The following is a 140,313-nucleotide window of genomic DNA, read 5'->3' on the forward strand; positions in this document are numbered from 1 at the left end:
CATCTGGGACTGGCAATGTTGTTTCCTGGTGTCTCCCTAAACTTCCACCGGATTTGAGGGTCAGCGCTAGCCACTAAGGATTATCACCATCACATGTAGCTGTGTCTTTTTATGCTTCATTCTTTCAGACGTGTGTATCCTTTTGCAATTACTAATGCCATGTGTCACCGGTATTTATCTTTTCACAGTCATGTCTTTCATACGAGAACCTTCGCATTTTGATAGCAGAATATAATAATAAAATGATGTTTCCTTGCTATTATTTAGCTTGTTTATCTGATTTCGATGAGTTTTAAGAACTAATGCAACAAAGAAACTTGGGTCAATGACACTCAAGCCTCTGATAATCCAATTATGATCACCTGCTTGTTTGTTTGTTCCCTAGCTAAGCCAATACAAGGCTGTGATTAGTTCTGATAGATAAGATTTGGTGAATTTATGTTCTGAGCTCTCTTTTGCATAGCAGCGAATGAGTTGATATTGGATGTTGCTGGTAAGGGGGCAGAGTTGACAGAGAGTGGAAAATATTACCTTGTGGCGATGAGCCCATGGCTCGCCAAACACCATTTGCTAAGTTGACTAGTTTTGCAACCAGGGAGTTTTGTCTTCCGAGAGTTGGGGGTTATGTGATAATGAATCCTGGGTTAGTCTGTATCTAGACTAAAATTAGTGGCTTCTTTGTTGGCCAGAATCAGCAAGCAGCACTGCTGGAAGACTAGATTCTCCTTGCATTGGCGGGTGCTCAAGCTAAGAGTTCGATAGCTTGCAAGTTATTGCAACTAAAAATGAGAAGTTGGAATCTTGCAGTTTATGAATAGATGAAGTAACTGGAACTAACTCTTGAGTACGCTTCTTGTTGCAGTCTATTAGTGTACGAACAACTGTGGTAACCCAAGCCAATGCTGACTACTGTCAGGTGTTTGTATTTCTTCGTCATTCACTCTCTCTCAACAGTTTTTCCCTTTACACCGTTGTTTCTTGCATAAAATGAAATCAGCAAGGACAATCAAAGCAATGGAAAGAAAAAGAGAAGATGGAGATAAGACACCATCTACTTCGACCAAGTCCTTCCTCTATAACTTCAGCAGCCAGTGGGAGCGAACAATCATGTTCATGCCCATCCCAAAGAAAGTTCAATGCACATACAGATAATGAGGTTTATTATGTCACATAATTGTTAATTGAGAAGGTATGATGATATGCTGATATACTCGGGAAATGATGCAGTGAGGTGCTCTTCCAGTATGCAACTTCAAGTAGCCTCTGCCCTGTAAAACAAAGGATCTGATACATGCCGAAGTTGGTTGAGTGGGCAAAATATAACAAATTGCCTTGGATTCTCTTCCTCCCAACTCAAGAAAATTAGTGCTCTGTAGCGAGGTTAGCATAAACTGCATGTTTCTGCGTCAATTTATTTCTATATGCAGAGCATGGTTTTCATATTTTACAAAATTTTCCCCCCTTTTTGCTAACTTTTTTTATTCTCAGCCAAATTGCCTCTGCATATGTTGAATTTCCATAATTTTCTAATGATGAAAATCTAGATCATATGATTCTGAAGATAAAAGAACCCAAACAAGACCCCCAATCAATTGATACAGGTTATTGTTGTATCCTCATGGATACTCGAATTGCAAAATCTAGGTATGATTTCATTTAGTTTTTTGTGTTATTGTTGAACGTATACATTGGCGTACCATGTAAGCTCCATTCTATAGATAGGTAATCATCACTGGCTCTGTAACTAATATTGCTCATCCATGTAGGGTAGGTGGCTGACTCAACAAATAGGGCTCCTGGAGTCTTAAAAGCTATCTTACAGCCTCAATAAGGAAGCAACTTAGATTATTATTATTATTATTATTATTATTTTCTTTGTTTTCTCTTTTTCTGGTTTGGTCGCATACAAGCGTAGAGCCACCATCCAGGTGACTGGTAGATCAGATGAATGGACACAAATTTAAAATAGATTTGACATAGATAGGAGGCAACCCTTAATGATTCTAACAATGGGATTTGGCTCTTCTTTCTCAGTTTCCTTGTGACTGTTTGGTGCTATGGGGAATTAATGAATTCAATGGACTTGCCCCCAAGTTATCATAAATCTTCCCCAAAAAGTAAACCAATGGATGCAGAACATATACTTAGAGATTTGATGAAGGAAATATCTTTTGAAATCAATTCTTGGACATTATGAAACTAGTTTAGCAAATATCATGTTCTCCAGGAAACCAAGACCTAGTATTGGATTTAACATTCATGCAGGATCTTTCGGCCATTGGCGACCTTACCTGGATTCTTCAGCCCATGGTTCAAGTGTAAAGAGGAAGATCCAATTGCATTTTTGATCCATTATCACCACCTCATGGTCAATTTATCCACTAAGACTTCTTGCAGCTTGTTAAATGTTTCATACCAAACTCATACTTACAATGACTGTTGAACCACATATTAGAGCAGATCAATGAGACATTTGGCTGCTTTCAATAGGATGGATGGTACATTGAGTTCAGCTCAGAGTTTCTATCTAACCTAATCAATATAGGGAATTTAGCTACTCATGGAGACTAGCATCTAACTTGCTTAAGACAGGAATTTAGTTGTAAGAAACATGGGATCATGGGGTTCATTCTCCCTGAGATGTTTTTAAGTATTGCACCTAAATGTTACCCAGCAGAAAATTAACTGGGGCTTGTACCTGAGGACACATGAGACTCCTGTGCTTAGCATCCAGAAGTTCTGGGTTCAATTTTTGGATGATGCATCTCCAAAATTCTGAATCAGGATATATATTGCAGCCGGGTCAACCCCCCCCCCCCCCCCCCCCCCCCCCCCTCTCTCTCTCTAAGATAAAAGGTTACTCAGCAAAAAATAAAATGGAAACATTCATTTTGTTAGGTTGAACATGCATCCAAGTTCTACACAACTTCTGCACCTATACCATGAACAAGTTTTAGCTACATGTAAAGAAGTAAAATGTCAGCAAGCTAGAGTTTTAAGTTTTTGATTACAAGATCTTGTTGCCATCCTTTTCTAGGTCTTTCTTTTACTCATCCGAAGAAATGACAAGAAGTTAATCCCTTGCAGAGACTTCTTCCTCCGGTCCACACCAAGCAGCAGATGAACATCCTGCATGAAATTCCACATTAATTATTTAGTACAACAATCCTTTTTCCTTTCTTTACATAAGCACCTAGTACTATCCGGTGATGAATGATTTGAGCTTAAGCAAGCTTAATCCCATGCAAGACGAAGGAAATTTTCTACCAACATACATTTTAGCACTGATAGCATGGTAAATGAAGTGCTCTTGACCATTCAGCAATCGTACAATGCAGGTTTGGAACACGAACTGAATTTTACAATGTTGAATTATTTGTACTCTTGTTACTGATCATTCGTCATAAGAGAAAAGAAATATATTTCTCTGGATAAGGATAGTGAAGCTGTCCAAAGAAAAGTTAGATCTTACATCTGTATAGGAACCAAATGAAGAATTGCATGACTTTGAAAGTATAGATGGGCCTTTGCGAACTGGGATAGCTGTGCTGAATGTTATTCCTGGAAGAAAAAAAAAGAGAGAAGTCAATCTATCATACTTTAAAATGAAATTCCATCTTGAATCCTCACGCCAATCCAAAATGGACCGCTTGCTTTTCCTATCTAAATCTGAATGGCATGCATTCCTACAAGAAATATCTAACTAGGAAAAAAAACACAGTAGCTCTCTGAAAAAAAAAAGTCTCCCTGCATTCTATCATGAATTAACTGTACTGATGCACAAGAAGAAAATAAACAAATAAATGTGAATCTGGTTTATGGCTCAAGTGCACTAGGAATGCACTAAAAATCTATGTGAGAGTTGGACCATGGATCCCAAAATAAATTTTACCATGGCAATATGCAAATATATTCAGCTACGAAATGAATCCTACAAATGACTCTGGCTTTTTGAGGAACTCCAACAAGAGAATTGACAAGTCCAGATTCACTAGTTTGCTTACCTGCACCCAATTTAGGAAGCTTGACACTATCACCTGCAACAGAGACTGAAGGACAAATGGCCACTGCCTGCTGATCTTTTTCACTAGATGTTTGGGATGCTATTTTATCAGCAGCCTCATCTCTGTGCATGGATGCATTCGATTAAATGCCTCATATGTCTTTTGTAATTAAAGCACCTATAGAAATGTAAAATGAGCTCTAAAAATACGGAGAGAACTGAGAAGGAAAGGAAACCTGGAGATACCACTCGACTTTGCAGGATGCTGAGGGACTGTTTCAAAGAAAAATATTAAGATGAACCAACAAGTATAATGAAGTTTGGAAAAAAACAAAGTGAGCGGCATATCATTAAGATGGTAACAGAGTGTGTACGAAAATAATAAACATTGTTGTATTTTCTTTCCTTTTGTTTCCTATGGTAAGCAACGCACTCTCAGTTGACTAAAAGGTGACGATTCTGTTAAATTGGTCTTGAATGAAAGTTTTCAAACTAAAATGACAAAGATCATGATGCTGAACTTCTAATTCTTAGTAGCGATGGCACTGTTCAGAATTTAATTATAAAAAGGTACAAAGAATGGATAGAAGATATAGTTTACGTGGTGACAGATAATGCTGGTGATATCGCGGCAACTTGGCACTCCATCGCACGGCAGACAGATTGAGACTTGTAGTGTATTGTTGACAGGTGAGAAGCCTCTGTGCAGTGGATGCCCATTAGATAATTCATATATATATATATATATATAAGAAGAGATGCATGAATTAATTCAAGTTGCAACAAGATCAACAGTCTTTGCCAACCTAAGAATATTATCTGTTGTCTATGTCACAGATGTAGTAATATAATTGCCATGAGATATCGATAAACTCGAATGCGTAATAATATCTAACTAAATTATCATGATACCATAATGATAATACATGATCATCTCTCATTCTTTGGTTAGCTTTTTCTGCATGAACCACAGTTATAAACTATAATCTGCAGAATCTTCCAGGCAGTTCCTTTTGCTGATGAAAGACCAGAGAGCAAGAACTGTTACTGAGGTAACAGCACTGAAGAATATGAAATTTAAAAAGTAAATCTCTCTGTTTTGTCTTTATGACTAACAAAAGAACTGAACATGCTGAAGTTGTTCACACCATGAATAACTATATCCGAGTTCTACTCCGGTGAAAAAAGAACTATAATAATGAATGCTTCACTGTCCATTTATTGCGACGAGGCCCAGATATTATCCGAGTATACATGCATCAAAGTTTATCTGCTGATGAATTTGGCAAGATAACCATTAACTAACCTGTTTTAAGCAATCAATCTTTTGCTCCGTTTGCACGACCTCGATGCTGCCATGGAGCCGGTGCTCGAGCTTGGACGAAACATTCCCCAGATGATCGACCATGGCAACAACTGCATCACAGATGTAGCTCTTTGTGTTCTCCAAAACTCTTTCCAAGTCACAAAAGAATATTACGTTAGATGTGCTCTCCAAAACTCTTTCCAAGTCACAAGAGAATATTACGTTAGAGATGTTGTTATTGCATTGCATTAGGAGGTCCATAACTCATAGAATTGACTGTTCTGGATTTGGGTCTCCAAGCGAGAGAAGGCTCCGTACAGAGCAATAACAAACATTTTAGTCCCCATGCTACTATTTATCCCAGCTCACAATTCATTTCCCCAATCCAAACTCAATTTGTTTGTTGATATCTAACACTCAGTAACTCCGCCAACTCAACCTACACGAATCGACACATACATGATTGAAAATGGTAGGACCCACAAAAGCTGATCATCTCCTACTTCTCTAGCAATTAAAGCTTTAAATTTCTGCAATGATTGCTAGGACCTTTGCCTGGCTTTATCATGGTTTGGGAGAAAAAAATCAAAGGCTTCCACTTAGACTTGGATTAGTTTTTCTCTTCAGCTTCTTCTGGACTCCTGGTGCAATCCTTCAACCCTTTCTTCCGTTAACAGAGGTGGTGTCTTTTATTAAAGACATGCAGCAACATCAATCTTTACTGTGTATGTTCTTCACTTTGTACATCCTTTCACTTCTCCTTTGCTGTATATCGGTTTCTTTCAATTAAGTTGGGTGACTGTGCCGCGCTCTTCCACAAGTAATCTCCCCTTTACTTCAAAAAAAAAAAAGGAAAAAAAACAAAGAAAGAAAAAGAATGGTTGGAGTAGGACCCACTCTCATTCTTGTCCAGACATCTCCCCGTGATCGATGGAACCCACCGAAATGGATGATTAGTAATTAGAACGGACAGAGACACCGATCGACTAGAGAGGATCCAAACTTTCGCATCAAAATTCTCTGCACTTCTTTTAATCACGAAGCATATTACAAAAAGCACCGATCACTTCTCTCGGAAAAAAAGACAGAATTTCCTGGAAGGAAAATAATAGAAAATAGTGTTTTGAAGTAGATGAGCTTACAATTTTCTATGGCCGGCCTTAAAAAATGCATTCTCGCAGTAATCTGCTGCTTGGTGGAGTTGAGAGCGCAAGTCTTTCAGATCCTGCAGTCAGTATCGAGTAAACTCACACATCGTGAGCTCAAGTCAGCGTTCATTCGTAAGAGAAAAAGGAAAGGATAAGAGAGAAACGGGGAAGACTTCAAGAGAGGCTGTCAACCAGTAGAGCTTGTTGGAAGCGGTCGGTCTCTGTCCCCGTTTCTTCTGGCTTCAAAAAGGACGGGGATTTTGGGAGAGGCATTGTGGAGACCGTGTCCGCCTCCTGTTTCTCCTTCTCCTTCTCCATCTCTCTCTCTCCCGAGAGATTTCGGACGTCCTCCTCCTTCGGCGTCATACGGTGGGAAGAAGAGAAAGCGAGCGATATATGGTTGGTGGTGCCAGAGAGGGTGAGCTTGGAAGATTACAAGTTAAAAGGAGAGAGAATGACACGTACGTGGAGAACATGACGAAAGATGTTCTCAGGCCCGTGAACTCTTTCCCTCGTCTTTGTCGCAAGGAATAAAATAAGGAGACTGGTCCTATATTCCTGCCGCGCCACGAATCACATGCTGCATGACTAATTCCACAGGAGAAATCATTTTGGGTTAAACCGTGACGAGATCCCCGGGGCCCTCCCCGATGCTCTACGGTGCAGCCTGCGCACCGCAAAATACTATGCATCTCCGGAGAGCCACCATCAAAACAGGTATCAAATAATATAAACCGTCTATGATATAATATGCTTGTAAACTACTTTATTTTAGATGGGTGAATCTTTTGCTATGGGATATTCAGGTCATGGTCAGTTCTAAACCTAGTATGTTATTGAGGCTGCGAATTAGATGGCTTCGTACATGAGATGTCCTATAAATTAGAGAAAGTATTGCGCAGGGTACTCTAAAAATTATTATTATTTTTTTAATGTGTCTATACGGGTCATTTACGGTTGCCCAGTATTCTGCGGTGCGCGGCCGCATGCACACTGCAGAGGATTTATGCTCTCAGGACGAACGGTTATTTTCCTTAATTAGTACTAGCGCATGCACACAGGTATGTGGGCATGGGCACCACGAAGTGTCTTGAAAGCTGGTCTTGGAATATCTTTTTCTGGTTGGAGCATGGTGGAATGGAATAACCCCGCATGATCTCATTGGATCAACTGTAGCTCGCGTGATTGGGATATCACACGATTTGGAGAGATGGAAGCTTTCCATGAGCCCAAGTTCTGGAAAATTAGCTATTTTAAATATTCTTTTTTTTCTTCAATCAAAAATCACGAAGGTGTGCAATCGCCTAGGCCAAACACCAAACCGGCTTCTGCACTCTAGAGTGGTGGCAGCAGGTGGCTACCAGTTATTTGACACGCCAGCTCCAAAAGTAGAGTTGAGAGCTGCCAGGGCTGGTCTTCGACATGCGCGAGTGGTGCTACAGGCCAGTTTGATCATTCTGGAGGACGACTCAGCTACGATTATTGGATAGATTCGGAAGGACCGAGGGGTGAAAGTACGGACCACCCCTTAGTTAGGGACACATAGATGATGATGAGGGATGGGATGACCTTTCAGACCAAGCATGTATTCAAAAAAGCCAATGGGGTGACTGACTGGGTAGCTGCCCGTACACGCACCACCTTAAAAAAAAAAAAAAAACGGGTGTAGGATATAATTTTTCCACCAGAATGGCTACTACGGGACGCTCGAGTTAGAGGAATTCCGTTTTAGCAACCTTTCGCGCACCCTGCCACATAGGTTTGGACCCATATGTTGTTTATACGTAACCCATCTTGGGCTGCAAAAGTTACTTCTAAGCTTGCATCCGTGAATGACAACGTCGCATTGTTCCAAGCTGAATGAATTATATCAAGGATTATCATCTGCGGCATGTCCAAAAATAAATCATATTAGCAATTATTGCGACCTGAATGATGCCGAAAATGAGATCTTACAGTAACAAAATATCAGAAACACCAGCAGCATGCTAAATTTTTCGAGCCAAAATTCTGTATTTGCCAACCCCACTACACCTATGCACAGTCGTCGTACAAGCTTTGTGCAACTTTAAGCTTAGAGTCACATAGAACAGTCTTGTCATTCAGCGAGATCCCTTGGAAACCGGTCACATACAACAGGTGGATGGACCTTGTCTGAGTCAATGGCCCTGGCATTGTTCTAGTAATAAGAAAAGTGTATACAATCCGTCGTTATTGTAGGATGCACAGTGTATTTCTGGGAACTTAGCACCTTGAAAGAGTACATGCCAATGTTTGACGGAATCAGCTACCAGCTTGATACAGAGAGACCTCTTCTCCTTGTAGTCATTGAAGTTATGAAACCTATGTACAGATTTTATTCATTTCCATGGACGGTTTATACTCAAAAAAGCAACCAATCTCAAATAAACTCCAAATTCTTTTGTATGGACGTGTATCTAAATTCACCACTCAGTATATTACAACATAAACAATGGTGGTTTTGCATGATTACAATCTACACACACAAAATATTTTTTAAAAAAATAAAAAATTTGTAAAAAAAATTAAAGAAAAAAAAGCCAGATGAGGATCAATTTACAGAATTCCAAACAACAAACCTCACCCTCTTTGGAGGGTAGTGTCGGTTAGAATTGGTTGAGCCACCTCTAGGTTGCAATCAGGCTCATCTTCCTCATCAGAAGAAAGGAGGGAAGATCCCATCCATGCCTTGAAACCTTCATTCGCACGCCTCTCCATTTCTGGTGTCACTTCTCTGGTTGATTCCAACATCTCCAATCCAAGGTTTCGGCCAGCATATTCGCCCTCGTCAAGGATCACTGCTGCTTTTCTTCTCAGCAAGAAGGCAGTGCCACCATACAAGGTTACGAGACCCCAAGAGGCAATCTCATAACACCAGAAGAGCGAAATGGAGCAACTACTCCCTAGTGTGAGGAGGCTTGATCCAAGAAAGAGTCCAAGAAGACCAAAGATCACCGCAAACACAATATTGAGAATCGATAGACAACGTACCCCACCTACAGGATTATGTCACGATTTAAGAATGGATACATTTTGACTTAAGCTAGAAAAGAAATCAATTTCACTGGGGGCAAACATGTTGCCAAATTACTTGAATCACAATTCAGATGCAACCCTACAGGATTGGATTTTTGACTAACTTTTTCTTATTGGGCAAAACAAAATATGATATTAGCATGAGATGCATCCCAAAGCAAAATTCATTGAGAGTTCATTCAGAAATGCAACTAAGCACTCCGTATCTCCCACCTCCTACCCCTGTGACAGGAAAAAGAGTTGATCAACATTGTTAGAATTGATCAATCTCTCTCCCCTGCTATACCAAGCCTGATATGAGTACAACTGAATTAGGAAAGAGTACATATATAATGCGGACGTAGAAATTTGAGTAATGAAGAAAATAAGCAAAACAAGCAACATGACTACCTTATCTTTATTGCTAACAGGACATACTAGAACATAATAACACCACGAGAGTTGAAAGATCATATGATGAACTCTTTTACAATCCCACCTTGCCAAAATAGGAAAAGAAACAGCAAAACAATTTTCAAAACCAGAGCATAGATAGAACAATGCAATGTAAATGCATACTGCAGATAAATTTTAATCAATATTCATCATTTATCAAACAGGGAAAAAAATAATATCCAGACATCTGGCACTACTAAGAGAGCAACATCAGCTTACCTCTTTTCGATGCACAGTAGTTATTCTCCACTACCTTCAGGCATATGTGTCTTCTTGGAGCAGAATAAGCAACAGCTATTCCTGCAGCATAATTAACAACGAAATCAGAAACTAATTCAGAAATGATTAGCATAAAATAACAATTAAATGGTATTTTTTTCTTGTTTTTCAATTCAAGCAACACAAATTAATATAATGAGATAGCACATAAAACAAATAACAGCCATCGTGGAAAGGAACACATTCAGAAAAAAGAAAAAAGTCCCAGAACCAATTATAACCAGCTTTTTCAATACGAACAGCAAAAGCTAGATGAAAGAGTAGGCCCGTGAAAAGCGAAATCCAGATATCACGATTTTCTTAGAGCCAGATCTAGATATAATTTTCCAAGTACAGGGGGTTCATTATTCTCAACAATTAATAACATGGATTATTTTATGGTAAGAACTGTTTGGTTGATAATCTTACCTCGAATCATAACCATAACCATGACCACAACCATCAAAGCCCGTCCCAACTATTTGGGCCCAGATTCATACATCCTCAGTTGCCAAACATTTCTATTTAGGGCCATCTCCGACTTAATTAAAACCTTTTATATCCCTTTTCACAAACCTACAATCTCCATTCATGTCATCTTAGGTTCCCTGTCCCTTCTTAATTCATTCAACAGAGATGAAAGCAACCCTCCTTTTTGGAGCCCCTTCAAAACTTCATTGTACATGACAATCATACCATCTTCATTGGTTCTCAATCGCTTTATTTTTAATTGGAACTCCTACCTATATTACTTGGACCTTTCAATCCAAATTACCTATAGCTGACACTCGAACATGGGTATTGGTAGGAAAATTGGGCACGTGCCCATTAGAAGAACTTAGAGATTAGATGGATATGATGCTTGGATACATGCCTGCACTTGACACTCATGTTTAAGTCCATATAACATAAACTCATAGAGCTCCTCAAATATATTAATCTAATATTTTCTAGTTTTACAGCATATCCATCTCAATGTTTTTGTTTGTGCTATATTCAACTTGTTTTCCTGGACCTTTTCTATTGCCTAATATTCTGAGCTATAAAATATTCTAGGGCTTGTTGTCGTTCTATAATATTTCCCCTTATATTGCAAGATAACTTTGATCACATAATACTTTAAAAGCAATTATCCACTTTGTTCGACCAGCTCTAATTCATACGCACACATGCACATGCGTGCACACATTAGATTTTTGGCACGTGCACTATGTAAGAGAAAAGAGGGATGAATTTGGTCTTCTATCTAATTAATGGTCTAGATTGCAATTCTTGGGGTTTGGGATCTAAATATTTTGAGATATGTAGTTTTTGTTCTTAAAAGTGCAATTATTTGGGATTCAGGATCTTTTTTTTTGAGATACGTAATTTTTGTTCTCTTTTTTTGAACTAGTTTCCTCATTAAAATTCAAGAGCCCCAAGTTTTTCAAAAGAGGAATAGATGCTAGGATACCAACCAATCTTGTTTTTTTTCCTCTTGCAGTGTGTCAATAATAATTTTTGGGAAATGACAAAAGAACATATCATGCAGCTTCACTCTTCAAACCAAAGTGGACACAATGTTTATATTGCAAAAGACCTAGAGGCTAGCCTCAACATGTTGGAGCTTAGGTCTTTGCTATTATGTAGTAGGATATAAGCATATGTGTGTGTATGAGTGCGTGTATGTGTTCATTATTTTGTATAATAGATATTAAGCAAGGAAATTGATTGCTCTGTAATTACCAACAAAACATATCACATTCAGAATCCTGTTTATGAACCTTAACTGGAGCCTCATCTTCATTTTTATTTTCGCTAAATTTGCATTTCATATGCCCAGCTTCTTCTTGAGAGAAATTCTGCTGTTTTAAAGAAACTATCAAATCATACTAAAGTTAGATGAAAGAAAGTATATGGTGTTTCAAAGATAATAAAATTTGTTAGGCAAGGAAAACAAGCAATAGTGAGCAGCAATAATCTAAAGGATAAGAAGCATGCTAAACCCATCTATAACCCCCAAAAACTGCATATTTGGCAATATAAACATGAAAATCCAGTCGAATGTCCTTGCTTCTTTAGGAGCAAAGTCAGGATTAATTATTTGGCAGGGGCAAATATGAACTTATATCTACATTAAGTTTTCTAAAATGATATACATAATTATAGTGTAGATTCAAATTATTCATTGAATTAACACCATACATCTATAAATTAGAATAGTTGAAGATGATTGTAATGGAAGAAGCTTTGTCATATCAAATCCTTATGACCAGTCACACCATTATTGCTACAAAACCCCACCACTTGTATGAAATATTTTAGGATGAAGCTTGAAATCAGTTTTTAAAACAAAAGTTGAAATATGTAATAGGACTGGGATTTGGGTCATACTAATTAGCCAGGATAATTGGATTTGCAACATAGCTCATGTATTAGCTTTATTGAAGTTTTTCCTTCCAAGCAATCTGATGAAATACCTTCTATTTCAAGTCAAATATATGATGTAACCTCTTCTATTTTAAATCAAATACAAGTGCCTAGCTATAGTTAGGCTAATAATATTTGCCCGTTAATGATTATTATAAAAGCTTGAAATTACATAAGATGTGGCCGTGAATAGGAATTCTTGGCAAACAAGGATCCATAAAGCCGATCCCAAAAAGGCAGGATAAGGCTTGATGGTTATGGTTATGTTGTGGTTATTGATTTTTTTATGAGCTCTTTTCTTAGGAAGGGAGACCAACACATCTATAATTGCCCAGATCTGACTTCTTGCGATTATTCTAATGAAATTCTCTACGATATATAATGCAAAAGTCCAACAATCCTGCACATGTCTTGGTCGTCCAAGATTCTTGAACAAAGTATTTTATTATTATTTAATCCCACACCAAAAGTATTATTAGAGCCCACCAGTTTGAGTTCCAATAAGCATCGCTCTCCCTCTTTCCCTCATCTATCTCAACTCTTCCTCCTTTTTTTTGGCAAAATTAACTCTTTCTCCTTTAATACACCCATCCATCAAATGCTGCTGTAATTACCGCCCTCATCAAGGTGTTAGGTTAATGCAGAAAGCACTCACCTTAAAATTAATTGATGACTCATTAAAAAAGTAGACTTTGGTAAAGGTGATTTTGTTGGAACGAAAGCACAAAAGTGGACCATGATTGCAAAAGAGGTTTTTGGAGTGCATGAGAAGGCCAATGGGTAATGGTCAAACCATCAATAACATAGTACTATGTCCATGGGGGCAGCAAGATAAGAGGTATTTTGTGTAGAAAAGGCTGAGTAGCTAATGGGACATTTTACAATTCAGGAGTCTCCCTATTTGCTGTCTTTAGAAAAAGATAAAACGCAAAACCTTCTCGATTGGAACATTATGGAGGAATATATGGAAATCAATGGCCATGACATAACCCCCAAACATTCTATACATGATGACCAAATGGCATTCTAGCTTCAAATCACCATACACTTTTTCTCTAAAGGCCCTATTCGGGTAAGGCAGGAGATTATTCCCAGATAAATCCCACCATTGAGGGTTGTCTTGGAGAGATGTGAAAAAGGGAGGAGTTTTGAATATGATATCCTAGCCAGCCATTTCACCTTACCCCAAATTTTTTGGTATAAGATATTTGAACTCATGGGCAATTTAGATTATCCACAAAAAAGCAAGGATTGGAGATTGATGGATTGACACAATTCCCTTCTTTCAGTTTTCTAGAGAGAACTCCCACCAGACAAATTTTATTGGTAAATGATCTAGTATCCGAGTGTCCTCTCTAAAAGCCTTCTATTAGTTCAGAGAAAGATGGAGGTTGTGAATGGCAAGGATTAAATATTAAATTATTGGCTTTAGCTGCTCCTTGCTTTGGCAAGACTCAATTGCTTCTACCAGACATTTCCCATGCTGACACTATTGACTAACACAACACTAACATTAACATCCTCACTCCAAGCTATCCCTGCATCCCAAGAATGCGATGGAGCTTCAAGCTTCACCAACATCATTAGCAAAATCACCATTGAGGTATCTCACCCATCACCCTGTATTGTTTGCATCTCACTTGTCACAGAAACCCCCAGTAACCCATTACATTTTTTTTTATTGAGCATCAATATATGATGTTGTTTGAACGTGAGCAGGAGTTAAACTCTGGCCAGTGTTTGAAAGTACATCAAGACAAATCAATTTCCACAAATAGGCTACAAGATCTATTAAGCATACTTCAACAAGTAAACATAATGTGTTGATTCTCATAGGCTCACGTAAAACAAGTATCAGACATTATCAGAATCTTTATTTTTTTAAATAACTTTCTAGTAGACTTAAATTCAATTTACAAGTATCATCACAAATGAAAGAAATCTTATTAGCTACATACAACTCTATTTTGCCTTCAATAAGTACACTAGGGGGCCGTTTGAATGCACACATAACTAATCCTTGGAATAATCTATAAATCATAGACAGTCAGAACAAATTATCCATGGGAGACAAATTTAGTTCATTCAAGGAAATCTTCAGTCTTCTGGTTGCATTGACTTCCCTCCCCCATTGTTTCCTCTCTCTTAATTTTTGGTTGTTGGGATAATTTATACTGGGACAATATATTCGGGCATCCAAACAGACCCTAAATACAAACTGATAAGGAGAACTACTGCCCTGAACCCAATCAATGATATCCATATGTGTGTTCTTTCAAGAATTGCAAATAAATCTCTACCAATCATAAACTGCTCCACCATGTTTACATGATGTGAACTAACTTCTCTAATGTGCCAACAAAATTCTCGCAATCAATGTTCTAGAAATTTTACAAAGTTGACAAGAAAAGGAACAAGAGAAGGAAAGGGAACCCCAAGAAGCTGGCTCACCGGCCAAGAGATACACGACCGATGCCAAGAAGACGATTGCCGATGGGATGAAGACAACCATCCAGTAATAGTCCGCTGCCTCCTCGTCCGTCAAATAGAACGCGCCGTGGTACCGGTATAGATCAGGCTCCTGGCTGGCATTCATCGGCAGCGCCTGGATCCTCCGGTCCCGGCAGAACGGCCGCCGGCCGGCATCTCCGGGGAAGACGATGCTCATGCTCCCGGAGACGGCGACGACGACTGCGAGGCCGAGTGCCGCCGCGAGGGCGGCGACCAAGGGCCTCTGGAGGCGGCCCCAGGCCCTCTCCTCCTCCCGGAGGCTCTCGTACTCGTGTTTCGGCATGAACGCCTGACGAAGCGCGTCGCCAATGATCGCCATGAGAGAAGGACGTGAAACCAAACTCGATCTGTAAACTAGGGTTCTAGGTTCCGACAGCAAGAACCCCAATCGAGCCTTCTGCAGGCCGATTCATCGAGCTAGAAACGGTTTCGGAGGCCAACCAGAACCCTAGTTTGAGGATTTTAGCGCATGGAACGGAGAAAAAAATGCTAGGGTTTTCGATCCGCGGCAGATGTTGATTTTTGTTTGGACGTCTGGTTTCACCTGCCAGCACCTAACCAACTTCGTCGTCCCTTTAGACAAAAGCAAAAGGAAACGGATTGGTTCCCCGGAGAATTTTTTTAAACCCTCAGGGGCGAATCCTGCCGACTTTGCTTTATAATAAAAAATATATGTTGAGAATATTCTTTTGCAGTCCCTGATTTAACAATTCATTGCTTGTCAAACCTCGAGGCTGACATGTTGGAGAAAATTATTGCCCCACCCCTAATTGGATCTTAATTTATAATTTCTCAAGTTAAAACATCCGCATGAAGTCGCCAAGATGTACCGATTTCATTTTTATGAGGACTATGAGTATGGCACTACAAAAAATGGATCATCTCTCAAATAATGAGATATGCCTCCTTGGTGTAAGTCACCACATACACATAGGGTGGAAAACTTGGAGAAGTTTGAGGGGTGGAAGTGGAACCATGGGACATGCCTCACAAAAAGATGTTTTGCATCATAAAGTGACATGAACAATAGGCTGTAGCATAAACTATTTATAAGTCAACATTGAAGCCTAGGTTACTTATAAATTCCTACTTTACCGGCATTAATATAAGTCAGAGGAGATTTCCATTAATACTCGAATATAAATGTTTAATGTTGTTTTGTTATCCAAAAGACATTTCTGCACGAACTCCATGGTGTTTGGAATGGCAACTATCCATTTAAAAGATATGGATTTTTGGGTGGAACGGGATCCATTGCAATCAAGATAAAGGAATAAAATGCCTTTAGATCTCAAAATTCTGCTCATCAATTTCTTGTTCTATTGCTACTCATGTTTATAAAGAAGAAAATTGAATCGCAGACTTGTTAGCATGAAAAGCTATTATCAAAAGAGAAAATGTAGGGTTCCTTTAGTTCCGATTATCCCAGAGATTCTCTACATTCATACTATGGTTGTGTTGTCATGAGGTCTTGATCCTCTTATTTTAACTAAAAAACCTATAAAAAAGATTGCAAGGAAAATATGCAATGACAAAGGAAAGACAATCTTTATTTCTTCATCACAATTGGGGGGTTTCTGTTTACTATATTTGGCATACAAGCCATGCAAATATAATTTTGTTCTTGGCAATGACTATTTAAAAGTTCTTAGAAAACAAATCCTTTCGACTTGGCATAGAGAATGGTTTTGATAAATACTTGTCAATATAGTATTATTGTTCTAAGATGTTCTTATATTAGTAGAAACCATGATACTTATATAAAAATTCTATTTTCTCTACTATCGCATGATAAATGTTTGAGCACAAGTCTACCTTCTTACAACTCAGCAATTTTATAGATTCCAAGACCATCCTTCTATGGATTATTGAAGAGCACAATTTTTGATTTCTCAAGATACTTCCATTGTGTCTCTTATTTTCAAGTTACTCGATCTAGGAGTTCAACTCCATAATACTTCTCCAACTCTTAATCTCTAACTTTTAGAATTCTAAACTCAAGCAATTTTATCTAGACTTCTTTTGCTTTTTTTTTTCAAGATTAAATCCCAACGGATCTTAAAACTAAGTATCTCTCAGAAAAAACTGGATCATGGTCATTTATTAGTTACACCAATCATTTGTGTTGCATATGCTAAGATTTAATACTACATGATCAAAACTACAAAGATGAGCATGTTGGTGGAACATCACACCTTGATAAATGCTTTTCTTTCTTTTTATGCATGGAGAAGAGTCATTTTACTTGTTTTTTTTTTGAAAAAAGTTAATTTTTTTACATTTTTTTATTTTTTTACTTTTTTTTTTTTGGAAAGGAGTCGAATTTTTTCTCTCATTTTTATTCAATGGGTAAGAGATTATTCTAATATGTCATCCAAACTTTGCCCATGTTAAACTACAAAAGTATATATATATATATATATATATATACAATTCCATCTCCATCCTCGGACACAAAAAAAAAAAAAAAATTCAAATAATAAATTCAGTATTCCTTCCTACCCAACTCCACTAGAGAAGTGGGGAAGCTGGCACCTATGACCTATCCCACCCAAATGCGGAGATGGTGGCGGACGCTGCCACGCCTGGATCCCAACCCCACTCCTCACTTAACAACGCTGCCAGGGAGGTTACTACAGATGCCATTAGCTTCACTTCTGGGATAGCCAGGGACATCTGGGATACTCTTTCAGCTGCCACAGCGCCCAGGTTTGCCCTAGTTTCTTGGGTACCCCCACCCCTTGGTTATCTAAAAATGAATTTTGATGGTAGTATGTCGGTGGACGGAGAGTCAGGAGGAGCTGGCTTTGTTATCAGAGACCATCTGGGCAGGCTGATTGCTGCTGGCGGGTGCCGTACGTCGGGATTTGCCGCAGTTGGGGCAGAGCTGCGGGCAGCCTGGGAGGGCATAGCATATGCGAGGCGGGTACTTTGTGCTGAGCATATATGTCTTGAGGGAGATTCCTCTGTGGTGATCGACTGGATACGAGGAGTGGACAGATTTGGTGATGGGCATCCCCTCATCCGCGAGGTTAGGCGATTGGCTCAGGAGCTGAGTGACTTCCAGGCCGCACATGTTTTTCGGGAGGCGAACAGTGTGGCAGACTGGGTTGCCTCTTTTGTTGCCCGGCATTCAGGGGAGGTCATATGGACATCTGTAGGAGATATTCCTCCTACCCTTTACTCTTTGCTTTCCTTTGATTTGGCTGGATGTACTCAAGTTAGAGTCATATGAAATGCCGTTTCTACAAAAAAAAAAAAAAAAAAAAAAAAAAAAAAAAAAAAAAAAAACATGGGCGTATTCCCATTGGGCGTAATCGACTCGGTAAAAGATGGAATCATTTAAATAAAAACACAACGCATCGGCGAAGCGAGCCTCGCGAAGATAGCCGCGGTGAAAGTTTTTTTTCCTTTTCCTTTTCTTCTCCATTTTAAATAGAATATAGGCAAGAAAACCAGCGCATCTTCGGCGAAGGGAAAGGAGAGATATCCAGGAATCGATTAGGGTTGTTCTCTCCCCCCGCCCGCCCCCAGGGTTTGTGAGTTGTGACGCACCCCTCTCTGATCGGCGGAGGAAGAGGTTTCGACGCCGAGATCCCACTTTTTGGTTCGCTGGGGCTGCAGCAATGGCGGGGGCGTTGGTGGATCGGGCGACGAGCGTCATGCAGATCGGTCCGGATTGGGCGATGAACATGGGGATCTGCGACATTTGCAATCGCGACCCTGGGTATCAGATTCCACCGCTGCTAGTTTTCTTTCTCTGTTCTATTTCTTAAGTAATCTTGCTGTTTCATCCTATTCGAATTTGGATCTCTTTGAGGTTTTTATTTGATGTACTGTACAGGGCTGGTTCATTTCGAGTCTTAGGGGTGTTTTAGTTTAAAAGCTGACGTTTTCTTTTTCTTTCACAGCAAAGATAATAATACAGGGTTGTATTGCATCTGTTTGTAATGTGGTAGGTTTAAGAATAGGTTTTTGATTTGAGCCGAGGATGTCTCGATATTACATGATGGATAAATTGAATCTGTTATGCGGAGAAATTTGGCCGGTGGAAATAGGAAATAGGTCAATGGATATCATATGTTCGAGCTACGGAACCATCAGTAAATACTCAAATGTTGGATACAAGTGCTTTTTCTACTTTTTTCTATTTGTGAGTCTTATGGAGGTTAGTGTCCCTTTTTAGGGAGTTCTACACTGAGCTCGGCAAGATCTTAGGAGATTTTGAACTAATGCAGTCACCATGGTAAGATGAAAGTAGAACCTTTCTGCATGCCCTCGACATCATTGAGTTTGCTAACACGCTGGTGCGAATTGCAATGTCAATTTCCTAGATGCTACCAAATGGAGGAAAATGCACAACGCCGTCTTTTTGATGTTCATGTAGAAATCAAATGCATGCTTCAGATGTGCCAACCCATGGTTCTTATGTTAATACTATCCACCCACGAGTGGTGAGATCTGTTCTCCTAGCTTAGTCGCACTTACCTGTCCAAACAAAATCTTTGGATGATCTGTTATCCAATGCATACTTTAGGTTGTTTTTCTGAAGCTGCATATATCAAAAAGAATTACCCAACTATTGAGTTCTCTAATGGTATGCTTCACATTTTACTAGACTCATTTCCGTTTCATAAGTATGTATACATGTGAATTCCCATGTATAGGCAAACACTCATGGATGCCCACATTATGTGTGTGCACATGTATGTATAGAAATGACTTTCTTGTATTTGAAGTCCTCATGTCTAGACATGCATTCTTGTTTGCTATAATTTACAGCCTTTGTTTGGCTATGCATGGAATATTGCAAGAAGATATTCCCAGACTTCTAGATTTTTGGATTGCGTAATCTGCTGTATACTTTTCTTTGATTGAAATTAGGACTTCTGCTTATATTTATATAATATTAGTTTCTTCTTAATAGGAATATCGCAAATCATGAACACTTATATTTTCTTGCTCTTGTGGCACTGATTCGGAAACATTCAGACAACGAAGTTCATCTGTATAATTTAAGAGTATAAACATATTTAAAATTTATACTTCATTTATGTGCTCTGGTATAATGGCATCTGTTGGTTGATGCTGTGTGATATCTAAGAGAGAATATTAGTAATTTCACTCCTCTAATATTTTAGTTTTTGTCAATATTTGGTTTACCAGACAAGCAAAGGATGCCGTAAAAGGACTCAAGAAGCGTCTTGGACATAAGAATCCAAAGGTTCAGCTTCTTGCATTGACAGTAAGCACCACAATTATTTCTATTAATTTCTGTTATTTTGCTTTATTGGCATGTATTATTTCAACAATAATCTCATGCTGTTTCTTGTAATTGCCACGAATACTGTTTTTCCGGGAGTCCCTTGATCTTATCTTTTGCATTTCTGAAGTAGCTTGATCTCTTACCTTACATACTGCACCTCCATCTTTCTTCCACCTGCTTCCCAATGACTCTATTTTTCAGTACAATTGTCATCATCATCATCAGATTCAATCTAACTAGAGGAACTTTAGCTTAATATATTCTGTAACATATGCTGTCTTTTTATCTTTCATTTATGACATTGTCATTTTTTCAAAAGTTAAACATATATGTATAGATAATTATATATAAATGCGTGTTGGTACGCTAATTATCATTTTTAGAAAGTCTAACATATACCAGTTATAATGCATGTCACTACCATTAAAGATTTTAGATATTAGATAAAGTTTAGAAGAGTTTAATGTGGTTCAGACACTAATGTGCCTTCCTTGTGAAATTTGTTTAGGTTTATTTGGTATAGTTCATTCTTAATGTAGATAAGTTTATGTTTTGCGATTACCAACAAATCACTATGAATTTGGGTTTTGAAAGATATTTGATTTTTATTATGTACAGAATCATGGAATCTCAACTTAAGAGGAGTTCCCTCTTGGACTCGTCCTTCTCAGAGTCTAGCAATGTTGGAATCCTTTTCTATAGAAGCTTTTTATACAGTTTTAGGATATTCCTTGACATTAATAGTTATATTTATTTTAGGTCTCTAATTCTCAATTTAATGACAGAAAATTTTGTTCCCGTTGTATTTAGGCATCAAATTCAAGCCGTTAAGAAGTGGTAATTAGTATCTGAAAATGTTATTTCTTCATATACACACCTTGCTTCTAGAAGGTATGCATGCATAACTGTGAAAATTCAATGCTACAAGACTTGCTAGCGTCCATGACAAATAAATGTGATAAGTATGAAGGTTTGGCAAGATTGTGACCAGGATAAACCTTGTACCTATTACTTAAGGATGGAAGTTCACTTTCCAACCAACTAGTGACTTAGGTTATCTGTTTTTGAGAGTAACGACTACACATGTGATTGGAAAGTTTTCCAGCTTAATCATGATGAAGCACCCAAGTCATGAACAAGGCCTGTGATACTAGCTTTGATTTATGATATAAGCTTTTAATTTGCTAAAATTAATAAAAAGAACTCAATGTTTCTTAATCAAAGTAAGAGACATTCTAAGATACAAGTGGGATGGGAACTAGGTCCAAACTCCGAGCCCTTCCTAACCCTGAAGCCGTGTATGTTGAGACCTTGAAGGTTGTTCAAGGAAACTGGTGATGCCTATTAAAATCAAGGTAAAGAGGGAAAGCATGAGGACACTTTTTTACAGCACATGATTAAACAATTTAAACCTAACTATTTTATTCATTTAGCAAAAATCTAGGTAATAGATATCTTATTGTAAATCATTGTTGTTACAAAGCATGATCCCTTTTTTTATTAGGCTATCCAGCATTATCAGATGCCCTAATGCACTTGTGGGCAGTTATAACCTAAGTGAAATGAGTATTTATCATTAAGTTCATATTCATCAGGGAAGAGTTTGCATTATGATATATGTCTGTGCTCATTCTTGATTCTCATAACTTTGTTCTGTTTAATGCATATACATGTTTTACATTCCAAATTCTGTCCCAACTAAAACCATATTTTCATTTTTCTTGTTTTTTAGGGTCAAAATTGAGGCTGATTCAGCTTAGGCCAAATGTTAAATTGCATATTACAAGTTCATTACTGAGAAAATGGAGAAAATCCTTCAGGCTGTTTGGTTGTCTATGAGGTTTCTTAAAACAAATAAGCATAAACCCTGATTACTTTGTAAAACAGGTTTTATGAAAAACAAGGGGTGATCTGTTTTTTATTAAAGTCTTTTCTTAAGTTTTATGATCTGTTTTTCCATGGCTGTGGCATCTTTTAGATTTATTCAAGGTTTAAAAAAATGGTTTTCATCCCACCTTTCGGTCAGTTATGCCCAGAATAGTGGCCTTAATGTCTAGAATTATCAAGTATAGACAGCTATTTGAAGTATTTATACTTATTTGATTTATTTGTTCTGTTCATACTTTTGTCTTTGTGCCTTTAACACTTTCGATGATGATAGATTTGTACTAGTAAGTATTTATGATTTATTGAAGTCTCAATAGTTTTTTTGAGTCAAGGGATGAAAGTTATTATAAGACACATTGCATGGACTCTGATTCATGTCTTGGGTGTAGTTGCTTGTATTGGGTGTGGTTGCATGTCTAGGAGTTAGATCCTTTCAATATCTAAGAATTTCTTCTTCTGGAGCCATGTCCAAGTGATGTCCCAGTGTCATACCAATTCCCATGCTCAAGTGTTGGATGTGGTTATTTCGCGCTAAATCAAAGAGTCTGGGTAACAGATTTTTTAAACATATTTACTATGACAAGTCTGGAAACATAGCAAATTCATGAGGAGAAAACAATGCCTTTGTCAAGCATTAGTCATTGTAGTTTTCTTACCCTGCAACCTCGGCACCATTATCAGTTTTTTCTGTTATACTGTTGCTGTTGATTTGTTTCAGAAATCCTAGACTAATGGCAGTGTGTCCTTGCTTCAAATTCTACCAGCTTTTGGAAACAATGATAAGGAACTGCGGTGATATAGTCCACATGCATGTTGCCGAGAAAGATATCCTGCATGAAATGGTGAAGATAGTGAGAAAGAAGGTTTTAATACCATCTCAAGAATCATCTTAATCCTTATCCACTTTTTTGTCCTTGATTCCTTTTGAAAAGTTTAAATTATGTCATATTCTCTTTCTAAATCCATGCAGCAACCTGATATTCATGTCAAGGAGAAGGTACTAGTGTTAATAGATACTTGGCAAGAAGCATTTGGCGGTCCACAGGCAAGATATCCGCAATATTTTGCAGCATATCAGGAGTTGTTGGTATGCTTTCAGACTTCTAATAATTTACAAGTTAGGTGGTGATAGATATATTTCCTTTTTGAAGTGCGGCTCTCTCACTGCAAACTATCTTAGATAGCTGACCCATGTCCATCCATCAGAGTACTGTTGCTGGGGTGGATAACATTATTTTGACATCTTTTTAGTGACAATTCATGTTTAGGTTATCATAAACACCATGTTTAGGTACTTGCATAAGTTGGTACATATATGCACACACATATTTTCTCAATTGAAATTTTCCTGAGGTATTTTTTGTCCATTAGCATGCAGGAGCTGTATTTCCTCGAAGGCCTGAGAGATCTGCACCTATATTTACTCCTCTGCAGACACAGCCTTTGACATCCTATCCTCAATCTTTGCAAAATCCCAATTATCAAGAAGAAGCACCTGAGTCTTCCGTTGGTTCAGATTTTCTTGCTTTGAGGTGTGTTGTGTAGTTCCCCTTGCCCAATGTTTTAATATACTAATTAGCATGTCATATGCTTTCAGAAGTGCAACATCGGCATGTACTGTAATATAATTTGTTCATTTTGTATTATATTAGTTTGTTAAGTCTTACTACTACGACTATTATTAAGAGCAGTTTGCTAGGTCTAATACTATTTTGAGACCATATTCTTAAGGAATGTTCTTTCTTGAAGCTTATGAAGCAAGATTTGCTATCTCGGTACCGTACATTATGCTAGTAATGCTGGCATAGTGTCGATTCGGTGTACCAAGACTCGGTATGCTTGTACACTGAGTCTCGATTTGATACCAGTATGGTACAGTATGCTCGGTATGGGATGATATGCACTGGTATGGCAAACCTTGCTATTAAGATCCACTTGCCATTGTTAGATAATTACATGTTATCACTGAGTTATTTTAAATTATTAAGTGATAAAATAAATTGGTGTTTATAGATTGCTAAGTGTTCAATAGCTAGTGTTTGTTTGTGGGAATATTTGTTTGAGATGCAAGTACTTTGTGCAAGAGTAACCTTTAATATGTTCACAATGTACTTCAGATAATTAAATTGTCCGAGAAGCTTTCATTAGATCTATCATATGCCATCTTATATTAACATAAGTGATAAACCACACTGTCATCAAAGAGACCTTCCTCTCTATCAAATGCTTGCAGCTTACAGAAATAGGGGAGCTGTACAAGTGAATCTCCTTGTATATTAGGGTCTCTAGCAAGGTTTGCCATCTGGGTACCGGACCCCATACTAGTACCATCCTATTACAGTGTCGGTACATGATATGTTACGAGACTGCGAGGCGCACCGAATGTCGATACAGTATGAGAGTCCATACTAGTTTACTACTGGTACAGTACGGTACGATACTGACCGGTATGTCAAATCTTGGTCTTTAGATTAGCGTTTCTATTATTGCATTACGATAAATGGATTGCTAATTATTAAGATAATACCTATACATAGAGGAAGGAAAGTTGTGGTTTGCCAATTCATAGCAAGAATCAATAGAGACCGGAGCTTTGTGGTTTTGGGATGGGTTTGACTTGGTATGCTTTCAATCTCAGTTCTATTTCAAAGACCATATTTTTTTTCAAATAAGAAAGTCACGGGATGAATTTTGATGTTTCACTATATTTTGAAAACTAACCTCCTTATCTGATGACTAAATGTCTTAACTATGAAAAGCAGAAAGCTACAACAAACATGATCACACTTGAATATTACCTTATTTGTCTTTCAGTTTCACGTTTCTTTTGTCATCTGTAAATTTTATTTCTAGTACAGTTTAATGAAATTTCATTTTCCTTTTGCTTCTAACTTTCATAATGCACGGGCAGGGTGTTTGACAATGGTTATGGATTGCTTGCTGCATGATGTGAAAATGATATGTTAAGATTTTGTGATCTGTTGCCTGTTTATATTTACATATTTGTCAAACTCCAACTCTGTTTATGTTATTTAAATTTGTGGTAGTGGAGGTGACCTGTACTGGTTAAGTATTCAAGCCTAGTAAGTGGTAAATTGTAAGCTTTCACTTTATTTGGGGCTCTAGTTACCAAACTGATTAGATATATGAAATAAAAGGAAGAGTAACCAAAACTACAGCTGCAGAATGGGGTATAACAACTTCCTATTATCCTCCCTTTTCCAATCCAGTCTATCGGTCTCAGCTCTTTATTCAATTTCCTTTTATTCTGAATAACTTTTTAATAATTATGTGTTATTTTTCTGTTTCTGTTCCTATATTTGATGTTATAAATTGAAACTAGGTCTCTTTGTTCAGCCTTACAGAAATCGAGAATGCCCGCAGTGCTGTTGATATTCTTGCACAAATGCTTAATGCTTTAGAACCTGGGAACAAAAAGGTAATCTGCAAATGGACTCTGCTGATTATTTTTTCATATCTAAAGTGAGAGTAACCGTTCAAACTTGAATTTTACTATGACTAGTGATTAAATATGCAAATGCTAAAAATCTTGAATGAAACTTGGATATCTGGATGGAAACATCAAACAATGGCTGGCATGGGCTGTTGAAAACATCATGCTGCAAAAACTTAACTCAGTTTCTAGTTTTGTGAAGTATCTATAAACTCATTATTTGAACTTGTTTGCACTTCTGGATTGTCTCAAGTGAACCGAAGCCATTTGCATTGGTTAGATATGGACATACATATTTTGATTCCTTTAGTTTTATGAACACCAGTCAATCAAATGCAAATTTTGTATGCTAGGCTCAAATAACTCGTAATTTGGTTTAATGGAAAAATGTTGGTTATTGGAAATTATTAGGTATTGGATTCAATGAGGGCTGCAAGCAGGGATGGGTCGGGTGTGGTCCAACCAGCTTCAGATCTAGGATCTAGACCTAGATGCAACTAATTCACTTGGCATGCTAGGCAAGGCTAGCTCCCATTTGATGTTGGGTTAGGTTCAGCTCCGATTTCATTTGGTTACATTCTAATTTTGGAAATAATATTTGTTGGGATTGATTCGTTTTGGTCCAGTTCTTCTAGATTTATACTTGAGCTCCGTTAGAGTTCAGGTCTTGGTTTGTGACCTCTGCCGAACTAATGGCTTTGAATTTGGGCATTGTTGAGGTTCAAATCAGGTTGTGTTGGGGTAAGATTCAAGTCCACCTGACACATGCATTACATATTCAACTTGTTATTATCTTAAATCTGCCTGTGGCTCATTTCTCATTTTTCTTAAGCCAGAAGATTGAAGATGTAATTATTTGAGACCCAAACCTAGTCCTGATTCTCAAACTGAGTCCCTTACCTAAAACTTTTAGAATTTTGATTGGTATTCACTAAGTTTCAAATATAGGATCTTGTGCATAACTTTCAGACTGAATCCCATGTTTCTGCTAATATGCAGGGGCTCACACAGGACGTGCTTGTCGACCTTGTTGATCAGTGCCGTTCATACAAGCAGAGAGTGGTACATCTTGTGAACACTACTTCGTAAGACCTCTGAAGAGTTATTTACACATCAGCTTGTAATCCTTGAAAAACAGTAGTTCTTAAATAACGTTGAATTTTTTAACTATATTTTTTTCTTTTTGCCAAGATTGCAGTTATAGTGTAATTTATTTAATATGATACCCCTCTTAAAAGAAGCCTTCCATTTTTTATGTCTTTTGTTGAAATAAAAGAACATTTGATAACTTCATGCTTTTAGGAAAGAAAGTACTGTCCTTTTCTCTTTCATTTAGTTTTCTCGTTTCATTTACCTTTCTTTTGTTTTTTTTTCTTTTTTTTTTTTTTGGGGGGGGGGGGGGGGGGATAGCCTCTCTGTTTCAATGCAACTCTGCAACTCTCTCTCTCTCTCTCTGAATTTTTGAGAACAGTTTTATATGCTGGCTTTTTGCCAAAGTTGCCTCAAAATCTGTGTATAAAACCATATATAGTTTTAATTTGAATGCATCTTGATTCTTTTCTTTTCTTTTCTTTTTTTTTAACATAAAGCCAAATAAATCCAACATATTATGCTTCAACATGCTACATTATAGGCATTAAATCTTTTCTGTGCAACCCGAGCCTACTTGAAAGTCTGAATGAGATTGTGGTCTGTTATACTTTGCTAAATGGCTGTTTACTATTTGCTTTCTAATATTTATAGGGACGAGGAACTACTTCGCGAAGGACTTGCACTAAATGATGAGTTGGAGCGGATTCTAGCAAGACATGATGCTGCTCTTTCAGGCACTGCTGTTCATGTGGAGAAGCCAAAGACTCTTCAAGCACTTGTAGACGTTGATGACTCTGCTGCAACAAATGCAGATAATACTGCACATAAGAATCAAAGGTAGTCCATATACTTTTAGAAACAACTTTATATATTGCTCACTCAGCATCTTTGAAAGTTTTTAATCAAGAATTTAGTTATATCCTTAAAAAAGAGGAATAGAAGTCAGTTCATCTATGTATAAAATTGCTTTTAAGGTGTAGTAGCTCTTTTGTTTTCAATCTTATAAATTTTAATGCACTAGAAAACAGGCTCTAGTTAGATAAAATTTTGTATGAATGATCGTCCAACTATTTCTTCTGAGTACTTTACCTTTAAATCCATGGTTGGGACTTTGGCCTATTTTGATCAGGTGGAAGGCTTTGATTTTATTATTTTCAATTTATTATATTAGTTACCTCAAAAAAAAAAAAAATGTATTTGCCTTAAGGCATAGTGCATGTATTCTGTAGGTCCAATACGAGCACAAGCGCTGCCGATCAGTCTCCTCTTCAGCAATTACTGCTACCTGCACCTCCAGCATCCAATGGTGTGGCAACCTCGCTAGCCATAGTTGATCCTAATATGGACCTTCTTAGTGGTGAAGATTTCAGTAAACCTACAACCGAAAATCCTCTTGCACTTGTACCTGTTACTGACCTAGTTGATAGTTCTGCTAGCTCTGGAACTGGGCAGAACATTTTAGCTCTTTCCAATGTATTTTCTCAAAATAACAATAACAGCAAGGAACCTACCAGTGCTATTGATTCTAATATGGTGTATCCAGCATCACAGACATATCCTGCTGCATCTCAGCTTCAACTACAACCCCAGCAGTCTACCTATTATTCCAATGAAACTCTCCCAAACTCAGGGGTACCTCAGTATGAACAGGCAGCTTACATCCAAGGAACCCAGTTGAATCAAGCAAATCCTGCATGGAATGGTCAGAGTGTTCATGGCTTGAGTTCCCAGCATCAGGCACCTTACAGTAAGTATTCAACATTTTCCTTTGACTATTTTACTGCTTTTGAAATGCATTTAAGTGACAAAATATTCTATCGGAAGTGGCATCCCTGAAAACTCTCTTCTTTTATATGTCAAAAGTTGAAGTTGCTGTCCTTGAATATTTCTGCTTCCACTTCTACAAGTTTATGCGTTTTGGAATGTTACTATTAAAGAAACCGTTGCATGGAAATACTGAACTAATTGATATTGGTTGAGATTATTTTTGTTATTTTCAGTTCCAAAACCACCATCTCTTAAATCATACAATCTATAGCTAGTTTTCATTAGTCATTGGAGGGTATAGTATCACATAACTCTCTCTTAAACAGATGTAAATGATCAAGGTGGAGCTCTTCCACCACCACCATGGGAAGCTCGACCAGTTCAGAATAACCAACTGGTTGAGCCTCACCAAATGCAGAGTGGCCAACCTGGAGGTGGTACACATCCGTGGCCAATCCAAAGCAGCCATCTTGGAGGAATGCATCCTGGACTGATGCAGAACAACCAGCAGATGGGCATGCTAACCCTGCCAATGCAGAGCAACCAGGTGGGAGGCTTATATTCTCAACTTGTTCAGGGTGGGCAGTTTGCAGGCATGCAGCAACAACCGGTGCAGGGTGTTCAGCTGATAGGTTATGGATACGGTCAACAGCCAGCAGCTCAGTACTATGATCGGAGAGCTCCATACCCTTATGCTAGTCCAAATCAGATTTCTCAGAGGATGTATGGGCTTCCCCTGAAAGACAACAATAATTTCATGAATATGACCTCCTCTTATCAGATACCTACTTCATCGACAGCTTATAGTCAGCAATCCAACAGACCATCCAAGCCGGAAGATAAGTTATTTGGCGATCTTGTTTACTTGGCCAAGTCAAAGCAAAATAAACCCAATGGCAATAAAATGGGGAGCTTGTAAAATCATTGAGTGCATCTTTTTATTTTTTTGGATTGTTATTCTTATCACACTTTCTCTGAAAATTATATTTTTTTGGCTTACTTGGCTATATGTTTAATCTGTTGATTTTTATTATGTTCATGCTCTTATAGAGAAAGGAAAACAACTAATTAGAGGTAATTGTACACATTCGCACCTGGCTTACGTTGATGGTTCAGGGAGTGCTGAATTTCTGTTAGTTACTGAATTCCTGTGTTTTTCTCATTCTCATCTTTGGTATCTTACCTCCTGTCACAATGCACGATCCAAAGGCTCTTCAAGTTGCATCTATAATTTGTACCAGAAAAGGTTACACCCATAATTTGTATTGTCTTTGTGATGCAGAGGATTCATCTTACATGGGGAGCTTGTCGAGTGAAAGAAATTTCATCGATGCGAAGTCTTTAAATGCAATTCCAGAACATCAAGCATTTTGTTTCCATTGTTTGTGTTTCTGAGCTACAGAGAGGACAAGCATCGTATTCGCTGGTTCTACGATTTCAAATCCCATTAGTTTCATCTTGTTCTGGCAGCAAGTTTTAACAAAATACTCTAGCCTGAGACATGCTCATACCTTTGCAAACAACCCTTGCCCCACTTATTATAAGAATTTGGCTCTATGGAGATCTCAATTGGCCTAGGCAATAATTCTAAACAATGGAGGGGCCTGCCATGCAACCAACCTAGAAGGTCAACTGATGTTCTCAAATATGAAGCATGTAGCCTCATTTCATGGCAATTTACTTACAAGATTCCAGAATTAACTGCATGCTTGCAAAGTCGTTATTAATTGTGCTACTTGGAGACAAAAAAGGCCAATAGCACTTTATTCAACAAATTAAGCGATCGCCAACGGTAGTGAATAGAAGGGAAAAGGTAGGATCCTTGTACTCTGTTTATGAGGAACCCCATCATTAGTTATTACATATCCAATTAAAGTCAAGTATCTCCCCTCGTTGCCTTTCTTTCCTTGATTTGAATGCGCAAAGTATTCTTCCCACCTGCTTACACACACACACACACACAGAGACACACACACAAAAAGAAAAAAGCACAGTATTGCCATACCAAGGTAATCTAACAATTAAACAAAAAAAAAAAAAATCAAGTCCACAATAGAAGCTGTTACAATAGCTCTCATATAATATAGAGCCAAAACTATAATTTATCATTTTTTACTGTTCATTAAAATAAAGTAATATTTTTAAATTCAATTCTACTATTTAACTTGGAAAAGGTAATTTTTATTCGGTGAACATTTTATTGGAATCATCATTTTACGTTAAAACGGTAATAATAGCTGTTAAAAGTTAAAACAGTCCTCATTTTATTTCCAATTTAACTCCGACAATTGCGTTACGGAGACATCCACAATTTGTCCGACATATAGGGGGGAATATGCAAAATGACAATTATCTTGCCCACCCAGAGACTGTAGCTCCCTCTTTTTGTGAGACTGTCCTGGTCCGCGACCGGAAGAGGAAGCACCAGGAAAAAGAAAACCCTCGCCTTCTCGTCTCAATCTTTTTGATAAATTTCGGGGCATAGGTTCGAATTGTGAACGCCCACAAAGAAAGATGAATTTTTCCAGTTATTTTCATGATTTAACGATTCTTTTTCCTGTATTCACAGCGACAAACATGGCTTCCGCCTTTGCCAGCATGCCTCCTCTTTTCTTAAGTGGAAGCAAAAATAGTTCCAAAAACCTTCGAAAGCTTCCAGCTTCTACGGTGAAAGGTAATTTAAGCTGCTTTTAGCTGATGTTTGTTGATATAAAAATCGTTCTTTTTTCGCCCTCGGGTCGGTTTTTTTTTTTTTTTTTTGAAGTTGTTGTGTTCGAGAGGGGTAAACCCGCTATTAGAGTTTTTCTTTAGTTGAGATCTTATATTCTGTAGTGAAAAAAAAAAAAATCTTTCGGTTAGTTTTGAAGCTTGAGGAAACGGAATTGGTTGGCCATCCTGCTAACTAGAAAAAAGAAAAGGTTTGAATTCTTCATTTCTTCGTATGCTACTATGCTCTCGTAGTTCTTTGATATGAGAAGCAGGATTTTCAGTCCTAAGAAATTAAATTCTCGGATTAGATTATGTTCACAGGATGTTATATGTCTATTGCATTTCATTTTGATGCCATATTTCCAATACAGTTGATTTGGAAGTATATATTTTTCACTATATTAATGGGTGCTTTCTAGCCCATTAGTTTACTAATGGTGGCTTTTGATCATAGGTTATCGTAAGTTATAGCCGTTTACATATGTTCCATAAGATCAGAGCTCAATTATTGGATATCATACTTGTGAGAGTGGAGGTTGAAGGAATCGTATGCATGGGAGGATGAATCAAAAAACAGTTGGAATTATTTTGTCTTAAAAAATTGAGATGCTTTACAGTTCATCACAATGACCATGCATTACAGAATATCATGCTTTAAGACTTTTGGAATTAACTAATCGCATGCAAACCAGGGATTCGGGGTTATGATGCCTGAATTTAATACAGTATTGTCCTATAAACTGTTATCAGTCTTTATAATATAATACCCGAGTCTTATACAATAAAGCTTATCTAGGTTGGACCACTGTAATATCTAATTTGTGTTCCAACAATCTGTTAATTCATTAAAAAAAATTGGTTTGAGAAATTATCATACAGGAATTTTTTTTTTTCTTTTTCATGGTGGGGTGCGGTGGTGGGGGAGGTCAATCACGTTTCTACCTGATTCACACATTTATGTCAACACTTTAGAATTCCATCTTCCAGGAAGTGATTGCCTAAGATTATGACTTACATCTATTTCTTGTTGGTATGCTGGTAGAATTCACAACTTGATGGTTACTTAGGCTCAAAATTAGATGTATTTTAAATTTATTATTTTATTCATCTCGAGGCTTGAATGCGTAATTGCAAGACATGCTCTAAGTTTATAACTTCGTTTCTTGATGCAGGTAGACAGAGATGTGCACCAGTTGTTGCAAAGGCTCTTGGAGATAGTTCTGATTCTTCATCCCAGAGCATTGTCAAATATGTTCAAAATTCTGTGAGTTATTTTATTTTGTGCTTATCTTTGTAGTTGTCTACACTTTGTTCATGAATACATCAAAATCTCTGGATTTAAACTAACAGCAGCCAAGAGCAGCTAAAAATCAAGAATGGAGAAAAGATGCATTTTAATGTGCAGTCTTTTCTTAATAGCTTGTAAAATATTGATCTGAGGCCTATCCCGAAAATTTTATGGAGATCAACATGTTGAGTGAACATATATTTATCTGTATTGTTAAAATCAAAACAATAGAAAAATAGGGGCGTTTGCTGTCATATCATACCGTTTACTATGGGAGACCACTATACACAAGGGTAGTATGAGGGAAGAAATAACCAGAATTATTCTTTGTACTTAATTGTTTTATGATTGATAGACTTGACATCATGTACTTTAGGCAAAGATACTGTGCTGCCTCTATCTTGCTATAAGTAAAATTTACTAGACAGGATGCTTAAGTGCAGAAATGCATTCGTAAAATTCTTCACTTCTGTATTTGTTTGAAACAGTGGAACAAGTCTGAAGATCGAATTGGCTTTGTTGGTCTTGGTTTTGCAGCCATTGTCGCAATTTGGGCATCCAGCAAACTCATTGTGGTAATTACCAAAATCTTTGCTCTTGTTAATGGTCAAGATTGATGTATCATCATCATTGTTACTCTAGCCTTTTACTGTTAAAAGTTATAAAATGGGGCCAACAATGGTGCACAACTTGAAGTAGAGAAGGCTCCATGACAGGATCAAGCAAATTCATATTTCAACTACCAACTTGACATTAACTATCTAAATATTGGTGCCTAATTCTTGGCCTAGCCGATGCTGGGCAAGTGAGGAGCCTGCCATGGAATGTAGAAGGCTAAATTGGCAGATACGGACACCTACTTATCTGTTGCAGTTCAAGGTCTTGAAACCGGGAGTAACTCGTCAAAATTCCGATAAACTGGCAAAGGATCTGAATGAAGAGAAAAGATTAAAAGTTCAGTCCAAGGAACTGCATTTATTGATGATTTCCCATCCATGTTCTCAGCATGGGAGCAAACTAAACAAACAAATCTAATTACCTTGTTCTTCGTTGTTCATGCACTTTGCATTTTAACTGATGATCTTCTACTTGCAGGCCATCGACAAGCTTCCTCTCATCCCAAGCGCTCTTGAGCTCATTGGAATATTGTTCTCTTGGGTATGTGCTTTGATGCAACTGTCAATAGTTTTTAACAAAGAAAACGCAGAAGCAATGCTAGATCAAATTTAAAGTTTCTAACTTCAACTCTCTTGACTGTTACAGTGGTTTATATATCGGTACCTCCTATTCAAACCAGACAGGTGCGAGACCTTGTTTCCTGGGACAATTCCTAATTAAACACTTCCTTTATTATGGCATGTTTGGTTGACAGGAATTGAGAGGTGGGAATGGGTTTCAGATTCCCATCCAGTCTATTCTCATGTTTGGTAACTCATTTGGACATGGAAATGCTGATTCCCATGGGTATTGGATTCCCATAAAAAAGGAAATGCTGTCGCATCTCGTCGATTGTTGGTTTAAAATGCAAGCGGTTATACAGATTCCTACTATGTGAAAAGTTAGAGTAGGTTCCAAAGGCAGGCTAAAGAAACAGTGCTACAACCTTTGGGTTAGTGGGCGACTTTCAGCAACCTCCCTGAATATTTTCTTACAACCAAAGCTTCTTTTTTTTAAAAAAAATTAAAATAGGAAAATTTATTTGACAATTTATTAGGAAAAATCTAGTAAAAACATTACTGTCGCCTTGATTTGTATTATATTGATATTAATTTGTGGTTTACCAAAATCACATCCTTCACAGCCTTATGAACCTTCTGCTACCACATCATTGAATCAAATGCTAGATTTGTTTGGCGATATTGTGCATAAATAATTACGTGATTAAAAGTTCCTTATTTTTGCTGCTATGTATATAATGTCCACATCACAAATTCTCGCTCATCCGTCTGTATGGAAGTAGCATGCATTCTAGCATCTTTTATTGCACTGCCAACATTCTTGGACTTGTTTCGGGCTTCGCTGAATATTCATTCATTGATTCTATTCTTTCGTTTTCAGGGAAGAGCTATTCAGAAATATCAAGAATTCAATTTCAGATATACTTGAGCAGTGAAAGATCGCAGGGTAATAACCAGGCAGGAAGCCCGGAAACAAAACTTTAGAGCCAAAGTGGATCTGGTCTTGGATTTATTTCAAATGCTGGAATTTCCCGGGGGTTCCAAGAATGTGCTTCATTGTTATGTATGGGTTTTGTGGATAACAATGTGTTATTCTCCATGTACTGGCGACGTATTGTTTTGGACTGCATGTGTCAATAGCTCTACAGCGTCATTCTGCAGTGGCAATTGTAGTATGTCCAATTTCAGCTTTTTGTGCCATCAAATTCCTAAACTACTAGATTCCAAAATAGCTTTCATGTTATCACGTAACGCATATATGGAGCCCAGAAATATTTCAAGACAGATTGCTATTTGCAAGTCTAGGTAGGTTTAATCTCATAACAAGCGGATTGTTACCCCTTCTAGATATCTACAGCACAGCATTGGACCTAAGCCACTGCTGGATTTTATTTCTTCTGTACGTTTATTATCTCACCTAAAACCAGCTTTAGGACACTGCATAATCAAATTTGCATGGAACCTCACAATTTCGGTTTTGCTCCAGATTTTGGGCCCAAGAAGACATCAGTCTCTATTTCATTTTTTAATGATAAAAGTCAGGGAGGAACAAGGCCCAGGCACTGCACAAAATCAAGGTATCTGAAAACAAAATTGCTTCCGCAGAATACCTATAAAGCCACAGAACTTGTTATCACTGGGGGAGTACCAAGAGGTCCGAGACCTTCTCTCGGTTGCTCTTCTTCGGTTTTCCAAGCATACACTAATTTCTTTTATTACGGAAAAGGTATGCATATGTACGTAAAAGTGCTCTCACAAGGATTAGAGAAACGAATGTATTTGTTGTCAAGTCCAACATCCCATCCGGAGTTTGCACGCGATTTTATAGCGTGGTAGACATTGGCATCCTTTTGGTATATTTTTATTGTTAAAAGTCACCTTGCTGCACCGATTGTTTCAATTTTTGGATCCTGCATTTAGGTTTCTCTGAAGTTCTCTTTTTAACTTAAAACAACTTCGGTATTAAAGAATTGTTTCGGATACAGAGCGCTGCAGGCCGCTTGAGCGAATTTTCATCACGTCCGATATATTTTATGGACCAATTCCATCGTCTTGAAGAGAAATTCGATCACCATCATCAGTTGGATCCAGAAAAGCTCAAGAGATAATGATTGCGTCCATTCTTTGCTCCGAGATATCTGAACAATAGTAAAGGATAGAAGAGCCTTTCAGATCAAACATATATTCCGTAAAGCTAATAGGGTTGCGGATTGGATGGCTGCTTATGTAATAAATCACTCCAATAGTATCTTGTGGATTGGTGATGGAAAGTTGCTCCTGGCACTCCAAGGTATTTTGTTTTTTGATTTTATTGGATACATCCGGACTCGTCAAGTATGATCCACTCGCCTTAGCAAAAAAAAAAAAAAAAAAAAAAAGAAAAGAAAAGAAGAAGAGCCATTGCTGGCAGTCCCAAAAAATCACTACAAAAATATGCAGTTGTGACGAGCACTTAACCAAAAATCTAAAAGATCTCAATACCACAATACCAATTAATTAAATATGTGGGGTGCACAGTAAAAGACTGGAGATCAATAACAAGTCATGCTCTTTTACTGTAAGAGCGTGACTGTGAGCTATTACAACAGGGAAGCAACAAATGCGTAAGATGCTGGGAGTCGAGCAATTTAACTCAGCCACTATCAAGCCTTCTCATGGCATAAGCTAAATGACTCCAATTAGTGTCAGATAGGCAGGAGTATACGGTGCATTAAAAAAAAAAATAAACATGCAGTGATTAACAGCCATTCTGTATGCAGCACAAACACTCTAAAGATGGATGAATAAACTGTGTATAAATTACATTGATTAATGAGTTCTAAAAAAATGAGCTCGCCGGACTTGATCAATTCTAAATCATTGATCGAGTTCTGGTATGACCTTCCAAAGGCATCCCCACACCATCAGAATATTACATAAAGATGTAGCAATGTGCTTTGGAAATTGCCATATTTTTTATTCTTATTTTTCTACGTCTCCAAATTCTCAATCTTAGGATTTATGTCTCCATTCCCTGTGTTTGATTGCCCAACAGGCATGGGCTTATTGGAATTAGCCGGGAAGGCTTTTAAAGTTTGAGACATCTCTGCAGAACTCGATAGGGGGGCTCTAGCAGCACCATTAATAGTCAACTCCTGATGACAGGAAGGTTCGGATTTCATGGCCATTGATGAGTACTTTGTTTCTGTAACAAAGAAAAGCGACTGTTAGTTCTCTCAACAGTTAAAGAAAAAATAGAAGATAAGATCCCCTTGTATCTACTCACCACGACTGATTAATAGCATTTTATTCAGTATCGCAAAAGAATCCTTTAATTGTTTAAAAGTGGTTCCTAATTTCTTGTAGCAAATAAGTTTAAAATGTTAGGCCACAAAAAAGTTCATTCTGTTTCAGATAGAGCACCTTCAGATATTTTATCAATTCAAAAATTAACATCAAAAGAGTGTTGTGGCCCACTGAAGTACATACTCCACTATGCTTCGTTTCCTTCTTTTTTTAGAGAGAGAGAGAACACACTCCAACTATCATTAGATTCTTACAAACTAAACCAAGAGCAAAAGAAACGGAAAGAAAGGAAGGAAAACATATAGAAGAGAAGATCCCCTTGTATCTACTCACCATGGCCGATTGATTAGTAGCATTTTATTCAGTATTCAAAAAGAACCTTTTAATCATTTGAAACCGCTACCTAATTTCTTGTAGAAAATAAGTTTAAAATTTGAGGCCACAAAAAGTTCATTCTGTTTCAGATACAACACCTTGACATATTTCCTGCAATTCAAAATTATCACATCAGAAGAGCGTTGTGGGCCACTGAAGTTCACACTCCACCTATCCTTCATTTTTCTTGTTTGTGTGAGAGAGAGAGAGAGAGAGAGAGAGAGGATACTCCACCTATCATTAGATTCTTAGAAACTAAAACGAGCGGAAAAGAAAAGAAAGAAAAGAAGTAAAGATGCTCAAAGTGAAATTCACTACAAAATGTGCTATTTTCATCCTCAAGGTGGCACAAAGATCAGGAGAAAAGAATCGACTTGTAAATATAATTTCTATTAACAGTGCCCATGAAGATGATTGTGGGAGGCTTGGATTACCTTTTATTCTTCCAAAGGTGACAAGCCTACGGAGACAGTCTCGGAACTGTGTCAACACACATCTCTCCTGCTCTGCATAGACCTCTGACATATCTTGGTTGTAGGGAAATCTTGGAGGCATACCAGCATTTCGAGATGTCTCGAACATTGTGTCTTGCTCATCACACATCAGTGCTAGTGTTCCAGGAGACATGGGCCTGCCCCCTCTCTGGCCATCAGCAGAGTCGGATACAGATTCTTCCATGCGTGTTTTGTCCACATGAATTCCACTTGAACATTCATCAGCTGATGCTTTCTGTGCGTCTGGCTCTTTGTGAAGCTCATCTCTGTCATGGTTTGATGAGGCAAGGGAGCTTTCTGTTTGATCTTCCCTCTCTCCGAGCTTCTCCTGAGCTCTTCTATCTGGAAGAAATTAAATTTAGAGAGCAAGGATATGAACAGATCCTAAGAAAACTCAACTTTGATCAAGCAAAAGTTGGTAAATTATCAAACAAAATATAACTAAAATGCTTTAGGGGAAATTTTAGTCAGACACAAAACTATGTTCTAGTTGACTCGGAATTCCCTGCAACCAATTTTCAGATTGAACATTAATTTGACAAAAAAAAATACATCTGGTAAAAGTACAAAGGTGCAAATAGAAACTTGCATGCATGACAGTGAAGCTACATGATGTGAACCTATCTTGGCAAGAGATAGGTACTCAATTCTCAAGAATGTAAAAATAATCCACAAAGCAGCTTTCTCATTCCCACATGCCATTTGTCAGAAGTAACCAATAGGATTAACAACCAGAGAAGTCACAAGAATCACTAGAAATCACTGAGGAAAGGGGTTAAGAGTTGAGAAAATACAATGAAGTTTAAGGAAAGAACCTTTAACTGCTCAGAAAAATGTCGGAAAGAGCATAATCTAGAATTCTTGTCAACCATCAGAATTAAAAGGTAATTATAAGAAATTATTATCCTCCAGAATCTGCACCAGAAAAAAAGTCGAATGCTATGAAAAGTTTTTCAAGCAATTTTAAGCAACAAAAAAAAGGTGATACTTTTGGATTTTATCAATAACATAAGGTCATTCTTAAGAGCCGAAGAAAAGGTTTTCAAGGAAGAAAGAAACAGCCAAAAGTGCGGCGAGTCTCCTTATTATTCTATTGATGTTTCTGAAGATATTGGTAGCACAGTATTGTTTGAGTTGATAAAACAAAGTGACTGGTCATGGGCAAGTGGCATTAGATACAGCCAGAAAGGCTTAATGACTGCTTCAACAGCATAAAATATAACAACACGCAATTGTCATCAAGAAATTTTCGAAGTAAATTGATATGCATCAGTAGAGGAAAGTTTCCTATTTTACTATCAGCTGTACCGGCAAATGTTTTGGCAGTCTCTCCTGATACTACCACCAAAAGCTTGCATAGCTCCTTCACGTCCTCAGGTTGGACAATATCTGCTAAAAGAGACCTTCAGGATGCACAACAGAAGTCAATTCTTCCAAAAAACAAGAATACCAGAACAAAAATTTCAACATAGATCAAAGAATAGAGAACCAAATCCTGACCTGTAGGTGACTTTAGAAGACCCTAATGGACCAGGATTGATAGAAGGGGCAACAGGAGTGGAAGGAAGAGAAGTGGCAGGTACTGAAGTCTTGAGATGACTAACCTGATAAACATAGGAATTTGGTGGAATCGATGAGAATTCACATTCTTCATCATTTCCAAGTTAGAATAAACATATACCCCAGCACAGATAATGTGGTGGTGGGAATTCGAGTTACTATAATTTCTTTAATCAGTGGCCACCATAAAGGCAAAGTAGTTTTAGCTATTTTACATGGCAAATCATCTTGTTTGCAAATTTCCAGAGAAGGGGGTGGAAGATTATATGAAGGAGAAATGTAAGGTTTTCATCTGCTATTTCTTAAGATGACATCTCTAATTAACAAATTTAAAAAATTAGCCAGTTGCTATGCATATGACACTTCATGAGAGTGTAAAAGGCCAGAATTACCTGTTGAAACTGTCCCAGCCTGTGAATGGGCTGATCCTTTGCTGATGTGCTGAAAAGAAGCTCCTGGTTTTTCCTCTTCCTTGAAGCTGAAGGAGAGAGAAATCCAGAGGGTCCTATAGCTCCATTCAAGGCAGCATTGGCAGCTTGCTGCATGTACAGGGCATTTCCATGGTCACCACGGAAAAGAGCTCTCCTCTCTTCACTCCCTTCGTAGTTCTTGCAGTCCATACATTTGCAATTTTCAGAACAGAGAATGCTGGCTTGGAAGCATTCACAATACTTCTTAAGGCACCCTGACTTCTTGCAATGGCATCCTTTGTTGTGTTTCCCCACCAAAGAGAGGTCACCTATCTCCTCCTAGCATAAAAAGGCAAATTCATCTTGGTAGTAGGCTTTAGGCAAACATAAATAATTTAATATAAAAAATTTGGTATAAAAGACACCAACGCAGTTTGATTAAATTATTTTATTATTCTGGAATCCATGTCAGAAATTATCCAAAGTGGGACTTTTAAATAGCAATATCTTGTACGATGATAACTTGAACTACTTGTAACTATAAAATAGGCTTTCATTTCGAGAAAGAATTGGCTTTCATTACTAGCAAAAGGCATAGGAATTTTCACATGTTAATGCTATGTTAATCTATTCTAACTATGCCTTTCCTTTTCCCCCATATTCTTGAGAGTTTGTGACACAATGCCGGTCCCAAGCCTGGTTGAAAAGGTGAAGGGTAAATGTTAGGTTGACCAAGAGTCAAAAAAGGGTCAAACTATGATATGCAAAAGTGACAAAGGATTTAGAAAAGTTTGCCATGGCAGAGAAGCGGCTTTAAGAGGAATGGTTACAAATGAGGATCTAGAAAACAAACCACAGATGGTTATGATAAATCCCCTTTTTTTGGAGAAAAAGATAGCCAGGATAAGTCATGGTTAGGGTTATGGATATGGTCATCTTGAAAGTGTGTACTTGTGTAAATGTATTATGTAGAGTTCATACTTCATATGACCTTTCTTTTTGTCACTGATTGGTATATGATGTACAAGTGACCCCATGATGTAGCTTCAGTACTTTGTCCATGTGATACATATGTGTAGTTAAAAAAGTTAGGAGCAAGTTCAACACAAGCAAAATGAAAAGAAGAAGCAAATTGTTTCATTGATTTAAAATGTGGTCCGGGGCCCTATTGCAGATATGGTCTAGTAACTGCATTATATTGGGCATATATGGACCTCAAGCATTGTTAGGAGCTTACATAGGTTCCAGCAGTCTGCATGTGCAGCATAGGCCCTAGGCTGGTGGCCACATATTCTTCTCCTCACTCTTCTCTTCATTTGATAATTGATGGATTTGATCATAGCATTGGCATTTTGAAATTTAAACACATGGAGAATGATGGAAATCATTCTTTGATTTGATGGAAATCATATCTTAATTTCCTCAGCCAACCATTCAACTGGATTTGACAGATATTACCAGCTATATAATCCCATATGATAGAAATCATTCCTCGGTTTTGCCAACTACATCCATATTTGTAGAGATTTTCTTTATATGAATCATATCATTTCTTTGATGTAGAAATACCGATATCATATGAAGGGTATATAAGCATGTCATCATAGCTAATGAACATCAAGCCTTTTGGCTGCAGATTTCTTCCCTAATATAAGTATGTCATCATAGCTAATAAATATCAAGCCTTTTGGCTGCAAATTTTTTCCTTAACAGAGAAGAAAGATCTTATTACTACTATTTTTATGGGTTAACATGTTAAAAGCCCTCAAATAAGCGGTGAAGTGTATATGTATTGTTTTTATTCTTTTAAATATTTACTTAATTATTTCTAATATTTCACTTATTTTATCTATTCATAAAATTATTTATTTTTAGTATTTCTTTAATACCAATTACATATGCACCAGCATATGCGCCAGAATATGCACTGCTATATGTGATTTTTTAGTACCCTAACCATCAACATTTTGGAGCCGCTTTTCAAAATCTTGATTTGACATTGAAAATAGAAATAATATTGGAAGTTTACTGCAAAAATTTACATACATGAGATATCATCCAATTATGCTCCACATAAATGATGAGCATGGAGCAAATCTATAATTCTGAAGAAACACATGAAAATGTAAAAATAGAAAAAATGAAACTTTACTGGCAGTATTTCTCTTAGTTGAAAAAGGTCAGTGAAGAATCACTATATTCAGAAATAATTCATGGAATATACATGAACACACCTAGAGAGCATAAATCAAATAAAAATCTTAGGATGTTTTTAGAACTGAGAACAATCTGCATTATTATGATATAAAGTATGATTCACAAAGAGGTGTAAATACAGGACTTCACACCAACTACTATCTACATATTTAGGGGTTGCAAAATGGAATTATAAACATTGTTTGTGATCTCTAAGCCTGGATATGGAGAAAATAACTGCCACCCAACAATACGAGTCACATTCTTCCCTCAGCAGGGGACTTGAGGCAAGGAAACATGGCCTAATTCATCAATATAACCACCACAAAATCTACTGGAAGTGCAGCAATAAAATACACACAAATTTACAACTCAACACAGAGAAAGAATGCATTAATTTCAATATGTAATGTATAAAAAGTTAAAAATGCTGTGACATGACTGTCATAAATATATTCACCTCACAGAGTCAAAAGCTTTAGAAAGACAAATGACAGCACTTGGATTAATTATTTACTCAGTTTCATTTCAAGTGAAAAAAAAAAGTCAGCCCTTATGGATTAATACCCTGAGTAGCGATAATCATAAATATAGTCTGTCAGTTTTCGTGAAGAACAAGCTAACAAAATTGATGAAGCATAACTAATATAGCATCAAAGAGCATTCATATCGTAACATGCTACTTTGAAAAGCAGAAACCTATAGACTGTCAATGTATGTATAAAACTAAGATTTCAAACAGCAAAATTTTTTATATAATGTATGCATTCAATATGAAAGCGTGCATGCATGGATGCATTTGTATGTATGAACACATACATGCACCTGTCTGTTTTTGAATTAAGCCATTAAAGAACCTTATTATATTCCACCAGATAAAAAATACATACCCTACTATCTTGGACAGCATGTGGACTACTGCCAATCTTAGGCCTAAAAGCATTGGGGTTGCGTTCTAGAGTAGCTTCAACAGCCTCATGCCTAGCAGTTTCATTCTCGACATTGTTGCAACAGTTTGTACAATTGCACCCATCACAGAACACACCGGATGCAAAACACTCACAGTACCTAACGATGCAAAATGAGAATTAATATCAAATATGGAGGAGGAAAATGAAAGGAGATGACAAAATATCATTGCATTAATACCAGCAAATTGTACAGTACAAAAGGCTAAATTATGAGCTCCGTAATGTAAGAAAGCCTGAAGATAAAGTAGATAAAGTAAGCACATCTTGACCTTTTCAGATTCATTTATTGAAATGTCAAATAAATTGTTGAAGTATGAGAAAGCAACAAAATGTTTAACATTTTGTTATTATTGAAGGAACTGTCTTCGGTCCATAGAACTACCTTTTCCTAGTTCAGTATCTCAATAAAATCCATCAGCAGCAAGCATGTAAATCACCAATGTTCTTATTCTGCTACAAGCACTATTGAGCCGTCTACAGTAAGCACCCAGCAGGAAACAACTTTTTTTTTGGTTTGTTTTTTCCTTCCCAATTATTGGTGCTTAAGTGGGGCATTCATTTAAATTAAGTTTTTTATTTATTGTTGATGGGCATGCAGAGGAGCAAGACATTTTACACTTTGTAATGTTCATATTCTCCATTTACGAGAATTCTATTATTGATGAAACAAACTTGTAGTTTCTTCATTTCTTCACTACCTTTATATCAATATAACAAAACAAACTTTAAGAAAGATAAATCCACGTTTTTTGCCCAAAAATTCATCACAATACAACTACAGCTTAAATGTGAATCCAACAATCATCACATCCCCAAGAATCATAATTTTCAAAAACACCAAACAGAACATGTTGATGAAACATACTGGATTTTTTACATGTATACATTTGTGTGTACAAAATTAGTTCTACCTTGAGTATAATTGGTTGAACATGCCACATACATGAGCACTGTATGAATTTGTCACAAGTTGTTGTCTCTAAATACCAATTCTTTCAGGATTAAGGATTATATTTCACAACAAAGGAGGCATGATAACCTGTGTTGCACAGCTCACACCACTTCTACCTTCAACGTGGCGTAATCAGCGCATTTATGCATAACTACATTAGCAACAATCTAGATGCATAAGCAATAGACAAGCATTAACAATACAAATAGGCATGCACATGTCACACATGCAGAGTTTCTGTACATACAAAATAATTATCATACAGGACAGCGCAGTATGACTTGAGTTTCATTAACGGGTCTAATTAATGGCCAGTATAGGATTGCTGCTATGTCATACTCACAAAAGCTTGAAACTTACTGGCAGATGCATGCAAAAGGCAATTGACATATGGGAAGATTATAGAGTTTTGGAATACTGAAGGTAGTCAGAGCAGGTGTCTGATTCAAACTGTAGGCAACTATTAAGCAGGCAGACATTAACTGAAAAGGGAACAGGCTATTTTATTGCCGTAGCATATATTCATTCATGGCATGACTTTTATGTACCCCTAAAGTAGTTGGCCTAAAAGTTTCTGTACAATACACTCCATAATTAAAAAAATTGTTAGCCATCATAACATGTTAATGCAAGCCAGCAACTAAAAGCATATTAAAGAAAACTGCATGGTGGAAGTGTAAAGGGACCCCAAGTAACAAGCCTTGTCTAGCAAGGAGCACAAGCCTTCATGTCAGTCTCAGTCATTGCCCTTGTCATTTTCAAATTATCGGTCCTTAAGCACTTCTGTTTTCTGCCCACAAGAGTCTTTATTTAGGTGTTCAGAATAGGAGATTATCAGTGATTTGAGTAGTTGGCCACTGTTCAGTAGCATATTGTAAAATTCGTGGTCAACAAGGCCAGCAGGTCACTTCAGGAATCATCCAATATAATCAGCAATATCAAAGAACCCAAGTGAGTAAAGAGAGTCAGGTTCACACAGGAAACAAGTGGCTGGTCCAAGAAGAAGCTCTAGGTCTGATTATGGTAATCATTTAAATTCCTAACTTGTCAGGGTTTAGTGTTGAACAGTAATTCTAAAAACTGTAGTTAAGAGTCTAAAAGCCATATCTTTAGGTGTTTAAGCTAACTTCCTACATGGGACACCAGGGAAATCCAAAAATTACCTTATCCTGGGCGAGCAAGAAAGGGTTCTTGTATACATGAAAGAAGCCTCTCATATGCAGCAATTTTAGTAATGCACTATCACTCAGTGCTCTAGAGAAAGAAGGTTTCCCATTTAAATAATTTCATTCAACTAAAGATAGACAACTCACCTGCTTATTCTAGTACGCTAGTATATCTAAGTGTGCAATTTTCCAAGTGTCCGTTTTTGCTCTGTGTCAAGAAGTGCAGGTTTGGACTAAAAACACAATAACTGACTTGCATTGCTTTTATGTGGAGATGGATATTTACAACATGAGTAGTTTTAACATTCATTACCAGAATCATGGCACCTACTACAAGCCTTTAAAAGTGATGAGCTGCAACTGACTTCCTCGATTTTAGTGAATTCCAAGCAAGAAGTATCCACCTTGAGTCACAGCACATTAAGAAGTCTCTTTCTCATTTCTTTTTTAGCCAATCTCAGTGCAAGGATAAGTTTATCTCATGTATTTCCTTTATCTGTTTCCTTCTCTTTCAACAGAGCCTGCCTTCCCAACTTCTCTTTATCCATTCACTTGAGAGATGCTTGCTTTCTCCATCTAGACCTCTCTCACTTGTATCTAGTTTGTTCAGGATGCAAATATCAGTTTTCTTGTCTTGCAACATCTTTCCACAGTATGATAGCATTAATAGTAGGTTGAAGTTATGATACTTTCGCTGTAATGAAAAATATAGACTCATCATAAGTTACAAGGAATAACGGTAAATATTTTCAGGCATAAGGGGAAATTGTATTAAAAACCTAATAATTACTATTACATTAGTTCAACAGTCTACTTCATGTTATTGAAAAGAAAAAGGAATCACCATACATTATTATCTCTGCTCGCTAAAGTACTACATTTAATGAATATAACAAGCAATAACTATAAGCAGCCCGACTGTACCTACATTTGTTAATATTGTTATCATTTTCTATCAAAGAACCATCTTAGTGAGACAAGATCCAGCCCAACAGTGATTATCACAGAAAACAGAAATTGCTACTTAAACACACCTAGATCAGCTATAAATCCTCAGGATCTATAACTGATGTTGATAATGATTTTATTACGCCGTTTACCAAAAATTTGTGACATAATCATGTTAACAAAGTCATGCATGAGCAAATCAATTTAGTGTTGACAGTGTAATGCATCGAAGTAACCAGATCATAGCTGAAAATAGCATACACCACCAATCCCAAAATTAAATTAAAAAAATAAAATAAAATAAAATAGACCTACAGCTTCAAGCATTTTGAGTGTTTGCAGTTGCAGTTCTTCTTTCTTGTAGGGGTACCATCTTTTGCTTCATATAATGGCCGTGCCCGAGATCTGGGAGACTCCAGCTTCCTGAAGAGATAAAGGGTTCCTATGATGGTACTGCCAACATAGGTTCTGAAAAAGAATTATAGCTTGTCTAGCTAAATGTCTAAACGATCTGTAAACTATTGAGGAACCATAGAATCTCAATAGACTTCCAAATGTTACATTCCAAACATTTATATATCACAATGACACAGCAATAAACTTGAATGATGGCCAAAAAAATAATTATCTAATACCAAATCCTTCCAGTGATCATCACTGTTTTATATGTTAACAACTAGATTTGATAAGAAATGGGAATGTGAAGGTGGGGGAAAGAAGAAAAACTTTTAATCATGAACAATTAAAAATCTAGCCATCTATAGTAAAAGTACCATTTATATAGATGCTCGCTCCATAACAAAGAATTCCTTTTCATTACAATTAAATATGAAACTCTAAAGAAACTTCTCAAACGCATCTACAAAACCCAGTGTCAAATACTATCTTGCGAATTCCTAAATTTCAAAATTTGGGCATTCTTTCCTAAAATTCAGAGGGCTTTCAATTAATTATCTAAATGAAGATGAGGAAAGTCGGGGAACGAAATAACTCCTTCTTAACCAATCAAAGATTCAAATTGGATTCAAAAATCAAAAAAGGAAATCTGTAAAAATGAGAGAAAGAAGGAATCTTTCATGATAGAGAGGGGGAAATAATCAAAGCAAAAGTAATCATGCTGTGAAACGCCGGTCACAAAAGAGAATCGGTAAGCATATAAAACCCGAGATGAAAACCGAAAATAAACCTTCAAAAAAGAAAACCGAAAATAGCCCACAAATAGAAAACCTAAGATTTGGAAAAAAAGATATATCACCCCAAAAGGATTTGAAAATTAGACAAACTAAAGAGAGAGACACTCACACAGCTATCGGAAACGAAGGGTGGGAGATGGGCTGCGGTGACGGCGGCAGCGACTGCGGTTGCTGCTGCTGCCGCTGTTGCTGGGACGGCTTCTCAAGGGCCTTCGATACCGCAGCTGCCGCCGCCGCCACCGTGGGAGAAGCCCCACCATACGCCGTCGTGAAATCAAGCTGCCGGACGAGCTTCTTCGAGGGGAAATCGGACGGCGCCGATGCAGCAGGTTGAATGCCTTGCTCCATCGGAGCTGTCAAATCCGAGATTCAAAAACCAAAAACCAATCCCACATACCAGAAGATTTCTCACGAGTTTCGACTCCCGCAGGGAACGACCAAACTCTCCATCGCCGACAAAGATTCCAGAGAATTGAAGCACACTCAAATCGATCACGTCACAGTTAGGAATCGCCGGAAAGGGTGGGGGATAGATGGAGGCGGGCGGCGCCGGGATCCTCTCCAGCAGAGGGGAATCGAGCAGCGGTGATCCGACGAGGGGAGCGGCGGAGACGGGAAAAGATGGGATTTTTTTCTCGCGCTGCGGGAAATTTTTGAGTAAGATGAAGGGGAGGAGGGGACGAAGCGAATGGCCTCTCTCTCTCTCTTTCTCTCTCCCTCTCTACTTTTCAAATCAAATTCTAATATTGGACGGTCAAATTACGTCGACGAGGGATCTGACGGACGATATCTCGCAGACAAATCGTGTGGCTGGAATTCATAGCCGTCGCGGTGTCGGCTTCCTTGCCGTCGGATTCGGCAACCATATCTTAGAATTTCGCCTCCTCTTTGAACTCATCTTCTCCGATTTAGACGAAAGCGACGGGAGTCTGTATAAAATTCCGTGAAGGACCAATATTAAATCGCGCGTCACATCACGTATTAGAAATCTTAAACGTCATGTCGGCCGTCGGATGGATTTAAAAACATGGTTTGGGCGGTGGCGATTCCGTGTTTCTGAGTATCTGTACGGACGTTTGTGATTAAAAAAGTAATAAGCCTTCCCGCTAAAAGCCTCTCAGGTTCGGGACGCGTTACACGTGTAGGGTTGAAAATTGTTTAGGCGTCGCTGGCTTGGAGAGCAATCCGAGAGCTTCCAGATTTGCATAGAGAGATTCGCTTAACGAGTGGACTCAGTGGAGAGAGATTTAGCCCCAAAAAAGAGAGAGAGAGAGAAATTATAGAATCGGTTGAGGGGTATAACGGTCAGAGGAGTTTATTTAGATTTGGGAATACGTGAGGTTGAGTAATTTTTTTTTTTTTTTTACGAAAATAATGAGATGTCTCCATATGCTCTCATTTATCTTTTATATTCTGACTTTTGACTGTTCGAAAATCTAGAAATTTAAGAGTTTAATATTATCTCAATTTATCATGACCACTCAATCATGATTGAAGAAGTCAAAAAACCATAAAGATTTGTTACATCACTATGGAAAAGAATCTTCCTTATATATCTAATTGCAAATACCTTCTTACATGTTGAATTGTAGTAATATTAATCCTACATTTTTTTACATATTATTGCAATGTGGTCCACCTCCTTCTTATTCGGATTAGGGCTTGCTGGAGATGCCTACATGATAACTGATGTGGAGGGAGTTATGTTTGATGTAGACTCAAGGGTTTGATACGAACTTGGTTGTCTGATGTGAAAGTTATGTCCATGAAAGCAAGTGATGGGGTTTGGAAGAAAGGAAAGAGATAATATGAATAGACAAGAACAGCAGTCTCATAGGTGGTACAGGAGGAGGATAGAGAAGAGGAGAAGGTAACAAAAAGGGGGCAGCATGAGACCCCTTCATATGGAGATCCAACCATATAGCAGAAATCATCATCATCGAATGGTGACAGTGTTGGCACCTAATGGTACTATTAATAGGCTGAATTGGAGTTAGACTCGTAACCACACCACGAATTCTCATTAGCAGAAGTTAGGCAACATCATTGCGGTGATTGGCAGTGGTGAAGTGGATCCCTCGCTGAGGGTGCTCGTTCCTCACAACAATGAGGTGGGGAGGACCCTTGGATGAACTAATTCTCAACTTCAAAGCAGCAACAACCACAGCTGCAGTTACACCCACGATAGATTCATTTCAGTGATAATCACTAGCATATAACCTGCGCCATGCGCGGGATGAGGTTTTGTTTTTTTCTTTCTTCAAGTGCTCTTGAAATGCAATATAGCATAGATATGATAGAATTAAACACAAATAGATATAAGGGCCTAATTATACTTTAAAAATAATTTTTTGATATTAATATTATGATATACTATCACTATACAAAACTCTAATAGTATATATATATATATATCGATATGGTAAAATAATATATTATTATAAAATAAGAAGATCATGCTCCAATCAACAATAAATACAATAGAAATTAATAAAATATGAGCATGATCCAATGATATAGGTAGAGACGGTACTAATAAAAAATATTTTTTATTTATATCAACATACATTACACAAACATGATTATTAATAATATCATTATTTTTATATTAATTTGGTAGTAATAATGAAAGATTCTTTATTTAATACAATTTAATAAGCTAATCAATTTCTTCTTAATGAAAGAGCTCTGTTAATTGTGTTTTTAATATGAGTATCTATGCCGTGATTAAGGAGCTTTACATAAGTAGAGTGCTAAAAGTGGATACACTAGGTGCATTATCGACGTGTATTTGGTTTGGCTAAAAGTAGAGATGCAATCTATTAGAGGGTTTTGAGTTTATATTTGAATCTACACCATACCCATTCAATAACTAGGGTAGTTTGGATTCATATGCACCATGTTGAGCGGAGATCGAATTTTGGTTAGACTAAGTATGGCGGGATCGGTCTAGTCTCAAATGTGTTTGTTATTTTGAATGCTTACTTCTCTTATGCTCTCAAAATAATTAATTAATAACATAAAATTCAAAATATAAATGATAAGTTTATGAAAAATATAAGAGATACGATATATATGCAGTATAAATAGTACAGAAATATAGATATGCACATTTATACATTTACGAGACAATTTGTGCGCTCATGCTGCATGTAGTCGGGTTAGAATCCATATATTTCATGCTCAAGCTCAACCCAATCGGATGGTGCAATACCCTGTTCATCTAATGTGCAGGATAGTTCATGCATTAGTAAAGCCCAATATGGGTCCTTACCTAGATTGAGTCACTACGGCTCAATTGGATTTGGAAAAGGGTAAACCAGAGGGTTATATTTAGGGATGCTAATGAACAGGTTCATCAGCCTTCCCACACACTCTTCCAGTTTAAGTTGGATGAAGCTGCCTAGTGTGTAAAAGAATCGGCGACGTGCAAACCGGATCTACCAATCGGACGGTCCAGATAAATCGTAACCCAACTCGGTGCGATCCTTACTTTCGGATTGTTCTCGGCGGGGCGGCGAGCATGAGGAGCTTCCCTTCTTTCTCTTTGAGCTCATTTTATTTATTTATTTGTTTATTTCTTGATCTTTCCTTTTCATTTCCTCCGCCTTCAATTCGTCGGTGGAGACCGGCGGATTCGACCCAGCTCCTCCGCGATCGAAACCCTAAATCTCCGAGCTGTCGACTCGATTTCCTTGAAGCAAACACTTGGATTGGATCTCTGATCTCCGGATCTTGGCTGAATCTTCCTCGAGGTTCGTGGATTTTATTTACCTCTTTTCTTGATCCGAGAGCTTCTCTACCTCGCTACCGCTTTGAATTTTTTTTCCTTATTTTATAGCAATGATGCCCGATCTTTCAATCTTTTCATGTTTAACTGACTCAATTACCCCCGTAAATGCTGCCAGAAGCCAGTTAGATTCTTTTCTTGAATAAAATTAAACTCTATGATTCTACGGAATTCAAGTTGCTTCGAAATCTTTAATGAAAGGAATCTTGATCCGGTTGGTTCTTGGTTTCTAATGAACAAATGGTGCTTGAATCCAGGAAATATGGTTGTTGACAACTTCTTTGGAGTCTTCTAATGTTAGTCTAACGTAATATTGTTTCTTGACAGGTCTGTAATCTTGGAATTTTGACTCTGGATTGAGGGGGATTCTTGTCTCGGTTAGAGAATGGCATGGATAGGGAAGGTCTCGTTGGGAGGCTTCCCGGATCTTGCGGGAGCGGTGACAAAACTGAGCGAGAGCGTGAAGAACATCGAGAAGAATTTCGATAGCGCTCTTGGTTTGGAGGAGAAACCAGAAGCTGGAGCTGAAGGTAATGCTCTTTTCCTGTACGTGCATGTGTTTGTAAATTTATGAAACTGCTAATTTGCTAAGGATTAGGACGCCTGGAATTTCAAAATTGTGATGTTGGTGGTGTTTCTTGATCAAGTATCCTTGAGTTAGCTTCAACCTTGCTTGAAATGATACTCGTTCTGTACTTGGTGATTTATGAAAGGTTAAAACATTTTGAAGTCTTAAAGATAGGCAGCTAGAATAATAATTACGAGTTTTACATCAAGCCAGTGGTACCCTTCTATTCAAATGTGGACGTGCGATTTAGCCATATGAATGGATTTTATATGGCATGTGGAAATGAATTAAAGTTTCTCAGATACAATAGTGTAAGGAGATTCCTTTGGACTTGGTTAATTGTACATGAAGATGATGAAGATGAGGGCAGAATCATGAACTTCTTGATCTTTCAGTGGATTTACATATGATCTTTTATGTCATTGTATCAGTCTGCTAATCTTGATTGGGCAATGCTCATATTCAATGCTTTCTAATCAAATCAATTGAACCGTTGTTAAAAAATCTAATTAAAATCAGTGAAACTGTTGTATATGCTCTGACTTCCCACAATGCAAACTGCCAAAACTTCAAATTTCCTCATTGTAGCATTTTCTTGAATCTGTAAAAGTTAGTGCCTTAGACATTTACTTATCTAAATTATTCTACCTTATCCTTGTTGTCTTTCCGTTTACTACTTTTCCATTGATGAATGCTGTTGCAACATAATAAAATTATTCGCAAAAACATTTTAAGGGACCAATGACTTTCTATGCATTTCTTTTCCCTGACCATTAGCTTCAGAAGCATGGGGATCAGCATCGGAAAGGAAAGGGCTTTTTGACCTGGGGGCTTTCATGGGCCATATAGGAGATGGAAGTGCTCCTGAAGTTTCAGTAGAAGTGGAACCATCAGGAAAAACAGAATCGTCAATAAAAATAGAATCTTCAGAGCATATTTCATCAACTGAAGAGCACGATGGGATCTCATCGACATCTGTGGCAGAAACACCTTCTCCTGTCAAGAAGGTAAAAGAGGATTCTGAAAGCAAGGGCGAAGATGTGGATCCTCATAAAGTAGATATTTCATCTAATGCACCTGGAGAACTTGACGATGACAGAGCTGATGCTAAATCAGATCATTCACAGGCTGAGACAAACTTATCTAGTGCTAGGAGTGTTGATGTAGCAGATTTTGTTCTCGCATCACAACAGAAGGCAGATGCTGAGGTGGGAACAATCAATGAATTATGGGCAGGCGATTCCAAGCTCACGAGCTCAGATGGTGTAGAACAAATTGAGATTATTGTTCCATCTACATCAAATGAGTTGCATCATGTAAATGATTCACAGGGAAACCACGACAAACATGAGGCAGAAGCTGATAAAGGTTCTCCTGATAAGGCTGATGTTTTACATAATGGGCAAGTGAGCCTCGACACAGAGTCTTCAGGTGTGATTCCAGTTGGCATGCCAACGCATGAAGATGCCAACAAACAATCTGATGACTGCATTGCAAATTCCATCAGCTCCGAGCAGGACCGAGCAGTACCTACTGACTCTGTATCCCATGATACTGATGCATCTAATGAGTCAGTGGAAATGGGCTTGCAAGGAAAGGATCTTGAACCTGATGAAATGAAACAATCATCAAGTACAACATTGAATTTGCCAGATACTACAGATTCTTTTGTGGAAGTAGAGAAGGTGAAAATGGAAATGAAAATGATGGAAGCTGCATTACAAGGTGCTGCTAAGCAAGCCCAGGTAGCGTTTAATTACCTAGCCAATGACAATATTTGGAAAGTCCATGTTTATCTTTTGAGACACTTCGTGTATTTTATTTTGCATCTCTGGTACTTAGTTCAGTTGACATTTTGAAGTTATCACTTCTAAATATTTTGCCCTGTTATTTGTTTCATTATCAAGTGCACTTTTGAAGCCAATGTAAGCTAACTAGGATTTAGGACCAACTTATTTAAAAAACCTATTTTTGGATTAGGTAGAACAGCTCCAGCTAGTGCAGCTCATCCATGATTTTTAGTTTTATGAAAAAATTATCCTTATTCTAGCAGTATTCAATTGCCAACTACCCAAGCAACCAGATAGAAGAATTAGTGATCCAGCACAAGATGTTCATCTTCCATATTGTGCTCCTAATCTTGCTCCTCTGAAAGCTGAAATAAAATCGTCCATTATTTAGCAAGTCCATTCACTCACAGATGCACTCTCAATTATATAGTAATTTTTTCTCTTAATAGAAGCTATTGTAACTTGTTGTAGTTTAATATGTCTAAGACAATGTTTCTTAATTAAAACTTGAAAACTATGTGATTATGTGAACTAGCCTTTGAACTTTATGTTTGAACAGGCAGAGCAAACTTCTGAGAGGTCTTAGGTGCTCTTATTACTCTATTTCATCCTACAATGATTAGAAATTTTGGCTCAGATTTATATATTTATATATATGTTTTTGATGCTTTTGCAGGCGAAAGCTGATGAAATTGCAAAGCTGATGAATGAGAATGAACTGTTAAAATCTACCATTGAAGACCTGAAGGTAGGTATGGACCTTGATGCTTGATGTCTTCTCTTCATTAAGACTATAGCAGATGTTATCAGTTGATGGTTGCAGGAAATTGTGATTTCTTAACTGCAGTTTGATGTATGCATAGTCATGTTTTGCCTTGCCCCTTTGTTTCAATGCCGCCATTGGTTATCCTCATTCAAATGGACTTTTGATTGTGCCACCAAAATGGTTTCCTGAACAAACATCTCCTGAAATTCAATTTTGCAGATGAGAAAATCCTTTCACCTCTGTTCAAGATATACTGTGAACTATTGAATGAAGAAATAACCTGTACAGAAAATTCACGCTTGCACGCACCATTATCAGCAAGTGAAGGAGCGCACAGGGAATGTGAAAGATATTAGCTTTTAGTTTTTATATTTACCATATAATCTATAAGTTTAAGAAGAAGGGCGAAGCAATATAAAATTCCAAAATAGTTGAATTAGAAGTAATTGCTTGTGTATGCTTGAACCTAGACTAAGTGATGAGGCAAGTTCAATGCACGTACAAGGGTTATGAGGATTACAGATAGGATGACTGAAATGTTGACACTGATTTATTTTCTTCCATTCACAATTTGCATATTTTCACTCTAGTTTGTGGACAAGTTGGAACTGGTGGAGTTGTTCTTAAAAGTTGACATTCTATAGATTAGCTTAGTCTGCTTCATTATGATGATTTATCACTTCTTGTGAAACTTAACCCATGGGATCCATATTTGTCTAACAATTCCTTAATCTTATTTACATCTTAGAAAGTTTTATTAACCACAAAAACCATGTTTTTATGTCCACGTCTTCACTAGTTATGATTAATTTTGCTGATTGTGAGACATTACGAGGCAAACTATTGATGGCTATGCGTACCTATACAGTATGTTGCTTTGCTTAGTGTGACAGTACATTGTATAATTGAAGGTACCACTGAACCAGATAGATCAACAAAATAAATAATCTATAATTTACTGAGGTAATTTATCCCTCTATATGCAGCAATTCAGCTAACCGGTGTTTTAACTGGCTGCCAAAAGTTCCATCCATCATCACATGTTCTTTCACTTTGTCTATTTCTATCATGTTTGAGTTAATATTAGGTACCTCTGGATTATCGAAAAGTTGAGAGCAATTATGGTTGAGTAAAATAGGAATTGTTTAATGATTATATGAAAGCATTGTTTTTAACACCTATTTAATTTGAATGATATGTCAACTGCTGATTACTATATGACAGAGAAAATCTACAGAGTCAGAAATCGATGCATTACGAGAGGAATATCATCAAAGGGTGGCATCTCTTGAAAGGAAGGTGCATTTCATTCTCACCATTTACTCCTTTTCTTAATCCTATCTCCAATTATTATTTTGAAGTGTAACAATTAATGTCTTTGAGTTTGTGTTACTGTAATGATTTCTTGTCCATGACTTTGAAGTTATGGTGGCTTCAATTTGCATTAGGCTTGCTTTATTTACCTGCTCTGTATTTTTTGGGTAACGGTGCAAGAATAGGATAATGCTTTATGGAGATGGTCTATAAATTTAACTTTTGTCTCAAAGTTCAATTTAACATATACTTAATATGAAATGGAGTTAAATCATAAATATAATATAATCCGATAATGTGATTCTCTGACTTATTTAAGTGATTTGTCCTCTATTTACAGACACACAGATATGCATGTATGCATTCATGCATGCATATATGCATATATCATCCATGGTCACATGTTACACATGTCCATGTGCATGTGTTTCATCTTGCACTTGGGTTTATTTGTGCCTTTGAATTGGGCACATCTCCTTGAATCAAAAAATATTATCTTATTTCCTGGCCTAGACTCTTTGCAAGTCCAAGCAACTTTGGAGGGTTGTTCCTGGATTGCATGAGGTTAGACTGCGACCGACAAGGTAGACTTTCTAACCAGCCAACTGGCCCTATAGGTTTCATGTTAGGCCTTGCTTCATTGATGATATGTACTAGGCCAGGCCCAACTTGCTGTTTCTGAAGCAAAACCCCGTCTTCAAACTACAGGAGGATATCCTGGTCCCAAGGGAGAAAAGAATTTTTCCCCTATGATTGTTGAGCTTGGCGTTTCTTACCTCCCAATCTCTCCTACCTAGAGCACGCTGCTTCCTCCATCCCCATTGTGTTCCATGCCATGATCGCCATCTTTGACCTAAGTACAGACCGTGCCTCCATGCTCCTTCACCCTTCATCTCCTATGTCTTCTATCGGGGCACTTCTGCCATCTCCACCTCCTCCTACTGCTTCTAGCTTGTAACATGTGCCATGGAACAATCTTGCTCCTTCCTAGAGGTTGGTGGAGGGTATTTAGCGATGGAAGAGAAGTTGGTCTCTCTGTTTGTGGAGCCAAGTCTGTTTTTTTCTTCCCTTGTCAATGAGAGCAAAATAGAGGCAACATTAATTGACTGTAGCTTGCTAATTTTAGCAAGACCAGGTGGTTCTTGTCAATACCCACTGCTTTCTAATTTTATCTTTATTGCAGAGAATTTTCATCCAAAGTTAGTTAATGACTCTATATTGGCACTTAGAAAAAGAAAATAAAAGAATGGCTTTCTGTACAAAAGGGAGAACTCCTCATAAACTTATGTTTTTAAAACAAATTGTGAATTTTTCACACCCCTTTTTTTTCTTTAGAAAGACCTAAGGGACTGCAACATGTTGCTATCTGGAAATATGTTGTTCTATCATCATTCACTTAAATAGAAGATAAACTGGAGGGTCTATTTCACCTTTAATTTCTGTTTTTAATAAATTTAATGCAAAACAGAAACTCGTAGTTGGGAAGGTGCTTGACTGATTAATTGTGTTTTAGAAAGTTACCATAGGATATTTGTCATCCTTGCTCCAAATACAGGATAGGACTATAAATCTAAAGGATTGTTCTCTCATGGCTAATAGCTTTCATAACATGGGATGAATATCAGTTATCGTTCCTCTCTAAAAATCTTCTGCAGGGCTTGGTGAAAAGAATAATGGAATTGAATCAATGTGTGACATCTTTATTACTGCTATTATTATACCACTATCAAAAATAAATATTATCATCATTATCATTATTATAGCACTTATATAATTTTTACAATGGAAATTTTCCTGTTCAACTGGCCTTGAATGTTAAATGAGTCACATGTATGGTCTCGATGGAAGAGTTGGTTCTCTTGATGTAAGAGTTCCTTACTTTTTGGAAAAGACTATTACCTGCTATGGAGAATGCTCATTAAGAATGGGCAAGTAGACCTATTGGCTTTGCACTTCAAGCTCCATCTAGCAAATTTATATCAAAATTGATACTTCTGATGTAACTGAGAATAACAATGCAAGTCTGCAGAGGTTTATATGTTTAGTTAAGATCTGCCGTACCGATTGTACCGATGTACTGGTGGGCGTCGATACCGGTACGGTACCAGTACAATACTGAATCGAACCGGTACTGTACCAGCAAAGAAAAAAAATATTGAGCGGACGCGCACGCGTCTGCATTAAATGCCACTTTGTGGCATTGAATATCCCGCACGGGGCAGGGCGAACGGTACTAGTTTGTATCGTGCGAACTGGGCCGGTTCGCACCGGTACACGTACGGAACCATTTGGTTCCGAATCCTTCTGGGTCAGCGGCACCGATCCGGTACGAGCTGAACCGACTGTTCAGCATATCATGTGTTTAGCTCACACTTTGAGATACAATTTACATAGTTGTGAATATTTCATGCAAACATCTTGTTTGATGTGACATCGTTATTGCTAATTACAGGTTTATGCTCTCTCCAGGGAAAGGGATACATTAAGGAGAGAACAAAGTAAAAAAAGTGATGCAGCTGCTCTTTTGAGAGAGAAAGATGAGATAATCAATCAAGTTATGGCTGAAGGTAGATCTGAAAGGATCCATATGCATACTATTTCTACAAATCAATTTGTTGACCTTAGAATATTTTTTCCACAAATTTTGCACATTATTTCTTAAATTGTTATATGCAACATTTAGGGTAATACTTATTTCAGTGTTGCGGTTACTTAGTTTATCTTCCTTAATGTGGTTATACATAGACATTGGCAGTATAAAAGAATTTTATCTATAGGAAGTAAGGGAAATAATTTTTCAAAGCTGGTTAAAAAAAAAAGAAAATAAATCGAGGAAGAATAGTCTATACAAGATAATCGTAGGAATCTCAGTGGCATCTATATATGTTGATACGACCATAATCATCTCAAACTTCTATATATGTAGGTATGTCACTTATAAGAGTAACACACTGATTACCTAATGATTGAGTTTTGATTATTTACTTCTGGAATTTACTTGAAAAAGCTAGTATAGTTTCAGAATATGCTGCAGCTGAGCTTGAGGCCTACTGTTTCTGATTTCTTTTCATTCTTGTTTGTTTGGCCGAAATTGTCCAAATCTGGCAAACGTGTGACTGAGATGGTTAATGAGACTGATATTTATACCACCAATTTTTTTCTTTAAAAAATTTTCCAGAAGATCGATAAAATGATTAGAATACAATAGACCTGGAAATATAAGAAACTTTATTGGATAAAATATTGTTGTTGATTTGTGTCTTGACTTCATAATAATAACTTGGAATTCTCATATGATGAGAATGAGGTCAGACGTGTTGGTTCTTTTATAAATGTTTCAGGTCAACCCTCCCTCCCAACCCATCATCACCATTCTCCACCATCAGGTGAACTGAAGTAGGCATGCTCAGCTAGTTATCTCTTGAACTTGTGGAGCTGGAATGAGTATAGATTTCAAGAAAATTTTGGTAAACCTTGCTCCATTTCTGTGGACCTAAATTATATAGGTATTGTGTAAGCATAGTTTAGAGTTCTTGAAAGATATTTGCTGAAACAACCTTTTGGCTAGCCAAAGTAGTTTAAGAATTCACAAGCAGTGCAGTGAGATACGCAATCCACCTTCTCTATGATACAGTGGTACCCCGTACCCGGATCCTTGAATTTAGTTCACATCATGAATTTTCCAGGTGGCAGATTAACTAGAAAAGATTTAAAACCCTATAGTGTGCCATATCACTGTTTTTCTGCAAAAAAGCCATCATGGTGTTAAGATTAAGGAAGCTTATTCTGTCGATTTTTTACCCAAGCGGTAGATGATGCCTGCAACATAATGGAGTCTCAAGTAAGATGAGAGTCATCTCTACATTCCATGTGAATCATATTTGAGACAATGTACATAATTTTACTGTCTTCTTGTCTCAACTGTTGCTTGCTATCTGATGCATGGCATCTCTTTGTGGTTTTGGATGGATATATTCTGCAATTTTGCACTGTTCCTTACATGGATTTGTTTTACTTTTGGAACAGGTGAAGAGCTATCTAAAAAGCAAGCTGCCCAGGAAGCAACTATCAAGAAACTAAGGACACAGGCATGCAATTAGATTCTTTCTTCTCATTTTTTTTTCAAATCATCATTAACATTTTGTCAAATCATTGACATTCTTGCTTATAGAATACTAATTTTAATGTTATTTTCTGATCTGTTTTGTTGGAGCCAGATCAGAGAGTTTGAGGAAGAGAAGCAAAGGCTCAACTCGAAGTTTCAGGTAGTTGAGTGATTAATCTGTACGCTCAGTAGATGATATTTAGTAAATTATATTCTGGAAAAATTTTCCTCCCATATATATATATATATATATATATATATATATATATATATTCCTCATAATTTGAAATAATGAATTTGTTTCGATTTAAATGAGGTTTTATGAACTGTAAGTTGTTCTATGTGAGAGAATGCTTTTTTGTCTCTTGATGTCTTCGAGATCAATAGTTAATTATAACTTTCTCTACAATAATGTCGACCAGGCAAGACAGACTGGATCCTAAGATTCATTTTAGGAATATCCTACAATCCTATGTTGGATATCTCATATTCCTCTTGAACCCATCGTGGAGCTCATGCACCTACTCCAATATGCCTTTTGAGCTTTCTTAAACTTATAACTAGAAATTGCTATTATGTTTACATATAATCACTTTAAACTTGAGTATAAAGTAACCTTATTTTTCCTCTCCTGAATCTAGATGCTACCAATATTATGAAAGTAATATCATTAAATAAACTTTTAAATTTTACATCGACTTTTATGGTGAATTGAATTAAATGCTTCTTCAGCAGTGCTGTGTTTTTCAAGATTTAAGGATCATTATTTCTCTAAACTTGCCACGGTTTTTGCTCCCTGCGCATCTAAAGTTAAGATATGGAAGCAGCATGATTCTGTTATTGGTTTCAAGATTCATGAAGATGTATATCAGGGAACTGGAGTTATAAGATACAGAGGCACATATTAAGTTTCTAAAATTTGAAGAGTTCCAAGGGAAAGCTTCATTCAAATTTCAATAAACTTTGGTATGTGTTTGTTTATCTTTTGAAAGTTTCTAAACGATGATCCTTTGATTCTTTGAATCCCAGCTTTATCTTCTGAAATTTCCATTTTTATTTTAGAATGCATGTGGTAGAAGCCTTTTTGTCCATTTAAATCTGTCTGTATTAGGGTGCATGTGTAGTTCAGATTTTGTTCAACATAACTATTAATTTTGACATTACAGGCTTCAATACCACTTTTGCTTTACATGCAATTTTTAATTATTCATTCATGGGTTATTCTAGGTGGAGGAGTCAAAGGTGGAGAGTATTAAAAGAGACAAGGCAGCAACTGAAAAGTTGCTGCAAGAAACCCTAGAGAGAAATCTAGCAGAACTTGCTTCTCAGAAGGAATTTTATACCAATGCACTCAATGCAGCCAAGGAGGCTGAAGCATTAGCAGAGGCACGGGCCAACAGTGAAGCCAGAGCAGAACTTGAGAATCGTTTGAGGGAGGGTAGTGAACGTGAAGCTATGCTGGTTCAAACACTTGAGGAGCTGAGGCAAGCTCTGAGCAGAGCAGAGCAACAGGTACTTTTTGAACCCAGTTATCTCTGTTTATCTGTTACTAGGACCTGTTATGCATTTGTATGGAGAATTTGTAGTTTTTCTGTAGTTTGTTTAGACCTAGTTTTGACCCATGTTTTTCCACTAACCCTATCTTCTATGTTAAATTAATCTGTCATGGAGAGTAACTCATTTACAACTGGGTCAACTATTGCAGGCAGCTTTCCGGGAAGAAATGCTTAGAAGGGATATTGATGATCTTCAAAAGCGCTATCAAGTGTGTGATACTTTGTCTCTCTTTCTTTTAAATGCTTCTATTTAGTTATGACACGGTTTTCAAGGATTCGAGCTTTAATTAGATTAGCTGATATCCAGGCAAGTGAGCTTCGTTACAATGAGTTGATCACACAAGTTCCTGACTCAACTAGGCCACTTCTGAGGCAGATAGAAGCAATGCAGGTTACATATTTTGAAATATTTTGCTTGTTTCTTGTCTTGGAGGCACCTTTTTTGCTTGCATGATCAGCATGGTGCAGAGATTGTTTCATCAACATTGAAATAAATGATTCTCTAGTTCTTCAAATTTACATTTAAAGTTCACTTATTAGTGTTTTGGAATTTTCAATTTTAATAGGAGACAACTTCCAGAAGAGCAGAAGCCTGGGCTGGTGTAGAGAGAGCCCTAAACTCTCGCTTGCAGGTTGTTATCTCTCAGAGAAATTGTTCATTGCTCAGTTCCTTCTTTCCTGCCTTTTCCTTTCATTGCTGCCACATTAAGGAAAATGTGCAAAAATCTATTTTTGAAGCAGTAGTAACTAGGAAGCAATGTATGGCGAGAATGCCCCAATATGGGTACACAACGATATGAGAGAATGACCGTTGAAATTTATGTTGAAATATTTAGAAACCTTGGAAAACTGGTTTTTGGTGGTTTTCCACAAGTTTTTCTGCTTTCCTCCATAGTTTGGGACCACCTTTTGACTGATTTTTTCATAATTATTTTCTGCAAGGAATTTTCCTGTTGGATTTGAACCTGATCAAATTAGCTTCCAACCTGGTGTCCCAGGAAGAACCTAGTTGCATGGGAAACACATGTCCAGCAACTATGGTTTCTAATCAGTAGTCACTTGAATTGACAGGAGGCGGAAGCCAAAGCTGCGGCTGCAGAGGAAAGGGAGCGAGCACTGAATGAACGTCTATCTCAAAGTCTATCTCGAATTGCAGTTTTAGAAACTCAGGTTCTTTTTTCCCCTGTCCACTTTCTTCGATTGTGAAAGTGCTGGAGCTAAGCATTGATCAACCAATGATGGGACTTTTCAGATCACTTGTCTTAGAATGGAACAAACACAGCTTAGCCGATCACTTGAAAAGGAGAGACAGAGGGCATCTGAAAGCAGACAAGAATATCTTGCTGCAATGGAGGAAGCTGCAACTCAAGAGGGTCGGGCCAAACAGATTGAAGATGAAATTAAGGTGCTTAGAAGTAAACACAAAACAGAGTTGAAAGAAGAAGTGAGACACAGAGAACTTCTGGAGACGGTAACATTTGGCTGTCGCTTGTCAATTATATGCATCGTTTTTCCATCAAATATAAAATCGTTTAACATGGCACTTCTCTTTTTGTATTAAAAGCACACTGGCTTCAATAATTTGTATTTGCTTATTTGACCAATATTGGCCAAAACTCTTTTGTTATTGGACTCACTTAGTTAAGATGTATGCATGCTGATGGTTCTTTTCTTATTGACCAAACTTTCTATCTGCTATCAGATGATGCATTTTGTTGGAAAATAAGAAGATTGAATTTTATAATTGGCAATTTATTCAGCTAATTATATGTAGTATTCAGCTTGAAATTTATTCAGTTGTTATATTGCTAACTTTCACCTTCTTGGAATCCCTTCTCCTGATTTCTGGCTATAATTCCTTATTTCTCTAATTTTGCCAACCATTACATACATCATAGCCTGATACTGAAGCTTTCTCTAGCTTTTTCATTGCACATGATCATACCACAAAAATCAGTTCAGTTTCATTCTTTATTAGTGTTGTTCCGTAGTTCTTTTAAAAATGTGTATATTAAACTTTTCCATACCACATTATCATAACTTCAACAAAGTTTTCATCTCCCAGCGATCATGTGCATGCATCCACATTATTTTGAAGTGTCCTTAAACTTCAAAATATACCTTGATCCACAAAAATTGAAGGTGTTTGTGGTTGACTAGATGGTTGTGAGGTGGCGCCAATCATTGCACGTGTGAGTTTAATTTAATGTTTATAAATGACAGCCGTTTCTTTTATTTGAACTTGTGCTATTTTGTAGGAGCTTAAAAGGGAGAGAACCGCCAGATCAGAACTGGAAAAAATTGCTGCTCGTGAAATTCCTGTTATTGCCAATCGTGAAATTCCTATTAACCCTTTCGTTGAAAATGGTTAATAGATTCTACACCTTGTCCAAACTATAATAGAATTTTTTTTTTTTTAACTCCTCTAACCCATTTGGGTTTTGTTCATTTCCTTCTTTTATTTGCAGGAAATGCCCTCAACTGTAAGCTTTCAAGTGCTAGGAGTCTGAGTAGATTGGAAGAAAGTCTTTTCTTGCAAGCATCTCTGGACTCATCTGACAACTTTTTTTCTGAAAAGAGAACATCTGGGGAAACAAGCATGTCCCCTTATTTCCTAAAGAGCATGACTCCAAGTGCTTTCGAAGCAGCACTTCGTCAGAAGGATGGTGAACTTTCATCATATATGTCACGCTTGGTATGGAAAACGTTTCCTTTGTGTTTGTTACTGCCTTGGCTTTGTTTGATCCTATTTTTTTTTAATTCTCTGCAAGCTCAGTGAATTCTGTGCTTTGTGCATATTTTAATCTTTCCCCATGGTGAAACTATTTCCAAATTCTGAACCTCTGGCTGCATTGATCTCACCATTTCTAATTTTGCTTGAATAGGTCTCATTGGAATCTATTCGTGATTCTCTCTCTGAGGAACTGGTAAAGATGACAGAGCAGGTAAAATTCATACAGTGAATGTCCTGGTTTTCATGGATATTTTCTGTCTTGTATGATGCACAACAATAATGCTGGAATTTGGCTTCTGTCTAGTGTGAAAAGCTGCAAGCAGAAGCAATTGTTTTGCCTGGCTTACAAGCAGAGCTGGAAGCCTTAAGGCGAAGACACTCTTCTGCACTGGAACTAATGGGTGAACGTGATGAAGAGGTTTGCATCTCTCTTGCACTATTTATATATGTGTTCACTTACAAAATTGTGCAACTACACCTGTATAAATCAACTTTATCACCTAGATTTTTTGTTAAATGTTATGTCATTCAGTTCCTTATTACAAGCCTCTTCTTCGCCAGGCATAGATGCTACTTTTATGTGGGTGTGGTACACAATTAAAAATTATGATATATTGTTATTGTTTTTTTTCTAGATCAGGTCTCAGCCGCCTAACTTAATAGATGTTTCATGTTCCTGGAAAGGATTTAAGTAGTTCTGAAATACATGCTGATTTGATATCTACTATTTATTGGTGAATGAGAATTACCAGATGTACAATATGGAGAATAGAGAATTTGCATTTATATGGATGATTTGCCAGAAGCTATCTCCAGTTGATTGAATTCTTCACTTGTCTGTAAAATTTAATGAAATTTTCTTCAGTCATAATGATAGTTGTGAAAAGTTTATGTTACATACATGAATCATCTGGAAAATGTCGAAGTTTCTAGGGAGTACGGTTTTTGGAGTTTGCATCTGGAGTTTTGAGTCCCTCTGATGGACGAGTCTAAGAATTTGGTATGGTTAATGTGGAATAATATATGACTGCTTACATGCAATGTGATACATATCTTCTGTCTGTTCATAATACCTATGCTTTATCAAGTTTATTCAACACTTCAAGGGACAAATTGTACTGGAATTCTGAATGCTTCTATTCAGTGCCATAATATATTCAATTTAGCATGTCTTTTGTGGTTGATGGGACTCTTCCATTTGCTTTATGAAACATGCATAATGAGTCCTAAGTTCTTAAGAAATTGACATCCTATTGTAGTTGGAGGAACTCCGAGCTGACATTGTTGACATGAAAGAGATGTACAAAGAGCAAGTTGATTTGCTTGTGAACAGGGTATATCTGCTTCACCAGTGATGTTAGTTATTGTGTTATACTATTCTGATCTTAACTTTATCTGAGGTGCATTCTGATCTTAATTTTCATCCATCTCTTTTCTCAAGCAGATTCAGATGTTAAGTTCTTCAGCTGGTGCAGATTAATCAACCATTGGCTGCTTTTGCTGATTAAAATTTAGCAGCGCCATGGTATGAACCAACTAGATTAATCTGTTTTGTTATTTGGTTGAGCGTATTCTTTATATTTGCTGGTTCGAATTTGTAGCCACATTCACACTAACAGCTCTTGGAAAAGTTCTTTCTTCAGCCTTGAGAATTATATTCCTAGGTAGGACGCAATGCCATATGCTGAAATGGACATGAGATTCACTTCTTCCTTCTTGTCATATGACTGATGATTGTATACCTAACCTATTTGTAAATGTCTCCAGATCTTCACTACATGGGTTTTTACCATTGCATATGATGCATAAACAAAAATGCAGATCTGCTTCATAAATTTAAAGTTTGTTACTTTATGCTTGTGGCTAGTTTACATGATCAGGTTGGTGCTTGGTTTGTACTGCACATGAGATAGATATACTCGTTATTTGAACTGTATGTGTGTTGGTAGAATAAACAAACTTTATGCCCTAAGTATTTTTGGTAATATAGATCACCATACTTCATTTATAAAAAAATAGAGATCACCGTATATGATGCAAGAAAGGTGGACTGTGGAAGTTATTTTTTCTCTTCAGAAGATAATGAAGAAATACAAAGAAAAGAAACAAAATTTTCGAATGATGTTTATTAATTTAGAGAAAGTATATCACCGAGTGGATGCTAGAAAAAAAAGAAGTTTTCATTAGTTATATTAATATGATTAAATATATGTATAAATGAGAAGTTGTTAGTGTGAGATCTATGGGTGGTGATAGTAGTGAGTTTTTAATTGTTTATATCAAGAATTTACTCTTAAATCTTTTTTTTTGGGGGGCTAGTTATGGATAGGCTTACTAGATATATCTAAAATGATATTTTTTGATGCATGCTATTTATCAATGATGTAGTTTTATTGGATGAAACTAAGATTGGAGTTACTAGAAAGTTGAAATCATAGAGAAGTGCATTATAATGACCCAAGTTTCAAGTTAAATAAGATCAAGATAGAATATATGGAATGTAGTTTTAGTAAAATTAGAAATAAAGATCAAGGTGGAGTAAAAATTAAGAATCATGAAGCTTTTAAAAGTAATTATTAAGTTTTTAAGAGTGATCACTTAGGTTTTTACAATCAGTTATTCATAAAGAATAGGAGATTGAAGAGGATGTTATTCATGGGATTAAAGTGAGATTGTTAAATAGAGAGGTACAACTAGAATGTTATGTAACTATAGGATACCTGCCAAGTTTTTTTAAAAAAATGATATTATAGTTATATAACAAACTATACTTTATGGTATAAAATATTGAATAATTAAAAAATTATGTGCATAAAAGGAGTATGACCAAAATGGCAGTGTTGAGATGGATGTATACTAATAGAAGACAGCATAAGAAATGAAGTAATTCGTCAAACGGTAAAGATAGTACCAATTAAGGCTAAGCTGATAGGAGGATGATTTAAATGATTTAGACAAATACATGTATAAGAAAAGAGAGAAAAAACGGATGTCGCCAAAAATTAGATGGGATGAAATAATAAGGATCTAATCACATATAACTAACTGATTTGAGCGGCTTGGTATGCTGCGATCTGGCACCATTATTTTCCTCGTGTGAAATAATAAGGTTCATGCATGACGGTCGTGTTTGATGTCAGATGGCATTAGCTTTATAGGTTCCAGTGGGCCTTTTTGATTCGAATCCTTTCCAGTTCTTATTAGTTCGCTGGACCTACGTCCGTTCACAAGGGTTTGGGTGGCTGGACAAAATGGCGTGCGAGTGAACCGGATTTTAAAAATCCAGATAATCCTAGGACGTAAACGGCGGATAAATGAACAAAAACGTGGTATGGCTAGGAACGGAATTGTACGCACCGATATATCACCAGCCCATGAATCGATTTAACTATATATTTAATAGGTGAAATTAATTAATTAATTTCTGTTGCCAAAGAACAATGCGACAGCAAAGAACTAGCCCATCTACCATGTTTTTTTTTTTTTACCCGAGAGCCAGTCAGATATGGAGATGTGCTTCACCTCAGCTTGACTAGAGGCAGATGTGGGCGTCCATTGAGAAGTTTCTACGACATTTAGAGGTCTCGGTTCGGAGGTCTGTACGGGAGGAGAGGGAGACTCGTGATACCTACCTGGCCTATCATTATTGGCTGAAGAGGAATACATGGGTTTTCGACGGTGATAGCCCCCATCCGAGGGTGGTGGCGGACCGAGCTCTACGGCATGCGGAGGTCACCGGCACTATTGAGGCTTCACCTACTGGGTTGGACAGAGACATTTGTGGCCCTCATTCTACTCTTGCAGCGTCTAGGACGATAATGGTATTCTGGGTGCCCCCATCTCCTGACTTTCTCAAGGTGAACTTCGATGGCAGTGTAGCAACAGACGGGAGCTACGGAGGTGTGAGATTTATCATCAGGGATCATGACGCCAGACTTATAGCGGCAAGTGGGCAGAGGATTTTTGACTTGTCAGTGGTGACCACTAAGCTTTGGGCGATCTGGGAGGGTGTCTCCTATGCGAGGCGGGTACTATGTGCGGGTCGCATCCTTATCGAGGGGGACTCGATCACCTCCGACCAAGGTGATCGAGTGGATCCGAAAAGAGGGATGCTCAGTTGAGGACCGGCCGCTGCTCCACGATATTCGCATGGGATTGGAGGAGGCTGACTCCTACTAAGCCACGCATGTATATTGGGAGGCGAACGATGCTGCAAATTAGGTTGCTTTCTTCGCGGTTCATCACTTGGGAGGCTTTTTCTGGATAGACTACGGGACTGTGCCTATGCCTTTGCGCATCATTTTATTTTTTAATTTTATTGGCCGTTTTCACACTCGTCATGTGTGAGCTGCTGGTGTATCAAAAAAACAAAAAAAAAAAAAAGCTCTGTTATTTATAAAAAAAAAAAACAACTCCGTTGTTTGATTCTTCTAATGTTTCCCCACCGCTGCCCATTCATGTCCTGCACCCGCAGGCCCCATGCATGTCTCGTGCCAATCATTATCCCGACGACACGCGTCCAGCGTACGAAGAAAACCCCTCAACTCCGTCGAAATTAAGGACTTTTCCACCTCGAATAAAGGAAACGCGGTCTCGCAACCATCGAGGGTCGCTCCGGCTGCTATAGTCTAACCCTTCCTCCGGCTCCTCTCGCCCCCACCGCAACCCACGTTTAGACCCCCGCGCGCCCCCCCCCCCCCCCCCCCTCCGAATCGCGAGGGTGAAAGGCCACGAAAGATCAGGCCTCCTCCGACTCCGATTCCAATTTCCAGAAAGAAAAGAGGATCGAAGGAAAAAAAAGGGTACAGTGAGAGAGAGAGTAGCTCTCGCCCGGGTTCTCGGCAAGAGAATAGAAGTTTTCTTTTAGTCATCAGTTGCCAGCTCAAAAGGGTATCTCCATGGATCGCACGACGAGCCCCCGCCGTCCTAGGTATCTCTCTCATTACATCTTTTCTTTTCCTTATATTTTTTTATTTTTTTCTCTTATTTTAGTTCTTCTTTTTATTGTATTCTATTCGAGAACCCGGAGATCGAGCCACAGTGGTCGATTGGTTGGTTTACTATAACTATTATTGTCATCATCTAGCCAACTCTTATTTAGATGTCTTTACCACTGATTGGAGTGTGGACTTGTTTTAGATTTCTGATAGACGGAGTAGGCGATCCGAGATGCGGATAAATCCCAATTCAACAATCCACAAGCGCACGTCCTCCAGAGATTTCACGAGCGCCGTCGATCGCAGCGATTTCAGCTCAGGTTCGCATGCATTCACCCCACGATCACTTGGATGGATTCATATGGTTAAGATCAATTTTCCAAAGTTAATATTTTTCTATGAGTTTTTGTAATCAGGCCGTCTATTGAATGCCATGGGGGAAACTACAACTAATCCTTCGTGGAAGCTCTCCTTTCCTCACATTTGCGTCGCAATCATTTCGTCCTTCTTGTTTGGTTACCACCTCGGGTACGTGTTGATTGCTGAGATTTCCTTTGTTCTTCTTTGCAAGCTCTGGTTTTGAGTGCAGAAAAGTAAATAAAGTTGCGATCTTGGTTGGATTCTGTGCTACAGAGTCGTGAATGAGCCGCTCGAGAGCATTTCTGCAGATCTTGGTTTTGCAGGGAATGCCTTGGAGGAAGGTACTGGCAATTTGTAGAGATCTTCAGATCTCTGTAATATATGATTGGCTGGTTGTTTTGAATTTCTGATAATGTAGATTGAGTGGTGGAGTTGAATGCAGGACTTGTTGTTAGCATGAGTCTGGGTGGTGCCTTCATTGGGTGCTTGTTTAGTGGTTGGATTGCTGATAGTTTTGGGCGCCGTAGGGCTTTCCAGCTCACTGCATTGCCTATGATAATTGGAACTTCTATCAGGTAATCTGATTGCACTTTAAAGGTTCCTTGCGCATAATTCTTATCCCCTTCTTATTCAATGTATATCTGTGTTGAAAATTTTATGCTTTGGGATCGGTAACAAACTCATTGTCTAATTGGTTTGGTGGAGCAGCAGTCCTGTGAGGTCCTATGCCTGGGTAAAGAAGCCCTTCTTTTAATATAAATCTTAGACCATTTATGTATCATTTCAATATCCTGACTTCCTTTTGATTTAGTAGGCACCCATCTCTTTTTCCATATACTGTAGAGTTCTCCATGGTTGCTCAAGGAAACAATTTATCAGTAGTATACTATTTAATCTTGCATTTACTATAATACAAGCTGTGTTGCTGTCAGAGAAAAAAGGAAAGAAAACAACTGTTTTGTACTTTTGGAATTGTAATCAAAATATTTTTTGTGGAACCATCTAACTGTGTCTTTATTGATATATGCATTTGCAGTGCATCAGCGGCCAGTCTGCAGGGTATGCTTTTTGGTAGATTTTTAGTTGGAATAGGGATGGGTATAGGTCCGCCTGTTGCTTCTCTTTATGTGACAGAGGTATAGAAGATCATTGAACTCCAATTTTATGAATGGCGAGCAGTATCGTCTGGTTCAAATAGTTTCCTAATCTCTATTATTTATTTCTTTTCACTGTCAAAATGGTCAGGTTTCTCCTTCTTTTGTTCGGGGCACTTATGGAAGTTTTATTCAGATTGCAACATGTCTTGGACTCATAGGTGCTCTTTTTATTGGAATCCCAGTTAAGGAAGTTGAAGGATGGTAAGGAACATGCCTTAACTTAGATTACTGTTATATACCTATATTTGAATATCAACTCTTTGATCACAACTTTCCTAACTCGTATCCCATTCTGCGTATTCTAATAGGTGGCGAGTCTGCTTTTGGGTATCCGTCATTCCTGGTGCTCTACTTGCACTTTGCATGGAATGTTGCGCCGAAAGTCCTCATTGGCTCTATAAGGTCCTTCAGCTTTATCTTAACTCTAATTTCTTAAGATAGGCTTTTATCTTGTGGAACATCTAGTCATATTTGTGATCATAACTGTTTAGCCTTTAGGGCATGCACCATAAATCTTCATAGGAATGCCCTTGGTCTGCAGGGGATATCATAGTTACAGCTTTGCAGGCTTAGAGCTCTATATGTACAACTTGCCTGCCATGCTGTATACTCAAATCCCTTGCATTTTTTTGCTGTCACTATAATATAATTTCTATAGCACGTTAGTGCATTTATAGATTAATAGTTAGTTCTTCTGGGTTATTATGAAGAACTATAATTATTCAGAAGCTATTAATGTTGTCACTGAATACAACAGCATATTTTTAGCTATTGTTTGACAACCATTGAGTAAGAGTTTCTCTCCTTTTAATGCTGTATAGCATGGCAAAATTGTCGAAGCTGAAGCTGAATTTGAAAGACTGTTGGGAGGACCCCATGTTAAACCAGCAATGACAGAATTATTACGTTCAGACAGAGGGGATGATGTAGACATAAGTTTTCTAGAATTGCTTCATGGTCGCCATTTCAGAGGTATTCATTCATTGCATAGATCCTTTCATATATAATCTTGTTTCATGTTTAGTTATTATCGTATTAGTTCAAGTAATTTTGTTTTTCCTAAGAAGTTATGTTTATTTTAAGTGTTTTTTTCCAGTTGTTTTTATCGGATCAACGCTATTTGCTTTACAACAGCTATCCGGCATAAATGCTGTATTCTATTTCTCTTCGACCGTCTTTAAAAGTGCAGGGGTGCCCTCAGACATTGCCAATATGTGTGTAGGATTTGCAAATTTATCAGGTAGATTTGACTTCCTTTAAGTTATGCAAATGATTTCAACTCAAGGAATGAAGGTTCTCCATTACTTTTGTTTATCCAGGGTCAATAATTGCGATGGTTTTGATGGATAAACTAGGAAGAAAGATGCTACTTTTTGGGAGCTTTATGGGCATGGTAAACTATTTATTGAAGAGATGCTGTTAATAGACTAGTCATTGATCTATAGTAAGATCTCTTATGCCGATTGATGATGTATATTTTTGAATTAGGCTGCGTCAATGGGAGTTCAGGCCACCGCAGCTAGTATTTACATTCCTATCTCTGGGGCTTTATACTTATCAGTCGGTGGAATGTTGTCGTAAGCACTAAACACTCATCTTATCTGGGTTTAGTTGCTGCTTATATGTTAGAAAATGAAATTCAATTACATATAAATTTTGATGGTACTCCGAACAGTGGCTTTGGCTCTATAATTACATGTAATACATTATGCACACGGGCAGATATGACAAGGACTGTATGATTGAAATGCTCTTGCATAGATAAATTAAACCCATCCAAGACATCCTTGATCTAATCCTGGTATTTGCTGCAATGCTTCTGAAATCCTAGTATTTCAGATTGTTTGTCATTATCGTGTCTATTCCAGTATATCGGGTATTAATATTTGTTGGATTTGGCTATGAGATATGTTAAATACTAGGGGTGGTAATTTATGACTCCACCAGCCAACCCAACCCACAATTGACCTGAGATAAGCAGATTCAGATTCGGTAGTTCTGGATCATAAACAGTTTGACCCAACTAAACTCATTCAAATGTTTCATGTTCATGCTTAAAATCTTGACGCATTTACCCATTTTCACCTGTTGAATAATTGGGCAGGGTCGACAAAGGTTACACCCAATATGTTTAACCTATTTAACACATTTAAGCCATGTAAGGCCTGTCTAACTTGTTTCAAACCCATTTAACCAGTTTAACCTAATCCGGCTTGTTTATTAATTGGGTTATGCGAGTCAGGTAGTTACCTGTTTAAGAAAGAGTTTAGGTTCATTTTTGGATCTGACCCATTTAATAGACGGGTTGGGTTCAAGTTGATAGGTATCTGACTAGACTCGTATTCGAGTCGACTTGACCTGTTGCCTCCCCTATTTAATGTTTTCTTCTTGGCTACCTCCAAGGATGAAGGGAGGATTTTTCGCCATTTTTAATGATTAATGACTTTGATAATGAACCCGACGGATGTCTGATTTTAGAGTTTGTAATGTTCATGTTATTTTATAGCATATAGATTATATATGATGGCTCGTTATGCTCTATGTATTTTAGATTTGTGTGTATTACCATAATATAACCATAATCATGTCCTATTTTTCAAGATTGTTCATATTTGCATATCTGTATTGTGCATCTCCATATGTTGCATTTGCATCTGTGCTTCATAGAAATAAAGTATGGTTCAGTGGTTTAATATAAAAGAAAAATGATTGAGATTCCTCTCTCCGCATCCCCGCCCCCTCACCCGCTCAGGGCCTTTCCTTCCCTCTCCTCCCTAGCCATCCCTTCTCTAATGCTATGAGATTCCACCCCTCTCTATCTCGCAGTTGCTTGGATGCAAACCCTCTCTCCCCATTTTTACTTGGGTTCACCTACTCTCCCAGGAGCACAATCAGTGAGATAAGATGGCTATAGATCACGGCCCTCCGCGACCCTAGTACCTTTGGTGGAGACACTCTAGCCTCTCATAATTTCCGCAACATCCTTTTCTTGCAGCAGTGTTTCCTGAATCTGCAACTCTGAATCTCCTAGGGATTTCAACGATTGTACCTCTGTCATCCATTGCCTTTATAATATATTTTGTAAATTTTCCTAGTGCAAATTCATAGAGTTGTGTATCTGATCCAGATTGAGCATCCAGGGTTTGGTTCTTTCATTGCTATGCCTGATTCATTCTAGCATTCTTCTGCAAGAAAGTTTATTTATCTATCATTTGGGTGTTTGAAATGAAAATTTACATCCTAGGTAATTCTTAGTTTTGAATCTATTTTTAGTCCTCACTTTAGTCCACGTTATATTCATGGTGATGTCTAATCCTGTAAGTGGTGCTTCACTTTCTAACATTCTGAAAACTAATGCCATAGCAGATTATCTTGTAGATTTTTTTTTAATTTATAAAAATGGCTAGATTAACCACAAGGTGCATTAATGGGCCTTGTTTACTGCTTCACCTCGTTGGGCCAAGCCGCTGGTAAAAGAATGACTCACAGACCTACACCCAAGACCTTAAAAAGCATACAGCAAAACCACCTAGACACTGAGCCCAACCCAGTAGAAGTTGTGGAATATCTTGTAGATGAATATTTGTGTCAAAAATCATGATAAACAGTTTTTGTTTATTGATATGTGGAGGTTTGTGAATTTAAAAGTTTGAAGGTATTTGTCTCAGTCTTTGATCATTTCCTTAATTATAGTGAGCTTCATCAATTTGTCTATTACCACATCCATTTGTATATCTGTCTCTCTTCTTCAAACACTTTTGCCCCCTTTCTTTAGGTATGTACGTCATTTGTTAGCCTCATCATCTTATATTAAGAACCAGTTCTATATGATGTTGTTGCTGCTCTCGTTACACATCATCACATTAAGTGGTTCTTTTGATTTTCATCTTATGCATTCACTGCTACATTTTCTGTTCCTTGTATGAACCACCTTATTAGAATGTCCATTTCTGCATGTTCATCTCGTTTACACGCATGTTATGGGCATGAACTACCTTATTGCCCACTGTTGCAGCTCATGGAGCATGCTGCATATGTGGTCTCTTTATTTCTTTCTTTATTCCATATCTCAACCAACGGGTCAAATTTATTTGTGTTGTGTCCTAAATAGATCGAAGCATAATCAATAGACTGCAGTTAGTGAACGTTATACAATTGACACTACCAAAATCAACCCTTTGAATTGGTGTTCAGTTGTTTGCCAAGGTAACTGTAAGCAGAAGGGAGCATGATAGGACCCAAAAAAGACCAATCTGCACATATGAAACGTACTCGATTTCATATGACAGGTGTTATCATTCTTCTCCTATAGAAAGTTGTATTCCATAGACAATGACTTCTAGAAGTAATCCCTCTCAATCATTGGTGGTGGTTGAAGCAACACACTTATATGGGTTTGAGCTCAAATTGCAGTCCATATCAAGGGTTGAGTTATTTGTGCACTGGTGCTTTGCTGGCCAGCCACAGTATTTACTGTCACGACCCCCGCCCCGTTCCCGGCGGGCCGCCGCGACGGTCCTAGGGTGCGGGTAGGCATAAGGCCACCAGCCACCACGTAGAACCCTATTACCTATCAATCATTAATAAATTCTGAAAATTTTGGCATGATGCATGCACAAAATGATCACCTTTCCTATGGTGACCTGTCAGGATTATCTCATTACATACAACAACGCTACCTGTCAGAGCAGCAATCACATAACCTGTCACATAACGAACCTGGACAATATATATCAATACATCATCACAGGCACACAACTGATCTGTACACATACATATATACCTGCTTCCCAATCCATCCATGGTCAAACCCATATCCACAACAGGATCTATGACCGTAACTATACACTATATACAACAGAAGGTTTATAATACACCAAAAGGGTATAAACCTCTATCTACATTATACTATACTATACTATGGAGCGGCACAGCTAGCAGGCAACCACTAATCCTGCTCCTCTCTATACAATACCTTTCCTGCAATCAAAAACACCAAACTGGGGAGTGAGTATATAAATACTCAGTGAGTGGAGTAGAGAGTACTATGCACATGAGACCAGATATAATCATGGCTCGAGGTGAAATCTCAAGATCAATAACAAGATGAATATGATCTCAACATAGAGAATATGGAGTAAATCATCAATATCACCACAATCAATATCAACTCATCTAAAGCATATATGGAATAATCAAGTAAACATATATGCTACTCATGAATATGCTCAACAGGTCATAGTACTGAATCATATAAATCAGGTGTCAATAGGCAGAATCATCAACAAGATAGCTATCGGGAGGTGGGTTTTACGCCCCAGGCGAACCAGCAACAACTCCCTACTGCCATATGCATATATCGAATATGACACCACACCAATATGTAAATCATCACTAGACAGCTGTCGGGAGGTGGGTTTTACGCCCCAGGCGAACCAGCAACAACTCCCCACTGTCACATGCATATGCAGGATAAGACACCATATCGATAATGTAAATGCTAGACAGCTATCGGGAGGTGGGTTTTACGCCCCAGGCGAACCAGCAACAACTCCCCACTGTCACATGCATATGCAGGATAAGATAACACACTGATCATGTAAATGCTGGCCAGTATCCAGAACAGAAATCCATCTCACATCTACATACTAAACGGCACATCGCGGGAATTCTACATCCGCGGAAAGCCATACTGCACCTCGCGGGGTCTTACTATGCCCGGCGGCAAGCAGAATATAAGTCGTAGGACCGGCCGATCCTACGCCTAGGGCCGTGTCCCCCCCTAGGAAGGGACTGGGCTCCGCCCACCCAGAAGGCTACTATGTGCACAAAGGCCGATGTTCAACCCCATCGACTATAGGTGTCCTGCAGATACTGCCAAGCCATGCATAAATGCCATAATGCACCCTCCCAATACTCTACTAAAAAGGAGTATGATCAAGACTACCACTCACTCGATCATGACCCAATCATAAACTAACATCAGGGTTAGGAGTGAGGGTCAAGGAAGTGCAATACAACTCAATATACCACTAAAAAGGCTCTACAAATCTTTGAAATAGAGAAAATGAAATCAATTTACAAAAGAAATCATTTCATAATTCGGAATCAATTTGATTACTCATCAACCTCTCGTAATTCCTCTCAATGTTCCCTCAAATGCATATACAGAATAATCAAGCATGGAGAATCAAGATTATAGAGGAATCTACTACAATATCAGTCAATATGCACAAGTGGAATCAATTCACACTTGGCGACATTCATGAAAATGAATTAAGAATGCTCATGGTGCAAAGTACATGACTCCCACTCACCTGCCAATCCGGCACGGCCTTGATACGCCTCTAGAATTTTACAGTAGGCAGCAGGGGACTTCTTCCTCTTGTTCCCTAGCTTCTTGCCCAGCTGTGACATGCATTTACAATACATTTAGTTTTGTATCAAGGGCTATAATCTACGTGCCAATTATAATATAGGGAACTTTAATTGATTCAACTCCCCCGTTCTCTAAATCTTTTCTTTTCTTTCTCTTTTTCTTTTACTATTAATTAACTCATCATTTATGTGTATTAGGGACTCCCTTGCACGAGTACAAGGTCCCTTTTAGCTTGATCTAGACTTAATACCCTATTATAGCATGAAATCCCCTATTTTCCACCCGGATGAACAGTAACCCGGACCGACAGCCGGTTACTTCATCCCGGGTTTGATCCACTTTCGGGACTCCAAATTTGATGAAATTTTTACCTAACATTCTACGCTCATAGGGAATTCCAAAGAGGTAACATGCATCATCATCGGAGGCCGTTTGACCCCCTAAATAATTCGCCGAAGTTGGGACTTCGACACAGTTTTTCCGTAGTGCCGGAAAAATTTGTTAAAATCCGATTCTTCCTCTTTTAACCACCTCTACAACCCTTATCCGACCCCTCTAGACTATATCCACCCTTTGTATAGCCTAATGTCATCAAAAGACTAGATAGGGACGGATATTTACCTTTTTCTTTTTGGAAATCGAGGTCCTTGCGTAGAGGGGAAGGAGATCTACGTTTTTCCCTTCAGCTGGAAGTGCAACCGGGATCCCCCTCCTCCTCGAATCCCCTTCCTCTTCTTCTTTCTTCTTCTTCTTCTTCTCCTTTTCTTTCCTTCTTTTCCTCCACGCCTGAGAACCCCCTCTCTGTGACTCTCTCTCGGTTTCATTCCCGTGAGCCACCAACCACCCCATTTAAATCACATCAAAGCACTATTCACCTTTGTTTAATATTATTAAATTCCCATTTTGCCCCTAACACTTCAACATATCTACAACTATGCCATTATCTTTTGATTCCTTCCAATTTTACCCCTTATATCAATTTTAAAGGACTATTCTATCCCTTTTTATATAAAAAAAAAATTTGGGGTTATTACATTTACCATGCCATGCTGGTGATTGCTACACACCGGGATTGTGGCATGACAATATCCAGAACACAACTGATACCATGCCAGTAAGCCATTGTTGCGGTAGATGCTTTCCTATATCAACCATTCTGACTGGCAGTTTAGTCCATAATTTGTGTAGTCTTTCTTTATTGGGTTCAGCCGTCATTCAAATTGTCATCTTGACTCGTCCTCAACTTTAATTTACAACTAAATTCCTGAGACTGCGCTAAGAGCCTCTTGCTGAGCAATAACTGGTTGTTAATTTATATCAAGGATAAAGCAGCGGGTGGTCAACTCTTCTACTGGTGCATTCCTTTTTCATCTAGCAATCTGAGTTCTTTAACAGTTGGTCCTCTTTTGTGTCACTAAAAGCTCATACATATCTTGACTTTGGTAATTAGTGTTAAAAAAAAGTGGAGAGTGAGTCTTGAAGAGATGGTGATTGAGAATAAGAGGTAGGACTAATATAAAGCGTTGCACTCAATTTTCTATGGCTATGTGAATACTTTTTTCAAGATTTTACTAGTAGCATAATGACAAGTTTTATTGCTTCCTAGGTCAGCTTATTCCATATATAGTTAATGGGTGACTTGGTATGAATCTAATTACTTCTTCTTGCAGATTTGTCCTGTCATTTGCATTGGGAGCTGGCCCAGTCCCAGGTCTGCTTTTACCAGAAATTTTCCCCAGCAGAATCCGAGCAAAGGCTATGGCTGTATGTATGTGTGTTCATTGGGTAAGAACTGTGCAGCTTGCCTTATATTCCATATGAAGAATATATTGTAAAAGAAAAACTAGATGAAACTTCTGCAGTCCAATTCTAAGGCAGCATTTGGTTATAAACTATCAGAATTTTACTCTCCAACATTTGATCTATCTAACCTGAGGTGGAAGTTGGTCGCCAAAAATGCTTTTCTCCCAGCCATGCTGTTGAAAAACTTGGTCTAAGTTTTGCCTCACAAAACCGTTTTTGAGTATGCCAATATCTTTTGCTCATCATGCCAAGGTACTGAATGACATACCAAGTCAAGAACCAGCAACTTCAGTACTAATCTGGAGAGAATAGTTACTCTTTGGTTTTAACTCATGGTTGCAGAGGATAGTTTTCTTAATTATAGCAGTTGTCTAGAATTTCTTTTTATCACAAAACTAATGCATGCTGTCTTGATGTTGATATGTTCAGGTGTTGAATTTTTTTGTTGGTTTGCTGTTTTTGCAACTGTTGGAGCAACTGGGGCCACAAGTCCTGTACTCTATTTTTGCAACAGTTTGCCTCATAGCAGCAGTTTTTGTGAGGAGGAATGTGGTAGAAACTAAAGGCAAATCACTCCAAGAAATCGAAATTGCACTCCTCCCACCTGAGCAGAGGTAAATTCTCTTGCCAATCCACCTCTATCAACACCTTTCAGTAAAATGGAACTAGAAAGATCAGCTAATCTTTTTCCTTCTACATCTTTTACGTATCATTAAACTTCCAAGATCTTTTAATTTTCTCTTGGAAGTTGAAGTCTATCTGAGAATATGGTCAGTACCTGGGACAACATCCAAAAATGCTAATCGTGAAAATGAAGTATATTGTCGCATTTACTAAGAATTTGTCTATTCAACTATTACCAGACGTGTGTTCCCTTTGACATTTTTTTTTTTATGTAGGACATACTAACTGATCATCATATAAAACTGTCAAATTTTCAAAGTGGACATCATTTGGTTGTTGCAGAATAAGTGAACCCAGAATAAATGGGTTAACTTAGTCCTAACACATTTCACCCTGGAGTAAAGTAGTGCATCCTATAGGTGGAATTGTTTACTCCGAGTTACGTGGAAAAAGTAGCTCTACCAACTCTTTAAAATATACATTTTGCCCTCACAATAGAATTGTTATTGTTCTAATATTTGGTGGGTTAATGTGGAATAAATAGAAGGAACCTTCATTCCATTGTGCGCTCCTTTAACCTTGAAGAAAACACAGCCTCACTATTCACAAACAGAAGCTGTCTTATGAATTTTGTGCTGCATGTGCTTTAAGTTGGTTCCTCTATCCACCCAAACAGAGAAAGCAGACCACTAACAAAAAATAAAGAGGAGCAAAATTTAGCTGGACCTCACTCTTGAAACACCAAACTCCACCCCCTGTTTCCTCTTTCCCTGTCTTTCCTTCCCTGACCCATCTCTTTTAAAGCTTTGTACCGATCACGATGATGTAAATCGTCCCACCAGGCATCCTTCGATAGGAAAAAACCATTACGCAGATTGCAACAGAAGGCTTACGAATAGAGGGCTTTGTATCATAAATAAAATCATTTCTTTGCACTGGATAGCTTTTTCAGGAGCCTGCCCATTTTGGTCTCAGAGAGAAGCGGCTGGCTGGCTGCTCTAGATCCAAGTACTATTGGTTCAGTAGTTTCTACTCTTATCTTATAAAATTTAAGAAAATATTGATTCCACACCATCTTGTAGCCTCATATGATTTTTTTTCTTCTGCCAATTCCCTCTAGATATTGAAGTCTTATATTATGATGGATCCATTTTTGGGTCTTACAATTAAATTTTCTGTTGCAGGTAAAGATATGCATCATACCATAAGCATGCTGACATTTGGGCCGTCTAATTGCACTAATCAGTGGTATTGATGCCATGATATAAGCAAGCAAAAACATGATGCTTGCCTTGGGATCTGTAAATATAATACTTGCTATAAGTTTAGGGGCTGGAAAGGGTGTTTCTTTTTGTTGCATGTGTTCTTCAGTGGATTGATTCCAATTGCAGATGCATGAGATTATTCGGACTATTTGAATGGTTTCCAATTTTTTCCTTTTTTTCAGTTTTTCTTTTGCCTGCGTGCATGGTAGAAAAAGAAAAATGGTTTCTTGCAGTTATCCTATGATTTTAGTGTATTTATCCCTCCTGCAAGTTAACATTTGATTTGTACCTTTCAAATCCTTAAACTATATAAAGGCTGCTTAGTTTTCTAGTTTTTCAATTCAAAATAGAACACTAATCATAATTCGTTAAAACCTTAAAATATATGAATTACTCTAATTAGATTTTAAAAAATGTTTAAAATATGGTGGACTTAAAGAAGAATGGATTTTAATATTGATGGGCTTGGGAATAATAATAGCTCTAATTTGGTTCCTTCTTATTAGGAAAAGTAGTAGTATATAGTATGTAGGAAGGGGATTGCTCGTACTAACAGAAAATATGAACAGAACCGATAGGTGAAACAACGTGAACCAAAAGGCAAAGGTAAAATACGATGCATTGGAAGAAAAGGTTAACCATGAGGCAACTCTTTTCAGTTCTTTGTAGAATTTATATTTTAATTAAAGTATTTCAAATGCTAAAATCTTTAGCAACAATCCGCATCTGCATACCCAAAAAATGTCTGCCTACTCCTTGGATATTAAGATCATTCAATTTTGATGAACTTGTTGAAGTACCAGCTTGAATATATAAATCTTGAACATAAAATATAGATGCGTAATTGGCAGGTCAAGTCGGTGAGATTGCATCCATGTATCAATACTCAGATGCAAAGAACACATCCCAAATACTAATATTTCCTCTAATAAAGCTGAAGTATTCAAAGCCCATGTAGATCTGTCTCGTAATTATAGAATTTTCTGTATTCCTTATTTTGGAAAATCTGATGCAGCTGTTGAAGAGCTAAGTCACCTCTTGGCCTAGTAACCTTCTAATTTAGGAACTTCCAAGCCGTTCAACTGTCGAAACTCGCGAGAACTTAGACTCGACCACGATAATTGAGTGGATCCGTAACCTACTAGGAAAGTGTGTATCCCATCAGACCATGCGCATCTACATGAATGCAAACGAGACCACTGACTGGATTGGCCTCTTATGCGACTCAACACTAGAGTGGCTTCATTTGGAAGGCCCACCGGTGGCCGCATTCACATCCTCAATATATGAGCCGCTGTTGTACCCAAAAAAAAAAAACATTCTTAGAACTTTTCAAACAAGCCCTTAACTATTTCTTGCATAGAAAATCGGTATTTGCTACCAACTTTAAAGGTAATGAACTCAAAAATGTAAAACTTAACAACTTAGGGGCGTACGAGTAATTTAGTATTAACTAAGAAATCCAAAAATAATTTTCATCAAAGTCGGCAAAAATACCGACTGAATCTAGGAAGCTTGTAATCGGATCAGCGCCTCGGTTCCGCTGCTGCCCTACCCTCAGCCTCTCCGAAACCCTTTCTCCGATCCACCGACCGTCATCGCCATGGCCACCTCCGCCATCCCCCACGAACCCCCTCCTGCCGGCGGCGCTACCGCCGGCGACGACCCCGAGGACGACGATTATGTCGAGTATATCCCCGTCAAGAAGCGCCGCGCCTTGGAGGCCCAGAAGATCCTCCAGCGCAAGGGCCGCCTCTCCTCCGCCAGCGGCGGCGGTAGCGGTGACAATCCGTCCGCCGACGACGACCCCGACCGGCCCTCCCTCGCCCCCGAGGCCAAGCCCAGTCTCCTCGTCAAGGCCTCCCAGCTGAAGCGCGAGCTCCCGGAGATCAGCCCCATGGAGCAGCGCGTCCAGCAGGAGAAGGAGATGATCGAGCACCTCTCCGACCGCAGGACCCTCATGTCCGTCCGCGAGCTCGCCAAGGGCATCACCTACACCGAACCCATTCCCACCGGCTGGAAGCCCCCCACGGCCATCCGCCGCATGCCCGCTCGCCACGCAGACGCCATTCGCAAGCAGTGGCACATCCTCGTCGACGGCGAGGACATCCCCCCGCCCATCAAGAACTTCAGGGACATGCGACTCCCCGAGCCCATCCTGAAGAAGCTCAAGGAGAAGGGCATCGTCCAGCCCACACCCATCCAGGTCCAGGGCCTCCCCGTCATCCTCTCCGGCCGCGACATGATCGGCATCGCCTTCACCGGCTCTGGCAAGACCCTCGTCTTCGTCCTACCCCTTATCATGGTCGCCCTCCAGGAGGAGGTCATGATGCCGATCGTTGCCGGGGAGGGGCCGTTTGGCCTCGTCGTTTGCCCTTCGAGGGAGCTCGCTAGGCAGACCTTTGAGGTTGTGGAGCAGTTCTTGGCTCCGCTTAGGGAGCACGGGTACCCGGAGCTGAGACCGCTGCTGTGCATCGGAGGCGTTGACATGAGATCTCAGCTGGAAGTTGTGAAGAAAGGGGTGCACATCGTTGTGGCCACGCCTGGGAGGCTCAAGGACTTGCTTGCCAAGAAAAAGATGAACCTGGACAATTGCAGGTATGCTCACTGCAGCCTACTCTTCTTTTGATAACATTACTGTTACTGCAGTGATCTTGTCGTGCATTCTATGAATGTATTGTTAAATTTTGGTAAATGAAGAAGATTCTGGTTTGCATAGCATTTCATGGACAATTGCTACTTCTACACTTCAAATCAGAGAATCAAAAGTTAGTTGTCTGAAAACTTTTAAAAATGTCAGACCATTTTCCTTGCACACTGAAGTAGAGTTGAGCAAGATACTGTCACAAATATCGTGATAAGTTTGTTTCGCTAGGGTTTCTTAATATAAAATTTCTGACTAAAAAGATTCAAGAGGAATCTATATAGGAAGGTCAACAATGTTACTTTTCCGTCCATATTCTTTTGTTGCATTAACTTCTGAAGTAATGTATCAAAGCATGATTAGAAATATTAGTCATTGCAGGTGTCTATTGTCAAGAAACTTAGCAAAAAATATGTTTTTTCAGCCAGTGTTGACCACGAGCCATTAGTAATCAGTGTAACTTGAAATTCTATTAGAAATGCATCAGTTAACCTGTTTTAGACTATCTATTTACTTTTTATCCATCTATTCCCAATATGAAGTTCTTAACATGGTTAGAGGAGTTTTTTCTCTCCAAATGCCAAGGAATTGGACTATTGATACCCTTCTTATCATTTGCAAGGAGAGGTATATGTTTTCCTTGCTAAATTATTACTTGTGGATCAATAAAGGAGTTTGAGGAGTGATTCTATAATTCGAGATCACCATGAAGACTAATGCTTATGCTCTTGTGTTATATTTAATTAAGACCTCACCTTCTCTAGGAATCTTTTTTCACACCAAATTAGTGGTATCTAAAATTTGCATGGGTTTTAATTTCTTGACCTTAAATATGTCCTTTTAAGCAATGCTGTGGTCGTGGGTATTAAATTGCTAAAAATTTCACAAGTGGTGTCATGCATGCTATTTAGATTTCTTTTTGGCTTTTTCCTCTTTTCATTGGCTTCAGCTTCTTACTATGAATTGTTCTGTGAGACCAGCCATCTACTGACATATGCTAGCATCCAACTTTTGGTCCCATTTCCCCTATCATTGGGGTCCTTGATGGGAGTCCTATCCATCCTAGCCCCTTCCAGCCTCTTCCTTTTTCTCATTAGTCCCTTGCTAGGAGTCTGTTTGTGAGACTAGCTGCCTATTTACATAAGTCAGCCCCCACCTTAGGTCCCATTACAAAATTTCTTCAATTAGGATCACCTTAAGCTCAGCCATCTTGTTAAGATGAAACAGAGGAAGTAGACAGAGTGTAGAGGAAAGGGCTGTATAGGGGCAATCCATGCTCTAATTGCTTAAATTCCACCATTGTCATGATCATTGCTATATTTATGTCTCAAAGGATGTTGTTGCCAATTTGTCTGCCAGTGATATGTCTTGTAGGTGGATCCTTGTATGAGAGAAAAAAGAAGGGAGACATCTTAAGTGGGAATTTACCCAATTGGCCATTTAGTTGGGAATTTTTTGTGAGCTGGTGTTAAAGATACCCATCGGCATTTGGTTTGGAAGGCAATTACCAAATTGTTAAATGCTAAGTAATATACAGCCCAATTAGACCCATCTTTGAAGAATATAGGTGTTAGAACCTCAAACTGGATCTGATCAAGTGTCATGCATTAATCAAATCTTATGTGAGGTAAAAATATAGGTTTTTGACATATCTTAGATGCTCTCTCTCTCCCCTTCGCTCAATCTCTCTCTTTTTGAGTATAAGGCTGCAAACCAAATGCAAGTGGTTTGGGCAAATAAAAATTTCACATAGAAAATTACAAGCTCTTTCCCTTATAACGAATGCTTTCTTGCAGAAACATTGTTTTTGAAAAGATGAACTGCTAATTATAGCTTTAATTTGTATGTCTAATTGCAACAGTAGTGCATGAATTTGAAGGGATTAATTAATGACCTCCAGGGGCAATCATTGCTTGCAGTTGTTTATGGAAGTGAGTTGTTCCAAAATTGCGAAGATGGATGCATGTATTATTTCAAGCTGGCCATAAAACAAGAGAATTAACCTTCAGTGAGCGCTTTTGCATACATCTTCACATTACCCGCTAACCCAAAGCGAACTCTAGTACTTCCACGTGTCAAAATGTAGTTTGACAAATATTGAGAATGACCGACTTCAAGCGGTGATGCAGCATTTATTCCTCAATTCTTGCATCCACTTTTTATGGGAGAACTAGATTAAAATCAGCTAGCATATGGAAACCATTTTATGAGTTTTAGTTTTTCTAGCTGGTCCTCAATTACTAAAGCTGAGTTGGTAATGTTAGAAAATTGAGATATCCAAATGAAACAGAGAAACCCTCATTTATCTTCCTATTTTAAGGGATAATGGGTATATTAGCAATTGGAAGAAAATATCAGGAAATATGAAAGGTAGATAAATGCAATTCTTGTAACTTCTGGTTCTGCTATTATAAATTATTAGATTAATTTAAGATATGATGATGTATTTAGGATGTTGATTATGATATGGGTGAATGTGTCTTTTTTTTGTGGCAACGGATCGACATGTGACAGTGGAGTTGAAAGTTTTTTTGTACAAGCTCTTCACTTGGCATAGTTTTTTTTTTCTTTTAAATACTTTTGGGTACTTATTGCATCTACCAAAATTGAGCAAGCATAAGCCATTAGCATAATATTTGTTTATTGGAAAACTTGTTGTTAACTAGTGTGCATCTTCTCATAATGTATGTGCCTTTGCATGTTCAAAATTTTCCTAGGCATTGATTTGTCCTATATTCATTTGCAAGTACAATGTTGCTTTTGTGTGTGTGCGCGCGCGTGTCCCCTAGCACATGTCCATTATGTTGCCTATATCTGCCCCTTCATTTTGTCTATACCTTAATAATTTTCTCTTTTTTCTTTTCTTCCATTCTGATGACCTACATTAAGTATAATTTACAATGTATGTATCTAAGCTAATGTACATGCGGTCATGCACCATTGCGGTTTTATATTTTTCTGAATCTTTTGTACTGTACATGCAGTGTAATTTACAAAGTATGTGCCTAAACTAATGTATATGCACCATGATAGCACTGTGATATTCACATCAACTTGGTCCTTTCGGACTGTAGATGCTTGGTTTATAATCCTAAACCAATATGTCACTCTAAAACTTGCCCATCAAGTTCAGGATCTGTTATCACTGTGAAACTTCTGATCAATTTCTCTTGGACAATGTATATGATTCATTTATCTATCCCTTCTTTTGTTTTCATCATCATCCTTGGAAGCCATTGTTGGTACCAACAAATAAAATGCTTCAGTGCTGAGAGTTTATATATTGCTATTTTATCCAATGAAGTTTGTAATTCATATCAGATTAACACATATATAAGTACCATTTTAGAATCGTCACTTGGTGTGTCAAAAAGCATGATTTGCAGACAAATTTTCATTTTATATGTTTCATGTGGTGAATATGACAGTATATTTAAGAATTAGAAGTGTATTCTCCTTTTTTCTTTTTCTTTTTTCCGTATTCTTGAATATTTTGGAGCCTGAAGATGCAGACTCATGGTAACCTGAAGATGGGTATGGTAGGATTTGCAAGAAGTTGAGCTGGTGTGTCATCGTTTCCTGAAACTCTGTTGTATTTCTACCATCTCCATGTCATAAGTTGATGAGTCACATATTTTGTGTCTGGATCACTGGAGCTTGTTGTTAACCTGTGAGAGACAGTATAATTATGAAAAATCTTCTGATGCTTGGAACTTGTTAGTGCTCAATTTAAGCAGTTTGGGTTTCTTCTGAGAACTACTTTTCATGTATTCATTTTTTCTACTTATGAAAGTACCTGGAAAAATAAAACATTGGCTTGAGGCTGAGTGTTTATTGTCTAAGACCATCTTTCTTTGCTCAAAATGGATTGTCCAGTAGGATTGCTGACATTGACCTATCTCATCCTTCTCTTATTGATCCCTATTGCAGGTATTTGACATTGGATGAAGCTGATAGGCTGGTTGACTTGGGCTTTGAAGATGACATCAGGGAGGTTTTTGACCATTTCAAGGCCCAGAGACAAACCTTACTCTTCTCTGCCACCATGCCAAAAAAGATACAGACCTTCGCAAAAAGTGCCCTGGTGAAACCTGTGACTGTCAATGTGGGAAGAGCTGGGGCTGCAAATTTAGATGTCATACAGGAAGTCGAGTATGTGAAACAAGAAGCTAAAATTGTATACCTCCTGGAGTGCCTCCAGAAGACCCCACCTCCTGTCCTGATTTTCTGTGAGAACAAGGCTGATGTTGATGACATCCATGAGTATCTACTTTTGAAGGGAGTAGAGGCTGTTGCCATTCATGGGGGCAAGGATCAGGAAGAAAGAGAATATGCCATCGCATCCTTCAAATCAGGAAAGAAGGATGTCCTGGTTGCCACCGATGTCGCTTCCAAGGGCCTCGATTTTCCTGATATCCAGCATGTGATCAACTACGATATGCCTGCTGAAATTGAGAACTATGTGCATCGGATTGGCCGAACTGGGAGGTGCGGAAAAACTGGCATAGCAACAACATTCATAAACAAGAACCAAACTGAGACAACACTCCTTGATCTGAAGCACCTTCTTCAAGAAGCGAAGCAAAGAATCCCACCGGTGCTGGCGGAGCTCAATGACCCAATGGAAGATGAGGATGGCATCACCAATGCAAGCGGGGTGAAGGGTTGTGCCTATTGTGGTGGACTTGGCCACCGCATCCGAGATTGTCCTAAACTGGAGCATCAGAAGACCATGGCTATTGCAGGTTCGAGGAGGGATTACTTTGGCTCAGGTGGTTATCGGGGGGAGATATGATTATGCCTCATGTGTGTATATTTCTGGAGCAGCTTTTGGCATTTCCATTACCTGCATGGGTGCTTGTACCAGGTAGAGCTGGTTAAGAATGGATGGGCTAATATTTTATTTAAATGGATAGTCCATTTTATGTGTGTAAATATCTGAAGCAGCTTTTGGCATTTCCATACCTGCATGGGTGCTTATGCCAGGTATAGCTGGTTAAAAATGGATCGGAGAATATTTTATTTAAATAAAAAGATGATATATTGAACAAATTACTTACTAATGGTTCATATCTAAAAAGCTTGACCAATCAAGAGGTCGGTCATGGAGGATAAATTTTCAGAATGCATCAGCCTTTGGTTCGAGTACTTTTGATTTCCTTGTTTTCACTGTCGATGATCTTGCCTGTCAGTCAGCTGTTGGTGCAAAAGTTTTGCTTCCATTCATGTCAAATGCAGCGCTTGATCAAACAAGTGGTTTCCTTACCCCATCTTGAAACATGTGGCTTCAATATCAACGTGAAATGCAATCGAATGATGCTCCTTTTGAAATATAAAACCGTAAGATCTATGAGACATTCTTCTTTGTTTTACCCCTACGGAGTTCGGTCAAATGCTGACCACAATAAATACATACATACATATACAATACATAACATACACGCAACACATAACATACGTACATACATAAATGGATGTATGTATGTATGTATTTTAAAGTTATGCAACATTTGACTACAACACGAGATTCGTGTAAAGCGCTGAATTTTAAAGTCACACAAGACGCAGGAATAATCTCCAGCAGTTCTTCAAAGAGGGATGTGGTTGATCTGCTGGCTCCAGGACTGGATGAGCAATGGTAAAGTGGATTTGAGCTCGGTGCTTTGGCTGCTAGCTTCCAGCAGGAAGATTTTCTGGAACAAGATATATTTGTTGAGGGCCTGTTAGGATGTTTTGTATCCGTTATCCTCGTAGTTCTAAGCCCTCACCGGAAGTTGAGAACCGAAGAGAGGCGAGCAGAGAAAATAAGCGCTTCCCGCTCGTAGAATTTTGAGGAATATGGATTCCTTCATTGATGTGGTTTACTTTATCCCTGAAATCTTGGGATTAGATAATCCCTCTCCCCCCAAATCATGCAGTCGCTCCCTTGACTTCATATTCCTCGCTTTCCCATCGAAAGCATAATATTCAAGGATAATGGAAGCAAAGCATCCGAGCTGGCCTGTCTTTTTATCATGCATAGGATATCCGAGTTCTCTCGATCATACGGTGCCTTACAGAACTTGAGCTGAGGTCCTGTGGATACTATGCAACAAAATAGAGAACAGATAGATAATTTTGTGTTCAGGGTGATTTAGGTCGACTGTGCAGCAACTTTGATGCACCGTGGAGTGTAATACTTATATGGATGTGTTGCTGGAAATTGGACCTAGAGGTGACCGCGAACCAAGAAGGAGGAGCTCCGGCGGGTGGTGCGGCGGCGAACAGCTCTCTCCGGAGGATCTGCAAAAAGCCGGTGGCCGGGGGTTTCGGCGCTGGCCCTCCGATGCTTAAGTCAGAGAGAGGGTTTTCTTGTAGACAAAAGATAGAGATTACGTAAAAGATGTCTAGAGGAAGGAGAAGAAGAAGCCCCCCTTGCCTTGAGATCTTTCCCCCTTTTTATAGGAGGGGGTGTAAGGGTTACCTGTGACTGGACGTAACCATGCGAATTAATGAGTTACCGTACTGATTGGACGTGATCGTACGAATTAATGAGTTACCGTAGACGGCTCGAGATTTTGAGCTGGCTGGCGACTCGTTGAGATCGTGTGCATTTAAACGTTGACAGTCGTTGAGGTGGAGATCGCATAATTTGACCCCGGATGAGGAGGAGGAGGAGAACTTGATTTTCGGTGGAGTGGGGAGGTCTGCTTTTCTCTTTGACTGGGTCTTCCTTGGCTTTGAGGTTGGTCAGGCTTAACTTAGCCGAGATTGAGGTTATGAGCTCTGGGGTCATTGGTGTTGAGACCGAGTGTTCTGAGGTCGGGTGCACTGAGGTTGATCGCCTTGAGGTCGGACGTCTTGAGGTCAGACGCCGGAAGAGTATGTTCGATGCCGTCACGTTCGTCATCAAGTGCGGCGATTTATCCACGTGTTTTGAACGATCCATTTTCCCCCCAACAGGATGCATGATGACACAAATTTTTTTTGTGGATCCATGCATGACCGATCACCACATATCTCAAAGCTGCTAGACATATCTTTTTTTTTTTTTTTTTATTTTACTTTTGAGCCGGCTCCATTACAGAGCCTCTTAGAATAGATACAGCCTATAAGCTTAGTCACAATCAAATCATAAAAATATTGGGGTAAGCTCCGACGAGGACTTCTGTCTCTCTGCCAGTATGCTCTGCTGCATAAAGTGCGATATTTTATTTTCTGGATAGTATATACTAAATTTAATTTCTCTCTCTCTTTTTTTTAATACAAAGTTCCGCCAACTTTTGCTGCGGTGAAAGCAATTGGTGCAAACTACAAACGTCGTTTAGTGAAACTGCTACTGGAACCTTCAGCACCCAATTAGATTGCTGAAAAATAAAAACAGAAAAAAGGAGAAAAATATTAGAACAAGGTTTATTTCTTCTTAGGTATGGGGTGGGAACCCATAAGTACGGAGCATTGCTGACCTTAGTAAGATGGAGAGGGTTGGCAACCAGCCAAGGCTGGTTGGTGAACCATGTCTTTTGTAGATCGGAGAGGGTCTAAGTGAGAAAAAAAAGAAAGACAAAAGAGCAATATTTTGTTAAAGGTCTATAATTTAAATTGTTGAAGATGAAGCAAGGCAAGTGCGATGATAGCAGTACTAATGCATCAGATCCCATCAGAACTGCACAGGTAAGCATGCTTTCGTATCGTGTACGTTGCACTCCTTTTTAATTTTTTTCCTCGACTCTTCTATTTTTGTAAATTCTGATTTCTTCTAATAAATTGGGAGGAATGCCTTTATTCCCTCCTTATCCACTCAAAAAACAATAAAGAAGTAGAAGCAAAACGGATACAGAACAGTAAACCATACTTTAAATATTTTCTTCAATTTTCTGTACAGTTTTCCTACTTCACATCACAGCTCTGCATGCATATAATCCCGTAATAGTTTTTTTGAGAAAAAATAATCCCTCCATAATTACTGTATTAGTTTACTGCATTAGATCTGATCTGTATCTACCTTATTAACTTAAATGTATAAATGAAAAATTAAAATAACAGCCACTACACAACAGGATTATCAGCTGTTATTAACTTTTTTTTCTACTATTGATTAAATTGGAATAATGCTGTAAAATTGTTTGTCTTCATACAAGTTCAACATAATATATATTCTCTCATAAGAAGCGAAAGAAAAAACACTTAACAGTGATGCCGTACTCTCGTCGTCGTCCATTATATCCTGTTTTAAAAATTAATAGCAGCCATTGGATGGTCATTAAAGGATCGAATCGGACATATAGAGGACTGTTATTTCTGTTATAACAGTTAATAAGTACGCTTCCTAACATAATCGTCCATTTTATGATATTATTACTTTGCAAGCTTGTTAGACAGTCAGCAATTGTACCCATTTGAAGATCTTTGTCTGAAATCCACTTTGGAATTGCCTGTAAGAGTTGTCTATACAATCTCAAGCCAAGAATCCAATACCTGCTCTAATCTCAGCCAACACGTCTATAGCCAAGAATCGTCCATCATGCTGTCAGCTTGTGACATTCCTTTGCAGCAGCAATGGAATTCCATCTGCAAATGATAAATGATTGAGAATGGATCATAGATCCTCTAACTTTTAATTTGTTCCTCGTATATCTTAGAAGCAAACCTTCCCCTCTTCTAATATTCCTAGAGAAAACGTAGGGTCGCCACCTTAAAATACCTTGGTCACAACTATGGAACCATTTCCCATATATAGTTTGACTCAGAAGTCAGAACCTCCTCTCAAATGGAGGGATGCAGCCAATTAGATAATATATATATATATATATATATATATATATATATATATATATATATATATATAAATCTTCATAAGTTAAATAATCAAAACTACATTCATACTAATACCGCATAGAGGTCCCTAGAAAATTTTCATCCAGAGAACTAATTTTTTAAACATGCCATTTGTTCTCCCAAGAGGTGTGATTCTTACCAACTATCAAAACACTTTAATATGTTTAACAGATTTATGTATTCATCTATGATTGAGACTGGATTTATATGATATCCTTTTTGTTCAATGCGTAGCAGTAGTTTTAGCAGTTCACTTATTTGCTTGTAAGATCATTAAGTGCACTACTACAACATCATGCAACAATTATCGACATAGAAATCATTAATATCTTAAATCTAAATGCAGGATGCCCATAAATTAGAAAGAACAGCCTTGCTGCCCAAAATAGATCTAGAGCTGTGGCACTCATTCTAGCTAGTTTACAATTTTATTGCATTTCGATAAAAGATGAGACACTGAAGGTTATTGTCTTGTATGATAACTGAGAGTTTCTCGATCATTCTGCCACAAAATCAGTTTTATGACTGCACCGGGATAAACCTGGAAATGATTCAAGAAAACCAAGCTTATTGGCTCATACTTTATGTACGAATCGGCAGAACTACAAATTATCTTGAATTGCTCTGAAATTGAGATGTGGTCCAACTATCCATGTAAACAGCTCTGGAGAAAAAAGAAATCTTTCCCATCCTATTGTTAATTTTCTCAAATTCAATAAATGAGTTGTTCCAATCTGTCTGTTCTCTTTTTTTTAAAGAGAGGGATAGAGGGAGAGGGACATCGTTCCTCAAATTCAAAAAGTTTCAACTGTTGTGGATGTGTTGATACTTGATATGGACTCTTCATCTTGCAGTTGGTATATATGCATCACCAACATCACAGCTTTCCTTTCAAAGGGAAAAGAAGGGAGAGTACAATATTTCAGCCCATTTCTTTCTTGAATAAAAGATAACAGTAGTCCATGTAGGGGCACAAGACCTTCCTTTTGAAACCCTACCTTTTGAGTAGACCTTTGGAAGCCATATTCCCACGCTAACCATTTAATTGACCTATTCCTAGATATCTCGCAGAATATAAAATGAATGGGACCTTCTATTCAAGCACCAACCTATCACGGAAAAAAAAAAAAAAAACAAAGACTTCCTTTTCTTATGCAGTTTGGTTCGATTATCAGTAGGCTAATAACATATTTTGCATATCTTATCCTTATTATTTCTTTTCTTTTTTCAATTATATCTATGTCTCCTATTGTGAATATGACTGCTTGATGTCAATACCTTAGAAAAGTGGCACCCAGAAGAACCATAGAAAATGATTAATAAAACAAATAGCAAACCTTAGTTTCTATATGATGACAAAAATTAATGGCAGCGACAGACAATGATGATGTTTAGATTCTTACCTTGGTAGGGACATGGAGACCGCCAGCCCATGCCAATGACCAAATTTCTGTAATCTCCTCGGATTTGACAAATATCCATGAAGGCGAATTTGACGAACATTTCTTTAAGTGGATTGCTATTGGTAGATGGTCTGCTGCATGTATTCTTAGATTCATATAATATTGATGATGATGATGATGACGACTGTAGTAGTAACGACCACCACCACCACCACCACAACAACAACAAATGATGATCATCATGCTTGAAGTATTAGCGTTCAAAAGTGCATCATGGTAATTGGTTCATATCTTAATTTATATTCTGCAAAGATCTCCCTCAACGACAGGGAGAGACCATAAGCAACAATTATCACAAGAGTGATCATCACAGACAAAAGTCCCTTGTCTTCTGTATTTATAGCTTCTGGTCAAATGAAAAAACGAGAATGAGAAAAAGAACAGGAACACATTATCTCTGCATCTCCTAGCTAGCAACCACTCTCTTTTCGTACCTCAACTATACCTGTAGTCTGTATGACTAAAAAGAAAAAAGCTAAATGGCCTCCACAAACTATAGAGCCCCACCACCATTAGCTGAGCTGTTTCTACTTATTATAGTACACTCACCACTATTTTGTTCCCCAAGGAAGGTGGATGGCTCCACTGAGCTTTTCATTGATTAGAAAATAAAGGTACAGTAAAAGAAGGCAGGTTTTATCTGCCCTTTGAACCTACTCTCATTTCCAGCAATCCAAAGTTATTTAATTTAGCCAGAACAACACAATCCTAGCTATAGCTGACTCAGAATCGCCCATAAGTTTGATCAGTTCAACTCACAAACACAAAGTAGTGCATCCACAGAAAGAAGCATTCTGGCATGAAAAGGATTTCATGATCATTTCCAAATTATACATTCACAAGCTGTTGAGTTATCTGAATAACAAAAAGGCTGTCTTTGCTATGATGGTGAGTCATTTTGGGTGCATCATTTCAAAGGTGATCATTTCAACCCCTCTCCATCTGGCTTACCATCCGGAGCCTCGTTACGTTGTATTGCATGTTTTGGACGGTGGCACTCGAGACCAGATGTACCTGTTCCACTTTTTACTTAACCTTGACGCCCAAATAAACCCAAAAGTAGGACCCGTCGACCTGGGAAATTGAAGCGTGAGTAACGCTGGTTCACGAAATAGTTAACTTATTGAGAAGGAACAAAGGAATCGCAATCTGGAAATCTAGCAAACCGCCGCTTACTGGGGTCACGCGTTTGATGTGGGACCCACGGACCAGGTGGTTCCCTTTTTTTTTTTAACTGGCCCACCCGACGGACGGCCGAGATTTTCCCCACAAAAATTCTGTGTCCTGTACAGCGTCATGGACCCGGCAGCCCTTTTCTTTGTCCTTTTTAAGGAGAGCGCCAATCTTAAACCCAAATAGCTCCTAGGGTTAAGGTTAGGGTTAGAGTCTTCTCCATCTAGGGTTAGGGTTTCCCTTTTTTTTTTTTTTTTTTTGTTTGCTAAAGGTTAGGGTTTCCCTTTGGAGTGGACGTGGTTGTGGCATCGCATTCCCCACTTTCTCTCCCTCTTCCCCTTCTTTACTTCGCTCACAGAATTCTGTAGGGAGATACGGTCGGGATGACGTCGGATGGCCCAGATTTCTTACATATTTAAATCAAGTGGACGAAATATCTCCCCATTTGTTACGCTAAGATTCTCTCTCTTCCAAACCCTAGAGGAAAAATAGTTTTTTTTTCCTTTTCGTCTCCAAATACTTTTGGTCCTTCGATTCCCTATCGATCAGCTGGTTTTCGCCCCAATCAGGCGGCTTCTTCGGCCGCGGAGTAGAAGGTGAATCGCTGCGGCAGAAGTTATAGGAATTACTTGCAGTTTCCGCCCTTAAATTTCGCTCCAGTTGAGGTACTAAAGTTTCCTTTTTTATCGTTCTTCGGAGCTATTTCCATGTGTGTTTGATTCGTTTGGGATTTGATAGCTTTTGCTGGTTTCTTTTTGTTCGGTTTTTAAGAGTGGAGTTTGAGTTTCCAACGGGTTTTTCTCCTCTATTCTTTGGTTTTCTCATAGAATTAGGTTGGTAATTGACCGGTTTGGCTTCTCGCATTGCCTTTGGTTGCTTTGAGGTCTTGATTTACAGCCGAGTACTGAGATGCAGTGAAGGAACTTCTTTTGATAGGTAACTTCTGCTGACTGCTTGTTTGCAGGAGCTTTTTCGACAGGTAACTTGTAGTGACTGTTTGTTTATGGGCTTTGTGTGTGATTTTATGGGGTTCTTTTTTGTTTTTTCGTTTCAAGGATTGGGCTTCTGACAAAACATGAATTTGTTGTGGTGTCGCATGAAAACGGCGTATTTTCTTTCTAACTTCATAATTTTATGTGAGAAATACGATTTATAAGGACTAGGACCATTCAAGCTTTCTGTCTTGACTTTGTATGCATGATTTTATATGACTCTAATGGGATTGAAGGTGATGGGATAGTAGCTAAGCTGATAGCTGTGTTACTTTCCAGAAATTTAAAAAAGCTCTCGTCATCATTATTTCATGAAGATCAAAACATGATATCATCTCTATATAAACCTTAATATGTGTTCTATTATCTCGTTTTTACACATGATTTTTCTCATTTTGAGCATGCAGAGGTGGACTCTTGATTCTTCAATTCTTCTATAAGCTTTATTGGTTTCATGCACGCCACTTGCGGTGTCATGAATGTATCTGATTGATCTGGTTTCTTTCGAATATTATAGACTGTTATTAGCTAGTGCTTCTATAGATCCCTGCTCATGAGTCGTGCAAGTGTTTTTATGCCCTTTTCAGTTTTGTACTGGCAGTATGTACTTCTTCTGTGAGCAAGGTGCATTTTGCTTATTATTTGATGACTTGTTGGAGCATTCATTTTTGATATTCATGATCCATGTTATATCTATGTTTCATTATGAATTCTATAGATATAGTTTGCTCAGCAAGTCTAATATCATGATCCTGTGATTTAGTTATTTTAGCATTTGATCTTTAAAATATCATGAATTTTGGTTAGATGGCACACACTACTGAAATCATAACTCTTTCATAAAGCAAATGAATGTCATCATTTGGTTTAACATAGTTCGTTGAAAGTCTATTCTCTTAGGGGAAGTTGTAAGATATGTACTCTTCTTTCATTCGCATGATGCTTAATGACTCAATTAAGAATTTGATTGTTGTTTATCTTTCCTCGTGGTATCTTGTCATGAACTTTTATTGGAATACACTCACTGCTTGTCATGTAAAAGATGCAAAGTGTCAAACATAGGTTTTTGCAGTGTTTGGCGTTAAACCATGTTTCCTTCCTATAGTGATCATGGTATGTATATCAGATAATGGAGGGGAACAGTGCCTTCCACTGAAAAAACTGTCAGCTGAAGACCATGTTTCCTTCCTATAGAGATCATGGTATGTATATCAGATAATGGAGGGGAACAGTGCCTTCCACTGAAAAAACTGTCTGCTGAAGATGCATTACATGGATCCTCATTAGATTAGATCTGTTAAATATTTGATAAAGTGTTGTTTTATCTAGAAATGATCATGTTTATGAAGCTAGCAGTCCTGTCTGAATTGATATTCTAGCTAATTATGGATTTGGATAATCTCCATACCTAAAACTCTCAGCCAATAGAAGCTAACCTTGTCCTTGTCAATGCATGCAGGATGTGCTGAAGTTATTATTATGTCATTTTCATGGGATGGAAGTAAGTTTTGTAAAGGAGCTAGACCTCAAAGGAAAAGAACCTGCTTTTGATTCTAATGCTTGTCAGTCACTGGTAGAATTGAGATCCATCGAGCAAGTTGAGGATGATGATGACGAAGAAGCAAACAAATGCGAGCATTTTACTATTCGGTGAGCTGCAAGCTAGTTACCTAGTCATTACCGCTATCTTCTTTTGACTCTTCTGAAAACAGGTAGAGAATTTTTCTGATTTCAAGGAGATATTGTGGTGCTGGACTAGGGCTGACATCTTTCTTCCAACTCAGTTTGTTTATGATCAGATGCAATTGCTTCTTCACTGTTTCTGAAATATAAATACAGTTCCCTTATATTGTTAAATTAGAATTGCAATAGTGGTACTTCACATGCTGCATTTTATTGTCAGATTTCAGTTTCCCACATATGATATTCCTTGGAAAGCACTTTTTTCTTTTATCCACTACTTGCTTCTTATAGGAGATATTAGGAAAGTGGCAGTTGAGGCATTTTCTTGACCTCATTTTTCAGCTTACTCTTTAGCACCTTGTTTTGCAAAATCTGACGTTCTATTAAGGATATTGTACTCAATGATAAGCAATAGGCATGCCTTTTTATTTTATTTTGTTTTACTTTCTTTCTATGCATTTTAGAATTGGTGGAGGAAACACACCGGAAGGCTTGAGCCTTCCATACATTTAATCTTCAAAGTAGCTACGGAGTTATTTAAATATTTTTGTATCTATTAATTTGTCTAATGAATTATCTCTATCTTGAGCACAGTGGTTATGTTGCCAAGGTTCGGAGGAGAGATGCAAAGATTTGCTGGCCTTTATTTTTGCCGCGTCATCAGACATTGGGTGAACTTGTCAGCTCGCTTCCTCCGCTACCTGTTACTAAATTTAGATGGTGGAATTGCCAAAAATGTCTTGGTGAGGCCAATACTCCTGAAGATGTGATATCAGATGGAGCAGTTATAAAAGTCCAGAATGATGAGGTGAATACTTGCAACACATCTTTTCTAGTAAATGCTGATGCAACAAATTTGCTTTCTGGCTTTCAACAACCATCAGAAGAGAAAATACTAGATGGAAAATTGGTTGAAGCAGATTCTTCTATTAATGTCATTAATGGTGAATGTAGCCCGTTACTGTGTTCTGGCAAGAAAGAAAATGCTTCAACAAACCGTGACCTGACGAAAGAAGGTAAATCAAAGCCCTTGATCACTTTCAGCTATTAGACTTCATGAGTTGATATTAAAGCCTATTCCTTACTGTTCACAGGTCTTCAAATACCAAAAGGTGCCCCAGGTAGATCTGAAGAAAATCAGAATCAGTCAAGTGAACCTACTATTTTTACAGCAGAACCTATTATTGCTCTGAACAAATGCAAGATGGCACTGGGAGTAGATATCAACATTCCAAAAGCTGATGCTCTAGCTGCTATTTCAGCTCACATGTCTGATCATGATTCAATGCATTTGAACAAGAGGCACTCAGAAGCATTTGACAGTAACATGGATTTGCCTAATGATACCACACACCTGGATCATTCCAGTGAACTTGGTAATTCGCATGCAAGCTTTCACCATAAAAAGGCTCGGAAGGTGCGTTTCTTGGATGACATCATAAGAAGCGAGCAGTTATCCGTGTCTACAGTGGTTCATGGTTCCAGTGAAGATGCAAAAGGCAGTCAAAATAAGAATGGTAACGGAAGAAGCCCAGACACATCAAATTGGAAACTTCAACATCCAGATAATAAAAGCCATCTAGTTATGCATATTCAAGAAATGTCAAGCATAGAGGCTTCCCAAAATGAAGATGAGGGGAATTCTCTAATGGATTGGCTGAAGAAAGCCTCTAAAAAGGCTAATGCACAAAAAGGGCATTCAGAAAACAAGCACCTTGATGCTACAGTTGGTATATCTTCAGGTTCATCTTCTAAGCAAGGGGTAAGCAGATGTAAGAAAAAAAGTGCCTTGGAAAAGGAAAACAAAATGCCTCCATTAAAACCTGGGAGGCCTTGCCTTGTGGCCCAACAGGATAATTTCGTTGCTGAAGATGAATCACCCCAACTTCTCCCTGCCAAAATTGTTAATAACAGATCAACGGGATGCACTGTCTCTGAGAAGAGCTTGCATCATGGTCCTGAAATTCAGGAAGGGACCAATAAGAAGTCTATCTTGAGTAAGAAGAAAAATAAAGCACCTCCAGTTGAAGATAGGTTAAAGGTATGTGATTTTCTCTTCCTATTGCTAGTCTTGATGTGTGTATCTATTTATTTTATCATTTCTTTTACTAGGGTTATTTTTTTCAAGATATTTTTCCATGTTCTGTTACTGTTCTACTAATTATCTTATCTACTTTTTAGTTGGTGTATCATCATTCTACTTGGTATCCTATTATTGAGTTGTGCATATCAGTAACATATAAATTAACACAAGGCTGCTGCCGCATCTAAAATAAAAAGTATTAATGCATAATGTTATCCTCAATTAGCTTTAAATAAATATGGTTCTTTACTATAATTAAATTCATGTTCAATTAGAATAAGTCTGCTAGATTTAGGTATAGAGCTGCTAACACAATACTGAAGAAAGGGGCTTTATAATAGTTTTCAGATGTCAGATCTATTGCTCAGCTCAATTTTGCTTGACTACACTCACAATCAGGAACCTCATTGTTATATGTATGTGCTCTACCACACAAATTCTGAGACAGAGAGTCTAGGGAGCAGTTGTATGATGATGTATGTTGTTTTTAGCTTTGAGACAACGCACATATTTTCATTTGTAGCTACATTTAAATAAATGCTGCATAATATTCATGTATGGCACTGATTGATGTATATGTTCAGGATTCTTTTGATACTTTTGAGCACTCTGGTTTTCAGGTGAAGAAAAAAGTAATAAAGAAACAAAAGACCAGAAGTTTGTTTGAACAGGAAGGTTTAGATGACATCCCAATGGATATTGTCGAACTCTTAGCCAAACATCAGCATGAAAGATGTTTGATGAATGCTGGTGTTGCTGCTGAAAGCATGCATAATCTGTCGAAAATGACTGGAAACATGAGGGATGGCAATGATTCAGAAAAAAGATGTGATGAAGGATGTGATGAAGGCATGATATTGGATGTGGTACATAAAAACCTTTCCCACCAAAAATCTCACTTCAATCAAGCAGTAGAGGCTGTCCATACAACCATGAGAAATAACAGCGATGCTGATTGCAGACTAAAAGCATGTGATTCTTCTAATTTTTGTAAACAGAACCTTCATATTGATCTGAACCAGCAACCAACAGAGTTCCTGGAACTTTCAGAGTGCAGTGGAGATCCACTTAGTAGACTGGAGCACCATGTTACTGTCTCCAACATAAGTTATTCCCCTCAAAACTTTGGCTTGGACCTGAAGATGCAAACCTCAGGTTCATGTAATAGGAATCAGGCAATTGCAACTAAGATTCTTAGCAGGAATGACCATGATGGGACATCAGCACCATTAAATGGCACAGCCTTTGGAAGCATCACCAGGAGGGATGATACTGACTTTAATTATGTGAATGTGGATTCGCATGATTCATGGCTTGACCAAAGTATGAAGACAGTTGGTCAAAAGACTGATTTCCATGATTCACATGAGTCAAAGTTTACTAGTTTGCAACTACTACTTGGCAAAGAACAAGCTGAGTCATCAATCAATAGACATTCAGCAGCTACATATTCTTTTGTGGAGGCAGGAAACACATGTCATTCAAGAACAATCAAGCCACTGAATTTATATGCTAATGAAACCATATCAGCATTGCATTTGCTCAGGCTAATGGATCAAACAGCAGGTTCGGGTGCATCTTATACAAATCAAGAAGGATCTATTTTAGAGTCCGGCTTAAATTGTACTGATCGGCGTGAGGAATTCAGAAAAGAGATGCCTAGGCATCCATGGAGAGCTGGATACTCTGATCAAGATCAGCATCCATGGAATGCTAGCAAACCACACCATCCAGTTCCTAGAATCAGTTATGCTGTGTCTTTGTTGAACAAAGAAATTGTTACTCAATCAAGCAACCGTCCAGCACTGCAGGGCTTGGAGGCCAAGCATCCGATTGAATTGCCACTGCACAGTATTATTGAAAAGGAGAAAACAGGTAACTCTTGCTCAGCCATTCATACTGAAGTTGGAAACACTAGGACATCTATATACATGGGTATAAATTCCAAACAGATGGTTTCTGGTTTAGACTCCTTTGCACATTCTTCATCCTCTCTCACAACTTATGAGATGGATCAGTCTGGATCTAGCAGTAAGGATAAAGGAGATCAGCCTCCGACAAGTCACTGTGAGTTTGAAAACTGTGTTGTTAATAGAAACCCAGCTGACTTCACCGCACTTGATGAAGATGAATGTACGGTAGGGATCAATGATCCAGGAACCAGATATATATCCCTCTCCAAAAGCCTGCAGTATCGAACTCATCCAGATGGACACAAGCAGCAGTGAGTGATGAAGCTCACTGCTTTAAAGGGCTTGTGAGGAGCTAAAATGTAGTGAATTTCAAGCTCTATGTTGCCTTCAGGAGTTCCAATAGATGTCTGAATTCCTTTGATGATTACATAAGCCTGTATGTATCTGTCCTTGGGTTTAGTTTGCTTGTATTGGCCCTCGTCAGTGTCTTAGAATGGTTTTAAAAGTGCAGGCTGCTGCAATTGAGGCATTTAATCAAGATTGGACCGACCTTTCCTGCATTAGTTCTGCGAGGTGTAGTTCAGGCTTGAAGATTTACAACATGAGCTGGACATGTGGATGGCGAGATTTACATTTGGATGCTTAGCTTATAAAAATTAATCTTATTTCGAGAAAAGTCCACATCAGCAGCTTGACCAAGCTTTTTGACCTCTCTGATGATCTTGTGTAATCCTAGTAAAACAAACTGCTAGTGCACCTTAAACAATCAGATCTCTCTCCCTTGTGAGTTGTGACCATGGCATGGATCTCTCTCTCTCTCTCTCTCTCTCTCTCTCTCTCCCCATCTCTCTCTCCCCCTCTCTCCCTCCCTCCCTCTCCCCCCACAATGGTGCCACTAACTCTACCATGAGTACATGAATTCAAGAAATGTAAGAAGACAGGGACTTGAAATTAAAGTTTCTTCTATAGATTTTTTTTTTTTTTGGCACAATTCTTCTATATAGTTAGAATGGAGAATACAAGGACCCACCCATCTTTTTTTACAAAAAAAAAAATCTGAATTTTTTTTGACAAAATACTGATCATTAACTTTTCTTTTATGATTTTGTCACCATTTGCTTCAGTATTATTTTCAATGTTAATATTAATATTTCAGCTCTCCGTCATGCAATTTGTTTTTATGAGCACCACCTATCGACCTGCAACTCTATTATTTTTGTTGTGGATCCATCCACCTCAGACCAACCTATTACTTCTTTAGTTGTGGGAAATCCCTTTAGTTGTCTCAGGATGATAAAAGAATGCTGCAGTTTAGTCTGTTACTAACTTGGCTAGTTACCCAAAATCAAGTGTTTAAACAAATATAATGTCATTCCTAGATTTATTTTTATGGCAATTTTGACTATATCTTAATCACTCTGATGAATAGTGTTGTTGTTCCAGATATTCAGTGATTCACAATGCTATCCTTCATGTATAACTTACAACAATAGTTTCTACATTGACAGCTTCTTTGAAGCAAGTCATGCGCCTCCATTCTTCCTCATAATTTCTTCATCTTCTACTTGACTTTTTCTTTTTTAGCGAACAAATGGGATTCTATAGATGTCGCCGGGTCTGATGTTTGCTGGAATTCATCCAGTGCCGTCTTTCTTGGAGTTGTTCTTCAGAAGTGGTTGGATCCCTGAAAATTTAGACCGAATTTGGTATTTAATTAGTGGGTTAAATTTGGCTCTGATTTTGTATCTTTCTATTGCACACCCTTGATTCTTCTGAAAACGATGACGGACAATGCCTATTTATTTTTTTCTATTATTTTTTGCTAAGATTTGGTTGACAAGTATTTTATTGACGGGAGCTGAAATGAATCAGCTGATCTGATGCTTATTTGAGCTTTGATGACATTTTCTCATATATGGTTTTAACTGAATTCAGGTCTGTGAATAGGTGCTGTAATTTGAATATATGGTGGGAACAAAAAAGTTTTAAGCTGCCATGTAGAACATCAAATTTCTTCAGAATGTTGCTGAATATTTTCAGCAATGCAAACTTGCAGAAAACGACACCTTTCAAATATTATCTAACTATTATTAGTTGTGTTAAACTTGTTGAATATTTGAATCTAATTTGTATTTTATTGCATATTAACTATTAATGATAAGTGATTGGTGCTACTCATAAACATGTGCGGCACATGCAAATGACTAGATTTTCTAAACAAAAATCCTTTAAGGTATTTTTTTGGTTGGTCATGAGCGGACGCTTGAAAAGACTTGGACCCGTGGGAGGTTATTTTGAATTTTCAATTTCCGCGAAGTAATTTGTATCGACTCGAAATGAGTTCTCGGTGCAAGAGAAATTGGGTTCAAAAATGTGAAAGCGATTTCAACACATTGATGAAGTGAATTCTTTGTAATAACTCTGAATCTCATCTAAAAAAATTAATTAGAAAATATTATTTGAATTTTTTAGCCATGTATAAGCACCTAAGATCTACTTAGTGTATAGATAATGTGCGACTAAATACATGCCCATACGAGTCCTCGCAGCCTCCTCTCGTTTAAAACCTGACGTCCTTGCCTAACATAGGGTCAAAATCCATTCAAATCCAATCACAAGTATCACAAATCTAATCACAAACATTATTGTTAGCCTGTGATTATAAATAGGCCAGTATTACAGTATCCCCAAATCTAGATGAGTCATGAGTTGGGTTTACTTTGATATTATTTATAACAATTTAGGATTTCATAAAAAGAGGCTAGATAGAATATGTTATTTGGGTTTCTTAATGCTATACAAATACCTAAAATATCCTTAGTATATAGTTGATATAGAATTAAATATATGCATGTACGGATCTTTATATTCTAACCCATCCATTCTAGCAACTAGAGGTGTCAATCCATTTTCAAAAAATGGAAAAAAAAAAGCTAGGGATGGCAATCAACATGTCGAGTCAAGTTCAATCAAGTTGAGCTTGTATAGGAGCTAACTCGAGTCAGACTGGACCTACCAATAGATCACAAATATTTGATTCAAATCTAACCCGCAGCAAAGTTGTTGACTCAAGCTAGTACATTCACTTGCTTGAGCCTATTTAGTTTTTAACTTCATATTGCGCTAGTAGATTATTTTTTTTCATAGTTTTTGGAAAAATTATGCTCCAATTCATCTCTCTTTTGATTCTAATGGTTGAAGGATTTAGACCTGAACCCGACCCGACTCGGTTGGGATCGCTTGATCCATGCCTTGAGACGCAAATCCAACAAATCGGGAAAGGAAGGTCAAGGCTGGGTTGAGATGGGGTAGACACGTGGCTTCTCTCGCGTGATCCACCAACTCGCGCACAGAATTCCCGTGCTTCATATTTCAGCCGTCCGATGCACTCTTGTATGCAAGCCATCTCCGTCGCTCGCCATCAAGAAAAGAAGCGCAAGGCGGGCCCATTTGCTTCCCTTAATCACGGTCTAACCGTATCCAAAACGAATCTTGAGGAGAAGGCTGTGATCTTTTGTACCCCTCTTACCTCGGATATCGCCGTCCCTGGCGTTCTCCTCCTCCGCGAGGAAGCGATCGTGTTTCTCCTCCTTGTCTCTTATTCTTTTCTTTTCTTTTCTTTTCTTTCTTTCTTTTTTTTTTGTTTTGTTTTTACGGGAAGGACTAGGGACCAGCGGCGGCGCTTGGAAATAGAGAGGGTGCGGTTGTTATGAACTCATTCAAAGCCTCCAATTGCTCTCTCCCTCCTCTTATTCGCTTCCTCTCCTCCCATGGACGAAGAGCCTCTCCGCGCCCGGGAATTCTTGGGGTTTTCACCCCCCGATCTCGTCTCTTCTCAGGTGAGCTCCTTTTTCTTGGCCTCAATCTTTGTTCTTGCAGTTTTCTCCCTCCCTCGATCGTGGTTTCGTCAGGAAGTTGAAGCGGGTTCGGAGTTCTTATCTTGTCGAGACGAGTCTTGCATTGGTTTCTGTTTCTTGATGATCTTTGTACTTTGAATTTTGGTTATTATTTCAATTTTTTCTTTTTTAAGAAAACCTTCATCAAGATTTGCATCGTCTTTTACACAATGCGAATTGAAGTATCGGATCGTTGATAATTCGGGCGATTTGATAGCGGTCGTTTATTCTGATGGAGGGCAATTCTCTAGTCTCGGATTTTCTTCAAAAATAAATTTCACTAAGGCTTTTAGCTTTTTTTTAACGCTTTGTCAAGAATGGAATAAGAATTATAAGGATAACTGTAAGAGGGTCTCGCGAGAATAAAGTTGATATTTTTATGGGAAATCGGGTACTGCTATGGCGGTGATCTTGCCGATGATAGGATATTACTGAGAAGATGGTGATGACGTAACAACTATGCAAAAAAATTTTAATTTCTTTTGTAATGTTTTCTGGAAGAAGGATAGCATATCTGTGTCTACATGAATTAAAATACACACTAATTGATATGTTCGAGGGAAAACTTTATGGATGGGATTGCATGATGGTTTCATTGAAGTGAAACAACTAAGGCCGATACAGGGATTGGTTATGTGTTACAGTTCATCATCAGTGCTGCTTAGTTTTTTAGTTGAGTTTGAAATTTGAGTAAAATCAGATCTCAACTTGCTATTTCGATGTTTTAAGAGGACCAAAGTATTCTTGTAGTCCTAATAGTTCTAGTAAGGCTCGTTTAAATTGGGGGTACAGACGGAAATCAACTGTTTCTGGTCATCATTGGATGCTTTAGATATGGATTGTGTTTGAGTAGCAGTTACAGGTTGGGACTATGATCTTTTGTGTCAAGGTTCTATGAAATCACTTTATAAATTTTTTTACTAACAAAAGCTGCTGTAACTTCTTTTATTCAAGATCATTTTTTGATAAAAATCAAGATGGTATATATATCTCATACAGGTTGGTCTCCTTATCTTGCAAAATGCTTTCAACCAACACTATTTCATGTAGGTTTTGTAACTCTGCACTAATGATTATTTCATTGTGAAGACCAACAAGCCTATATAAGCCTTTTTGAGTAAATTCCCAACTGGTCGGTAGACTTGTTGTGGGCAAAGCCAATAGCTGTGCTGCTGTTTAAACCATCAATATTAGTATTTAAAACAAGAAGAATCATTTCATATCTTGAACAAGTGATTGTGAAAAGAAGCTGGAGGGTTGAATTACTTGTAGTGATGATTAGGAAATTTTTACATTCATGACTTTATCCTTCTTCTCTTATAGGAAATAACAAATATCATATGAGATATCTTATTTTTTAGCTTAATACCCAATACTGCAGGACCCTCATCTAATACATTCATGGAAGTTGTCAAAACAGTTCTTATGCAAGCTTCAGCAACTAATGAACGTGTTGCTATAAGAGCCGAACAGAAGAGTTATGGCTATCTTCAACTCGGTGCATCTGCGTTGAACGTTTCCAACTTATTGCACAACAAAGATGTTAAAGTAAGTTTAATTTTCATGCACACAAAAACACATATATTGCCACCTATATCTGTGTCTGATTTCTTAGATGCTTTCCTTTTGCAGCTGTAAGGTATCTGTAGTATTTCTATTAAGCTAACATGGACCAGATCAAAATCCAATGTAATTGTTCCTAAAGTTTATGCTCACAGACACACATATATTGCCACCTATATCTGTGTCTAATTTTTTAGATGCTTTCCTTTTGTAGCTCTAAGTTATCTGTAGTATTTATATTAAGCTAATATGGACCAGATCAAAATGCAGTGTAATTATTCCTTGCAGGTGGCATAATTGGTACATATTACTACCACTTATATAAATGATAACTTATTATATATATATATATATATATATATTGTATTTATGAACCTTCTGCTTGCCATCCCATGCTATGTAGATGTTGAAGATTTACTGTCAAATACTTTGCATATGTATATAAGATATTATGGATGTTCGCTGAAGCAATTGTAGCAGCTCCGGCACCAATAATATATAGTGCTGTTTGTATACAAATTTTATGAAAATCTGTTCCCTCGCCCCCATAGACCTCATAAAAGGAATATTGACTCGATACCTATAATCAACAAGCCTTACCTAACAATCAATTTGCCTTTATCTATTACTCTTTAGCATTCATTTATATTGAGAGCTACATCCTTTCTAAAACAAGCTTTTCCGAATCATATTTTGCTGTGACACTAGTTACCTGGGTTTTCCTCTTTCCTGCGGTCCCTTCTTCACTACCTTAGCATGTCTCCTTACTAGGGTCTCCTTGTATTTTTCTCAACATACATGTACATGCCAGCGTGGTTTGTGATTCATCACTATCCCTAGTTCATGCAGCTGCAACATTACCTGTATCATATTCATTGATGACTCATCCACCACAGCTTTCTCACATCTCTGAGACTCCATGTAAATGCATGGACCCTGTTTATGTTGGCCAACATTCTGTGGCATAGAACATGATTGCTATTTTTAAGTAATATTTCTGCAAATCTCAAATGCTTGTGGCCATCACACAAGATCCTGGAGGCACTTTTGCATTCTATTCCCCCTGCATTTAATATTTTTAGATATCTCATCAGTTCTCGCTGTATCTTTAATCTTCTATCTAGAGCATTCAACAAACTTTACATGTTGTTGGAGTTCAGCTAAAACACAAGGTGGAAACATAATGCTAAATATACGGTTAAAGGCTTATAGGACATTGATAATGCTTTACAATGTACTTGTGTTTAATCCAGAACTTTTTGATCAAATGATTTTTCAAATTATGCAGATACTCAAGGGGTGCATTAATTAATACTCTTATGTTCAGGGCACCAATGGAATGAGATACCTTGATGGAGCTCGGGTAGGAATTGTGGCTAAACCTTCTGCTGAATTTGTTTCTGGGATTCTAGGAACTTGGCTTTGTGGAGGTGTTGCAGTTCCACTTGCACTGAGCTACCCAGAAGCAGAGCTTTTTCATGTGATGAATGATTCGGTTTGTCCTAGCACACATTTGTTTACTCCCCTTGCCAAATGAGCTTTGTGCTCAAACCTACTTGTGCACTGGATATTCTTCTAATGTTTGCATTTTTTTCCCCTTCATTACATCCAACTTTCAGATGGAGTGGAAGAAATCTTTGGCCTTTTTTTTTTTTAGGTTCCAGTTTGAGATTCTTCGTGATTATACATGTATTATTTATCTTCTTCAGGCTCAGAGAACTGCTGCCATGATATAATAAATTGGATCTATCATATTCACATCATTCAGTTAAAAATTTAATATCTCATTCTGGCAAGAAAAGTACCCATATTTTTATGAGACTTTTTGTTGGATTCCTGATCATAGATGCTGATTTGTTGATTTTTACTATTTTGGTGGAGGATGGATATCTAGCACTTGCACAACCATCTTCCTGGTTGGGTTGTAAAATAAATAGGGCTAGGAACAAGGTTGCTGGGTGAAAATCATATGGAAGGCTAAAGTTTAAAACATATTCCCACCTGCAGTTCATATCTCTTCAAAATTGGCTATGACCTTGCTGGGCTTGGGTAAAACTACATTTCTATCCGGGAAGCATTCTTGCAAGAGAGGGGGGGGGGGGGGGGGGGGGGGGGGGGGGGGGGGGGGGGGAGATCGATTTGCATATTCATTAATCAATGGTATACTGTTAACAGGCTCTGTAACCATTGCTAACATATACCCCCAAAATGATTTAGACTTCTAGATATAGGCATGGATTTTTATTTTTTTAATGACCCATTTTAAATATAGCCTTCTCCTAGAAGTGAGCAGATACCGAAAATCTTGTGTGATTTTATGGTATTCGGCAACTTTGTTGTTCCCTGAGACAAACATTACAAAAGCGTACCTTGAGTGTTGCTGAAGTGAAACTAAATTCATATTATCTCTATGGTATGGTTGAGCTGTATGTTTCTTAGTTGCATTTCTCTGCGTATGTGTTCTTGTGGAGTGTATATAGTGCAATATGTAGATGCTAAGATATCCTTACTTGTAGGACATTTCCATGATTCTGAGCACTCAAGAGCATCAACAACTTTTGGAGAATGTGGCTGCTAAATGTTCTTCTCATTTATCTCTTATTCCTGCCATCACCAGCATGGAGCAGTCAGGTAGTGCAGCAGACAACATGGTTGCCAAGTTGATTGGGGAAATCGAGGATTCAAGAATAGCTGAAGGTAATCCATGTATGGTTGATTTCTAGCTGTCAAGCCTCTCCTATACTCAATCATCAGAAAAATTCATGTCCAAATTTCCTATTAGTAATTAGACCATTACAACCTTTCACAGTTATAAATCATTTGGAAATTAATAGCATGCATTATATTTATCCAAAGTTATAGAGAGGTTTACCCTAATTATATTTAACTTTACATTTGAATCTATGAAGTTGTGATATTTTTTCTACCATTTTTATGTAAGTATATATAAAAAGCATTGACAGAAGAACTGAATCTTCTTAGATATAAGCAGCTTCATTTAACATACCCTTATTTTTCATAAGATTAACTATAAATTCAACCTCATAGTGCTCCATTTGTTGGGTGAACTGTTACCCTTCATTGATTCATGTCAAATCACAAAATGATGTACCTTAGGGCTCGTTTGGTTCGCGGGAAGCATTTTCCTTCCTAGGAATATGATTCCTGGGAAACAAATTCCTAGGAAGAGGATGCCTAGGAAAGTACTTTTGGCATGTTTGGTTAACCATGGGAAAGTGACAAATTTCCAAGGTGCTTATGTTTGGTTGGCCATCCACTTTCCTAGGAAAGTTATATATAATTCCTATTATGCCCTTAATAAAAATTAGGTTTTTAATGCCTCTTTAATGCTTCTTTAATGCTGAAGGGACTTTTTGGGAAAAAGTAAAAATGGAGTGATTCCCGCCTCATGGGAAAGTAACTTTCCCATGTTTCTCATGGGAAAGACTTTCCCATGAAATGTGGGAATCACATTCCCATGGGAATACAACTTTCCCTTCTCTCTCCTTTGAAAACTCCAACCAAACAAGAGGCATCTCATTACTTTCCCGTTGACCACACTTTCCCCCCTTCTTTTCCCGCGAACCAAACGAGCCCTTAATGTTTTATAATCAAATCAGGCATGAATGATAAACCAAAAGAATATTCATGATAGCCACCATGCTCTTTACTGTCTGTAATTTCTTGACGGACAAAAAAAGAAAATGGTAACTATATTTGAATCCCAGTATATTTTGCTTCCATATTACTAGCTATTCATGAATTTTACTATGACTGCAATTCTTATTATGCAGGAGATGACCCTGCTCTGATTCTTTATACGAGTGGTACAACTGGTAAACCAAAAGGTGTAGTGCACACATACAAAAGCATAATTTCTCAGGTAAACATCTGGATCCTGCTTGCACTTTGACTAGTGAGGGACCCAAACTTTTCCTCGTGCCTTTGTGTTTGTTCTGCTTCTTTGTGGTATGCACAGCTTTCTGTAATATAGAATTGGTATGAATTAGGCTTTTCTTGTTTCAGTGGAATGAGAATTGCGAAAGATTGAATGGTTTTACAAATTGTGTGAAAAAAGATTTGCCATGTGATGTTACCCCTGTTTTTGGCTTGCTTTCAGGTCCAAATTCTGACAGAGGTATGGGAATATACATGTTCGGATCGGCTTCTTCATTGTCTACCCTTACACCATATCCACCAAGAATGCAATTTAATTAGTTGATGTAAGGCTAGGTACTTAAATTTGTAAAGTAATAAATATTAAAATATTTATTGGATTATTGCAATTATTCATTTTTTTTAATGAGTTGAAATCCTTAACCGCCGGTTTACATGTGCATGGTCTCTTTAATGCCTTACTTGCACCTCTTTATGCGGGAGCTGTGGTAATTAATCTGACTTTTTGATAAATAGTCTTTACAGAATAACATGGTTTTTTCCGTTAGAAGATAAATGTTGCTTGGAGATTTAGTTCATTGCAGTTGTTTGAACTATCCTTTCTGGATTTTCTGATTTCTATTAGTCAAACATTTGTTGTGAAGTTACATCATAAAAAACAGTTCAGTACATAGGTTTAATCAGATAAAGTTTTATGATGCAATGTTTTCATCTTTGATGTCTATGTTCTGCTGGTGTTTATTGCAGGTTGAGTTCATGCCAAAGTTTAGTGTTCATGGTGTGTGGCAGAGGTGGCAGGAATCATACCCAAAAGATGGAAGTATAGCAGATGATGCTATTACTTTGTTTACAGGAGTAAGCTCCCCATTTTGCTAATAAATAAGATTTCTGTTCCTAGAATGCTGGATGAAATTCTTGCCTGTTTCCCTGCCTTAGTTACTGTTTGCTTCGACTATTGAAAGTGTGAAACAATCCTAAATTAAGAGATTAAGTCATTTCTTAGTCGATAAAGAAGGCCAAAACATAATGGGAAGTCATAAATGGACTGCCTTTAGATGCAGTAATCGCCCTAATGCCACAACTGATTACCTCTTAAAGAATTTACTTATAGTGGACCTTGTATCCTGGTAAGGTTCACTGCATAAAAGGTTTTCCCCAAATGCTTGAGTTATGAAAGATAATATCAAAAGGTGGTCCTATGGAAATGATGTAATCTCTAATATGTGACCTGTGAGTTCCATTATAATCTCTTTGAGTTTGCATATTTTACCATTAATGAATTTTGGTGACTTTATTTTAAAGATATATTACCAACTCGATGTTGAATCAATTTGAGAGTTTCTGTGTTTTTCTAGGTTCCAACGATGTATACTCGACTGCTACAAGGCTATGAAAAAATGGACCTAGATCTACAAGTAGCTTCTGCTTCTGCTGCAAGTAAATTACGTCTCATGGTAACTGAAGTGCTCATCCTCTCTTAACTTCTCAAATGATGTGCATGTATGAAGCTTGGCACAGTGTAGTTGTTTTAGTCTATGTTATTTATAATACTTGTTGCATATTGGGTGCCAGCAAATTATTACTGCTTTTAAGGATTTAAGGCTAGATTCAAAATGCTATTTAAGTAGCTTTAGTACTCTGTTCTATAGGATGTGGTTGTACTTCAATGTAGTGACTGATGATTAGATTGTACTATTTAATATGTAAAAACACATGCTTACACATGTATATATGTAGTTCAAAATAGGCATAAAATTTGATGGATTATAATAAGGATTTTGCTATGGCACACTTCTAATCATGGTTCATGGTTCACCGTTCACCGTACCGGCCTGTACCAGACGGTACGAGGCCCAGTTCGGTACTGATATACAGTACGGGAGGCATACTGATATTCGGTACGCCGAACATGTCCGTATTGTACCATACCGATACAGTGCTTGCGTGGCATCGTATAGGGTTCGGTACCGAGATGGCAAATCTTGCTTCTAATATAATCATTTGTACCAAAGGAGAGATCTTAGCCATTGATGCATCAAGGGTAGAAAAGTGAACTCATCAGTAACCGGTTGACAACTACTTGCTCATATTTTTTTAATAAAAAATTGATAATAAAAAATTCTTCAAACTATCTTTTGTCTCTCTCCTTCGATGATATCATGGCTATCAAGGATTGCTATACTGGAATCGGGGTTCGGCGACATGGGTCGGTACGCCGCTGTGCCATTCTGTGCTGGGCCTGTACTGACATAGTAGAGGAGGTGGGGGAGAGGGAGAACTAGAGAGAGGAAGAGAGAGAGAAGAGGGAGAGAGGGAGGGAGGGAGAAAGAGGGTGGCAGATATCTGACGGAGCTGGTGGAGGGCAGGGGAGCCGCACGAAGGGTGGAGGAGGGGCTCCGCCTTTGGTTTTCTTGTTTCGTTGAAAACAGAGGTCCCGGAGGGCACCCGTTTTTATTTTTGAAAATTTTAAGCGAATTTAGCAAACTCCTTGCCGACTTCACTTAGGATTTTCAAAAATAAAAGGGGCCTCCTCAAGGACCCCTGTTTCGAACGAAATAGAGGAACCGGAGGAGGAGCCCCTTCGCGTGGTTCCCTAGCCCTCCATCGGCCGGCCGCCGCCCTCCCTTTCCTACTCTCTTTTTTCCTCTCTTTTCTTTTCCTTCTCTTCCTCCGTCCCGATTTCTCGTTTTTGTTGAACTATATCAGTCCGCCGTCGGTACGGCTCGGTACGCTTTAAATCGGGCGGTTCGGGACGGTTCTGCTAACCATGGTGGCTATGGTCCCATCGCCGCTCTAAGCATGATGAGGGTAGGGAGATCCAACATGATCTCTGATTTTTTTTTTTTTGGGGGGGGGGGGGGGTGAGGGATTGTAAGTAGCTGTTGTCTGGAATGGTTGGATAGCTGCAGAGGGAGATTGATAGGTAACGTCCATCAGTGGTGGTGGAGGAAGAGGAGAAGGTGCTGGAGAGGTCCTCGGTATACTCTTCTAGCGCCTCCTCGTCAGCATCAGCAGTGGCGAGGAGTGGAAGGTTTCTTCAAAGGAGGTGGCGGTGGTGGCCGATGGCAAGGTGGGGAAGGGTTTGGAACATGGTATGCTGTACTAGCCTGAACCGGATAATACGGAGCGTACGGTAACGTACCGATTCAATACTAATATTTGGTATGGATACCATACCGTACCGATACTATGCTAATGTGGTACTGGTACGGAATCCTGTACCGAGACGACGAACTTTGGTTTGGAAGAGAGTCCACGTGAGGGGAGCACCTGACAACAACTGAAATTGGTGGTGATTACGTAATTGTACATTTGACAAGGAGCCCTATAGCATTTCCCTTGTAATAAATACCTTAACTATGACCAACAAGTCTTATTCTATCTATTTGGAGTTAAGCTTTAGGGTCAAGTTGTGTTCCTTTGAAGTTTGAGAATGCCATGGTACATTTGCAACCAGACTGAATCTCTTGATTGTGCTGTTTTCTTGGCATAGGCAAGTTTGCTGGAAGGTTGGATGGCAGATCAGTAGCCTACCTTGCTAGTAATGCTGCTTAAGCGTATCCATTTGGGGAGCTATGCTTTAAGGTTAGACTTGGAAAGAGTTAAAACAAAGAGGGAAGATGCATGGTTTGCTATTGGAGTTTGCATTCATTTTTACAACACAAATTTATAAATCAAAGAGCCATATTCCGTCAAACTAAATGAATAATAATCTAAACTTGTTTTAGTGAGCTTTCAAAGTTAATGCTTTTATTTTGATTCAACTTACTATATTGTGACTATCACGAATATTAAACAGTGTGTGATTGCTTTAATTAAATAGTTCAAGAGGAAAAGTTCCTTTTTATTTAATTATTTGTTATTTAGTAAAGTTTAATATGAAACAACCAAAATTAAGAGCTACTTTTATCATTATTCTGTGTGTAGGTACATAAAGGAACAGGCAATAACCAGTTTTCATTTTATTTGAATGGAAATCCTTAATTTTTGACATACAATCCTTGTTTTGGTTGTCTGAGGTTTGGTTTATGGATCAAAGTATGACTCATTACAGTGCAACTTCATGGCACACATCAAGATTCCAAGATTCCCCTAGATTTGGAAATACTAAAATAGTTTAGACGGAGGAAGAAAGGCAAGGTAGGTTTTCCTTATCTACCAACAGAATTATGCCTTTCCCTTCAAAAGTGCAAACATATAATTGAAATTGCGGAGTGCCGACTTTTCTCTAGGACTGGTTTGCTGAAGAAAGAAAGAAGAAAAAGGTTCTGTTCAAATGGACTGGCATAGATCTTAACATTGATTAATTCTTACACTATTTTGTTCTTATTTTCTTTTCTTTCTAGATATTAAATGTTAGCTTCTATTTTCTTCAAAGTAAGATGGAGCTAACAATAGAATCTTATGATTGTATTTTCTGGAACTATAAGCATGAGACATCTGAAAAGTGACAGCTCTAAGAACCTTGAAACTCTTAATCTGAATGCTTACTCAATTTGAGATTGCTTCGACACCATCTGAATCTCTGTCTTGTAGATCTTCTGTAGCTATATCAAAATGCAGCAGTAATTTTTCTTGAAATTTCAGCTCTTTGAATGTTCTGTCTTTTGACTTAATTGGAAACAAACCTGATGTCTTTTAACGATAAATGGATAAATTTCATTATTAATGTAAGTATTACACCCCCCACCCCCGCCTTTTTTTTCTAGATGTGTGGGTCATCAGCACTTCCATATCCAGTCCTGAAACAGTGGGAAGAAATAACAGGTCATCGTCTTTTGGAGCGTTATGGCATGACTGAGGTCAGTATCATTGGTTATGTAATCTGAATTCAAATTTTAACTATTTGGCTAAGCTGTTGGATGTACCAAGTTAACACATAACACATGCCTTATCTTGTCCTACATATTTAAACTTTGGTCATATATTCTTTACTGATGACATGATGATTTACAGTTTTTCATGGCATTATCCAATCCCTTGCATGGTATTCGGAAGGGAGGCACAGTTGGCAAAGGTCTTCCTCGAGTAGAGGTATGTTGATTACTTTCTGGGGCATCTCTTATTTCAGTTCTCGTTCAGAGGTCTTCATCATTACAGTTCACAATTGCAGATTTTTTGTTGTATCAGCCATGCTTTTTATTTTGCTAACTTAATGCTCTCAACTTTGAAAAATTTTGAGCTTGTAAGTCTTGCATGCATGCAGTCAGGCATTTTTTTTTTTTTTTTTTTGGGGGGGGGGGGTGTGGAGGTGGGGCTTTTAGTTGGATCCCTTAGGGAATCAGATGGCTGCCTCATCCTGTCCCAGTCTGATTATCAAACCTAGAGCCGTTTGTGAGTTCTTTTATGTCGACTGTGAAACTGACACCTTTGATGTTGTAGTTGAATCCTTTGTTGGTCATTGACTTTTGGTGTCATCTTGATGTGAAGTAGTTAGATCACGAATTCACCCTGCTCTGTAACATCCTTTATGTAACTTCTTAATATCTTCCCTCCCCCCCCCCTCTTCCCTGGTACATTCTTTTGGTTATACAGTCCCTTGTTTTTTCTTCACTCAGTATTGTTTGCCACATGTTTTCTGAATAGTCAATAATATGGGATAATTCCAGATCTCTGTTTATTAATGTGCAGGTATCTTTAGCTACATGTAACATGCTGGATGGTTATTGCATGGATTTCAAATTAACTATTTTTTCCACCGTTATTAAAATCTTATTCCCTATTGAATCTTTCAGATTCTAGATAATATATCTAAAACACTCGGTGCTATCTCCCTGGATTTGTGCTCAGGTCAAGATTATTCCAGAAGATGGGAGTGCAACTGGAACAACCGAAGTGGGTGAGCTTTGTGTTAGAAGTCCTTCACTGTTTAAGGAATACTGGAAGCAGCCCAAGGTATTTAGACACATACATGTAATCCTTTAGTGTTGTATTTATGAATAGGGACTTCCAGTAGCAGTACTGACACAATGAAAAAAATGCTCATGTGACTGTTGAAAGCCAAATAAAAATTGACATCCCCTTACCAAGAAAAAACTAATGAATGTTCATCCAGTTCATAGATTTAGATTCCATAGATTACTTGTGCAAACTCAAAGAAAGAATAGAAGATTACAATCTATTAAGCTATTCACGGACTACAAGAAAATTGGCACCAGAAGCTTCTTTCAAAATTCTCTTGGCAAGCTCTTAAAGATTGATTCTACTTGAGCTTGAAGAGGATGGAGGAAGGGTAGATAAGATATCGTAATGTATGTTGTCGTATCATGTAGGTATATGACTATAACTGTTCTGTCAACGATCCCAAATATCTGGGGATTGTGTTTCTTTCTCTTGGTTGTATAGTATTTATTAGTTCCCTGCAGATGTATGCAATTTTGTACGTTAAAACTCGTCTTGTTCCCTCATGCCGAAAGCTTTCCAACTCCAGCCAAACTCATTGATATAGTGCTGTCAGTTCCTCTCAGATCCTTGTTTCATGTGCCACTTGACAGTCAGTGACATCAAACTTATCATACCTTCCAACAAAGTTCGTTACTCCTAGATTCCTGCTACCATTTAAGGTTGGAGTTCTAAGGTGTTGCCTGCAATAGTGATTTTTGTTTCACTGCCACACAACAGTTGCTCCGTAAGTTGCAAACTGCAATATAGGCCTGAGGTTGCGTACCTCTACTAGATGACAGGAGTTTCTGAATTTGAACTTTGGTCCTTTCCTGAAGTGTTTGATCCTGGTAACTCTAATTGGTCGTACTCCTATGGTTATTTAGAGAAAAAGGTTTGCAAAATCTTGTGTTTTCTTGTAGTAAAACTCTTATGTGGTCATGTTATGACATTACAGAAATCCTCTGTAATTTTCTTTGTATGATTGCAACCTGTGGTTGTGAGCTAATTCGATGGGATTAAGAAATTCCAAACTCACATAAGTTGGACTTGTTTTCAAAGATGTGATTTAGGCTTTGGAATAATAAGCAATAGTTTTTTAGGGTTTTTTTTTGCTATTTTATTCACTTTCTTTTTTGCCCTTTTGCCATTTTTGGTTTTAGATAACAAAGGAATCATTTATTGATGGTGGATTTTTCAAGACTGGCGATACAGTTATGGTGGATGAGGACGGATACTATATAATCTTGGGACGTAAGAAAAATATATTCCCATGTATTTAACATCATTTTCAATTTAATGTTCTGCTTGTTTATGGTTCACACTTCTGCTTGTGGCAGCATGCCTAACAGAATGGAAGAACAAGTATGTTACAAATTTGTAGCTGCAATGTCCTATAAATCTTGCTTAGCATTTCTATTGAAAAAAATCTGCAACACTATTTTCCAGTATATCACTATTGATTTTTGTTTTTCAGAGGTGATTACACTGTAAAGCTGAATTCAAAAGCATTCTATCTGTGTTCTTGAAGCTTGGAAGAACCATGTGACTCTTCCTTGTGGATTATCCAACAACATGTTTTGTGCTTAAAATTTAGAGAGTTTACTCAAAAATGCATGAAATTGTTAAAGCTTTATGCAAAATGAACCAAAAAAAAACAGTGTAGGTTATTCAACCTGTGCTGTAAATGCTTCATAGGGCATGGGGGGTTAGCGATCTAGATAGACTCTTTGATGTATCCCAAAGGGTAATGGTTACAAGAACTCAAATTACGAAGCTGGAAAGAGGAAAAGATTGATTTTCTGTTTCGTATAATCCAATATGATGATTCATTTATCTTTACTAATCAATATTATTTTTCCTTTTTTTGTTGTGAGATAAATCGACAAAAAATATGACTTCCAATCGATCAAAGTGTTATCTTTCCTAATCAAAATGATTCCTTACCTGCTAAGATTTAAAATCCTGCTTTTGAGGAGTTCTAAAACATCTAGGATTCTCTAAACACTTTCCTCACTGCAGCCTTTAAATACACAAAATAACTGAAAGTCTAACACAGCTTATCTGTTCTTAATCATGTGAGGATAGGTACTAATGTTGCATTATTTTTGTCAGACTCTTTTAATGGATCTAATCGTTTTTTATTATTCAGTTAAGTAAATTCTATACAGTCATATATATAATCATCATAACTCGTGTGCATTTTTTTTGGTTTGTGGGGTTGGTGGGGGGGAGGGGGATGCTTGTGTTTACTGTGTAGCAGGTGTAATGCATTTGACTGTTGAATTATGGCATTTGGACCTGCCTATTGTCACACTTGGTATTCCATAGGGCATTTGAGACCATTCTTACTAATTTGTTAGTAATCATTGCCTGGCATGTGGACATGATCCATCTTAGCATTGTAAATCCAGTTTCAAAATTATTCGAGTCAACGAGCAACATAAGATTGTTCTTATTTAAAATTTTTTATGCATCCAAAAGGGAGGAAACAGAATACTTTTCTTAGTGTATGGTAATGGTGCATGTTCTGCATCAAGAAGGTATAACAAGTGATCGTTATCAGAAACTCCCAAATTGATAAAAGCCTTGAGTTAGAATTTTCCGAGGCATTCTTCGATGAAGCATATCAAAAGCTCTTTCTCCATTTTTTTCCCTTGTTTTTTGGGCCGAAGCAGGGGTATGACCCATCTTGATTCAGTCTTACATAAGTACATCCCACGTCATCAGCCTGAACAAGTAAAGCTAGCTGAGGACTATCAATATCAGTCCATGTAAAATCAGAGGCTCTCTAAATGGCATGGTCGGCCAGCTAGTCCGCCTCCTGGTTCCCTTTCTGGTATTAGTAGCTTTTTTTAATCATATGATAGTGGTTCGATCTTATTCATGATTTGGATGCTTCCAAACCAACTCAAACGTATGTCCAGATGTGGTTCATAATGTTTACATGGTAATCAGTGATAAATTTATGATTTTAATTAATAACCACAAATTTTGGCACCATGGCATGGTTATCAGAGTTATATTTTGGGAATGAAGAAATGTGTTTTTTTGAGAATTTGATTTGATGATATGTTCTTGTGATTCTTCAAAAGATATATTACTATATTTTTTGTTAAGATTCAATTAGTTGAATGTCAAAGTCTCATATTCTTCTACAGTAGAAAATGATAACATCCACCTATCATCATTTGCAGGTACGAATGCTGATATCATGAAAGTTGGTGGTTATAAGCTCTCAGCACTAGAGATTGAAGCAGTGCTTTTAGAGGCAAGTACCTCCCAGTTTTGTACCCCAAATCTTACTTCGAAAAGTCGCCATTCATAACATTCACCCCATATTCCTTTCTGTCACAAATTGTGCAATAGATGATTTATGTAATTTACTTGCAGAAACTCTATTATAATTGCAATTGTTAGATATGAATGATTATAGTCTTCTTGGCTTTTAGCATTGTCGAGCGTAACTGGAAATTTTCATGCTTGATATGCTTGAAAGCAAACCAAGGTTTTCTGGAAAAGATTCTTTTTTCATTATATACTTGAATATGAGCATTATTATGTTATTTTGCAAATTCAGGCTTGCAGATCAGTTTATGGTGGTTGAGATGAATGTTGATTTTAATCAAATGCATTATAGTCTTCTTGGCTTTTAGCATTGTCAAGTCTAACTGGAAATTTTCATGCTTGATATCTTCAAAATCAAACTGAGGTTTTCTGGAAAAGATTCTTTTTTCATTATCCTTAAAAATGAGCATTATTATGTTATTTTGCAAGATCAGGCTTGCAGATCAGTTTACGGTGGTTGAGATGGAATGCCGATTTTAACAAAATGCATCACAGATAACTTGCTCTTATTGAAGCAACATACTTGCAATGCATTCAATTGCAAAGAAAAAAAGAATACATTTGAAATGACAATAACATCTACGACTTGTGGATAGGTAATGAAAAGAATTGGGTCATACTGAAATTGTCAGAGATTACTTGAGCAGGCCCTCAATATGGTGATTTGACACAATTATGATCATTCTTGTGTAGCACGAGGTTGTCTCAGAGTGCTGCATTCTGGGCTTACCTGACAAGGCCTATGGTGAAGTTGTATGCGCTATAATCGTGCCTCAGCCAGATGCAAGGAGAAGGTCAGAGCAAGAACTGAAACCGGCTATTAGCTTAGAGGAACTGCAGAATTGGTCCAAGGAGAAACTAGCTCCATACAAGGTTATTCTTCAGAATATTTCTCATATCTATATGCATCTCTTTGATTTTGCACCTCTGTTAGTGCTGTGCAGTAAATAAGGCCTTGCACATATAAGATCCATTTCTTATTGGTGAATATTTAATTGCAATTTTCAGATTCCAACAAAATTGTTCTTATGGGATTCCCTTCCTCGAAATGCCATGGGAAAGGTGAGATATGTTCTGTCAGATTCTTGATTTCTACATCTACATATCAATTTTCCCTGCTGTCAAACTCACTGCATTTTCTATTTCAGGTGAACAAAAAGGCGCTGAAAAAATTACTAGGACAGTGATGATGATGTTTCTAGGGTCATAGTCTGGAGGCTACAATTTTGGTCAGATATGCTTGTAAAAGAAATATAGCTATAAATACAGTTAAATAGTTAATTGCCCATCCGCTTGGGTTAACTTGATAGGAAAATCATTCTTTTATGAAGAAGAAATTTATAATAAAAAATTTTATAAGCAATGCCCTTTTTTTTATTGTACTTGCTTCAGTTCACTTAAGAATATCAATTCATTTCAAACTTAAGGTCACCATTAGGAGGATGGTTTTGCCTACCTTGCCAAAGTATTATGCACAAGCAAAGAAAGCTCGACAAATAGACTGCAATTTATTGGATATGATCAACCGTTTGGGGAACAATGCAGTGACTACCAATTGCAGTTCAATGCGCACGCCGGCACAAGGCATGCGCCATCAACTACTGCTGGATTTTGTCCGGTTGATTTCATTTTAAACTTAAGTTGTTGCAGAAAAAAAAACAACCTAAAACTAAAATACTTTTTCTTAGAGAGGCCGGATCATGGCTTTCACGCAATCTCAAAGCATTCTTTCCTCAATCATTCACCTATCTGCACGGATCTTAAAGTGCTCCATCATCTATTATTCATCCGTCTGTATGGATCTTAAAGTGCTCTATCCTCTATCATCCATTCATCTATACAGTTCTTAAAGCACTCCATCCTCTATCATCTATCCATTTGCACATATCTTAAAGTGATCCATCCTCTTGTATAGATCTCAAAGCACTTCGTTTTTCATCCATTCACCTTCACAAATCTCAAAACATTCCATCCTCAATTATCTATCAGCTTGCACATAAAGCATGATATTACCCATCAACTTGCATAGATCTTTTATTTATCTACCTACATAGATCTTAAAACGCTTCATCTTCTATTATCCATCGACTTACACAAATCTCAAAGCACTCCATTCTCTCTCATGCATCCACCTATATAGATCTCACTGTTCTATTTTCTCGGTCATTTATCCACTTGCACAAATGCCGAAGCACTCATCCTTTATCATCCATCCATCTGCATAGATCTCGAAGTGCCCATCCTCTATCGTCCATCCACGTGCACAAACCTCAATGTGCTCCATCCTTGATCATTCATCTACTTGCATAGATCTCAAAGTGTTCCATTCTCTATTTTCCATCCGCCTGTATAAATCTCAAAGCACTATTCTTTATCATTCATCAATCTGCACAAATCTCAAAGCACTCTATCCTCTGCCATCCATCCACCTGCATAGATCTCAAAGCGCTACATCCTCTATCATTCATCCATGTGCATAGATATTAAAGAACTTCATCCTCCGTCATCCATTCACTAGCATAGATCTCAAAGCACTCGATCCTCTATCATCCATTCACCGACACAGATCACAAAGCCAACCATCCTCTATCATCCTTCTGCATGCACATATCTTAAAGATCTCCATACTCTGTCGTTTATCTACCTACACAGATCTCAAAACACTTGATCTTCTGTCATCCATGCACCTGCACAGATCTCAAAGCATTCCACCTTTGTCATCCATCTGCTTGCATAGATTTCAAAGCACTCTATCCTTTTTCATCTACTTGCATAGATCTCAAAGCACTCCATCTTCTATCATTCACTCACCTGCATAGATCTCAAAGCACTCCATCCTTTATCGTTTGTTAGCCTGCATAGATCTCAAAGCACTCTATCCTCTATCCCCATATGCCTGTACAAATCTCAAATCGCTCCATTCTCTATCATTTATCCATTTGCATAGATTTCAAAGTACTCCATCTTGTTTTATTCATCCACCTACATAGATCTCAAAGCACTCCCTTTCAATTCATGCCAAACTAAGAGCCGCTTGCTAAGTTAGTGGGAAATGCATTTTTAGAATTTTATAAAAGTTTAGTTATCAGGTGACCCTTGTGAGATAATATTTTGTAATGAAGATAGATGGTTGGCTTATCTTGCCATAAATTTGATGTTTTGCTGGCTAATTTACACATTTTAAGCTTTTAGGGTCTAAGTGTAAATGGCTCAAACTTAGAGGGGTGTCTCTTTAAGTTTTCTAAGTTTTTAGTGATTAATAGGTAATTAAGTTTTTAGTGATTAATAGGTAATTTTACTTCAACGTTACAAATTGGATGCATCAATTACTATCAATTTTACGTCATGTTAATAATATAACGTCCAATAAGGGACTTAAAAATTAACATAAATTAAGGTGAAGTCGTCAAACAATTGATAGACTTTACATAAAGTTTGTAACTTGCAGACCTCAGTCGGACATTGGAGTTGGACGCCATCGCGTGAACCCTATCGCTTCCGACCTATCATATTTGGTTAGTGTTATGGTTACGGTTAGGGTTGTTCATACTTTATTGTGCCCCACAAGAAAGTCAAAACCACCAGAGAAGGTATAAACATAAACCATTCATAGAGACTTGACCATTGCAGAAAAGTACAAAAAAACTTTTTTCTATATATTTATCAGAAAATAATAAAAAATTCATTGATAACAAAAAAGGAAAAGGTGCCATAGAATGTCACAACCCAGGACCTCACCCAAAAAAGCTAGTTGGGAGGTATTTTTTTTGGTTCCTTAGTCCTATATAAGTACTCAAGATCATTCCGGCGAATAACCGATGTACTACTAAACACACACTTGCATAGGTCTTCACATATTTCTCCAGTTTAAGCTTTGATGTCCCTAATCGGCATATGGTCAGTCTCAATGAGCTCATGCTGCAGTGTCCTCCAGTCCACATGGGCCATGGGCCGGATCCGCTCTGAAACCATTTGTAACAACCCAGGACCTCATCCAAATGGATAGCCAAAATGTATTATTTGGATTCCTTAGTCCTGCATAAGTACTCGAGATCTTTCCGATGAATAACCGATATGGGACTAAACACATATCTCATGGTTTTCACACACAAGATATGGAAAAGGGGCGAAAAGGCAATGTAATCCCCTTCTCAGTTGCCGAACCCCATCTACGGTAGTGTCGATGAGTCTTAAAAGCTGGCGGACACCTGCACTCGGTGCTCATATAGGCTTTTGCTCTCCCATAATGGAAACAGGCAGAAGACAAAGGAGTCTAGTTTTAGGTATGGATGGCATGGGACATATTAGAAGAGATCTAGAGTTACAGGATCGAATGATGTCAAGAATAGCAAGAGCCCAAGGAGGAGGAAAATTTGGCTTCCACATCTGTTTTTTTGCTGATGAGCTATTCGCATTGGAGATAATGATTCCCAATCCTGTGCCTTTATAGGCAAATTCTCACCACATATTCTAGAACAGTTTGAACTCATATTAATGAACCGAAGGTTCGCGACGATGCATCTTTTCTATGTGAGAAAGGAATCGCATTCATGGATTTTGGTGGTGGGATCTATCCATAGAACTATGCAGATTTGGTAGATTCGGATGCAATCTTGAGCATATATTGGCACCATATTTTGATAGATTTGCATAGATCTTTTTTTGGGCAAGTGGAAACTTGTTTCAATGCATATTAATGAATCGAAGGTTCGCGAAACATGATTTTTCTATGCAAGAAAGGAATTTCATTTATAGATTTTTGTCGGAGGTATGGTTATTTGAAATCTCATTAATGAATATTGAAAGGTTCGTGAGAATGCTTTTTTCTCCTTTGTGACAAAGGAATGGCATTTATGCAGTTTGGTTTGAGGATAGGTTGATTCAGATGACAATCTTGAGCATTTATGAGCACTGTATTTCGGCAGCTTTGCATAGTTAACAGTGTAGGTAATACTTCATGTACTTGTGCTTTTATAGTGAAGTCTCTCTGCAAATTCTAGATTGTTTGATTGTGTATGTGGCGAGTGAATGGTTGTTTGAATTCACGTTAATGAATTGAAGGTTCAAGCGAACACATTTTTTCTACATGACAAAAGAACTGCATTTATAGATTTTGGTTGGTGGGATTTTTATTTGAATTCTTATTGACGAATGGCAGGTTCTCTCGGATGTATTTTTCTATGTGAGAAAAGAATTGCACAGGTATATTTGAGCTGACCACGAGCTGATCATGTACATTTAAATCCTTAGCATGGCAAAGACGCTAGAGCTTAAATGGGGAAGTATGTGATGACCTATGATAAATAGTATTAGAGCGGATCCGACCCATAGCCCATATGGGCTAGTCTTTTTGGAAAAACCCAGTTTTTGTTTTGTTTCGAACTGTTTGCCCCACGTATCTGGGTCACAACTCCCCACGTAGTAGACTTGATTCTTGACAGCAGAGAAAGTTGGGCAGATAGCATTCCAACAGAGTTAAAGCTGAGAACAAGAAACCATCAGAAACAAACTACACCCAACTACATGTAGTAGGTGAATTGATTTATCATAAACATGACAAGCCCCGTCCTCATTGTTCTAAAAAAGCAGACCATCACTGCACAACGGTCGACTCCCTGGATGACCTAGAGAGCTGCTCTTCTTTCTTCTTCTTCATCACCCTCCTCTTCCCTAAGCCTATTCTTTCCCTCCTTGCCATAAGCCCAACTGCAAACAAGAAAATATAAGAAATCAATTGCACCCATGAGCGTAAGGACCCAATAGTAGTAGTCATAGTGGCCCCTGTTTAGGTTGGTTGCAAGCCACATCCCCCTTCCATTCCTTCCGGTTGTCCTAGTCACGATCTTCACGACCAGAAGTCCTACCAGATTGGAAAATCCTGCCCCCAGTGTCCACAAAGCTACCCCAAAGCTTGCCATGCTTCTAGGTAGCTCAGCGTAGTAGAACTCGATCTGCGAGATGACGCTGAAGGCCTCGGCCAAGCCGGAAAGGCAATACTGCGGTATGAGCCACATTGCCGACATGCGCACCACCCCATTCATGTCGTCCGCCAGCCCTTGCTCGATTGCTTTTCTCCGCCGGACGGCCTCCACCATTGCAGCCACCGCCATTGATGCAGTTGCTGCTATTATACCCATCCCCATTCGCTGCTTGAGAGTAAATGCCCCCGGTTTCCTGGTAATCTTCTTCAGCACCGGAACGATGAAACGGTCGTAGCCGGCTGACCATACTGTCAGGGTGAGGATTCCAAACACAGTGAAGGAGCCCGCAGGGATTTCAAACTTTGAGGAGACGTGTCGATCCATTGTTTTCGCCTGCAGCACTGGGAAGCTCTGGTTGAGGACCAATGGGATCATGATCCCTGATAACCATAGGGGAATCACCCTGATCACTGACTTGAGACCCTCTACCTGCTCCACAGTGCACAGACTCCATGGGCTTGATGCTGATCCACCAGGTTTTAAGTCCTCTATTGGATTTCGCATAATGCATGCTTTGTTAAAGAACCTACAAAAAAAAAAAAAAAAAAAAAATCCAATGAACAGTACAAAAGGCTGGTAAATGAAGTTTCTTAATTAATTATGATACAGCATGCAAGTGAGGAACTATTACTATCGAGTTGTTTTCGAGAGCAATAATACTACCAAGTTGTGATGACCTTACACTTCAAGAAGAGAGGTCCCATGTTCAAACGTGGAGAGGTACATCTCCAAGTGTTTGAGATGAGTAACTCTTCCATTGTGAGCTCCCACTTAGTATTCACCCCACGAAGAAATAAATAAGTAGATAAAGATGATGATTTTGGTACCTCAACTTCTCTGAAGGAACCGTGAGTTTGGAGCCAGCCTCGTGATAATAACTTGCATCTGCGGTCTTCGGGGGCAAGACTACGCGCCAGTTCTTCACAGTAATGGCAGCCACTTGCACGAACCCGGCTAGCAGACTCTTTTGGCCCTCCACCTTGATGTAGAGAGAAGAGGCCGCGGCGAAGAAGACTGCAGATAACAGTATGAGCACCAGCGGAACAGCGAAGCCTACCTTCCATCCAAAATTATCTTGTATGGCCACGACGGCAGTTGATGCCACCATGAACGAGAAGCCCACGGATGCATAATACCAGTTGAAGTAGGTCTGCAAGATCTTCTGCTTCTCAGGGCCGTTCATCCGGCTGAACTGGTCTGCACCAAAGGCTAAAGAACATGGCATGATGCCACCATCTCCAATGGCCAGGAAGGCAAAGGCGGAGAACAGGAGGGCAAGCTGGGATGGGGTTGCGGACTGGCAAGCAAGGTCACAAGCAGGGGGCCTTGCTCCTGGCAGCATTGCAGTCAGCCAAATGAGAACAGTCCCCTTACAGAACAACATGGATATAATTAGTTGTAAAATAGTAACTCAATGAAATGATCAAGAAGGTAAATAAGACCAAAGCGTTCCAATTGCTTGATGACATGGCAATCTCACAAATTAAAAGGTTAATCCAAATGCAAGCTAGCTACTGAGGAGAACTCAAGGATCATCTTTGAAGGGGAAAGGATAGATGATGAGAAAGAGATGAGCAGATAAATTGAAGCATATGGATGATCTGGATAATTCAGATGTAATTTTTCATCTGATTCTGCATCATTAACTTCAGAAATGGCACACAAGGACCCAATGAATTAGTAAAGAACATCAAAGATGTTACAATACACACATCAAGATAGAGTACGAGTCCGAGTCATCGCTAAAATGAAATCTTGACTTTAAACTGTTGATCCTATTGTTCATCATTTAACTGCTGGTTCTATGTTAGAATATAATTGGCTGCCAAAGGGCAGAAGGTTGCGGTTGCTCGCAGTGAAACAACTAAGTCAGAGGAGACCGAGCACACACAAAGACTTCTATGATTCAGCATCATGCTTTTCTTATAATACGAGCAAGTAAACTACTTGGAGCTAGATCGAGGGAACTGGTGGGCTGGAGTTTCTGAAGCAAAATATACAAGCAGATTGGAGCAGGGTTATGCAGAACATGTTCCCACTGCAAAGTATTGCTGATTAAGGCTGCTGCCATCCGAAAGAGTGGATCCTTGGTCTAGTGGGTAATGTTACTTCTGTTAAAGAGTCCTAAAGGCTTAATTATTTGTGTGGGGTCAATAGACTTGCTACCAGTATATGAAGAAATGGATGATTTGCTTACAAGCAGGCATGCGAATGATCCAATCAGTATCACTCGGAAGCGACCCAAGTAGGAATCAGATAGAAAAGCCCCGAGTATGGGCAGGAAACTTGCACATGCTCCTCGTACGAACAGAACACTCTGCTCGGTTGCTGCATTCATGTGGTATTCATTTCTGAGGTATATCATCATATTCAACAGAACTCCTTGGCCAGAGACTTTTTCAAAGACTTCATTCGCTGCAAAAGAAGAGATGGATACAGTTATCATCAATCGAACACAATACTTTATTTAGTTCTAGCAAAATACCATAAAAATTTTAGCCTAGTGCTTTTTGTAGACTAGATGATTCAAGGAAGCATAGAACAGCCCTGCATATTGATTGAGTTGGTAAAGTCCCCGGGTATTGGATGCCAGTGGCCTAGTTTCAATTCCGTCCTTACCTCGATTTCCCCCGGGATTCTTCCCATGCTAGTTCTATAATAATAGGACCTACTAGCTCAATGACCAAAATAGATGATTGAAAGCAATCTAACCACAAGTTACAAATCAACTGCACCCATATTTATGCACCAGCACAAGATCACATCCATGAACACAAGAATCCATGCATATTTTGGCCAAGTCCCAAAGCAAGGAAGGTGCTGAGAGCAGGAGTCCATGCATGCTGATATTAATGGAAAAGGAGGCATAGGAGAGATCATCACCAATGATAAATGGCATCGTCTTGAGGCCACCCTTCTCCCTTGTGTGCTGCTGGCTTTGTTCCTCCTGACCGTGAGAGACTTCCATCTTTTCCTACAACCCAATGTGTCGCAGGAAAAAAATAAATAAATAAAGGATCTCTGAGGAGTATAACAAGAGGAACAGGTTCATTGCAATACAGCTTGCCACACCCTGGTATTTATTGTTAGCATGTCTCCTGATTTAGAAGACTTGATGTGGCCCACTTGATCAAGCTTATCCCACATCAAGATAAATATCGTTTAAATAGTTACTTAATCTAATCTGATTAGAAATTATTTAGAATTTATCTTATCTGATAGTTTCTGTGATGGATGGAAATTAATTAGAGATAAACCTTAAATATATTGATTCAAGTCCCTAATCTATAAATCTTGATGGAAACTAATTAAAAATAAATTTTAAAAATATTGATCCGAATCCCTAATCTATGGATCCATCACTTTAAGGCACTCAAGTCCTGCATAAATTGGAAGCTCCGGATCTTCTCTTCTTTCTTTTTTTCGCATGTCTCTTCCTCATCGGGTGCTTAGTCTTCTTTTCTCTCTCATGTGGGCGCGTGCTAATTTTAAAAATGCTTAATCAAGCATGGCTCGAGATTAGTAAAATATTAATTATACTTCATTAATTCTTTCGCTGTGCAAAATGTTCTATATTGCAGTATTAGATCCTACCTCTGGCTCATGATGTTTTGCATTGTAGAGAAGCCATGTTATTTAAACATGTATAAGATTTTTGGCCAGCCGATGTGGGATTAAAATTCTCACCCATGTAAAATAATGATTACCGTCTTCATGCGAACACCTTAGGGGGTGTTTGGTAACCCCAACAGGATCACCATGGTGATCTAAGATCTTCAGTGATTTGAATGCTGGGGTGATTTGATCCCCAGTGATCTAAGATCAATATGTTTGGTAAGCCATAGTACAGTAATTAAAAATCTTTAGGTATCCATGAGTAACTTATTTGGTATAGTATGGAGATCTAAGATCACCGATCATATAATACCACAAATACCCCCGATATATTTTAGATGGATTTTTTATGTATTTTTAATTCTCAAGAATAAAAAATGTAAGTCAATATGCTAATTCATATAATAACGCCATAATTTTGTCACATATTTTACTTTTAGCAGCTCTTATCATATATTTATTAATCATATAAAATATACTATAATAAAATATTAATATATTTATCAATATATTAATTATTAATATATTCAATAAAAATATATTTATTATTTCTATAAATCATGAATAAAATAAATAAAAGTAATATATTAAATATTATCATTATATAAATATAAAATATAATTATATATTTCTATTATAATTTAAAATTAATAATATATTATAATATAGTAAATAATATCAATATAATATCATATGTATATTATGGACATAATAATATTGATGGTACATTAACAATTAACCCAAGATGGACTTCCAACCTCGAGCACGGTCAAGTTCGGTACATGTACTCGCACCAGAATCCACCTTTAAAAAGTCGCCTACGAGCCTGGTCCTCGCGACTTGCTTAAAAACAAAAATAAGCATGCATAGTTTTTGGTTTGGGCGATGTGGGACTAAACCCATGCTTTTCTTCCCACTGCCTTTTTTAAAGAAACAGAGGAGGCAGCCATGGCCACTGCCGCCCAAGGCCGCCATGGCCGCCGCCTCCCCGGCAGGCGCTGCGGCCCGCCGCCCCGGCGAGCCCGCAGAGGCTGCGACCCGCCGCCCCGGCGAGCCCGCAGAGGCTGCGACCCGCCGCCCCGGCGAGCCCGCAGAGGCTGCGACCAGGCGTGGCCGCCATGGCCGACGCGGGCCGAGGGGAAAAAAGGGAGAGAGAAGGCCACGGCCGCCGCCGGCTCGCAGCGGCGAGGCGCCGTGGTCTCCTCCTCCTGGTGGCCGAAACGGCCGCTAGCCAGGCGCGGCCATGCGTTTCCGACGGGCCGCGCCACCATAAAAAAAAGGAAAAGGAGATGAAGGGGGTCTTCTTCCCACCGTGTCGTCTTCCCGTCGGAGAGAGCGGCGCGGCACCGTGCGCTCACGCCGGCGGCCGCTCGTGGGAGGCCTCTCCGGCCGCATGGGAGGAGGAGGGAGGAGGCGGCCGCCGGCGCCGGTTTGGCTCCCTCTTCTTCTCCCTCTTTGGATCGGTTGGGGAAGAAGATGAAGGACAAGAGGTTTCGGGTTCGGGCTTGAAACCCGAAACGCGAACCCAAATCCGTTTGGCTAAAAAAAGGAAAGTTTTATAGTTAAACCCTGCCCTATGTTAATTCAAAAAAAGGGGCTTCAGAAATTTTTATTTAATTCCCAGAGGAAATCTGAATTACATAAAGATTCTTGAATATGTTTAAGAGAACCCTGATAGTATCTTATTTACAAAAGGGTCTTCCGAAACTTACATATGGTCCCCAGAAGTAAGTCCTCTAATATATTTATTTGGTTCTCATACTCAAATTTCATTACAAAACAGTACACTGATAATTATGTATTGTTTCTGTAATGAATTGTATTGCGTAAATAATTAATTTAGATGCTTTCTTATGATGAATCATGATTATTTAAATTGTTCCTATTTTCATGGTCAAGAGTAATACATGCAAAAGACATAAAGATAATTAAATTTTTGCATATTTGTGGTAACGAGCCAAAGCATTCTATAAATTTTGAATACTTTAATTTAGTCAATAAAAGATCTTTTATCACCATCTCATGAAATTGAACACCTACATCATATATAATGATCCGGCCCCAAAGGAAAGCCATTATATAAGGTTAATGATGGGATAAAATAATGTTATTAGTATGATATTTATGATGAAATCTTGTTGGATATCTAGTAAAATTATCCATTGAATAATAGTGCCTAAGAAAAACTTGTCAAAAAGACATACGTGCCTAGTGCTCCACCACCGATTTGGAGCTGATCCGGCTGTTATTCTTTGGATTTTTCAACTAGACATCTAAAGTTCATTAACTATCATACTTAATGCATTAGTTTTATCATAAAGGGGTAAATCCTGTAGAGTTATTACTTGGGATAATTAAGATGAATTATAATAATTCATATAAAGTACTTATTCCATTAAAGCTTTATTTTGATACTGTTTTTAAAGAAAATGTCATGATAATTTGAGAGTAGCCACATCATCTTAAATTATTATGATGTGCAATTTTGGATCACGTTCAGAGTCATGAGACAAAATTAAGGAATTAAATGATATCTAATATTGCAATTAAGTCTTATTGTTTGAGATAATTAAAATGAATTATAATAATTCATATAAAGTTTCTAGCTAGGTGATAAAATTGGTTAAATAATTACTAATATTTATTTTTATTTATTTATTTATTAGATCAGATTATTTGCCACTCATTCATTATTTTCTTTTTTATTTATTTTATTTAGTTATTTATTTATTATTTTATTTTATTGAAATATATTTATTTATTATCTTATTTATTTATTTATTCGTTCATTCATATATATATTTATTTATGCATTTATTTTTTTCTTTTCTTTTTTTTTCCTTTTCTTTTTTTCCTTCTCCTTTTTTTTCCTTTTCTTTTTTTTCTTTCCTTTTCTTTTTTTTTCTTTTCTTTTTTCTTCTCTGCTTCTCCTTCCTTCCTCTCTTCTCTTATTTATTTTTTTATTTAGTTATTTATTTATTATTTTTATTTCATTAAAATATATATATTTATTATCTTATTTATTTATTTATTTGTTTATTTATATACATATTTATTTATGAATTATTTATTTATTTTTTCTTTTCTTTTCTTTTTCTTTCTTTTTCTTTTTTTTCCTCTTTTTTTCTTTCCTTTTCTTCTTTTTTTTTCTTTTTTTTTCTTTTCTTTTTTCTTCTCTTCTTCTCCTTCCTTCCTCTCTTCCCTTCTTCTCCTTTCTTATCCTCCTACAAGGTCTGCGGCGCCGGAAGAAGGCGAGGCCGAGGCGGCCGTGGGAGGGGGCCTGGGCATGGTCGGCGGCGGGCCGCGGCGCAGTGAAGCCCCACGACCGACCGCCATGGGGGCTTCACTGCAGCTCGCCTTTCTGGTCCCACGGCTGGAACGTCGCGGTCCCGTAGAGGGCGGAGGCCCGGCCACCCCAAGCCGAGCCAGGTCGCTCCACAGGCCGGCCGCGTGCCACGGGTGGCATCGCGACGACCTGCGGAGGGGTCGCTGGCCACAGGTGGTAGCTGGCGTGGTGGCTGCCACCGTGGGCAACCACGAGCTGCCTCAAAAAAAAAAGAAGTAGAAGAAACAAAGGCGGCGACATTGAGAGGAAGAAGAAGATAGAGAGGGAGAGGGACTGAGGGAGGGGGATGGGTAAGAGAGGAAGAGATGGCGGGATGAGAGTTTTGGGAGAAAAAAGTGAGATTTAAATGGGAGTATTTTGGTCAAAAAACAGTTTTCCGATAAAGCTGAAAACAGCGTTTTCGGAAAGTTCCAAAATAGAACTTTTTAGAAAAGCTGAAACAGTTTTCCGAAATTTTTACCAAACACTATTTTTCATCCAAAATATTTTTGGTGGGCTAGAAAGTACTTTTTGACTCTCGAAAATGAGACCAGAAAGTCATTTTCCCTCCAACCCCACGATGGCTAAGGAAATTAATATTTTGTCCCTTCCGTCTTCTATCCATCACGGAGGTTGACCTGACCTCTCCAACACCATCGAAAGAGCCCAGGTTCTTTCTTGCTATTCCTCCTTCCGTTTATGTTTCTCTGCCTTCTATCCTCCATGCCTCCCCATCCATCCTCTTCGTAACCTTTTTCCCGTCTTCTCCTCCTCCTTCCAGTGCATGCTTCTTCGTCCTCTTTTGCTCTCCCAAAATTGTACAGGTCAGAGCAAACTCATAATTGCATTCTGGTACAGGGCATAATATGACTGAAAAGTTGTACATATTAATAGTATTAATTTTTAGCACCACAGAGGAAAGCAAGAGTAAACATTGTGACAGTGGTGGGGTTATGAAACAATTAATTGTCGTAATAAAGGATGTTCTCATAGGTTAGGGTAATCCCAACTCTTTCTTTTTTTTAAAAAAAAAGGAAAATATGTTCTCACGAGATAAATCGTGTTCAGCATTTAAAAAATTTGTTTGTTTTCCTGGGCTGGCTGTTTGGGGCTGGTGAAAGTGAATGCACTTCATTTATCACACGGAGTCTTCAAACTTATTCACCTTATGGTTAACAATTTTACTGTTGCTCTTATCATGATCATTTGAAGCTTTAGCAACCAGGGGTACAAACAAGTCAAACTGTTGGCAGGATAACATACCCATGCATTACAGCAGGCTTTTTTGTAGCTCGACATAGTAAAATTTTACGTAAATTTTGTTTCCTTGGAACATGGCGTAAAACGAAACATGAACAAATTTTGTTTCATTCATTAACTATTATGTCTTTATTGCTACATCCGCCATTGAGCTCAATAAAGATGACTTTTAATGTTAATCAAAACATGAACAATATTGGTTTTGCAAGTAGCTTATTATGATTGGCATGAATATTTTGATTACCGAGTGTTTTAAGTCTGCTATCTAAAAGAACATAATTACGTCCTCTTCATCTCTTCTTCTTCTTCTTGTTTTTTTTTGTTTGTTTTTTTTTGGTGTTTCTTCCCAAAAAATACCTCTCCTCTCCCAAGCTCTCCTCTCACCTTTCCTACCATTTCTCGCCGGTGGAGACCTCGAGATGAAATTTTATCCCCTATCTTTACTGTGCCTCAAGAGTCGGCAATATTAAATGCAGTGTTAAACTTGTTGCATTCTTTCCACTTGTCATTGAATTGCCATAGTCCTCTTCCTCCACCTATCCTCTATCGTCATCTTCCTCCTTGTCGTTTGCAATGCTTGAGGGATGTGATCGTCCTCATTACCCTTGATTTGTAGTTGAAGAAGCCTCTTGAGATTGTCCTCATCACCCTTGTTCTTTCCTAAAGACCCTCGACCAGGATCAGCTATGCCATGCACTCAAGGCCCTCACCGACCTTACCATTCTCATGCTCGACAAGGAGGCCAGCATCATCCTTAACCACTGCAACCTACTTGAAGCTACTGTTGGATGGAAAGAAAAAGACAATGATGAGGGAGAAATCTTTTTCCTATAAGTTGGCTTCTAGTTTTGTTTCTCAAGATTGGTTGGTGCGATGTTCTGCTTTGGCTATCTTATTCTTGTATTTTTTGGAGGTACAGACCTGGGCTTCTTCTTCAAGGGTGCTTCATGTCACATGATCATCACAGGATAGAATAGGGATACTTTAGTAAACAGAGACAGACAACAGGACCATATTTCACCACTTAAATAACTTCAAATATCGAATTGAAATTTTTCAAACTCGAAAAGTACCAAGTGAAAAAAACCCTAAGGAGGTGGTTCCAATAATTTTCCCTATGCAAGATCTACAAAAGGGAGTAGGAAAGCCCAAGAAAAAATTTGTGATGGATAGGAAATGGGAGGGGGCTATAATAAAACAATTCCAAACCGGCTATTTGCTTTGTTTGGAAGAAACAAAAAGGTAAGGAAGGGGTTTGCTAAGAAAATATCAAAATACAATGACATATCTAATGTCTTCCCTTTTGACTTTCTTTTACCTAGGCAAGGTAGATGACCTATCTACCAGCAAAGAAAGTAAAATAAGAACAGGAGATATATCTATTCCACTTTCCAAATAAGCATGCATGCCAGCTTGTGGCTTATGTCACTAAAATGAATGCTTTGAACCCAACATAAAGGTCTGATTTTTTTTTGTTTTTCTTTGAGGAAAATCATAAATGTCTGGTCAGATGCAAATGAATCAAGTTAGGTTCAATCCACATAAAACCAGAACCAAAGCTGCTACGCATCTAGGATTGGAGTACAACCAAACAAATTCTAATCGAAATTCTTTGAGTTAGAACTAGCTCCTCTTTTATAAAGTATTCTATGTCCAATTTATTTTCTTTGGGTTTTTCACTAATTTCCACTCAGCTTCAACCACACAACTAAAAATTCAGGAACAATTAAAAATGCAGGAAGCAAGAGAGAGAGAGAGAGAGAGAGAGAGAGAGGTAACAAGCTTGCAAGGGCCGCTTGGATCCACAAGGAGATTCATTGCAAGCTGCTAGTCCTAAAGCATGGCCAGAATGGAACTTACACAAGAGCCAAACCAAAAGCATACAATTCAAAGGACAATGGACAACTCCCCGGACTTGGAGGGCAGCTCTTCCACCAAGTCGTCCTTTTCCCCGAATCTATTTTTGCCCTCCTCACCATACGCCCAGCTACAAACAAGGAAGTAGAAAACATTAACCACACTCAATAGAGTAAGGATCCAATAGTAGTAGTCGTAGTGGCCCTCGTTTAGGTTGCTATCAAGCCAGCCAACTCTTCCATTCCCTGCACTGATCTTTTTGACAAGCACCACGATCAAAGCCCCCACCAGGTCCCCAACTCCCCACCCCAGCGAAAGCAGAGCCACCGCAATACTGGCCATGGTCTTAGGCAACTCAGAGTAGTAAAATTCGATCTGCCCGATTATATTGAAAGCCTCGGATAAGCCAGTCAGGCAGTACTGCGGCACCAGCCACATCGCGGACATGTCGATCACCGCTTCCGCGTCATCTGCCACCCCTTGCTCGATTGCTCTTCTTCGCCGAGTGCGCTCGACGGTGGCTGCGACGGCTGTGGCGGCGCACGACAACACCAGCCCGATCCCCATCCGCTGCTTGAGGGTGAGACCGCGAGGCCTTCCGGTGATATTCGCCAGGCGAGGGACGATCAGCCGGTCGTAAATGGCCACCCAAAGCGTCAAGGTGGTGATCCCGAACACGACGAAGGAACTTGCAGGGATCTCAAACCTGGAGCTCATGTGCCGGTCCATGCTGTTTGCCTGCAGCGCCGGGAACGAATGCTGGCTTATGATAACTGCTGCCATGATTCCGGTCGACCAAATTGGCATCACTCGCACCATCGACTTGAGGTATTCTACTTGCTCCACAGTGCACAGCTTCCACGGGTCTGCGGCGGCGCCGTCGGGGTTCAAGTCCTTTTCAGGATTTCTGACGACGCAGGCTTTGTTCAGACACCTGAAAAAAAGTATTTGAATTCAAATCTCGGGTCTAGTAGCAGTGTCATGAGATCGCATGCAAGCTCGAGCTACAATTCATAATGCTTATACCTTATATTTTCAGTGGGAACCATGATTTTTGAACCCTTCTCACGATGATACCACCAATCATCATCAGCCTCTGATGGGAAGACTAGTTGCCTATTTCTGACACTTGCGACGACCACTTGGGCAAGGCCGGTGAGCATGCTCTTTCTACCCCTCACCTTGACGTAAAGAAAATAACCAAGCAGGAAGCAGATGATAGATAATGCCATGAGCACTACTGGAACACCGAAACCCACTCTCCATCCCTTCTTATCTTGTATATAGATGATGACGGTCACTGCGATGATAACGGATACCCCGACTGAAGCATAGTACCAGTTGAAGAAGGTCTGCAGGGTCCTCTCATTCTGAGGGTTGTCCGGCCGGTTGAACTGGTCTGCGCCGAAGGCTAGGGAGCATGGCCTGATGCCGCCAGTTCCTACGGAGATCAGGGCAAAAGCAGAGTATAAGAGAGCGAGCTGCGAATGGCTCGGGCTCTGGCACTTGTGGAGAGCAAGGTCACAAGCAGGGGGCTTTGCTCCAGGTAGCTCTGCTGTTAGCCATAGGAGAACCATCCCCTACCAAAAGAACATGAGAAACTAATGAATGCTCTGAACTTGCTATAAAATTTTATGAGCAGCGGATTCAGACTCCGCTGGAGAGGAGGCCTACTGTCCGTATTGTCGCAAAGCATTAGATAGGTATACTCGTGATATATATTGAGAATGTCCCATTACTGATCAATTATCACTTGTGAATGAAATCAAAAACGAATGAACTCAAAGATCACATTAACAAGTGAAATATAATTTACTTACATTGAGGCATGCAACTGATCCAATTGCTATCACACGGAAGCGACCCAAGTAAGAATCAGAAAGGAAAGCCCCAAAAATGGGTAAGAAATTTGTTACTGCTCCCCATATTAACAGAACAATAGCGCTAGTTGCAGGGGTCATGTGATACTCTTTTGTGAGGTAAATGGTCATATTCGCTGTAAGCCCAATGCTCGCAACCCTCTCGAAGATTTCATTTGCTACAAAAGAAAGGTGCAGAGGATTATCAGCAATTCAACACCTACACCGTCTACGTCTCCCCCTTTTCTCACGCAAACCATACGATACAATCCTTTTGGAAACATTATATGACATAATTACGCACTATATTGTCATCAAGATAGCGATGGTAATTAAACCACTCTCTTTTCAAGCAAAAAGACATCGAGTTTGGCCACAGGACACAATGAAATACACTAGAAATTCATGTTTGCGTGTGCCTATAAGCTTTTTTGCTTTTGATTAAAACGAAAAAAATTTCGAGCTAACTCAAAGAGTGTACTAAGTAATGATACCATTGAAAAGGCATATGAAAGATCATTACTCATGATAAATGGGATGGTCTTGAGACCGCCCTTCCTCTTGAGCTGTTGTTCGGACATCTTCTCCTCGTCCATGGTGAATTCCAATCTTTTCTTACAAGCAAATTAAGGGTGCAGGATTATCTCCTTTTGAAAGAGAAGAGAAGATGCTGATCAGCAAAGTTCAAAGTTGGCAAAATCTCCTACATTGGCAAAATCGTCACTCCCATATGAATGGAGACAAAAAGAAAAATACCATTGCCGTCTTCATCAGTTTCATAAAATGGTATTTACTTCATATATTTATTTTTTTGATAAGTTTTCCTTAAAAATGATTTTTGCAATTATTCATTAATATTGATAATTGTACTAACGAGCAAATTAATGCCATTATTTATTCGAACCGCTGCTCTTTAAAATATAATCTTTCAACTGATAAGAAAATTTAAATTAAAAATATGATATTAATTAAATGAATAATGAAAGTGCTAAACAATCATCTTCATGCCATTGTCTTAAATATATATATATATTTTTTCGCGATTAATTATTGTTGCTGGTGGTCCAAACCGAGAACGATTGACACGACGGTGTGAACGGGGTTCCGCCTGAGTTGTCTTGGTTGGTGCTGGTTGCGCTCCACCTTCCGCCAAGGAACCTGCAAACAAGCCTTGCACCACCACCAGGGTGGTGATGGCCCTCCGACGGTCAAGTCAGAGGAGATTGGAGGAGGAGAGATGATAATCACAAGTGGGAGAGAGTGCTCTGGGAGGTATTGCTTACCCCCCCCTTCTCCCCCCAGCCGCATATATACCTGGCTGGGAGGTCTCTCAGGGGGGTTTGTCGTCGTGGGGCACGATAGAATGGCCACTGACATGGCCGTTACGGGGCGTCGTGGAGCAGCGCTGGGTACGGTCATGGCAGGGCGTAGTGGAGCTCCGCTTTGTACGGTTGATACAGGAGATCGTGGGCAGCATCGGGTACAGCCGTTGCAGGGAGTAGTGGAGCAGGAGGCCGCGGCGTGCCTCTGGAGAATAGCCTGTCGTTATCAAAAGATCTCCGACTCGGGGTCGGAATGCTGGATCATAGGGCAGCCGACCCGGGGTCGGGCTGCGAAGCCGAGGAGGTCCGACTCGGGGTCGGAGTGCTGGATCATAGAGCAGCCGACCCGGGGTCGGGCTGCGGAGCCGAGGAGGTCCGACTCGGGGTCGGAGTGCTGGATCATAGGGCAGCCGACCCGGGGTCGGGCTGCGGAGCCGAGGAGGTCCGACTCGGGGTCGGAGTGCTGGATCATAGGGCAGCTGTAGCTTTCCTGGATACGCGTGCCGATCACGTGGGGCATGGCGGCTCAATTCCCCCATAACAGTAGCCCCCCACTTCCGAGCCTGGAACCAGAAGGGGAACAGGTGAAGGGAGTGATGTTTCGAGATTGCCGCCATCCTTCGGAGAGGCGCGCGCGCTTCAAGCTTCCCGCCTTCTTTATGGCGTATGGCGGTTGCTGCTGACCTGGCAACCTGAGGATTCCGGCGGACATCCTTCCTTAATGGTGTCGATTCGCCTTTGGGGTGCGAGCGACCCTTCGGCGGCCAGGCGTCTTCTGGCGTCATCGAGGTGTCACTTGCCCTTTCGCCTATTTAATCGGGGGCCCTCCCCCGTCCGTCTTCTTCTTTACGGACATTTTCGAGTTTCTCCTTTGCGCTACCATTGTTGCCGCCGAAACGTTCGCTTGCTTTTCCTTTGACGCTCTCGGAGCCGTTCTTCCTCCCCTTCAAGTGAGTTTCCCACTCTTCTACTTTGAGCTCTTCATACTTTTTCTTTTTGTACTAGTGCACCCCAGTCGTTCCGGCCTTTCCCTCCTTCTTGACCCCGTCCTGACCGTAGATTGGCCATTAGGGATGGGCGAAGTGGGAGCAGATAGCATCAAGTCAAAACTGGTCGCCGAGGACTTAGACGGATTTGTGGCTCGGTACCACCTTCCCGAGGCCTGCAATGTCACGCTCCCAGGGCCTGAGGAGAGGATGTCTCATCCTCCTCGAGGGAAGATCGCCATCAATGAGGGCATCCTCCAGGCCGGGTTCCGCTTTCCCCCTTCAGACCT

General features: G+C 38.5%; 12 protein-coding genes across 28 annotated transcripts; 7 read left to right on the forward strand and 5 right to left on the reverse strand.

The window, feature by feature from the left end:
* Positions 1–2,872: 2,872 nt before the first annotated feature.
* On the reverse strand, positions 2,873–6,897 carry LOC103709476 (putative protein ABIL5). The gene is made up of 8 exons (XM_008794829.6): positions 6,650–6,897; positions 6,452–6,534; positions 5,310–5,457; positions 4,605–4,704; positions 4,240–4,276; positions 4,005–4,126; positions 3,473–3,561; positions 2,873–3,129 (listed from the first exon to the last, which is right to left on the reverse strand). The coding sequence occupies exons 1-8, from the start codon at positions 6,821–6,823 to the stop codon at positions 3,034–3,036; spliced, it is 849 nt and encodes a 282-aa protein (XP_008793051.4). The 5' UTR covers positions 6,824–6,897; the 3' UTR covers positions 2,873–3,033.
* Positions 6,898–8,791: 1,894 nt separating this feature from the next.
* Positions 8,792–15,758, reverse strand: LOC103709477 (uncharacterized). Its single transcript, XM_008794831.5, has 3 exons — positions 15,068–15,758; positions 10,169–10,249; positions 8,792–9,474 (listed from the first exon to the last, which is right to left on the reverse strand). Exons 1-3 carry the CDS (start codon positions 15,444–15,446, stop codon positions 9,059–9,061), a joined length of 876 nt encoding a protein of 291 aa, XP_008793053.3. The 5' UTR covers positions 15,447–15,758; the 3' UTR covers positions 8,792–9,058.
* Positions 15,759–18,441: 2,683 nt separating this feature from the next.
* On the forward strand, positions 18,442–29,592 carry LOC103709478 (TOM1-like protein 9). The gene is made up of 10 exons (XM_088704777.2): positions 18,442–18,854; positions 20,294–20,372; positions 23,045–23,143; positions 23,251–23,367; positions 23,652–23,812; positions 25,638–25,719; positions 26,734–26,819; positions 27,478–27,663; positions 28,056–28,573; positions 28,920–29,592. The coding sequence occupies exons 1-10, from the start codon at positions 18,754–18,756 to the stop codon at positions 29,510–29,512; spliced, it is 2,022 nt and encodes a 673-aa protein (XP_088560903.2). The 5' UTR covers positions 18,442–18,753; the 3' UTR covers positions 29,513–29,592.
* A 1,335-nt stretch (positions 29,593–30,927) lies between these two features.
* LOC103709479 (protein CURVATURE THYLAKOID 1C, chloroplastic) lies at positions 30,928–34,935 on the forward strand. 2 transcript variants are annotated; one of them, XM_008794836.6, is made up of 7 exons: positions 30,928–31,078; positions 31,163–31,267; positions 32,475–32,566; positions 33,128–33,165; positions 33,686–33,748; positions 33,854–33,891; positions 34,649–34,935. In XM_008794836.6, the coding sequence occupies exons 2-7, from the start codon at positions 31,171–31,173 to the stop codon at positions 34,750–34,752; spliced, it is 432 nt and encodes a 143-aa protein (XP_008793058.4). In that variant the 5' UTR covers positions 30,928–31,078; positions 31,163–31,170; the 3' UTR covers positions 34,753–34,935. The 2 variants fall into 2 exon arrangements, with proteins under 2 accessions (XP_008793058.4, XP_008793057.4); XM_008794835.6 differs by having other exon boundaries at positions 30,929–31,078; positions 33,079–33,165.
* A 1,587-nt stretch (positions 34,936–36,522) lies between these two features.
* LOC103709480 (protein tesmin/TSO1-like CXC 5) lies at positions 36,523–48,027 on the reverse strand. 3 transcript variants are annotated; one of them, XM_008794839.6, is made up of 8 exons: positions 47,428–48,027; positions 46,441–46,548; positions 42,979–43,156; positions 39,875–40,231; positions 39,423–39,526; positions 39,231–39,325; positions 37,863–38,264; positions 36,523–36,952 (listed from the first exon to the last, which is right to left on the reverse strand). In XM_008794839.6, the coding sequence occupies exons 1-8, from the start codon at positions 47,664–47,666 to the stop codon at positions 36,738–36,740; spliced, it is 1,698 nt and encodes a 565-aa protein (XP_008793061.3). In that variant the 5' UTR covers positions 47,667–48,027; the 3' UTR covers positions 36,523–36,737. The 3 variants fall into 3 exon arrangements, with proteins under 3 accessions (XP_008793061.3, XP_038987555.3, XP_088560904.2); XM_039131627.3 differs by having other exon boundaries at positions 46,441–46,578; XM_088704778.2 differs by having other exon boundaries at positions 46,441–46,593.
* Positions 48,028–50,809: 2,782 nt separating this feature from the next.
* Positions 50,810–65,795, forward strand: LOC103709482 (golgin candidate 5-like). 3 transcript variants are annotated; one of them, XM_088704780.2, is made up of 21 exons: positions 50,810–51,073; positions 51,436–51,638; positions 52,454–53,421; positions 54,143–54,214; positions 55,457–55,531; positions 57,999–58,113; positions 59,573–59,634; positions 59,764–59,811; positions 60,879–61,163; positions 61,357–61,416; positions 61,515–61,598; positions 61,774–61,839; positions 62,279–62,377; positions 62,460–62,678; positions 63,466–63,574; positions 63,676–63,902; positions 64,093–64,152; positions 64,246–64,359; positions 65,201–65,275; positions 65,386–65,466; positions 65,709–65,795. In XM_088704780.2, exons 2-20 carry the CDS (start codon positions 51,494–51,496, stop codon positions 65,419–65,421), a joined length of 2,919 nt encoding a protein of 972 aa, XP_088560906.2. In that variant the 5' UTR covers positions 50,810–51,073; positions 51,436–51,493; the 3' UTR covers positions 65,422–65,466; positions 65,709–65,795. The 3 variants fall into 3 exon arrangements, with proteins under 3 accessions (XP_088560906.2, XP_008793063.4, XP_088560907.2); XM_008794841.5 differs by having other exon boundaries at positions 65,386–65,795; XM_088704781.2 differs by having other exon boundaries at positions 52,460–53,421; positions 65,386–65,795.
* Positions 65,796–68,499: 2,704 nt separating this feature from the next.
* Positions 68,500–80,614, forward strand: LOC103709483 (putative plastidic glucose transporter 2). Its single transcript, XM_008794842.6, has 15 exons — positions 68,500–68,871; positions 69,081–69,198; positions 69,295–69,406; positions 69,512–69,579; positions 69,681–69,813; positions 70,275–70,374; positions 70,484–70,596; positions 70,704–70,797; positions 71,217–71,367; positions 71,492–71,635; positions 71,715–71,788; positions 71,884–71,972; positions 78,445–78,559; positions 79,007–79,191; positions 80,386–80,614. The coding sequence occupies exons 2-15, from the start codon at positions 69,111–69,113 to the stop codon at positions 80,387–80,389; spliced, it is 1,470 nt and encodes a 489-aa protein (XP_008793064.3). The 5' UTR covers positions 68,500–68,871; positions 69,081–69,110; the 3' UTR covers positions 80,390–80,614.
* Positions 80,615–80,966: 352 nt separating this feature from the next.
* On the forward strand, positions 80,967–88,162 carry LOC103709484 (DEAD-box ATP-dependent RNA helicase 35). Its single transcript, XM_008794843.6, has 2 exons — positions 80,967–83,064; positions 87,041–88,162. The coding sequence occupies exons 1-2, from the start codon at positions 82,070–82,072 to the stop codon at positions 87,903–87,905; spliced, it is 1,860 nt and encodes a 619-aa protein (XP_008793065.1). The 5' UTR covers positions 80,967–82,069; the 3' UTR covers positions 87,906–88,162.
* A 6,582-nt stretch (positions 88,163–94,744) lies between these two features.
* LOC103709485 (uncharacterized) lies at positions 94,745–102,031 on the forward strand. Of its 6 annotated transcripts, none has more exons than XR_604459.6 (6): positions 94,748–95,228; positions 97,015–97,205; positions 97,833–98,254; positions 98,333–99,279; positions 99,942–101,670; positions 101,746–102,031. XR_604459.6 is itself a non-coding variant. In XM_088704788.1 (6 exons), exons 3-6 carry the CDS (start codon positions 98,039–98,041, stop codon positions 101,547–101,549), a joined length of 2,625 nt encoding a protein of 874 aa, XP_088560914.1. In that variant the 5' UTR covers positions 94,805–95,228; positions 97,015–97,205; positions 97,833–98,038; the 3' UTR covers positions 101,550–102,031. The 6 variants fall into 6 exon arrangements, 5 of the variants coding, with proteins under 5 accessions (XP_008793067.3, XP_088560910.1, XP_088560914.1 ...); XM_088704788.1 differs by having other exon boundaries at positions 94,805–95,228; positions 97,833–98,046; positions 98,193–98,254; positions 99,942–102,031; XM_008794845.6 differs by having other exon boundaries at positions 94,745–95,228; positions 99,942–102,031.
* A 2,709-nt stretch (positions 102,032–104,740) lies between these two features.
* Positions 104,741–121,181, forward strand: LOC103709486 (putative CoA ligase CCL8). Of its 7 annotated transcripts, none has more exons than XR_015968974.2 (18): positions 104,741–105,073; positions 106,512–106,678; positions 108,021–108,188; positions 109,210–109,390; positions 110,488–110,576; positions 110,814–110,882; positions 111,025–111,078; positions 111,338–111,445; positions 111,946–112,044; positions 115,300–115,392; positions 115,547–115,624; positions 116,381–116,485; positions 117,634–117,724; positions 119,668–119,741; positions 120,253–120,414; positions 120,512–120,691; positions 120,827–120,880; positions 120,967–121,181. XR_015968974.2 is itself a non-coding variant. In XM_088704789.2 (17 exons), the coding sequence occupies exons 1-17, from the start codon at positions 104,944–104,946 to the stop codon at positions 121,003–121,005; spliced, it is 1,779 nt and encodes a 592-aa protein (XP_088560915.2). In that variant the 5' UTR covers positions 104,741–104,943; the 3' UTR covers positions 121,006–121,181. The 7 variants fall into 7 exon arrangements, 5 of the variants coding, with proteins under 5 accessions (XP_088560915.2, XP_088560918.1, XP_088560917.1 ...); XR_015968975.2 differs by having other exon boundaries at positions 120,314–120,414; XM_088704789.2 differs by lacking the exon at positions 120,253–120,414.
* A 4,174-nt stretch (positions 121,182–125,355) lies between these two features.
* On the reverse strand, positions 125,356–128,893 carry LOC103709532 (protein NRT1/ PTR FAMILY 1.2-like). The gene is made up of 4 exons (XM_088704794.2): positions 128,683–128,893; positions 127,997–128,214; positions 126,627–127,168; positions 125,356–126,325 (listed from the first exon to the last, which is right to left on the reverse strand). The coding sequence occupies exons 1-4, from the start codon at positions 128,765–128,767 to the stop codon at positions 125,443–125,445; spliced, it is 1,728 nt and encodes a 575-aa protein (XP_088560920.2). The 5' UTR covers positions 128,768–128,893; the 3' UTR covers positions 125,356–125,442.
* Positions 128,894–135,654: 6,761 nt separating this feature from the next.
* Positions 135,655–138,083, reverse strand: LOC103709533 (protein NRT1/ PTR FAMILY 1.1-like). Its single transcript, XM_008794944.4, has 3 exons — positions 137,677–138,083; positions 136,883–137,436; positions 135,655–136,790 (listed from the first exon to the last, which is right to left on the reverse strand). Exons 1-3 carry the CDS (start codon positions 137,845–137,847, stop codon positions 135,887–135,889), a joined length of 1,629 nt encoding a protein of 542 aa, XP_008793166.4. The 5' UTR covers positions 137,848–138,083; the 3' UTR covers positions 135,655–135,886.
* Positions 138,084–140,313: the final 2,230 nt, after the last annotated feature.

The sequence above is a fragment of the Phoenix dactylifera genome, chromosome 9 (assembly GCF_051530095.1).
Source record: "Phoenix dactylifera cultivar Ajwa chromosome 9, Ajwa_hap1_PhDact_Kaust_v1.1, whole genome shotgun sequence".
Taxonomy (NCBI): domain Eukaryota; kingdom Viridiplantae; phylum Streptophyta; class Magnoliopsida; order Arecales; family Arecaceae; genus Phoenix; species Phoenix dactylifera.

What these genes read in the sequence shown, in the direction of transcription:
- LOC103709480 (XM_088704778.2), bottom strand. Translation starts at nt 47,666, where the DNA reads ATGGAGCAAGGCATTCAACCTGCTGCATCGGCGCCGTCCGATTTCCCC. An exon ending in CCTTCGTTTCCGATAGCTGT is followed by an intron (nt 46,594 to 47,427) that starts GTGAGTGTCTCT and finishes ATTCTTTTTCAG; the next exon opens with AACCTATGTTGGCAGTACCA. An exon ending in TCTTCTAAAGTCACCTACAG is followed by an intron (nt 39,326 to 39,422) that starts GTCAGGATTTGG and finishes TGCATCCTGAAG; the next exon opens with GTCTCTTTTAGCAGATATTG.
- LOC103709486 (XM_088704789.2), top strand. Translation starts at nt 104,944, where the DNA reads ATGAACTCATTCAAAGCCTCCAATTGCTCTCTCCCTCCTCTTATTCGC. An exon ending in ACAAAAGCATAATTTCTCAG is followed by an intron (nt 110,577 to 110,813) that starts GTAAACATCTGG and finishes GCTTGCTTTCAG; the next exon opens with GTCCAAATTCTGACAGAGGT. An exon ending in CTCTTTATGCGGGAGCTGTG is followed by an intron (nt 111,079 to 111,337) that starts GTAATTAATCTG and finishes TGTTTATTGCAG; the next exon opens with GTTGAGTTCATGCCAAAGTT.
- LOC103709484 (XM_008794843.6), top strand. Translation starts at nt 82,070, where the DNA reads ATGGCCACCTCCGCCATCCCCCACGAACCCCCTCCTGCCGGCGGCGCT. An exon ending in ATGAACCTGGACAATTGCAG is followed by an intron (nt 83,065 to 87,040) that starts GTATGCTCACTG and finishes TCCCTATTGCAG; the next exon opens with GTATTTGACATTGGATGAAG.
- LOC103709479 (XM_008794836.6), top strand. Translation starts at nt 31,171, where the DNA reads ATGGCTTCCGCCTTTGCCAGCATGCCTCCTCTTTTCTTAAGTGGAAGC. An exon ending in CATCCAGCAAACTCATTGTG is followed by an intron (nt 33,166 to 33,685) that starts GTAATTACCAAA and finishes TTCTACTTGCAG; the next exon opens with GCCATCGACAAGCTTCCTCT. An exon ending in TTGGAATATTGTTCTCTTGG is followed by an intron (nt 33,749 to 33,853) that starts GTATGTGCTTTG and finishes TGACTGTTACAG; the next exon opens with TGGTTTATATATCGGTACCT.
- LOC103709476 (XM_008794829.6), bottom strand. Translation starts at nt 6,823, where the DNA reads ATGACGCCGAAGGAGGAGGACGTCCGAAATCTCTCGGGAGAGAGAGAG. An exon ending in AAGGCCGGCCATAGAAAATT is followed by an intron (nt 5,458 to 6,451) that starts GTAAGCTCATCT and finishes TGACTTGGAAAG; the next exon opens with AGTTTTGGAGAACACAAAGA. An exon ending in AGATTGATTGCTTAAAACAG is followed by an intron (nt 4,705 to 5,309) that starts GTTAGTTAATGG and finishes TCCACTGCACAG; the next exon opens with AGGCTTCTCACCTGTCAACA.
- LOC103709478 (XM_088704777.2), top strand. Translation starts at nt 18,754, where the DNA reads ATGGCGGGGGCGTTGGTGGATCGGGCGACGAGCGTCATGCAGATCGGT. An exon ending in TAGAACCTGGGAACAAAAAG is followed by an intron (nt 25,720 to 26,733) that starts GTAATCTGCAAA and finishes GCTAATATGCAG; the next exon opens with GGGCTCACACAGGACGTGCT. An exon ending in CCAGCATCAGGCACCTTACA is followed by an intron (nt 28,574 to 28,919) that starts GTAAGTATTCAA and finishes TCTCTTAAACAG; the next exon opens with ATGTAAATGATCAAGGTGGA.
- LOC103709483 (XM_008794842.6), top strand. Translation starts at nt 69,111, where the DNA reads ATGCGGATAAATCCCAATTCAACAATCCACAAGCGCACGTCCTCCAGA. An exon ending in AGGATTTGCAAATTTATCAG is followed by an intron (nt 71,636 to 71,714) that starts GTAGATTTGACT and finishes TTGTTTATCCAG; the next exon opens with GGTCAATAATTGCGATGGTT. An exon ending in TCAGTCGGTGGAATGTTGTC is followed by an intron (nt 71,973 to 78,444) that starts GTAAGCACTAAA and finishes TTCTTCTTGCAG; the next exon opens with ATTTGTCCTGTCATTTGCAT.
- LOC103709533 (XM_008794944.4), bottom strand. Translation starts at nt 137,847, where the DNA reads ATGACCATTTACCTCACAAAAGAGTATCACATGACCCCTGCAACTAGC. An exon ending in GATCAGTTGCATGCCTCAAT is followed by an intron (nt 137,437 to 137,676) that starts GTAAGTAAATTA and finishes TTCTTTTGGTAG; the next exon opens with GGGATGGTTCTCCTATGGCT. An exon ending in GTTCCCACTGAAAATATAAG is followed by an intron (nt 136,791 to 136,882) that starts GTATAAGCATTA and finishes ACTTTTTTTCAG; the next exon opens with GTGTCTGAACAAAGCCTGCG.
- LOC103709532 (XM_088704794.2), bottom strand. Translation starts at nt 128,767, where the DNA reads ATGGAAGTCTCTCACGGTCAGGAGGAACAAAGCCAGCAGCACACAAGG. An exon ending in GACGATGCCATTTATCATTG is followed by an intron (nt 128,215 to 128,682) that starts GTGATGATCTCT and finishes CTTCTTTTGCAG; the next exon opens with CGAATGAAGTCTTTGAAAAA. An exon ending in GATCATTCGCATGCCTGCTT is followed by an intron (nt 127,169 to 127,996) that starts GTAAGCAAATCA and finishes TTGTTCTGTAAG; the next exon opens with GGGACTGTTCTCATTTGGCT.
- LOC103709485 (XM_088704784.2), top strand. Translation starts at nt 97,051, where the DNA reads ATGGAAGTAAGTTTTGTAAAGGAGCTAGACCTCAAAGGAAAAGAACCT. An exon ending in CCGTGACCTGACGAAAGAAG is followed by an intron (nt 98,255 to 98,332) that starts GTAAATCAAAGC and finishes TACTGTTCACAG; the next exon opens with GTCTTCAAATACCAAAAGGT. An exon ending in CAGTTGAAGATAGGTTAAAG is followed by an intron (nt 99,280 to 99,905) that starts GTATGTGATTTT and finishes GTATATGTTCAG; the next exon opens with GATTCTTTTGATACTTTTGA.
- LOC103709482 (XM_008794841.5), top strand. Translation starts at nt 51,494, where the DNA reads ATGGCATGGATAGGGAAGGTCTCGTTGGGAGGCTTCCCGGATCTTGCG. An exon ending in ACCAGAAGCTGGAGCTGAAG is followed by an intron (nt 51,639 to 52,453) that starts GTAATGCTCTTT and finishes CCTGACCATTAG; the next exon opens with CTTCAGAAGCATGGGGATCA. An exon ending in ACAGAGAACTTCTGGAGACG is followed by an intron (nt 62,679 to 63,465) that starts GTAACATTTGGC and finishes GCTATTTTGTAG; the next exon opens with GAGCTTAAAAGGGAGAGAAC.
- LOC103709477 (XM_008794831.5), bottom strand. Translation starts at nt 15,446, where the DNA reads ATGGCGATCATTGGCGACGCGCTTCGTCAGGCGTTCATGCCGAAACAC. An exon ending in GGTCGTGTATCTCTTGGCCG is followed by an intron (nt 10,250 to 15,067) that starts GTGAGCCAGCTT and finishes ATTATGCTGCAG; the next exon opens with GAATAGCTGTTGCTTATTCT. An exon ending in CTACTGTGCATCGAAAAGAG is followed by an intron (nt 9,475 to 10,168) that starts GTAAGCTGATGT and finishes ATAATCCTGTAG; the next exon opens with GTGGGGTACGTTGTCTATCG.